The sequence below is a fragment of the Bombina bombina genome, chromosome 2 (assembly GCF_027579735.1).
Source record: "Bombina bombina isolate aBomBom1 chromosome 2, aBomBom1.pri, whole genome shotgun sequence".
Taxonomy (NCBI): domain Eukaryota; kingdom Metazoa; phylum Chordata; class Amphibia; order Anura; family Bombinatoridae; genus Bombina; species Bombina bombina.
This window is the reverse complement of record NC_069500.1, coordinates 1325412453-1325556631: the sequence shown is the minus strand read 5'-3', so window position 1 is coordinate 1325556631 and position 144179 is coordinate 1325412453. Positions and strand designations below refer to the sequence as shown.

The window sequence follows — 144179 nt, the reverse complement described above, 5'->3', positions numbered from 1 at the left end:
GCGGGATCGTGGGCGGGGATGACCGGGGGCGTGCGCGGACGCGTGCACGTGTACGGGGAGGCAGGGGCGGGCACGTGCATGGGGCGGGAGCGGGTGGGAACCGCTACACTACAGAAATTTTTTAGTTAGAAGTGGGGGAAAAAGAGGAGATTTTATTTGAATTAATGATCGGTTTGGCTTCTGGGATGTTGGTCTGTGGGGGGGAAGTTACACTACAGAAAAAAATAAAAACAAAATAATAAAAAAACTGTTTTTTTGCAAACTGGGTACTGGCAGACAGCTCCCAGTACCCAAGATGGGCCCCACTAAGGCAGAGGGGGAGGGTTAGAGAGCTGTTTTGGGGGGGATCAGGGAGGTTGGGGGCTAAGGGGGGATCCTACATCGCAGCATATGTAAATATGCTAAAAAAAATAAGAATATTCAAAGATACCTTTTATTTTAGTACTGGCAGACTTTCTGCCAGTACTTAAGATGGCGGGGACAATTGTGGGGTGGGGGAGGGAATGGAGCTGTTTGGGAGGGATCAAGGCATGTGATGTGTCAGTTGGGAGGCTGATCTCTACACTAAAGCTAAAATTAACCCTGCAAGCTCCCTACAAACTACCTAATTAACCCCTTCACTGCTAGCCATAATACACGTGTGCAGCATTTAGCGGCCTTCTAATTACCAAAAAGCAACGCCAAAGCCATATATGCTAAAATTAACCCTACAAGCTCCCTAATTAACGCCTTTACTGCTGGGCATAATACACGTGTGGTGCGCAGTGGCATTTAGCAGCCTTCTAATTACCAAAAAGCAAAGCCAAAGCCATATATGTCTGCTATTTATGAACAAAGGGGATCCCAGAGAAGCATTTACAACCATTTATGCCATAATTGCACAAGTTGTTTGTAAATAATTTTAGTGAGAAACCTAAAGTTTGTGAAAAAATTTGTGAAAAAGTGAACAATTTTTTTTATTTGATCGCATTTGACAGTGAAATGGTGGCATGAAATATGCCAAAATGGGCCTAGATCAATATTTTGGGATGCCTTCTAAAAAAAAATATATACATGTCAAGGGATATTCAGGGATTCCTGAAAGATATTAGTGTCCCAATGTAACTAGCGCTAATTTTGAAAAAAAGTGGTTTGGAAATAGCAAAGTGCTACTTGTACTTATTGCCCTATAACTTGCAAAAAAAGCAAAGAACATGTAAACATTGGGTATTTCTAAACTCAGGACAAAATTTAGAAACTATTTAGCATAGGTGTTTTTTGGTGGTTGTAGATGTGTAACATATTTGGGGGTCAAAGTTAGAAAAAGTGTGTTTTTTTCCATTTTTTCATCATATTTGTATTTTTTTATAGCAAATTATAATATATGATGAAAATAATGGTAGATTTTGAAAGTCCATTTAATGGCGAGAAAAATGGTATATAATATGTGTGGGTACAGTAAATGAGTAAGAGGAAATTTACAGCTAAACACAAACACCGCAAAAATTTAAAAATAGCCTTGGTCCCAAACGGACAGAAAATGGAAAAGTGCTGTGGTCATTAAGGGGTTAATGCCATAGATGGCTTTAATCTCTTACTACTAATCATGCTATTGATTTTCATTCGGTTTAATTTTACCCCTTGAAGGTGCAGTATACTGTAATATTTTCTCCTCTTTAATGATCTATTTCACCTATTGCAATGTATTAGATTGTTTAAAATAGCTCCTTCCCGTTGTTTTCTCATTTAAAATAGATTATTTGCCTATTGTATTCCCACCTATACTGAACATTTCTGAACTTAATTTTTGATTACTAAAAGCCAGGTAAACAAGAAGGTTCAGATAAAACAATGCTCCCATTGGGGGGCTATGACAGAGAGATACTAAAATGCTAATTTTCTATTGTTCTCTAACTTTTGGCTTTTGAGTAAACATTAATAAAGAAGATAAGGAGGACTTTGTGTAAATAATTAGACAGATAACATAATGATGCATTATCTTCCTACATGATCAGCCCACTGTATTGTGTTTTCAGTTAGCAGAAACAGCTATTTCATACACAAAAATATACCTAAGGGAGCAATTTCCTATATATTTTTAATTCTGCAGCAGGTATAACGAATAACTGGAAACACATTAATGAGAAACCAATTATACAGTACACTGTTCCTTTAAGTGTGCTGGTTAATCAAGCTTCACACTGCGTATTACTGTTTTTGAGTTTAGGTAAGTATTTTTGTATGTATTGTATGTATTGGGCACTTGTAAAGTGCGGCTAATCACCCGTAAGGTATACTGTAATTGCACCCTGTATCAGAAGAGGAACACTGCCCTTCCCATTCTTAATTAACACCTCTCTGATGTCTAGCAATGTCCCCAAAGCTTGAAAACAGCAAGGTTTGCTCCAGTCCACAAAAGTGTAGATAAAACCCTAGTCTCAAACTATAGGGGGGCTCCTTAACTCATCCGCCACCTCTGAGGCGGAAGACAGCAATCAGCCGATAGGATACGATTGGGTTGATTGACACCCCCTGCTAGCAGCTGATTGTCCGCGAATGTGCAGGGGGTGGCATTGCACAAGCAATTCACTAGAAATGCTTGTGCAATGATAAATGCCGACAGCGTATGCTGTCGGCATTTATCGATGTGCGGTGGACATGATCAACTTCAGCGGATCCTGTCCGCCCACACATTAGTAAATCGTTCCCTAGGCCTTTATTCTTACTCCCTGTGTTGTTAAAATATTAGAGAAATGTGCTTATCGCCAACTGCACAGTTTTTACCAGCAGATGGGCTTCCCCGCCATGTTCCAATCTGGCTTTTGCCCAAACCACTGTAACGGCTCTCTTAAAATTTACCATGTTCATAATGAAATGGAACAAGGTGAACTGAATGGAGCTATTTTCCTTGATTGTGTAAAAGCCTTTGACACTGTTAATCACAACGTCTTAATACACAAGTTCATGTCTAAATGTAGCCACCAATCAGCAAGCGCTACCCAGGGTGCTTAACCAAAAATGGTCGGCTCCTAAGCTGACATTCCAGCTTTTTCCAATATACCAAGAGAATATAGAAAAAAATGATAATAGGAGTAAATTAGAAAGTTGCTTAAAATTGCATGCTCTACTTTTTTGACTAGAATATCCCTCTAACTATCCTTGCTACTCCCAGTATTGCTATATAGCCAAGAAAAAATTGAGTAATAAAGATCATAGGGTACCGAGATGCAAACAAGGACTGCCTCCACCAAGATGGAAAGAAAATCACAAACGGGTCAGTGGACTCTCACTACCAAGAAAGAAATTAATTTATCAGGCAAGAATACATTTTGTTTTCTAATGGTAGTGAGAGTCCACGATCTCTACTTTAGGAACCAATACCCAAGCTGTGGAGTCCACGGAAAAATAAAATAATGGGACAAGAAAAACAAAGTGGAAGAGAGGGAGACACCATTGAGGGGTTATGGACATCCTGCTCAGGTCTGCACGATGCCACTAAGATTGCCGGAACACCCTCCTGTTTCAGACGAGCTCTGGACGCGTAACGAGGAAGCTTGCGGTTGAAATGGGATGCCATTAGATCTATTTCTGTTTGCCCTGAGCAAACTACCAACTGATCGAATATCTCCTGATTGAGAGACCGTTCCCCAGGATGTAACGACTGGCGGCTCAAGTAGTCCGCTTCCCAGTTGTCCCTCCTCGGAATATGTATGGCAGAGATTAAACAAAGATTCTCCTCCACCCACGACAAGATGCGAGAGACCTCCTTCATTGCAAGGGAGCTGCAAGTACCTACCTGATAATTTATGTATGCCACAGCCGTGACGTTGTCTGATTGAAAACTAATGTATGGGATCGATTGAAGTAATGGCCATAATTGAAGAGTATTGAAAATCACTCTGAGTTCCAGGACATTGATCAGTAGATTCACTTCCTGAGGAGACCAAACACCCTCGTCTCTAAATAGACCCCAAACCACTCCCTAACCAAACAGGCAGGCGTCTGTAGTGATAATCTTTGAAATTAGCAAACCCGGACTCTGGTGTAAGAGTCTTACCCCCTCCTGATACCGGAGTTCAGACGGAGTGAAACAAACACCTGCCACCTGACTGTGATCACTCTTTAGAGAAACGGAGCTGAAAGTGCGCCACTTCCTGGCAAAAAGAAACGCTCCGCCTCCCACCCAGCACAACAATGTACAGCCGAATACAGGGCCTCAGCGGTCTAAGCTATCCTTAACACGCTGGAGCGCTTAAACCAGTACCGCTGTCATCTAGGGCAAAGTAAATAACAGTGTTCTTATGAGATATATAAGCGGAACAGAGCACACCCCTACAAAATCCCACCCAGGAATAAAATGGGGATTTCAGAAGCCCTCATGAATAAATAAAAAACACACACACAGTCTGAACACAGAGCCGCTGCCGTGTAATAAACTGACCTAAAGATATAGGAGGGAGGCAGAGGAACACTGCACCATGTAAATAAGGCACCATCCCAGCACTGAGTCTAAGATAGACAGAATAGGCACCATCCCAGCACTGAGTGTAAGGGAGACAGAATAGCCATAGGGCATTTACCCAGCACTAAGTGCCTACTTATGAAAAAGAAATATGGCTCAAGATAGGTATTTAGCCTAACCAGAGCCTTCTTACTCGTAAAGTTTCTTCAAACCTGTCCTGGCCTGTAACAAACAGAGAAGGACAGATGTTAGGAGGGGTGACATATCTAGCCACGCAAGGGGAGGCAAAGGCACTACCCTGTGAAACCAGTGGCTAGTTTGTGACTTAAATCCAACAAGGAGAAGAAACAATGTACAAACAGCACCCTCCTAACCAGGAACAATCCATTGAAGGAGTGAAGCTGAAATCTTATTATAATTCAGCAGCATCTCTTTCCATGCCTACTCCTTGACAAGGCAACGAAATACTGGGAGGGAAGGGGGAAGTAGGAGGGATAGTTTAAACTCTGGGGTAGGGTGTTTTTGCCTCCTCCTGGTGGCCAGGTGATGTAATTCCAAAAAATAAACCGTGGACTCTCAAAACCATTAGAAATAAATACTTTTAATCTCACATTACACAGATAGCAGATGAATCACTACTGTATATGCTACTGAAGAAAAGCTGTGCAGTTCATCAGCAGGAAATAAAAAAAGTTTCTAAAATGGGAAATTAATAATCATACACATGAAAGGAAAGTTGGTGCAAAGGCAAATCATGTTCAACCCTTCCAATGCAGAGGTGTACTGCACCACAAAGTGACCCACAACCACAATATCTGCAAGGACCCCATAAAAGCCAAAAGTAATATGCAACATGAGTCGAGAGTGCTTGCTGCCCTTTCAGTGTTGAGTTTTCTGATGTGTAGGGAGTTATGATATGGTAAATAGGATGGAGGGCAGAAAAATAGTTCTGGGGAAATTACATTTGACAAAAAAGCTTCCACAGGAGCAAAATATAGTCTTGATCAGCAAGAGGGACGTGCATTGGACCAATATCACACCTTCGGGGGACTGGGGTCTTAACCCCTCCTACCCATACAGAAGTCTTGTAACTATGCTAGCTAAGCTGTGTTTCACAAACCGTGCTATACATGGGCAGTTATTGATGCAATCGCTCAGAGAGAACAGTCCACTATATATGGTGACTTTTGGACTCACCCATCCAGATGGATGCCTGAAGACCCGGGGTTCTCAACACTTCAGCGGTTGCGGTGGAAAACCGCTTTCCACTAACGCAACCCTCGCTGCTGTTTTCTCACCCCTCGCTAGATCTTCACTCTGGCGGTATCCTCTGTGGGAATTTCGGCGTTGTGACGTCACAGGGTAATGAACGTGGTTTCCAATAGGCTCAAGGCTGTGGGTGTGTGGATTTCAGGTAGATACCGGAGCCCCAGTGCTCCGTAATAGATATGAAGAAAAAGTTAATCAAAAGTCCAGGGAATCCAGACACTTTCAAACGTTTAAAAAGAAAGGCTTTATTTGAAATATTTAAAACAGACAATAGCATTGTCAGCAGCAGACTCTATAATGAGGTGAAGCATAGTTGCCAACATTTTAAAAAAAATTCCAGGGACACTTTGCAGCAGAGCAAGCAAGCGGGTTACTGGAGTATTGACGACCTACTGTTCAACTGCTCCGCCCACTCAGTTCTGCAATCAAAACACACCCAGTAATAGTATAATTTAGACTTATCCATAGTTTATTATACAGATTACAGCACCAAGCTCTTACACCTACCCAGTCTCTGGAACACATCCTGGGCTTATGGTTATTTTTACAACACAGCATCAAAATTAAAAAGACAACTAATATGTGAACCAATTCAATAATAATAACAATATTCCATTAGGAATGAATTATATTTAAATAATACACTATATCTATTTATCATCTATCTATCTATATATGTGTATGTGTGTGTGTGTATATGCAAACAACAAATGTTGTGCAAAGGAGATTTTCAGGGACATTTCCAGGGACAAAAAAAATCCAGCGACATACAAGAAAATCCAGGGACTGTCCCTGGAAATCAGGGACTGTTGGCAACTATGGGTGAAGCCATAAGGTAATAATAAGTCTGACCGGTTTCGGTCCTATAGACCGTAATCATAGACCTAATTGCACATAGATTGGTAAGGTATAAAAATGGTTAAAAACAATCTCATTGACTTACATAAATTCCGTCATTGTTAACCCTTTAGCTACATCATCAGATGATACACAATCTTGATATGATACCACTTCATCATATGTACATATGAATAGGTGAATTAATGAGGAATATTTATTCAAAAGTAAACACATATTTAGCAGTATAAATCAAATATAGAGAGTTCATTAAACAAGATGTATTGGTCCTATTGGTTAAAGGTTAGCTATAAATGGTAATTAGGTTCATACATGAATGATATACTTCAAACCCAAACTATAGAGGGAAATATGTATTTTGTAACTAAAGGGTTAACAATGGAGGAATTTATGTAAGCCAATGAGATTGTATTTAACCATTTTTAAACCTTACCAATCTGTGTGCAGTTAGGTATATGATTACGGTCTATAGGACCGAAACCGGTCAGACTTATTATTACCTTATGGCTTCATCTCGTTATAGCGTCTGCTGCTGACAATGCTATTGTCTGTTTTAAATATTTGAAATAAAGCCTTTCTTTTTAAACATTTAAAAGTGCTGACTTCTCGGGACCTTTGATGAACTTTTTCTAAACATTAACTTCTATTACCTAATTTGCTCCATTCTTTAGGTATCCTTTGTTGAAGAACTAGTATTACCCATGGGTCAGCCAATCACACAAGGCATCTATGAGCAGCCACAAATCAGCAGTTGCTGAGCCTATTTAGATATGCTTTTCAGCAAAATTACAGAAATTGATAAATTGTCAGTTGACTGTTTGGGATTTTAATATAACACCAAAGCTATTAACTGATAGGAAATGTGATACTCAGAGTAAATGTTAGAATGTAAAATCTTCTTCTAGATTTAAATATGAAGAGACAACATCTCTGGTGATTAAGAAATCCTTTAGAGTTAATTTTTACCTGTATATCCAGAAATAACAATGCTCTTTCTAAACTAGATCTATTTTTAGCTTTGTTTTTGGTATTAAAGTTTTTAATAAAAACACACGCCTAGATTACGAGTTGTGCGTTAGGGTAAAAAAGCAGCATTAACAGGTCTTGAAGGTTTAGGGTCACTGCACACTTCTTTGGCCTTACCGCAAAACGACTTACGTAAACTTTGTAAAGTCTTTTTTCTATGGGACTTCCATAACGCTGATATTACGAGTCTGTCCTGGGAGGCCAAAAAGTGAGTGGTACACCTTACCCTGTTAAGAGTCCTAACGCATTTAAAAGTCAATACAACGCTGTAACATAAAACTCATAACTAAAGTGCTAAAAGTACACTAACACCCATAAACTACCTATTAACCCCCAAACCGAGGCCCTCCCGCATCGCAAACACTATAATAAAAATTGTACCCACTAATCTGCCGCTCCGGAAACCGCCGCCACCTAAATTATATGTATTAACCCCTAATCTGCCGCCCCCAACATCGCCGACACCTTCATGCTATTTATTAACCCCTAATCTGCCACCCCCAATGTCGCCGCAACCTACCTACATTTATTAACCCCTAATCTGCCGCCCCCAACGTCGCCGCCACTATATTAAAATTATTAACCCCTAAACCTAAGTCTAACCCTAACAAATATAATTACAATAAATCTAAATAAATATTACTATCATTAACTAAATTATTCATATTTAAAACTAAATACTTACCTATAAAATAAACCCTAAGCTAGCTACAATATAACTAATAGTTACATTGTATCTAGCTTAGGGTTTATTTTTATTTTACAGGCAAGTTTGTATTTATTTTAACTAGGTAGAAAAGTTATTAAATAGTTATTAACTACAGGGAGTGCAGAATTATTAGGCAAATGAGTATTTTGACCACATCATCCTCTTTATGCATGTTGTCTTACTCCAAGCTGTATAGGCTTGAAAGCCTACTACCAATTAAGCATATTAGTTGATGTGTATCTCTGTAATGAGAAGGGGTGTGGTCTAATGACATCAACACCCTATATCAGGTGTGCATAATTATTAGGCAACTTCCTTTCCTTTGGCAAAATGGGTCAAAAGAAGGACTTGACAGGCTCAGAAAAGTCAAAAATAGTGAGATATCTTGCAGAGGGATGCAGCACTCTTAAAATTGCAAAGCTTCTGAAGCGTGATCATCGAACAATCAAGCGTTTCATTCAAAATAGTCAACAGGGTCGCAAGAAGCGTGTGGAAAAACCAAGGCGCAAAATAACTGCGCATGAACTGAGAAAAGTCAAGCGTGCAGCTGCCAAGATGCCACTTGCCACCAGTTTGGCCATATTTCAGAGCTGCAACATCACTGGAGTGCCCAAAAGCACAAGGTGTGCAATACTCAGAGACATGGCCAAGGTAAGAAAGGCTGAAAGACGACCACCACTGAACAAGACACACAAGCTGAAACGTCAAGACTGGGCCAAGAAATATCTCAAGACTGTTTTTTCTAAGGTTTTATGGACTGATGAAATGAGAGTGAGTCTTGATGGGCCAGATGGATGGGCCCGTGGCTGGATTGGTAAAGGGCAGAGAGCTCCAGTCCGACTCAGACGCCAGCAAGGTGGAGGTGGAGTACTGGTTTGGGCTGGTATCATCAAAGATGAGCTTGTGGGGCCTTTTCGGGTTGAGGATGGAGTCAAGCTCAACTCCCAGTCCTACTGCCAGTTTCTGGAAGACACCTTCTTCAAGCAGTGGTACAGGAAGAAGTCTGCATCCTTCAAGAAAAACATGATTTTCATGCAGGACAATGCTCCATCACACGCGTCCAAGTACTCCACAGCGTGGCTGACAAGAAAGGGTATAAAAGAAGAAAATCTAATGACATGGCCTCCTTGTTCACCTAATCTGAACCCCATTGGGAACCTGTGGTCCATCATCACATGTGAGATTTACAAGGAGGGAAAACAGTACACCTCTCTGAACAGTGTCTGGATGGCTGTGGTTGCTGCTGCACGCAATGTTGATGGTGAACAGATCAAAACACTGACAGAATCCATGGATGGCAGGCTTTTGAGTGTCCTTGCAAAGAAAGGTGGCTATATTGGTCACTGATTTGTTTTTGTTTTGTTTTTGAATGTTAGAAATGTATATTTGTGAATGTTGAGATGTTATATTGGTTTCACTGGTAAAAATAAATAATTGAAATGGGTATATATTTGTTTTTTGTTAAGTTGCCTAATAATTATGCACAGTAATAGTCACCTGCACACACAGATATCCCCCTAAAATAGCTATAACTAAAAACAAACTAAAAACTACTTCCAAAACTATTCAGCTTTGATATTAATGAGTTTTTTGGGTTCATTGAGAACATGGTTGTTGTTCAATAATAAAATTAATCCTCAAAAATACAACTTGCCTAATAATTCTGCACTCCCTGTATTTAATAACTACCTAGCTAAAATAAATACAAAAGTACCTGTAAAATAAAACCTAACCTAAGTTACAATAACACCTAACACTACACTATAATTAAATAAATTAACTAAATTAAATAAAATTACCTAAATTAAATTAGCTAAAGTACAAAACCCCCCACTAAATTACAGAAAATAATAAACAAATTACAGATATTTAAACTAATTACACCTAATCTAATAGCCCTAACAAAATAAAAAAGCCCCCCAAAATAAAAAAAAAACCTCTAGCCTTAACTAAACTACCAATAGCCCTTAAAAGGGCCTTTTGCGGGGCTTTGCCCCAAAGTAATCAGCTCTTTTACCTGGAAAAAAATACAAACAACCCCCCCAACAGTAAAACCCATCATCCACACAACCAACCCCCAAATAAAATACTATCTAAAAAAACCTAAGCTCCCTATTGCCCTGAAAAGGGCATTTGGATGGGCATTGCCCTTAAAACAGCAGTTAGCTCTATTGCAGCCCAAAGTCCCTAACCTAAAAATAAAACCCACCCAATACACCCTTAAAAAAACTAACACTAACCCCCTGTAGATCGACCGGAAGAAGTCTTCATCCAAGCCGGGCCGAAGTCCTCAACAAAGCCGGTAGAAGTCTTCATCCAAGTCGGGCGAAGTGGTCCTCCAGACGACAGAAGTCTTCATCCAGATGGCATCTTCTATCTTCATCCATCCGACGCGGAGCGGGTCCATCGTCAAGACATCCGACGCGGAGCATCCTCTTCATCCAACGACTAAAGCTGAATGTAGGTACCTTTAAGTGACGTCATCCAATATGGTGTCCCTTAGATTCCGATTGGCTGATAGAATTCTATCAGCCAATCGTAATTAAGGTAGAAAAAAATCCTATTGGCTGATGCAATCAGTCAATAGGATTGAAGTTCAATCCTATTGGCTGATCCAATCAGCCAATAGGATTGAGCTTGCATTCTATTGGCTGTTCCAATTCAAGTGTTCATTCTTACTTGGGAGGCTGTATACCAACAGAATGAGGGACCATTTTTTCTTGCCAACCTCCCTGGCACAGATACCAAGACTAGTAAAGTATAAAGGTTTCTGTTATTTCTCCTTTTTATTTTAAAACTGCTTGTGTATAATTTTACTTGTTAACATCTTTTTATTAATAATGCACTGTGCATAATTTTTTGGCATAATAAATAATTCCTTTATTAAGATTTTGCCTTTGTCTAATATTTAAAACACGTTACTGAAAGAGACTGGTAGTATTAAGACTGTGATTTTAGGTTATTTTTTTGCTAAAATGTATTCTGAGTTTTCTTAGGATTGCAAACACAGGTAAAGAAGTGGAGTGAACCGAGCGCAGGTGATAAAGCCTTAAGCTTACACTCAAGATAGCCCCCTAGTGGATTAACAGTGGGCAGAGAACAAGTTCGGAGATAGAGAGTATGCGCTATATAGCTAAAAAGGCTAGAGTGCTATAATGATATGACAGTTGATAACAGTATTTATTAAGTTTAAATAGTAAAATAAAACATTGATTAAATACATGGATCCATGATTAAAACAATATAATAAGATAAAAGAAGAGGCTATAATTAGCCAGACATTGAGCCAATTTAAAATGCGTGGAACAATATAGATTTGCTGGTGTTAAAGCTGTGTAGTGCGGCAGATTATGTGGCTAATGTTAAAAGTTACAACAACATGGTGTGAACAATCAATATACAACAAATAAATAAATGTCCAGATTAGGTCCAAAAAAGATAATTATTGAAACAATGTGTCCAAAATAACTCTCCAAATAAAAGTAAAATGTATATAAAAGTAAAATGTGGTGAATCCTCCTTAAGGTGTCGTGGAGATGTGCTGGGTGTGATAAATGCGTGCTCCAAAAATTGGTAAAATGGGAAAAAATATGGTAAAAAACACAGAAAAAAACACAGAAAAAAACAAAAGAAAATCAAAAATGGAGGTGCACAGTGAAAAAAAGGAAAAACAATATGATAATGCAAAAATGTAGATGCTCAAAAAACAAAAAATGCTTATGAAATAAGTGTGAAAAGCTGCTGATGCACAAATATCCAAAAAGAAACCAGAAAATCACATATCCATAATTTCAAAGACATAAAAACAACAACAAACCTGTAAAAGAAAAGAAAGAACAATAGTGCAAAACTGTTTGTACACAGTAAATCAAGATTGAAAATAAGCTCACCAGTATGTCAACGCGTTTCGGCCTTAATTAGGCCTTTCTCATAACTCATAACGGACAGGGCACTCTCATACCTGGTCCTGTAAGAGAGTGCAGTCCTGTCTGGGGTTAACTGCCTGTGACTCTGTGGACAGCACAGCTTCCTGTGAGTGCCCGTGAGCACCCAGGGCTGAGCATGTTACAGGGTCATGGGATGTGTACCCGGTCCGGTATGAGAGTGCAGTCTTCTTCTGTGTTTTGTATATATATATATATATATATATATATATATACACACAATGTATTATTAGATTTTAGTGCTTTGGGAATTTGCTAGTGTGAAAATCCCAGTACTAAAAGAAATTGTGACTCTCACAATTTCCAAAGGCAAAAAGTCAATGCATTATATTAGTCACCCAATGCAAACTTTTACTATGGAGGCATACCAGCTGCAGACCAAGGAAATAAAGGGACTGTTATGCCAGGAGAGATTCCCTCTCATGGAAAGACTAAGGAGTTATTGATACAAGTTCTTTTGGAATATGATTGCAGCCAGGCTGCACAAGCTGAAGCCTCAGGAGAGGTGTCTGCAGCGGTGAGCAGTGATTCATCAGGATCTGGAGATCCATTGGACTGTTATTTGCAAACTGTTTTAAAGCATATGGGCTCAGCGGATCCAAGTTTGCGCATGGAGCTGATCTTCAAATTCCAAGAGAGACAGGCTGCTAGGGAAGCAGCTGAGAGGGAGGCTGCTGAGCAATATGCTGAGAGAGAGAGAGAGGCTCTGGCCGCAGAGAGACAGGCTGAGAGAGAGAGGCTCTGGCTGCAGAGAGACAGGCTGCTGAACGACAGGCTGAATCAGTTACAGCTTGCTCGATTGGAGAGAGAAACTCTCACCTGTTAGTGAACCTAGAGACTCCTCTTTAATCAGATCATGGGCAGAGAGTTTCCCTACCATGGAGAAAGATGGAGACTTGGATGTATTCCTGCGCAGCTTTGAAAAAGTTTACAGACAGTTCCAGCTGCCAAGGGAGCAGTTGGCCAAGTACCTTACCCTTGGGTCTGAAAGGTCCTGCACTGGAAGCTTTTGCTGAGTTTGATCAGGACTGCGATGCAATTAAAGCTGCACTGCAGAGGAGGTATAATCTCACTCCTGAGGTGTACAGAAAGAAATTCTGTACTCTGCAGAGGGGTATATCAGAGCTATACTGCAGTTGTTGGAAACCTGACGACAGCCTTTAAACAGTGGATCAGAGGGCTAAAGATAGCCACTATGGAGGTGCTGAAAAATCTAATGGTGAAGGAACAATTTGTACAGCTGTGCCCAGCAGAAGTACAGGAATGGGCCCTTGATAGGAGACCCAAAACAGCATTGGAGGCGGGTGAGCTGCCAGATTTTTACACAGCCAACAGGTCACCAGTGAATGGGAGAAAATCCTTTGTTAAGGGGGCATCCACCTGGAAAGAAGCTGTTCCACGACCGCCCTTCACAAAGTCTGTTGTGCCTTTGTCTAATGTGTCGATTCCCTCTAGGAAAGGAGGGGTGAGTGCTACACCTGAGCAGGGAGATACCCGCAAGTGTTTTGCTTGTCACAAAATGGGTCACATCAGTACTAACTGCCCAGAAAGGAAGAAAACCTTAAGCATCAGCAGGATGAGGCCACTCCTCAGGATTACCATCTTCTGTTTTGTTTGTGACCCGTATTTAAAAGAGTGGAATAGTGTGCGCTAAAGGATGGTATTGCAAAACACTAACTCTAAAGATACAATCTCTGCTTGTATCAGAAACAAGTAAATAACCTACAGTTATTTACTTGTTTGTGACCCGGCCAGAGGAAAGTAACAATGAGAACTTACAACCTGTAAATGTTAGAGATAAGGTAACATTGGGGCTTCGGGACACGGGTGCAGAAGTGACTATTGTGCGTCCAGAGCTAGTGAGCTCTGAGGACATTATGCCTGGAAAGACTCTAGCTGTAAAAGGTATTGGGGGAGTACACTCTACAGTGCATATGGCACAAGTGTATCTAGACTGGGGAGCAGGGAGAGGGTTAAGAGATGTGGGAGTGTCAGATAACATTGCTACAAATGTACTGCTTCATACTGATTTGGGGAGGTTATCACAGTATATGCCAAACCATGATACCTGTGACATAGGAAAACAAGATATGGGTCCTAATGTACAAGTGACCGTGTGTAACTATGCCAAGAAGGGGAGGAGGGGCAGGGTGTGTGTGTGACACAGCCTTTACCTCAATCAGACTTGTCTGCAGTGCACTGTGAAAATGTGGAAGGATGCACTGACAGGGAGGGAGAGCCGATTGAGAATGATAGTCTGTTGGTGCTTGAACCAATCAGCCCTCAGTACCTGGAGTGTGTGGAAGTAGTGCCAGAAGGGAAGGGTCCCTCAGTATCAGTGGTTACTTGACAGCAGTCTGCCCAGATTATGTGTGTGGCCCCCTTGATCTGATCAGGAAGGAGTGGGAAGGAATATTGGGCACTCAAGAAACGAACATTTATCAGAATGGTTAGATGGAATATTACACCCACTGATATTTAAATTGAGTAGCCATTTGCATGATACGAAACAGCTATTAAAAGAATTGAAAGATATAACATGGGAACAGAACTATAGTTGGCTTACTATCGATGTACAAGCACTATACTCTTCAATTCCACACGACATGGGTTTGAAAGCTATTGAATTTTTTATCAAGAGAATAACTGGTCAGCATCAGATATTTGGTAATTACATCTCAAGAGTAACCCAATACTTGCTAACTCACAAGTACTTTACCTTTGAGGGGGTCTTTTACCTTCAGAGATGTGGGACAGCTATGGGGGCAAAATTTGCCCCCTCCTATGCCAACCTGTTTATGGGTTGGTGGGAGCTGTCCCACATCTATGGATGTCAGGACCCCCTCAGAGATAGGATAATATACTACAAACGTTTTATTGATGATCTGATATGTATATGGGATGGTGAAGCTGATAGTGCGAAAAAATTGGTTTCATTACTAAATACCAATGATGTTGGCATACAATTTACTTTTGAGTGGGCAAAGCACGAAACACATTACTTAGATGTCCAACTAAGAGGCAAAGCAGAGGGCTCCATAGAAACTGAAGTATATGTCAAACCAATTACAGGCAACACCTTATTACATGCAAACAGTCACCCTAGAAGAGTTTTTGGTTCAGTAGCAAAAGGACAATTCACCAGATTGAAGAGGAATTGTAGTACAGACCAACTATTTGAAAAACATGCACACATTCTATCAAATAAATTAAAAGCCAGGGGCTACTCAAAAAATCTGATTAGGAACAGAAAGGACACATTGTCAAAAATAAAGAGAGAAGATCTTTTGGAGGATAAAATGTATACAAGGCAAAAAAATGGCGGGGATGAAAGGGTTACGTTTGTTACACAATACAGTAACCAGTATCACCAGATTTGTAAAATCATCCAGAAACATTTACCTATGCTACAAGCAGAGGACAAATTAATCAATACAGTGAAATAAGGGTGCAGGTTTTCCTTTAAGAAGGGTATGTCCTTGGGAAACAGAATAGCAACAACACGTTTAAAAGAAACTGAGATTAAGCAAAGTTTGTGGCTCACAATAACAGGTACTTACCATTGTAGCAACCACACATGCAAGGCATGCGAGTTTCTACAACCAGGAAACCAATTTAGAAGTTCTGTCACAGGACAAACATTCAGCCACAAGATGTGCTTCAACTGTAGACAGAATAATGTAATTTACTTATTAACGTGTGACCTATGTGACCTACAATATGTAGGACTCACCTCTAGGGAAGTACGTGAAAGAATTAGGGAGCATGTTTCCAGCATTAAGAAGGGTATACTGACAACACCATTGGTACAACACTTCAAAGTAAAACACCAAAGTAACCCAATCTCCCTAAAGTGGACAATAATTGAGAAACCCACAAAAGGAAAGACATTTACAGAAGATTTCTTATCACTAAGAGATACATAAACTTAAAACTAGGATATCAGCAGGCTTAAATAGTGAATACGATCTAATCAACTTTTGGCAAGTTTAAATAGAGCCATTTGTGTCAAAATGTTATATAATAAAAAATTTCACACAAATTTTTTTTTTTTATAATTAAAATGACTATGAACTGAGGGATAATTAACTTACCTTAGTAGAAGAGCTCAAATGTTATAAACTAAAAATTAAAAACTAAAAACTAGAATTGAAATCAAATATAAAAATCCAACCAATATAATAATGACAAAGATAGAGGGCAGAATATATAATATATAATCATGGAAATAGGTAATCCAACTGAACAGTTTTTTAATATGACCATTATGTAAAAGTTCAAGTAGGAACAAGATTTTATCTATAACATATGTTTGATATCATGTTATATGTATATATCTATTTCATTGTTGAATAGGTCAAATGTAATACAGTACTCAGTATGGTTAATTTCACCTGTCAATGCTGACAACTGACATAACAAAATAGTGCTCTATACGCTTGAAATAAGTGGAAAACTTAGGAGTGTCATAATGACACTCTTTACCTATGTATTTATAGGATAGACTCAATAAGCTTAAGTGAGACTTAGGGCTTAGCACTATTAGTGAAACCGTTCAAATTTGTCTTTTTATTTACTTTATTCTATCTATTTATTTTAATCTAACATCATTGTTAACGGAATGGAGAACACGAAACCAAATAATATAAAAATAGTGATGTAGTGATGTTAATTTAATAAATTGGTATTAAATAAATAACATATCGGCTAGACTGTAGAAATGTTCAGCAAGAGCATCAGTGACCATATATATGTGTATAATTAAGTCATTTTGAGATCGGCACTAGTGCATATCTAAATGTTTAACATACATAGGATTTATACTCTCTCTCTCTCTCTCTCTCTCTCTCTCTCTCTCTCTCTCTCTCTCTATATATATATATATATATAATGTCAAAGATGCAAAGCTATATAGATTCTTCTCTTGTAATATCTTATTACATTCAAATACAACTAAGCACCTGTTCAGGTAGACAAGGGAGTGGTTTAGACACAGACAAGCATCCAATCAGGTAGCTAGTAGTTCAATTGTTTTAACCAATAAAAATTTGGTGGGGATTTTAAAATGTCCTGTGTTTGTAATTTCCTTAAGCTATGACTATGGCTGTTGCCGAAACGCGTAAGTCAGAAGGAATACTGAGCTATCTGTAATGTGTTGTCTTATCGTATGATGTTTTATGGAAGCCAACAAGCTAAATAAAAGTTAAGTTTTATATATCGAATATGCCTGGTGCTGATCATTGATCATTGGATCATTCAGACATCCAGTACTCCCAGAACACACAAACGTTTGCCTAATATATCATACAAACTGAGTGCCCATAAGTTCAGCCCTTTATGCAAGCAAGTAATACCCCTTATAACACTAGGATTACTGCTTACCCTTCCCCTAATGGGGATACTGTCAGCCTTTCTGAATTATCACAGTCGTTCCAGAAAAAATGACTGAACATACCTCATTGCTGTATAGCAAGAAACCGTTCCTCACACTGAAGTTTTCCTGTACTCCTCAGCTTCTGTGGGAACAGCAGTGGACCTTAGTTACAAATGCTAAGATCATGATCCTCCAGGCAGAAATCTTCATCTATCTCTTGCCTGAGAGTAAATAGTACACACCGGTACCATTTAAAAATAACAAACTCTTGCTTGAAGAAGAATAAAAACTAATACTTTATCCCCTCTTTCACTTTACCCTTCCTGCTTAGAGCCGGCAAAGAGAATGACTGGGGGGTGGAGTTAAGGGGGGAGCTATATAGACAGCTCTGCTGTGGGTGCTCTCTTTGCCACTTCCTGTTAGGAAGGATAAAATCCCACAAGTAAGGATGAAACCGTGGACTTGGTACATCTTGCAAAAGAAATCTATCATGTAAATATGATAAAAGCCTATTATGACAGAAAACCCACTGTGTTAACTTTGTATAGTTTGCCTGGAGAGGAGCACGAGACAGACCCCCTTGTTGATTTACTGGCCCCAACCAGAAAAACCAACACACTAGAAGCCACACAGGTTAGTGCCAACTTAACTGGGGATCAGAGGCATCAGCTGTCTGAGGTGCTTAGGCCTTAGTACAGAGTGTTCACAGGGAAGCCTGGCAGAACACACTTAGTCACACATCATGTACACACTGGGAATCACCATCCACTGCAGGTCAGACATAAAAAAGGAGATAGAGGAAATGCTAGAGCTGGGAGTGATTTGCCAGTCCCACAGCCCCTGGGCCTCCCCAGTAGTACTAGTCCACAAAAAGGACAAAACCACTAAGTTGTGTGGATTACAGAAAGCTAAATTTAGTGACTGAATTTGATGCTTATCCTATGCCTCACATAGATGAGCTATTGGACAGACTAGCAGGGGACAAATTTCTGAGCATCATGGATCTTAGCAGGGGATACTGGCAGATCCCTATGACCCCAGAAGCACAAGAGAGGTTTGCCTTTATCACTCCTTTTGGGTTTTATGAATTCCAGGTGATGTCCTTTGGGATGAAAAATGCCCCTGCCAAATTTCAATGACTAGTTAACCACTTGTTGGAGAGGCTAGAGGGGCACGCTGTTGCGTACCTGGATGATATTGCAGTGTGATACCTGGGGTGAACACCTCACACATTTAGCCAGTGTATTGTACCGAATAGCCACTGCTGGGCTAAAGATGAACCCAGATAAGTGTCCGCTGGACATGGGGGAGGTTCAGTACTTGGGTCACCTGGTGGGATGAGGGATACTGTGCCCAGAGCAAAGTAAAACTGAAGTCATAATGGCTTGGCCTACCCAAAGACAAAGAAACAGGTTATGTTCTTCCTGGGTACTATAGAAAGTTTGTGCCACACTGTAGGACCATAGCCAAACCACTAACAGACCTTTGGGGGGAAAAACTACCTTGGACAGTTAAATGGACCCCTAAGTGTGACAGGGCGCTTTAACTCCTTAAGGACCAGCGACGTACCCTGTATGTCGCAGGCCTTTTTTTGGGACTTGATTGTTTTATAATGTGGTCTTTCCACTAGCATTGAGACTGCTCTATTCCACAAAGCCTGCTGGAGGGAGGGAATTAATAGTGTGTTCTTGCTAGACTTGAGCTATTATGTCCTGAAAAAACCCTTAACGACCAGTGACATACAGGGTACATTGTGGTCATTAAGGGGTTAAATTCCTTGAAAATTGCCCTTTCTGATTCCCCTGTGCTACAGGCACCTGGTTTTCACAGATTCATAGTTCAAACGGATGCTTCTAACATTGGGCTAGGGGCTGTTTATATATCACATTTATTCACATGATTTTTCTTTTGTTTGTGATTGAAGTTATTTGTTTCTAGGGGCTGTTCTGAGTCAGGTGAAGAAAGAAGAGCACCCAATTGTGTACCTCAGCAGGAAATTACTTCAACGAGAAGTGGCCTATGCCACTGTTGATAAAGAAAGCCTTGCTATAGTTTGGGCCTTGCAAAAGCTACAGCCTTATCTGTATGGACGCCAGTTTACAGTGATTACTTACCACAACCCCTTACACTGGTTACATAGGGTAGCTGGTTCAAATGGTAAACCCCTCAGGTGAAGCCTAGCTCTACAACAATATGAGTTTACCATACAACAGAAAAAGGGCAGTATGCATGGTAACGCTGATGGTCTTTCACGCCAGGGGGAGTGTCCCCTTTGATACGCAGCTGGAGTGGCTGGTGTGCCACCTCCCTTTGCGTCTCTTATTTGGGGGAGGTGTCATGAATTCCTCATGAATGAGATGCTAAGGGGTTAATTTTCTGTAGTTGTGTGCTAAAAACATGTTTTTTTTTCAAGAAGAACTGTGCTGCTGTGTTTATGGGTTTTCCTTTGATCAACCAGACCCCCTCATAAATAGCTTGTAAGATGCCTAAGAAGAGAACTTTATTGTCTAAATAGTAATTTTATTACCACAACCTTTCAGAAAGGGATTGATGAAACACAGGGGTCATTGATAGGACACTCAGCCCTGTAAATTAGTGCTTTTGTATGTAATAATGCTTCAGAAACATAAAGAATGCAATATATATGGTGTTTGGTATCAAAATACTCTTCACAACATCACTAAGAGATTGCCTTTCTTGTATATGGAATAGATTTACCTAACGGAAATTATAAGGTGTTCCATAATTAAGGCAAAGATTTAGGAATTTTATTGACTGTCGTAAAAGAGGGGTTTCCTAGCCTCTGGAAATAGGGTGGGTCAAGCAACTTGATCTCTTGGAAGCATTTATAAAATGTTGCGTTTTTACCAATTCAAATGTTCATTCTTACTTGGGAGGCTGTATAGCAACACAGTGAGGGACCATTTTTTCCTGCCAACCTCCCTGGCACAAATACCAAGACTAGTAAAGTATAAAGGTTTCTGTTATTTCTCCTTTTTATTTTAAAACTGTTTGCTTGTGTATAATTTTACTTGTTAACATCTTTTTATTAATAATGCACTGTGCATAATTTTTTTGGCATAATAAATAATTCCTCTATTAAGATTTTGTCTTTGTCTAATATTTGAACCACGTTACTGAAAGAGATTGGTAGTATTAAGACTGCTTTTAGGTTATTTTTTTGCTAAATTGTATTCTGGGTTTCCTTAGGATATCCCATAAAATCTTAAGTTGTGGCAGCTTAGAGCTAATTGTAGTTTAGTGTGGGTGGCATTAAAGGGGAGTTTTGGGCATTTTTTTATGTCTAGTACAGACTAGAGTGTTGTTAACCCTTGCACCTACTGAACTAAGTCACAGTCTTGCCTGGAGTGGCTAGACTGCGACAGATCAGTGACAGTAGAAAGGGTCTGTTAACCTTTTATGTGCCAGTCACTGGGTTTATCACAGTTTAGAACACTATTAGTTAAAAAAAAAAAAGAAGGAAATTTTAACTTGCTGCAGGATGCATTTTTTAAACACTTCCTTCTCCCTTGGTTATAATTGAAGCATCAGATTCTTATGGAGTAGAGATTAGGCCTCAGTATTAAAATTTAACTTTTATTTCAATGCTTTAAAATGAGACACACAACTAAATTAAAAACACAAACTAAATGGGGACATTCACACTGGGTAGTACTGGGATATTCGATTAATCCTGGGATTCTCCCACTGAGAAGCAACAGTTGGTACTTAAATAATCCACACAAATGTAATCTATTGAATATTTAGATTTCACCTAAGTATCTCATGTGATCTTGTTCTGAATACTTGTGAAAAAATATAGTGATCTCGATTATAGTAATTCTATACTATTCAGTATATTTTGTAGAGATAACTGAATTCTTGCATGTGTTGTCCCTTTTGAATAGGTAAATATGGCGAATGTTAGCTATAGTATCCCTGATAATATTAGTATTTTGTACTGATGATACAATTTATAATATCATCCACTTGGATAAACTGGATTAATTGTTATGATTCCACATAAATATCCAAAATAATCTTATCCAGAATAAAGTGAATATATATATTAGCTTATACATAAAGTAAAGATTTTGTGTTGGGGTCTATAATCGCCTCATATATTGCATATATTGTCTCTTTGATGGGGTAAACTTTGCAAATGTTTTCTGATATCACTGTTGATATTAATATCTCAACAATGTTCAACGGTTTAATTACCAAAATTTCCTTAATTATCCCTTTATTTTGATGTGTGATTATTTTTAGATGGTGATTTGTGATTGTACTCAATTGATTCAATAGTTATTTATAATAGATCCTTTTGCAAGAATAACTGGATTAGTGCATGTACTGTCCCTTTAATACGGTAAATCTAACTAAAGTTTACTTTAGTATCACGAATGGTGTTTGTATTTGGGACTGATGATGCGTATTATCATACCATTAATTTATGTTCTATGTTATCACAGTTGTTTGCACGCATGGGGTTTTCTGCTCGTATTACAAGTTAAAAATAAACGCTATGCCTTGAGCGTAATTGAGATTTGGGCAAGAATAATTACTGCGTCCTCAGAGCTCTGGTTAACTGTTTCGTGAAACAAGAATGTCACAAAACACATGAAAAATACATTACAAAGTAAACAGACTCATAATAACATTAAAAAAAATTCCACACAAACGTTATAATGGCTCAAAGATATGAGGTCTAAGGTGTTAGAAAAAAATTAATTTATACTTACCTGATCAATTAATTTCTTGTACGATATGACGAGTCCACGGATTTCATACTTACTTGTGGGATTTATCCTCCTGCTAACAGGAAGTGGCAAAGAGCACCACAGCTGTATATATAGCTCCTCCCTTCCCTCCACCTCCAGTCATTCGACCGAAGTTAGGAAGAGAAAGGAAAAGCCAAAGGTGCAGAGGTGACTGAAGTTAACAAAAAATATATATAATCCAAATCTGTCTTAAAAAAACAACAGAGTGGGCCGTGGACTCGTCATATCGTAGAAGAAATTAATTTATCAGGTAAGCATAAATTTATTTTTCTTCTACAAGATATGACGAGTCCACGGATTTCATCCTTACTTGTGGGATATAATACCAAAGCTACAGGACACGGATGAAAGGGAGGGAACAAGACAGGAACCTAAACGGAAGGCACAACTGCTTGAAGAACCTTTCTCCCAAAACCAGCCTCAGAAGAAGCAAAAGTATCAAATTTGGAAAAAGTATGAAGAGACGACCAAGTCGCAGCCTTGCAAATCTGTTCAACAGAAGCATCGTTTTTAAATGCCCATGAGGAAGCCACAGCCCTAGTAGAATGAGTCGTAATTCTTTCAGGAGGCTGCTGTCCAGCAGTCTCATATGCCAGGCGGATGATACTCTTCAGCCAAAAAGAAAGAGAGGTAGGCGTAGCTTTCTGACTCCTAGGCTTTCCAGAAAAAAACAATGAATAATGAAGAAGATTGACGGAAATCCTTAGTCGCCTGCAAGTAAAACTTCAAGGCACGGACCATGTCCAAGTTATGCAACAGACACTCCTTATTAGAAGAAGGATTAGGACAAAAAGAAGGAACAACAATTTCCTGATTAACATTCTTATTTGAAACAACCTTAGGAAGGAACCCAGGTTTGGTACGTAGAACCACCTTATCAGAATGAAAAATAAGATAAGGCGAGTCACATTGAAGTGCTGAAAGCTCAGAAACTCTACGAGCAGAAGAAATAGCAACCAAAAACAAAACTTTCCAAGATAACAACTTAATATCTATGGAATGCATGGGTTCAAACGGAACCCCTTGAAGAACATTAAGAACTAAATTCAAACTCCAGGGTGGAGCAATTGGTCTAAACACAGGCCTGATTCTAGTCAGAGCTTGACAAAATGACTGAATGTCTGGAACATCTGCCAAACGTTTGTGTAGTAAAATCGACAAAGCAGAAATTTGTCCCTTTAAGGTACTCGCTGATAATCCTTTCTCCAATCCTTCTTGGAGAAAGGACAGAATCCTGGGAATCCTAACTTTACTCCATGAGTAGCTCTTGGATTCACACCAAAAAAGATATTTACGCCAAATCTTATGATAGATCTTTCTGGTGACAGGCTTACGTGCCTGATCAAAGTATCGATGACCGAATCAGAGAAACCCCGCTTAGATAAAATCAAGCGTTCAATCTCCAAGCAGTCAGCTGCAGAGAAATTAGATTTGGATGTTGGAAAGGACCTTGAATGAGCAGGTCCAGTCTCACTGGAAGTTTCCACGGAGGCCGAGAGGACATGTCCACTAGACCTGCATACCAAGTCCTGCGTGGCTACGCAGGCGCAAATAGAATTACTGAAGCTCTCTCCTGTTTGATCCGAGCAATCACCCGGGGAAGGAGAGGAAACACATAAGCTAGGTTGAACGACCAAGGCACTGCCAAGGCATCTATCAGTTCGGCCTGAGGATCCCTCGAACTGGATCTGTATCTTGGGAGCTTGGCATTCTGTTGAGACGCCATCAGATCCAATTCCGGTCTGCCCCATCGGAGAATCAGTGAGGCAAAAACCTCCGGATGGAGTTCCCAGTCCCCTGGATGAAAAGCCTGTCGGCTTAAAAAGTCTGCTTCCCAGTTGTCCACACCTGGGATGTAAATTGCTGACAGATAACAAGAGTGGGCCTCCGCCCATCAAATGATTTTGGATACCTCTATCATCGCTAAGGAACTCCTCGTTCCTCCCTGATGATTGATGTAAGCCACAGTCGTAATGTTTTCCGACTGGAACCTGATGAATTTGGCCGAGGCCAACTGAGGCCATGCCTGAAACGCATTGAATATTGCTCTTAATTACAGAATATTGATTGGAAGTAGAGACTCCACCTGAGTCCATACACCCTGAACCTTCAGGGAATTCCAGACTGCACCCCAGCCCAGTAGACTGGCGTCCGTTGTCACTATCACCCACGAGGGTCTGCGGAAACACGTCCCTTGGGACAGATGATCCAGCGACAACCACCAGAGAAGAGAGTCTCTGGTCCAAATTTATCTGAGGAGATAGATTTGCATAATCCCCATTCCACTGTCCGAGCATGCACAGTTGCAGTGGTCTGAGATGAAATTGAGCAAACGGAATTATGTCCATTGCCGACGCCATTAATCCAATTACCTCCATGCACTGAGCCACTGATGGCCGAGGATTGGACTGAAGGGCTCGGCATGTATTTAGAATCTTCAACTTTCTGACCTCCGTCAAGAAAATTTTCATAGATATGGAATCTATTAGAAATCCCAAGAAAGGAACCCTTGTCTGTGGAATTAATGAACTCTTTTCTAGGTTCACCTTCCACCCGGTGAGTCCTCAGAATGGACAGAACCATGTCTGTATGAGACTTTGTCAGATAGTAAGATGACGCCTGGATCAGAATATCGTCCAGATAAGGCGCCGCTGCGATGCCCCGCGGCCTGTGAACCGCCAGAAGGGACCCTAGAACCTTTGTGAAGATCCTGGGAGCTGTGGCCAACCCGAAGGGAAGAGCCACGAACTGAAAATGTTTGTCCAGGAAGCGAAACCTTAGGAACTGATGATGTTGCTTGTGGATGGGAATATGAAGGTAAGCATCCTTCAAGTCCATGGTAGTCATATACTGACCCTCCTGGATCAATGGTAGGATTGTTCGAATAGTCTCCATCTTGAAGGATGGGACTCTGAGAAACTTGTTTAGACTCTTGAGGTGGATCTGAACGTTCCCTCTTTTTTGGGAACCACGAAAAGATTTGAGTAAAACCCCTGTCCCTGTTCAAGTCTTGGAAAGGGACAAATTACTCCCATAGTAGAGAGGTCTTTTACACAACGTAAGAACGCCTCTCTTTTTATCTGGTCTAGACAATCGTGAAAGAAGAAATCTCCCTCTTGGGAGAAAACTTTTGAATTCCAGTTGATACCCGTGGGTCACGATTTCCAGTGCCCAGGGGTCCTGAACATATCTTGCCCAAGCCTGGGCAAAGAAAGAATGTCTGCCCCTACTAGATTCGGTCCCAGATCGGGGGCCGCCCCTTCATGCTGTCTTTGTAGTAGCAGAGGGCTTCTTGGGTTGTTTACCCTTGTTCCAAGCCTGGTTGGGTCTCCAGACGGACCTTGCCTGAGCAAAATTCCCTTCCTGCTTTGAGGAGGAAGAAGAGGGTACTCCTTTAAATTTCCGAAAATGAAAAAATGATTTTGTTTACCCCTCATCTTAACTTATCCTGAGGTAGAGCGTGACCTTTACCTCCAGTAATGTCAGAAATGATTTCCTTCAACTCAGGCTCGAATAGGGTCTTATCCTTGAAAGGAATAGCCAAGAGCTTTGACTTAGATGACACATCAGCAGATCACGATTTTAACCATAACGCTCTACACGCTAAAATGGCAAATCCTGCATTTTTAGCCGCCAACTTAGCAATTTGAAAGGAGGCATCTGTGATAAAAGAATTAGCTAGCTTAAGAGCCTTAATTCTATCTAAAATGTCCTCTAAGGGGGGTCTCAATTTTAAGACACTCTTCTAAGGCATCAAACCAGAAAGCCGCTGCAGTAGTAACTGGAACAATGCAGGCTGTCGGTTGTAAAAGGAAACCCTGATGAATAAATAACTTCTTTAGAAGACCCTCTAATTTATTATCCATAGGGTCTTTGAAAGCACAGCTGTCCTCAATAGGAACAGTCTGCCAAGAGTCCCGAATGGTGTCTGATATGGGATACATTTTCTTAAAATTAGGAGGAGAAAACGGTATACCCGGTCTGTCCCACTCCTTTTTGATAATCTCCGAAATTCTCTTAGGAACCGGAAAAACCATCAGTGTAAGCGGGTACTTCTAGATATTTATCCATTTTACACAATTTCTCTGGTGGTACCCCTTCTCTTACAGGGAAAAATGTCAGCCAGTTCCTCAGAAATAAAAGACTGAATATACCTCAATGCTGCTTGTAGCATGACACCGTTCTCCACACTGAAGATTTCTCTTGCACTACCTTCAGAAGCTCTGTGGGAACCAGAATGGATCTTAGTTACATCTGCTAAGATCATCAACCTCAGGGCAGAAAACATTTCTTCATACCTAAATCCATTTCTCCCTGAGGAAAATAGTACTCACCGGTACCATTTTAAAATAAACTTCTTGATTGAAGAATCTAAAACTAACACCTCACTTTACCTCTTCCTATTACTAACACAGGCAAAGAGAATGACTGGAGGTGGAGGAGCTATATATACAGCTCTGCTGTGGTGCTCTTTGCCACTTCCTGTTAGCAGGAGGATAAATCCCACAAGGATGAAATCCGTGGACTTGTCATATCTTGTAGAAGAAAAAAGCAGGCAAAGGGCTTTACAATTGAGATACATACATATACTTGTGTGTACATATGTATTTATATGTGTATACAGTATATGTATTTAGGTGTTTATATGTGTATATATGTCTGTAAATACATATGTATATAGACATATATATAAGAGCATTGACGCCCTTTGCAGTTAAGTAAATGAAAACATGTAAAAGCATATTTATGCCATATTCACTTAATCAAAAAGGGTTATACTGTGTATTTACTGTGAATATTACATATTCCAATGTTTTGTGAGGAAAAGAAAGGAAGAGAAAGGAAAAGAGAAAGGAAAAGGGAAAGAGAAAAGGGAAAATGAAAAGAGAAAAGGAAAAGAAAAAAAAAGGAAAAGAGAAAAGGAAGAGAGAAATATTAATAAATAGAACATATTCCTCTATGTGAAGAACATTGGGATGTTAAATATCCATATTTTCATGTCGAGTTAACGCACTTATTTTTCCACTGTTTTTGCTCCATTGACTTCTATGGGAGAATAAGGTTATCGTACGCAAGATATCCTAAGTTCGGCTTTTTACACACGATGGGTTAGTGCGCAAGTTAAAACAGTTTGCTTTCAACTCATAAAAACAGTTGAAAGCAAACTGTTTTGAAATTAAACTATTAAAACAGGGTCTCTTACACCAATTAATAGTTGAAAAATATGATATGCAAGCTGATATTTAGTGGAGAATGGATAATTTTAAGGGGCAATGGGGAGATTTAAAAAAAATCTTCATTCAAATCAGCATCAGAATATACTTGAGTATGTCTTATATGTGCAACTTTTGCAAGATGGAATAGTAGGAACCTGTGAATAGCTTATTTGTTTACTAATCGTTTATCCTTGAATTTATATAAAGGAAAGAGTATACTTGAAGTTATTCATTGATTATTATCCCTTTGATTTTTATTGTTTTATTACAGCAATTTATATTTTTCCTTTGGCGGCACCAATTGAAATAAGATTTTTCATTGTATATGGATTTTTTTCTTCCATTTTTCTATATGTGTTAAAATGCAATAAAAAAACAAACAAATAAAAAAAACATCATAAGCATTGCAAACAATTATTATGATTCCACTTACGTAGCCATACTACAGAAAATAATGTTTCTATGAATGAATGAATCAAACAAATAATTTAATGGAAAATATTTATTTCAAATTATCAAATTAAAAATCTGATGACAAACTAAGAAAACAAAGGCAGAAACAGTGCATCATGGACTGGTATGATAGGTGTCTATTAAACTACAAAAAGGCTGAACAACAACTAATAAGGCAATCTTCTTGTGCATAATGATTTATAGAGAACCGTTAGAATGCTGATTTCACATGGTTGATTTGTCAGTTTAGTTGATTGAAAAAATACTATAACAAAACAAAAGAAAGAAATGCTGAACTAAATGTAACAGAAAAGGAACTCTGGTCACCGGCAAGAACTGAGGGAAAAATGTACCTAGCGAGTACAGCTGGCACACCATGGTGCAAACTTGCATTCACTGCGCTGCAACCCATGGGTAAAACGTATATTGTTGTGTTGTCACATTGGCTGTTGAACTTATTATAAAATGAGCTTGGTAGGTAATAAAGTTTTATATATATATATTTATTGAATCTTCTATTTAGGGACAAATAGTTTGCAAGTGGGAACTATATGGCACTTTATTTTTTAATAAAGCATAATAAATAATTGCTGAACAGCCAAAGTACATTGCCCCACAAACGTTTAGGCCAGCTAGACATGAGAATATTTTAAAGAATGTCAGTAATATCCTTTAGATCCCGTAAATACTGATGCAATAGGATTTTGTTTTAGAGTTCGTTATGCTCTAGTCCATTTCTGGAAACCCTGTTTGTTAAATCCTGGAGATGCTTCTTCACCTAAATTGGAAAAAAAGAAAAATGTAATTTTACTTCAGTATTAATTTGTGGACTGACTTTAGCGCTACAAAAGCACAAAATATGTATTTGTATATATGTAGCCCTTTCCTAAAAACTACCCATTTTCACACTACACACTCTTTTAACTGAGCCATCACCCACTCCTGAACGATCATCCAGTCTTTCTACATCAGAGTCCCATGCCAGCTACTCCGTAATTAAAAGAACATCAGACACAACATTTCATCCCCTTGTATGATGTTTAATTAAAAAAAAAAAATCTAACACAGCAATATACATTCTTTTGTCTGCTTTTATTTCAAAATACCACTGAAACTGTACTTGTTCAACTGTAACATTATGTACAGTAATTGGTTAGATCAGAGGTCATTTACATCCAAACAAAGGAGACCAGGAACATGGATTGCATAAGGTTTTTTAAAGAATACATTTCGAGATTTAAAAACACACACCTAAATGGTGCTAACAAACTCATGAAGGCTATTTTATCTGAGGTCTATAGAGTGCTTTCTCACTCTCTCCCAGTTACAGTGGCAAGAATTTTCAAGAACTGTCCGCTGTATTCAATGCCCTACTTGTCTGTGCAACACTGAAATGCTACAATGAACAGTGCAGGCAGTCTTGTATAATTGACAGAGCACCTTATATTCTAAAAACATAAATTATGCTTACCTGATAATTTCCTTTTCTTCTGATGGAAAGAGTCCACAGCTGCATTCATTACTTTTGGGAAATAAGAACCTGGCCACCAGGAGGAGGCAAAGACAACCAAATAAAAGGCTTAAATACTCCTCCCACTCCCCTCATCCCCCAGTCATTCTGCAGAGGAACAAGGAACAGTAGAAGAAATATCAGGGTGAAAGGTGCCAGAAGAATAATAAGGACGCCTCACATAAAATTACGGGTGGGGAGGAAATTATCAGGTAAGCATAATATATGTTTTTCTTCTTAAATGGAAAGAGTCCACAGCTGCATTCATTAATTTTGGGAAACCAATACCCAAGCTATAAAGGACACTGAATGCCAAGACGGGAGGGTACAATAGGCAGCCCATACTGAGGGCACCAGGCCTGAACCTCTACCCAATAAAAACCTGCTTTGTCCGAAGCTGAGAAATTTTTTAGAGGAAAAGCCCCAAAGACACTGACTCACAGTCAGTCCAGAAGCCAAACTAGAGACTGCAAAGGGACTCGACTGAGCCAACAGTCCTCCAGGAGACACCGTCGCCCAACAGATGATCCCCCACCCCTCACCCCCCACAAATGAAGGGGACACCAGCCGAAAACCCCCAAGGGGACAAGGCAAAGGAGAACCTGAGGAAACCGAAAGGTCCCCTAATACAAAAAAACACCTCAAAGAGTGAGCCCAGCTCACAGAGACCCAAAGGGGCCCAAACAGGGAAAGGAGGCCACACCTATACCAAGCGAAACCCTGGATAAGACTGGGCACAGAGACAAAACAGACGTCTCTCCAACATCCTGCAAGCACAGAATGCAACTGAAGAGGCAAATTCCTCCCAGTGTCTGACCATAGAATACCAAAGCATTCGACCATGAAAAATTGTGTAATACACCCAGGTGAAAAACCCCACGTTTGAGTGCACCGAGCACAGGAGGACACAGAGGGTACTTGCGAGGAAGAAGCAGTCAAGCAACAAACAGACCGCAAAAGCAACCCCTGGACAGAGGTCACACTCCAGGCAACCTAAGTCACCGGACCTACAAACAGGTCCCTAAAAAGGGGAACACAAAACCTCAATCGAGGCGCCCCCCCCCCCGAGAAGGGGAGTATACCCTCAGAACCCGAAGGAAGAGTAAACCCTCTTCTGAAATCAATGGAGCAAGTTGAAAGGAAAATATATTCCCTAGCAGACTGAGCTAACAGGATAAAGTCAACAAGGCTCACACATGCAGAGGGGACTGCGACCGAATGCAGCGCCTCAGACCGCTCAGCCCTTCTGACCTGCAGACCCACACCCAGCTGGACCAACCCAGCCTCAGGGATCCAAGACAGGGGAACAAACGAATCCTGAAACAGGTACAGGAACGAGCGTAAGGATAGCACAGCCATCTCCACAGAGTACAAGTACAACCCAACTCTAAAAACAGACAGCAAGGCCATAGACCGAAGGATCTATTAAAATAAAGGCCCAATAAGTCTGACTTGGTGCCAGCAAGACCCCAGGGGGAATCCATCCCACCTTTCCGCCTCCCATCCAGGAGAAGCCCCAAGCAAGGACTCTATCTCCATAGGGAGGAGAATATTCCCTAAAGGAAAGGGACGATGCCAGAAAGTGCAACAACTGTACTCAAGGCACGAAACCACCGGCTAATGGGAAAAGAAATTCCCAACACAGACACAGTAGCTTGCCAAGCAGAGGCACAGCCAACCCATTCACCTGCAGAGCAGGGAATCCATGGGAACACTGGCAAGCTGACCAGGGGAATGCAACCCTAAGGTGCACCAGAAATTGGACATCCAGAGCCAGCAGCTGGGTATGAACCAACAACCCTTGAGGCGCAAGACACACAGCTAACCACCAGATGATGGTGGCAAAGAGTAAAAAATACTCTGAAAACCTGGCCAACCATGACGAGGTTAGGTAGATGGACCAAGGACACAGCCCAAGTTCCCACTACCGTGGAACACCCCGACCAGCCCCGAGATCCAAGATTCCAAAACCACCCAAGACTGGGTCAGGAAAAAAGGCCAAGCGAAGCTTCAGCAACTGGAATTCTCAGGGAGAAAAACAGGTCTGGGCACCTAATAGTTCAGGCAAACCTTACCCTAGAACTAAACACCCCAGCTGGCCAAAAAGCCAGGCACAGACACGGATGCATATTCAAAGAATCTGGATAGCGAGAAGAACTCGAAAGCCCAGACCAAAGGAAGGAACCACCCCTAGCTAAAGTCCAACACTCCAAGGAGCAAGGCTAGAAGTCGTATGAAGATACTTCTCAGAGCCTCAGGACAACCAAGGGATACCTCAAGGTAAAAAAAAACAAAACAACAACCTACTAGCAGGACTAGTCTCCGCACAAGCAGATGAAACAAGGAAGAGAAAGGCACTAAGCCTACCCAGCTCTGGAAAACCCTGAGCTAAACAAAGTCCCCGCAGGGAACAATCATCACCCGGAAACACAGATCCCTAAAAGATGATCCAACTCACCCGGAGACAATGGAAGAAGACCCAAAGGTCTCTTATAACTCAGAGAGACAGTACACGTCAAAGAGTAAGAGCTGTATCTAGATACACTATAAACAGCTTACGCGTACACCTGCAACTGGTTTCAAACTGCAAACCTTCCGCATGCTAGACAGCTATCCTGTACAAGCTGTTGGATCAAGCCCAAAAGGACAAATCCAGAGGCCTAAAAATGAAGGCCAAACTACTCAAATGCGGTAAGGGGTGTTAAGCCCTCCAACCCTCCATCACATGGGGGAGGAAAACTCTAAGTTCTGATGAAATAAGATGTCAGATAGAATGGCACATCAGAAAAACTCCCCTGCCCGGCCATCTATGACTGAAGGTTATAAGGACTGAAACAATCCTTCCCGCCTCACGGACCCACAGGTTCTCTCGAATACTTAGTTGAACATGAAAAACAATGATAACCTGAGCACTTGGAGCTTCTACCGAACCAGCCGAGCAGAACAGTGCCACATGTCTGAACAGCCGCAAGACCGAATGAACCCAACAGGACCAGCCTGCACCTAGGGTCCTAACCGGCAACCTAAATCCTCCCTCATAGGGGAAAAAACAGAAAATAGACATTTTTACCATAGGACTAACATGTCCAAAACAAATTCCGAAGAAGTAATAAAGAGTATCAATGCCAGAAGGTTCACAAAGGAAACAAAAACAAATAAAAGACATCCCATCGGATATAAAAAAAATATAAGGCAACCCGGAGGTTAACGCCCAAAAAGACACAGGCCTACTCGCAGGACCAGCCAAACGGAGCCCTATCTTTAAAAAACTGGGAAAGATCTCAAACAAATGACAATCAGGGAGTGGGAGGAGTATTTAAGCCTTTGGTTGGGTCGTCTTTGCCTCCTCCTGGTGGCCAGATTCTTATTTCCCAAAAGTAATGAATGCAGCTGTGGACTCTTTCCATTTAAGAAGAAAATAGAAGTCATTCAAAACAAATGCCACCAGAGGGTTTTTTTCAGGAGGAAACAACGAGAAGGTCTGTCCATTTTGTTCATACAGGGTATCTGCTGTCGAAAATCTGCTTCCATGTTACTTTTAAAGATTAAATAAAGGTTAAAACTATATTAACAAGGTAGAAATCCCCAAATCTGGAATTCCAAAATAAAGAATTATTCCGAAATCCAGACTTTCATTAATATTTATTTTTAAAATAAAATGATAAAAAAATTCAAATTTTCCCCAATGTTCTCTGCCTGTGTTTTTTGGTCTTGTTTTTGTGTTCTAAAATGCTAATTCTAGTCTATATTTAAAACAACAAATATTACCTTTCTGATTACTGTACTGTGCCATATAAATATTGCCTAAATGGCATAAGACATTGTTGATTACACTTGACCCCATTTCATCTCCAAACTGTCCCATTTTACAGATGGAAATATTCTAAAATCCAAACCTTTTACGGTCCCAAGCAGTTTGGATAAAAGGTTTTCTACCTTTACTTATTTTCTATGCTGGTTTATTTATGCTATATAATTTTGACTGTGCAACAATTGGTTTGCTTGAGTGTTACAAGAATGTTTTAGGCAGAATAACCAATCTACACAACACTTGTTTAGATAATTTTTTCTAACCTAACAATTTGTTTTTGTATACAGAAAGATGCCCACTCCAATACAGTATCTACAATGAAATAGCTTAGAATAAAAAATGACAATTTGTAACTAGTGATGTCGCGAACCTAAAATTCAATAGGCAGGCGAACTTTAAAACCTACAAGGACTCTTTCTGGCCACAATAGTGATGGAAAAGTTGTTTCAAGGGTACTAACACCTGGACTGTCGCATGCTGGAGGGGGATCCCTGGCAAAACTCCCATGGAAAATTACATAGTTTATGCAGAGTCTGCTTTTAAGCCATAATGGGCCTAAATCAACTATCATTCCCAAAGTTACACTAGAAAAATGATTGAAATTATTTTTTGGGGGGGGAAATTAAAAAAAGGTTAAACACATATGAGTCGTGGCTCATAGACTAGGGAGGGCAGCAAGTAAACACAGTAGGCTCTGTATGTCAGCAAAACACACAGGCCGGATAGAAAATTATATTAGATTACACTAGCAAACAAATTTAAACTTTTTTTTTTTTATATTAAAATTAGGGTGAAGAAGAATAGATATGAGTGCTTGGTGGCTGCCTGGCACAGACCAATTAACCAAAAGACTGAAAAAAAATGAGGTATATTAATGCTGAGTGAGCCTGACAGACACAGGCCTGATAGTAAATGTAATTAGATTACACTAGCAAAATATTTTTTTTTTTTTTTTTAAATTAAAAATAATGTTATAAACGGATATTAACACTGGTGGCTGCTGGCTGGCACAGAGCAATGAACCAGAGTATATGCTGTGTGACACTGGCCTGATAGAAAATGAAAAAAAAATTACGCTAGAAAAATAATTAAATTTTTTGGTTAGTTACATTTAAACTAATGTTGTTAGGGAGATATCAGTGGTGGCAGTAATCACAGCAGCATATGCTGTGAGCCTTAAACACACAGCCTGAAAGCCAGGCAAATGCTAATAAAAAAAAAAAACGAAAAAAAAACGGCACGAAATATAGCCCTAAAAAGGGCTTTTTGGGGTGCTGTGCTTGCAGCAGAGATGAGTGGAGTCCTTCTGGACTGTAAATACACTAGCCTAGCTATGTTTTTCCTATTAATGTCAGGAGCAAAAACACAACACGTCCTCTCATTAAGAAAGCAAGGTCGTTATGAGTCTAAAATGGCGGATTCCGAGTAGCTGGGAGGGTCTGTGAGGGAGTGTCTGATGTTGATTGGCTCTAATGTGTCAGGCGGCTGTGACATAAAGGGTCAAAGTTTCCACAATGATGACACATAGGGGCGGATCGAACATCGCCATGTGTTCGCCCACAAAGGCGAACAAGCTATGTTCGCTGTGAACCGTTCGCGGGCGAACAGTTCGGGACATCACTATTTGTAACCTCACAACAAAAGTAAGGCCTACATAGAGCAATGTGACCCTCCCCTGGATTTTATGTGCATCTTCACTGAATATGCTCCTTTTAAAGAGCAAATATTGCTATTTGTACTGACTGGCCCTCTAAGTGAAATCTAAATAGAAAAATCTATTGTTGCTCCACATTTGAAAAGGCTGCACCAATAGGCATGTGCACAATTTCTTGAAAGGCAGTGGCATTCGGCTATTTTTAGCGCCAGATTTGTGTGAAAGTGCAACAAGCAAAGATCTGTGCAAATCCAGAACATTGTGTTGCACCTTCACACAAATAAATACAGTACTGAAAACAGCCGAAAGCCTGTGACCATATTAAGCATTTGTTTGCAAAAATGAATGGCGAATAAGAAATTATGCAAATGCATACTGCACCGCCCAGTAAAGGTCAAGGGTTCCAAATACCAATTCTTAACAGGCACAAACATCAGGCTATCTGCACAGAAGCACGGACAACAAACTCATTGAGCTAACTAACTGACAGAAGCCGACTGTACACACTAGGGATGTGCATTAGGATCCTTTATGAGGATCCGAATGCAGAAGTAAGCAGCGGCTTGTGCCCTTCGGATGTTTTCGTAGCTGGATTAATCCTTGTGAAAGATCCCCACACTGAGATCTGGATTCGCTAAGATCTTAAAGTGGGGATCTTTTACAGGAATCAATCTGGCTATGAAAACATCCGAAGGGCATGAGCCGCTGCTTATTTCTGCATTCGGATCCTCCGAAAAGGATCCAAATTCACATCCCTAGTACACACTCACAAAAAGGATGACTACTACTGTGCCTTTCCTAGTAACTAGTACAGTACATTGGGATTTTTTTAAATCCTCATGTAGAAAAATCCATTTAAAAAAACAAAATACAATATGGGTGAGAATACGAATTTAATTAAATTGATAGCTGTAACCTTATATAGTAATTTAGTACAGGCGGTAAATGATAAGTGATCAATGTGCGTTACATTTTTCCATAAAAAATGAACCAAATGAATCTGTGTTACCCACATTCTAAAGAGTTACTGTACAAACCTTGTATCCCAGTTCCTTTATCTTTTCCGTTAGCTTTTGATTCTTCTCTTTGCTCTTCTGTAAGTGTTCCTTGTCTCCGGTTTCTGCGATATGTTTCAGTTTCTCATGCGAAACTTCAAGCTGCTTCTGATAATGTTGATGCTTCTCGATTTTTGTTTCAAAATGCTTTAGTTCGTCCTTCAGATTGATTAACAATAAATAAATAAATCTGATTTAATGAAAACAGATGACAAACAATATAAAACATTCTAATATAATGTTCTGCAATAATAAACAAACTAACACAATTTCAGGAGCAATGATGGGTAAGATTAGGTTATAGTTAAAAGTAAAGCAACTAATTATGTTCTCTAGGCAATATGCTGAAACGTGGCACTAACTTCACAGTGCTCCACTAGAAAACCAATATCATTAAAAAGCAAGTGATAATTTATCTTTTCGGGTCAGTGCTGACTCATATGTAAATCAACAGGAGTTAGCGCAATATTATATATATATATATCACACATGAACTAGCGCTGCCTAGCAGTGAAAAACTGTCCAAATGCAATGAGATAAGAGGCGGCCTTTAAGGGCTTAGAAATTAGCATATAAGTCAACTTAGGTTTAGCTTTCAATAAAGAATACCAAGTGAAAAAAAAAAACAAATTTGACGATAAAAGTAAATTGGAAAGTTGTTTATGAAACCCAAACATTTTCTCTTGCGATTCAGACAGAGCATACCATTTTAAAAAAACATTTTCAATGTACTTCTATTACCAAATTTGCTTCATTCCCATGATATTCTGTGTTAAAGAGATAACTAGGTAGCCATCGGTAGCACTAGTGCTCTGGCAAATAGATAACATTCTTGTAAAACTGCTGCCATATAGTGCTCCAGATTTGGGCAGGCTCCTAAGCTTATGTCCCTGCTTTTCGACAAAAACAACATTTATGCTTACCTGATAAATTCTTTTCTTTCCTGGCATTGAGAGTCCACAAATTCATTAATTACTGTTAGGAATTCCCTCCCACTTCCCCAGTCATTTAGCTGAGGAAATAAAGAAAAGTAGGAGAGGTGCCAAAAGATCAGGAAAACACATCTCCTGAAAACACAGGGCGAGTTCATGGACTCTCCATGCCAGAAAAGAATTTATCAGGTTTGCATAAATGTCGTTTTCTTTCCAATGGCATGGAGAGCCCACACATTCATTCATTACTGTTAGGAATCCAATACCCAAGCTAGAGAGAAGACAGAATGAACCGGGAGGGAAAACAAAGCAGGCAGACCCTAATCTGAAGGCACCACCACTTGAAACACCCTTGTCCTAAAAGAAACCTCAGCTGAGGCAGAAACATCAAAACTTAAAAATGTTTGAAAAGGTAAGAAAAGAGGATCAAGACCCACCTAACAAATCAGCTCCATGGAAGCTCCGTTCATAAAAACCCAAGAAAAGGACACTGTATGTGAATGAGCCATAATCCTCACTGGAGGCTGCTGGCCAGCTCCCTCTGAAGCCAAACAAATGACACTGCTCAGCCAAAAGAAAAGAGAAGATGCAGTAGCCCTCTGGTCTATGCGCTTGCTAGCATACAAAACAAACAAGTAAGAATATATATATTTTTTTAAATCCTTGAAAACATGAAAAAGAACTTCAAAACACGCACAACATCCAAATTGTGTACTAAATGTTCCATCTGAGAGGAAGGATTAGGTCAAAGGAAAAAAAACAAAAAAACTACAAACTCTAGATTGACGATAAGATCTGAGACTGAAACCCTAACTAGGAACGTTAAACAGCCTTATCCGCAAGGAAACAAGATAAGGGGATCACATTGCAAGGCAGTTATTCAGAAACCCTGCAAGCAGAAAAAAGTCAACAAAAAACAAAACCTTTCTGAGACAAAAAAGGTAAAGTCAACAGAATACATAGGCTCCAAAGTAGCCAGCTGCAGAACCTAAGACAGAGATAAGGTCTCCAAGGAGGAGCCACAGGTTTAATCACAGCTCTTGTACTAACCAGAGCCTGGAAAAAGAACTGCACCTCAGGAAAAAAAAGCTAACTCTTGAGATATCTGGCTGACAAACCATTCCTCCAGACCAAGGGGGAAAAAAAAAAATCAGATCTGAGGAACCCTCTCCTTGTGTCAAGGGAAACCTTGTTCCTCACACCAAGCCATAAAGGTACGCTACATTTCAAGTGCGGTACAACAAGAAAATCTGCTAACAAGCCTGGATCAGGCTATCAATGACCCATTGGGAAAAAAAAACAAAAACTTGTTTGGATAGCACTAGGCGTTCAAAATTCCAGGCAGACCGCCTCAGAGAATCCAGACCTTAGAAAAGAACCTTGAGTAGAAGGTTCACCTGATGAGGGGAGGAAGACATCTTCACCAGATCCTGCGGGTACACTCCAGAGCTAAAAGAATCACAGAAACCCACTCCAGTAAAATGTGGGCGATCACCCGAGGAACAAGCGCTAACGGAGAAAACAGATAAGTTAGAACTTCATGAAACTGCCAGCGCCTCCACTAGCGTTGCCTTCTAAAGGATGCAAGACTCTTCTCTCATCACCAATGGAACTCCTCGTTCCACCCTGATGATTTATATAGACAACGGAAGAAGTTGCCTGACTGGAATCTGATAAACCATAGAGAATGAAGATGATGCCACACCACTAAAGAAGTGAAAAAGGCTCTCATGTCAGAATATTGATCAGCTGAGAGGATTCCACCCGTGATCAGATCCCCTGAGTTTTTAAGGGAGCCCAAAACACTCCCCAGCAAAGAAAACTGGCATCCAAAATCACAATCTCCCACAACGGTCTCAAAAAGCACATGCCTTGAGACAGTTGATCCTGACAGAGCCACCAGGAGAGAGAGTCTCTCGAATGGCAGTCCAGGACGATCTGTTGGGACAGGTTGGAGAGGTCGACGTTCCATTACTGGAACATACATAAATTATAGAGGTCACAGATGAAAGTGAACAAAAGGATAATAATCCATGGAAGCCACCATGCAATGAGCCACCAAGAAGACTGTAGTGTACAGAAGTTGAATCGAAGGACGTTCCCAGAAAACAAACCCTGGTGGGAACTCTTGTCCAGATATATCTTCCATACATAAGTCCGAAGGAGACACAAAAGAGAATCCGTGTGAGATCTTGCCAAAGGGAAAGATGAAGACTGAACCAAGATATCATCCAGGAAAGGAGCAGACACGAATCCTCAAGTACTTGTCATCGCTATAAGAGCTCCTAGGACCTTCATAAAGATGCTAGGAATAATAGCCAGACCAAAGGTTAGAGCTACAAAGAGGAAGAGTTTTGGGAACCCAAAAAAGATTTGAATAAAATCTTAGACCTTGTTCTGAGAGGGGCACGGAGACAATCACTCTCCAAGATAATAGGGCCTAAACTAAGGTAAAAAAGTAGCCTTCTTTGTTGATTACAAGAAAACCGTGACAAAAAGAAACTGCCCCTTAGATGACAAGATCAGCAGCCTATCCTGTACCCCTGGAGGCTACTTCAAAACCCAGAGGTCCAAAAGTCAAGATGGTGGAATCGCACCACAGAAGCTCCCACCGCAGGATAGAAAGCTATCCTTTAGGACATGGTCTGTGGTCCAGATAGAGTAAAATAATCATAAATACATAGTACAAATATATCTCTCCTAACAGAAGAGAAAAGCAAAAACATTGGGCATGTTATTCACAGAGAGGCAAATTTCCAAAGGAAATATGTAAAATAATTTGGCAATGCTGTTAAAAAATTTCTTCCCAGTCCATATTCTATCCATTTAGGAAAAGTTGGAAAACGATTCAGCATAAAAAATAATGACTCCCCTGGTAACTTCTTCAGTGAATAAGAAGTACAAAACTCCCAGGGAGCTTAAATAAAACTAATTTCTACATAAGATAAGGAAATAAGGAAAACCCCAGGGAAATCTATATATGCCCTATGTAAGTGAAAATAAATAGGGAACTTCAAAAGGGTAAAAGAAATTGTGGCTGACAGAACTAAATCTCCTGAAATAAAACTCAGACCCCATATGAGACTTTAGAAACAAATATTAGACAAACAGCCCACGTGGTAGGAGAAAAGTGGCCATATAGTATAACCAACACTAACATAGAGACCCTACTAAATGAAGAAAGAGATTCAGTCTCCATCCAAATATATTGATGAGCCAGACATACCAGTTTTAAGAAAAGGTGACAGTTTAGGCACAAGTTTGTCTTAATAATTTACAAAGCATTACCCCTTAAAGGGACACTAAACCCAAATTTTTTCTTTCACGATTCAGATACAGCATGCAATTTTAAGCAACTTTCTAATTTACTCCTATTATCAATTTTTCTTCGTTCTCTTGCTATCTTTATTTAAAAAGCAGGAATGTGATGCATAGGAGCCGGACCATTTTTGGTTGAGAACCTGGGTTATGCTTGCTTATTGGTGGGTAAATGTAAGCCTCCAATAAGCAAGCACTATCCATGGTGCTGAACCTAAAATGGGCTGGCTGCTAAGATTTACATTCCTGCTTTTAAAATAAAGATAGCAAGAGAACAAAGAAATTTTGATAATAGAAGTAAATTAGAAAGTTGCTTAAAATGTCATGCTGCTCTTTCTGAATCATGAAATATTTTTTTTAGGTTCAGTGTCCCTTTAAGGATTATTATCTCAGCACTATTTGGTAGGAGGGCGCTGTTATACACCCATTTCCTCTACTGCAAGCGGAGATTCTGTATCCCTAAAAAATTAAATAAATGAAAGGTTAAGGGCGCTATCAATCTCGGCGGGAAAGGGATTAACCTTATCACCGCAAGACGGTTTAAGGCGCAAGGCGACCAAGGGATCCTGCTCCATCCTGTACCTCTATCGCTATTACATATATTACAGACCCCGTAAACGGCCTATGTAGAGCGCTGCATGCAGCTTCCAGAAAAAGCTGCTGATCACTATCTGACAATATCAAGAAGCAGAATATGCCCATGTCACGTGGCATGCCGCAATGCTGATAGTCATGGGGCGTTATGTTAGGCCCTTTAGAGCAGAAGTGATAATCCCCTATTAGTGATATATTTTAATAAAACAACACATAGAATAATAAGGACCCTCCAAGGAACCATAATTAACCCCATAGACACTGCAGTTTGGTCCAGTACAAGTATAAAAACACCGGATAGACCTTGTGTAGAAGATCCTACCATGGAGTAAAGTTCTCACTATAAAACTCCATGCTGCCCCATCACTGATATTTCGCATAAAGGACATAACATACAATATCCAGAATCTCCATCAGAACAAGTAAGTGCCAACTGGAAACTCTTGAGTCCTCTTATCCCTGTAGATATGATCCAGAGGGAAAGGAATAAAATAAAGGACTTCCCTTACAGAGCCACTGCGGTGGAGCAGACACAGCACTCCAGGTCTGACAGGGACCTGAGGTAGAAAGGAAAGCAGCGTAAGCCAACACTGGTTGCCAGGTAGGAGTGTTAGCACAAATTGCTGGAAGGAGGACAGAGAAGTTCCCTGCGATATCCAGCAGCTAACAGCTACCAATACTCTTACTAAGAGGTTTACATGGACACAGCATTAACCTCAGTCCTATCTTAAAGGGAAACAACCCATTAAAGGACTTAAATCCAATTTTCTTCAGAGCACTATCTTCGCCAATCTTCCTAGTTACAGAGGCAAATAATGATTGGGGGAGTAGGGGAAGAAGTGGGAGGGATACTTATAGCTTTGGCTGGGGTGTCTTTGCCTTCTCGTGGTGGCCAGGTGTTGAATTCCCAACAGTAATGGATGAATTTGTGGACTGTCCATGCAACTGGAAAGAAAGATACAAAGAGAACAAAGACAAATTAATAATAGAAGTAAATTAGATAGATGTTTAAAATCGAATGCTCTATCTAAATTATTCTTTGTAGTATGGCGGCACAATTATTCCCTGTGATTTTTAGCATCTCAGCCTTCAATTATCTTGAGATCCAACTCTTCTTTGCAGCAACCTCAGAAGGAATGACAATTGTGCAAAAACCATCAGACAAATATATGCACTAAATGGAAAATACTCACAGAGGGTATGTGAAGACAAATTGTTTTATTCAGGAAACACCAGAACACAAAAATTCCAGCTTCACTAAAAAAACAAAGTTAAAAGCTCATACAGATAAAAAAATACCTCAACCGGCTTCAGAGCATTAATCCGCCCTTCATCAAGAGCAGTGAAAATGACAACAAAGAGCTGTAACAGCTGTGTGATGGTGTTGCACTAGTGTCGGTCCTTTTATTCTGAACTTGCTGCAAAGAAGAGTCAGATCTCAAAATAATTGAAGGTGAACGCCAATAATCCCAGGGAAGGATTGCGCTGTCATAATACAAACAATTTTGTATAACGGCGAAGAAGGAACCATGCATCCATGCAGCAAGGCAAGTGATTATTAACTTCTATGTTCTCTCGCTCTTGTTGTTTAATTTTTAAATAACTATCTGAATCATGAAAGAATTTTTTTGAGTTTCATATCCCTTTAATCAAGTATAGTGAAAAAGAAGCATGGAGACCTTAAGAGTGCATGCGCTTAAAAGAATAACATTTTTACTGTTGATCTGAAACTTATTTCAAACACAGGTATTCAATATATCCATGCTTCATAATTTATTTATTTTTTGAAACCCAACATTTTTCATTCAGGATTTAGATAGAGCATAGTAACTTTTCAATTTACTTCTATTATTTTGCTTAATTCTCTATGTATCCTTAATTGAAGGAGCGGCAATGCACTATTGGCAAGCTAGCTGAACAAAATAATAAGCCAATGACAACAGGCATTTATGTGCAGCCACCAATCAGCAGCTAGCAACCAGCTCCTGAGTCAACAAAGGATACCAAAAAAGTGAGGCTAATTAGATAATAGAAGTAAATTTGAAAGTTGCCTAACATTGTATGTTTATCTAAATCATAAAAGAACTATTTTGTGTTTCATGGCCCTTTAAATAAGCGAATATGCATATTGCCAATGTATTCTAAGTAGTCAACTCAACAGAGAAGGTCCTCTTTGAAATGAGTGGTCATTTGTTTCCCAAAGATGCAGGTGATCACTATGAGCAACCGTTTGCCCAGTACAAAGTGCTTTGGGAAGTTAGGGAGCAAATTCAATCCATCAGTATCTATCTATCTATGTAACTCTATATCCATACATCTTTTCTATCTTTGTCTACGTGCGTATATATCTCTATCTATACACATGTAACACATAAAAAGTATGTCTCTTGCAAGCACACATCTAGATTAAAGGCAAAATGGAAGAGTTAGTTATAGCATTTGGTCATATGTTGCTAAGTCCAGGACCAAGTCAAGGCCTCTTCCTCCCAGGGCCCTTAAGTTTGTGTAAAGAAAAAACTCAAAACTGGTATAAACTAACATGCAATATTTTTAAAATAATGAGAAAACAAGCTGACATCTTGACGCTTTAAATGTTTGCATTTCTCTTGGTATCTGTTACTATGGATAATTTTTCTAGACAAAAATAGTGTTATTTTTAAATGAACATCATCAGAAAAAAACATTTAAATGCTTTCTCAATAAAAAGTTTATTTTTTACTATTATATCCATTTGATTGAGTATTTATGACATTGGTCTGGTAATCCCTCTGTCAGTGTCTGATATGGTAGGTTTTCAAAGAAGCTTTGTAGGTTAAAATATTGATGCATAAGAAAATAAAACTTTCATACACTAGAAAGAGGATTAGTGTGTTTGCAGCAGAGAAAGGGCATATTAGAAAGTATAGAAGAAAGGCAACTGTTTATCCCCATGAGACCACTTGAGGTGTCATTACCTTAAATGAGTCCAGTTCATTATCAGAAAAGTTAGCTTTCTTTGCCATGTCCCACAAGTCGTTCACTCTGGGTTCATTAAAGTCTGAAATAAGATTTAATTGACCAAGAAAAACAGAATAACAACACTCAGATAACATAGATGTGAGTCATATTAGTTAAAAAATTATATTCTGTGTATAATACTGGCTGTTACACAACAGTTACATCATTTTATTTATTTATTTTACAAAATGATTTAAAACTTCAAATAGACCTACCTCTTTCACTGTCATAACCTTCATGACTGACTTTACGCAGTCGTTCAAATCCATGATTGATACTCCTGAGCTTATCTTTGAGATCCGAGTGTTTGTCATGCAAAAATTCCGGTTTAACCTCCTCTTCATCTGGACTAATAACATTTTTATGGATTTCTGCAAGATAAATAGCAAACAAGTATATAGCATTACAGTATGTACAGCACGTCATCAATGCTTCTAATTACGGCATTTCCTGGCACTTAACATGTTTCACCGGAGAAAAGTATCAGATGTAGACCCATGCTCCTGTTTGTGTTATGGTTCTTTTCATATGCAGGAGAGGGGGAAGAGTCTGCTCTGCTTTCTCAGCTCCTTACAGTGGGCGTCTCAACCTAACCTCATTAACAGAGCTAAACTGGGAGCTTCTAAGTAAGGTTTTATACTGGATTTTTAGATTAGTATTCTTTTTTATAGAAGTGCCTATTGGTGTACAGGGAGTGCAGAATTATTAGGCAAATGAGTATTTTGACCACATCATCCTCTTTATGCATGTTGTCTTACTCCAAGCTGTATAGGCTCGAAAGCCTACTACCAATTAAGCATATTAGGTGATGTGCATCTCTGTAATGAGAAGGGGTGTGGTCTAATGACATCAACAGCCTATATCAGGTGTGCATAATTATTAGGCAACTTCCTTTCCTTTGGCAAAATGGGTCAAAAGAAGGACTTGACAGGCTCAGAAAAGTCAAAAATAGTGAGATATCTTGCAGAGGGATGCAGCACTCTTAAAATTGCAAAGCTTCTGAAGCGTGATCATCGAACAATCAAGCGTTGCATTCAAAATAGTCAACAGGGTCGCAAGAAGCGTGTGGAAAAACCAAGGCGCAAAATAACTGCCCATGAACTGAGAAAAGTCAAGCGTGCAGCTGCCAAGATGCCACTTGCCACCAGTTTGGCCATATTTCAGAGCTGCAACATTACTGGAGTGCCCCAAAAGCACAAGGTGTGCAATACTCAGAGACATGGCCAAGGTAAGAAAGGCTGAAAGACGACCACCACTGAACAAGACACACAAGCTGAAACGTCAAGACTGGGCCAAGAAATATCTCAAGACTGATTTTTCTAAGGTTTTATGGACTGATGAAATGAGAGTGAGTCTTGATGGGCCAGATGGATGGGCCCGTGGCTGGATTGGTAAAGGGCAGAGAGCTCCAGTCCGACTCAGACGCCAGCAAGGTGGAGGTGGAGTACTGGTTTGGGCTGGTATCATCAAAGATGAGCTTGTGGGGCCTTTTTGGGTTGAGGATGGAGTCAAGCTCAACTCCCAGTCCTACTGCCAGTTTCTGGAAGACACCTTCTTCAAGCAGTGGTACAGGAAGAAGTCTGCATCCTTCAAGAAAAACATGATTTTCATGCAGGACAATGCTCCATCACATGCGTCCAAGTACTCCACAGCGTGGCTGGCAAGAAAGGGTATAAAAGAAGAAAATCTAATGACATGGCCTCCTTTTTCACCTGATCTGAACCCCATTGAGAACCTGTGGTCCATCATCAAATGTGAGATTTACAAGGAGGGAAAACAGTACACCTCTCTGAACAGTGTCTGGGAGGCTGTGGTTGCTGCTGCACGCAATGTTGATGGTGAACAGATCAAAACACTGACAGAATCCATGGATGGCAGGCTTTTGAGTGTCCTTGCAAAGAAAGGTGGCTATATTGGTCACGGATTTGTTTTTGTTTTGTTTTTGAATGTCAGAAATGTATATTTGTGAATGTTGAGATGTTATATTGGTTTCACTGGTAAAAATAAATAATTGAAATGGGTATATATTTGTTTTTTGTTAAGTTGCCTATTAATTATGCACAGTAATAGTCACCTGCACACACAGATATCCCCCTAAAATAGCTATAACTAAAAACAAACTAAAAACTACTTCCAAAACTATTCAGCTTTGATATTAATGAGTTTTTTGGGTTCATTGAGAACATGGTTGTTCAATAATAAAATTAATCCTCGTTGTATTTTTGAGGATTAATTTTATTATTGAACAACAACCATGTTCTCAATGAACCCAAAAAAACTCATTAATATCAAAGCTGAATAGTTTTGGAAGTAGTTTTTAGTTTGTTTTTAGTTATAGCTATTTTAGGGGGATATCTGTGTGTGCAGGTGACTATTACTGTGCATAATTATTAGGCAACTTAACAAAAAACAAATATATACCCATTTCAATTATTTATTTTTACCAGTGAAACCAATATAACATCTCAACGTTCACAAATATACATTTCTGACATTCAAAAACAAAACAAAAACAAATCAGTGACCAATATAGCCACCTTTCTTTGCAAGGACACTCAAAAGCCTGCCATCCATGGATTCTGTCAGTGTTTTGATCTGTTCACCATCAACATTGCGTGCAGCAGCAACCACAGCCTCCCAGACACTGTTCAGAGAGGTGTACTGTTTTCCCTCCTTGTAAATCTCACATTTGATGATGGACCACAGGTTCTCAATGGGATTCAGATCAGGTGAACAAGGAGGCCATGTCATTAGATTTTCTTCTTTTATACCCTTTATTGCCAGCCACGCTGTGGAGTACTTGGACGCATGTGATGGAGCATTGTCCTGCATGAAAATCATGTTTTCTTGAAGGATGCAGACTTCTTCCTGTACCACTGCTTGAAGAAGGTGTCTTCCAGAAACTGGCAGTAGGACTGGGAGTTGAGCTTGACTCCATCCTCAACCCGAAAAGGCCCCACAAGCTCATCTTTGATGATACCAGCCCAAACCAGTACTCCACCTCAACCTTGCTGGCGTCTGAGTCGGCTGGAGCTCTCTGCCCTTTACCAATCCAGCCACGGCCCATCCATCTGGCCCATCAAGACTCACTCTCATTTCATCAGTCCATAAAACCTTAGAAAAATCAGTCTTGAGATATTTCTTGGCCCAGTCTTGACGTTTCAGCTTGTGTGTCTTGTTCAGTTGTGGTCGTCTTTCAGCCTTTCTTACCTTGGCCATGTCTCTGAGTATTGCACACCTTGTGCTTTTGGGCACTCCAGTGATGTTGCAGCTCTGAAATATAGCCTAACTGGTGGCAAGTGGCATCTTGGCAGCTGCACGCTTGACTTTTCTCAGTTCATGGGCAGTTATTTTGCGCCTTGGTTTTTCCACATGCTTCTTGCGACCCTGTTGACTATTTTGAATGAAACGCTTGATTGTTCGATGATCACGCTTCAGAAGCTTTGCAATTTTAAGAGTGCTGCATCCCTCTGCAAGATATCTCACTATTTTTGACTTTTCTGAGCCTGTCAAGTCCTTCTTTTGACCCATTTTGCCAAAGGAAAGGAAGTTGCCTAATAATTATGCACACCTGATATAGGGTGTTGATGTCATTAGACCACACCCCTTCTCATTACAGAGATGCACATCACCTAATATGCTTAATTGGTAGTAGGCTTTCGAGCCTATACAGCTTGGAGTAAGACAACATGCATAAAGAGGATGATGTGGTCAAAATACTCATTTGCCTAATAATTCTGCACACAGTGTACAGTCCCTTTAATACAATCCAGAAAGGCTGTAGCCTTCAAAGGATCTTGAGGAAATCAGTGACGACAGTAGGAATTTTCCTTAAAGAGGCATTAATCTAAAGCCTATTTCGTACCCCTGAGATAGGATTTCCCACACCGAGTGTCCTCAACTGACCTTTCCATAGCCTCTTGAAAAAAAGATTAATTCTGTCCCCTACCAAAGCTTGCTCTGGAATAGCGGCCGCACCTTCATGCTAACTTTGAGGTTTCAAAGAGGCTTTAGGGGAGACTGCTTTCTGGGTAGTATAGAAGGGGGTCTTATGAATCTTAGCTTGTCGAAAGCAGCAAAATGTCCTACAGACCCAATTATGCTTTTAGAATTTTTTATGTTGAGGAAGGTCCAGTAATTGTAGCAAAAATTGCATCCAGGCCTGGTCCAAACAAAATCTTTCCCTGTAAAGGGAGAAATAGCAGCCTGTTCTTAGAGACCATATCAGCAGACCAAGACTTGTGCCATAATGCTTGTTTAGCTAGAACAGATACAGCAAAGCTTTTAGGAATGGTATCCCATACTTTCAAGTTTGTAGAGGTAACAGGGAACATATTTTTAAATTAGGTGGACGTTATAAAAGCAATACCTGATTTATTCCATTCCTTAGTTATGATTTCAGTCAGAAAATGGTAAGGCAGATGGCAGTTTGGGAGCTGGTTTGAATAACTAATCGATTCTTTTGAGCGTTTGCTTATTAGTAGTGACAGTATCATCTACATCTAAGACAACCAAAACTTCCCCTAAAAGGGTATGGACACTCACTATTCTAAAATTAAAGGACTCATATTCAGCTACTGCTTCAGAGTCCTGAGTTTCTGAAAATCTGTCAGAGGAAAAAATGTAATGCAGAGGGAATATATTCTTCAAAATTGGGGGAAGTTGCCTAGAAAACCCCCTGGGTATAGCCTTAGTAAGCTGTAGACACCTGAACACTAATTTAAAGGCAGGGATGCTATACCTTGTCTAGTATTAGACAGATTCAACTCGAGGTATACAGCTGAGCAGGGGGACACCAGAACTTCCTTCCTTAGTAAACATAGCTGTTAAGGGGTTACAGTATCAGTGGATCACCCTTCCTTGGGGTCAGCATATTGTCCAGAGACCTGAGCGGCACCAATTTGTTTCATAAGTATTTATAGAGAAAACATTAAGATGCTAAATATCTAAGACAGATAGGAGCACCGAAACCGTATAAAAGCACTCAAACAGTTAATTCCAGATAGATTAGATAAATATAGTATTGGCACAATGTACAACAGATATCCCAGTAGGTGTTATAGTAATGGAGTACTGTAACTTAAGGTGCTAAGGAATGTTATGCAATGCATTCTTTAACAAACACAGATGTTACAAACAGAAAGAACATTTCATATTAACCCTGGCAATGATGACACCATACCACCTCTGCTAGGTAGCTATTCCAGGTATTAACTACTCCTCATGAGTGTATCATGACAAGCCAAGCCAAATAAGTGGTTAAAAATAATTAAATTACACAAGCAATGTTAAGCCTGGGTGTTTAACTGACCTTTTCCCCTGAGAGCTCCTTCCCTGCCTGTGAAGATGGCTACCACAGTGCAGAGCAGTGACATTTAAATCAGTAAATATAAAAGTGACAGTAAACCATTTTATGTACTTTTTTCTTTTTAAAAGTGCCCAAAGTGCCTAAAACTGTTATAGAAGTTGTGTGGTATTTGTGTATATGTCCCCAGGCTATGTAAATTGTGTGTACGTGCTCATGCCAATAGCTGGTGGGCTATGAAGGTGCATAGCACTTACCTGTCAGACCTTTATCTACTATGCTTATCTCAGCTACATAGGACTGCTTCTAGTGGGGCCCACCCAAAGCAATGAAAGAGCAGTGCGAAGGATCTCACAAGGAACAGCATCTACAACCCAGGGGATGGGCAGATAAATACGCATTTCACCTGGGGAAGCTGTGGATCACACAAGGAGCAACACACTGTAGAAAAAGACTGGTAGATACATCTGCATTTTACTTGAGAGGCCTGTGAAATTTCCACACTGGGAAAATAGGTTTCACTGCCTGGCTGAAAACTACTGTCTAACTCTCTGCCCTGTTTGTAGGCAATGGGTCTCAGATTAGTTAGAACTACTCTCAACAATGTTTAGATCAGCAATTTTGATTTTACCTCACTCCATCTTGGAGGCAAAGATTTGACTCAGGGATAATAGGAAAGTGGGAGGGATTCAAGCTCTGTAATGAAGTGTAATCCTACATGTGATGTGGACTATCACCATCTTATGAAAAAAAATATTGTAGCATATTTTTATAAATTTTAAATATTGGTCACTTTGGGAAGAGGAACAGATGATCAAGGTTTAACCGCAATGTATATGTGTGAAATATTTAGGACATGAGTCTCATGGAGATGTTAACATAAACGCTACAAAAAAACACTTTTTTTTGCATTTTATATTGTGCCTTTTAGACACAGCTAGGTATTTCAGCAAGCTAGTCATTTTTACAGTACATTCTCTGCTGATAAGATACCGTATGATTTTTTTTCTGTGCTTTTACAAAAAAAAAGTACTGAAATGGATATGCAAATGCAGTGCACATGGCTAAAAAACCTTTTAGCATACGAGTATCATATGTTGATCAGTTACAGCTTTTAAGTTGCATATCTGGCTATATATGGTTTTGTTACAAACAGAGAATGCAGCAGCATAGGTATTTTACCAATTTTATTTTGGCACAGACAAAGTCCACAACGTTTCGGGTGTTACCCCTTAATCATGTGATTAAGATTCACATGATTAAGGGGTAACACCCGAAACGTTGTGGACTTTGTTTGTGCCAAAATAAAATTGGTAAAATACCTATGCTGCTGCATTCTCTGTTTGTATCTATTTTGGGGTTTGCAGGAACCCTGCAGCGTGCATTGAGCATTTAAGGGTGCTGGACTTTGGATTGTTTTATATATGGTTTTGTTGCATTTAAAAAGGTAATATCTGCTGATTCTTTACAAAGAGGTGACCATGGGGCTCGGTAGGCTTATATTGGTAAGATCCTGTGAGAGATGCTGAGAATATTCACTGGCCTTTAAAGGGACATGAAACCCCACATCTTCTTTCATGATAGAGCATGCAATTTTAATCAACATTCTAATTTATGGGGTGTAAGCTCAGGAGCGTGCATGTCTTGAGCACTATCTGGCAGCAGTTTTGCAAGAGCACTAGATGACAACACCATTTCCTGCCATGTAGTGATCCGGACACCTACCTAGGTGTCTCTAACAAAAAATACCATTGGAATTAAACAAATTTCATATTAGAAGTAAACTGAATTTTTTTTATTTATTCTGAATCTCAAAATAAAAAAATGTCTTGGCTTTCATATCCCTTTAATCAAAACAAAGAATGCCACCTGTGTGTAAATTGCTAAAGTGTGATAATGCTTTTGGTTTTCCAGACGATTAGGTATTTTTCAATCAAAGGACCACTTTATAAAGGAAGTAAAAGTATGTTCAAATATAGTCTGTTTGCACATGGCCTTACACTGTAAGAAGTGTTTACGTGAGTGCAGACATGATTTGCTTGGTTTGATTCCTTCATGCTGCTATCACTTTTCTTCGTTTATTGAACAAAGGTCATTTTAGTTTGGGGATTTATTTTCTAAGATACATTTGCCAGGGGCTTTTCAATGGTAAGAGCAGAAGCACGGAATTTGTTCAAGACCTCTGTTATCCTCATCACCTGTGACTTGTTTACTCAGATCACCTTATATATAAAAAAAAAAAACTTGTCTCTTCAGAAATCCTTTTACAAATAACGTATGTGCATTTAAAAATCAAGCTTGCATCCTGCTGCCTATTTGCCTGCTACTCCCACATCTTTCATTAACTGCACACGTGCAAACAGAGCTCATGCTATATATGAATATTAGTTTGTGATTGGTTAAAAATGGTTCTTTTGTTCTAGGGGACAGGGAAATCAGTAAAAAATGAAAAAACATAAAACAATACAGCTTCAGTTTTCATTGCAAAATTCTTCTCAGATATGAAGGCTCATAAGCATGTAGTTTACAAAGTGTGTTTAATGTCAGCAGGAGGCATTAGAAGACCCTTGCGGTTCACATGGATGGAACACAGAGGTGTCAGAAATCTAGATGGGCTCATAGGAATCAAGTAGTACGTGAAAATGAAAAGGAGCAAATCTCTAAGGAAAGTAGCCTTCTCCAAACAGAAATTTAAAAGGAAGTGAGAAGTAAGAAGGTTTCCTGACAAACAGTTTCTGACTATTTGTAAGGGATAGGGTTTGTTGAGTGGCACTTACACCAGAGAGATAAGAATAAAAATAAAATGAAGAGTCAAACCACCAATAAGTGAACAGGACAAAAGTAGAGTTGTAGAGCTTAGTGGCAAGGAACTAAACGTTAAAAACTGGCACAAGTGGATACAAGACAGATACTGTAGATATGGCAGGATACTAGGAAATATGCTGATATAAGGCAGGCAAACCAGCAAGATGCAGGGTAGGAAATCTTGCAGGATACAGCTGGTCACTAGTAAGGATACCTGGCAGGTTCCCAGACAGAATACCCAGCAGGATATAAATCAGGATATCTGTTTCCTAGACAGGATGCGAGGGAGGATACTGAATACTGCAGTATACTAGGCAATAAGACAGTTATCACTGCAATGATTCAGCTCAGACTGATGGGCTAAGCAAGTTTATAAAGAAACTCCCTTATATAGGTGGGAGTTCATGAAATTAGATATGTCCTCTTTAGATCCAGAAAGTAGCGCACGCCTAGGTGGAAATATGTTGAGGCTGGAGCGAAGTTTTACTAACTCCTGACACTATTTCAAAGCGTAAGTTTAGAGAAAATTGGGTTAGCATCTTTTATTTTGCTTTGTAAAATGTAATTTTAATAATCTAGTAAATAGATCCATGTGTGTGTGGACATTATAGTACAGCAGCACACATTTGTTTTTACCAAGTCTCAGGTTTGTGACATGAAAATAAAAAAAAATCTCAATGGATAATAAGCAGTATAATGAATTGTTGCCCATGTATCTACTCTTCATAATATATCAAAAGAAAAAAATAGTTAACATACAAACTCCAGGCAGAAGGGCTAGATACAGCTTCCAGTTGTGGATTTATTATACCCATAGCAAATAATACAAATCACTGCCACACAATAAAAATCATATAAACAGAACCCATTAATAAACATGGTGACATTAATGAATCAACAGATTAAAGTCTCCATGGCATTTTCAGCTACAATTAAGCAGTATTAAATCAAAAGTTTTGCTGAAATAGGCCAGAAGGTATTTCAAATCTCTTTCCATGTCTTTTCTTGCACAAAGACTGTACGATTCCATTAATGTATAACTAATGAGGCTGAAAGCGATACAAGTACTCTGCGGCTTACATTTATACTATAATATTACTTATAAAACATCAAATATCAAGCAGCGCAGTGAAGTTGTTTTTAGTGCTGTGTTAAGCAAATATACAAGGAAGCGTTAAAATAATATGTATGAATTTCAAGCTATACAGTAGTAGATGTATATTAAATATATATATATATATATATATATATATATAAAATTATATAAAGACTGTAATAATGGTTTCATTGCCAGACCAAACCCCCCCCCCCCAAAAAAAAAAAAAAACACAAACATAATATTGTAGAAATCTGTGCTGTGTTTTGTTCATTCTGAAGAATACTGCCTTATCAAAACATTTTCTCACTTGCTTGTGAAAATCCTGAGAGTGCAGTGTTTTTGACTTTACTAGGTTCTCTGCATACCCCTTCACCAAGGAGGATCTGATATCATCTAAATATATATTTAAATTTAATAGAGCTGTTAAGACCTGATTTTAATTATATCAGTATGGTCCTGATATTGGTTCTTCTAATGTTCCTGTAAGGGTCTTTGAAGAACGTTAGTTGAAATACCTTTTGTAGTTATATCAAAGGAGCTTAGTGAAGAAACTCGAGGACAAGTTGTCTTGCATGCTGAAAACTTTCCAGTGTGAAAGATAAGTTAAATATTTTTAATGAGGAAGTACAACACACAGAGATTTTTTTTTTTTTAAACAAAATATTTTTCATGCAAAGCAAGACCAGGCAGACCTAAAGTGACCACACTATCATTATAATCGCAGAATAGAACAGCATTCACAATTAAAGCCAAGCTGAACGAGGAACATCATACCACAGTAAGCAAAGGCCCAGTTAAAAGATGAATAGCAAACTGTGGTTTGCATGGGAGAATAGTGGTATCTATACAAGTGCTTTGTTTTAAAAAAAAGTCTAAACATTTAGCATTGGCCAAACTATACAGAATTTTTACAGTGGAAGACTGGAAAAACGGTTCATGAAAAACCTGTTTTAAATATGGTGCAGGAAATATTCAGGTGTAGGAATGCTTTTCCTATCTAGAGTTGTTGACCTCCAAAATTATCAACCACACTTCAACAAAAGAGAAGCAGCATGCTATTCAACAGAGGCATGCCATCCCATCTGGCTTAAAGACGTGTGGAATTGGATTTATTTTTCAGCAGGACAATGATCCTAAACATACATCAAAGCTATGCCCGGCATTTGTAAAAAGTTTAAGGAAGAACAAGAAGTGTTAGTATACATGGCCTACTCTCCAAAATCACCACATTATAACCTCATCAAAGATCTTTGGTAACATTAGAAAAGGAAAATGGCAAAAACACACTGTAAAACAGTGCATTAGGATGCACTAAAGGAGTGTTGGGAAAATGTGGAGTCGGAGCAGTCAATGAGGCAAATGGTGGTCTGTATATTTTGTTAAATTAGTGTCTCAGAAATATTCTCCCCGTGTGTGTGTGTTGAAAATAATAGGATAGGTTACTACCTGGAGGGAGAGTAGCTACCGTGTTTCCCCGAAAGACATCCCCAAAAATAAGACCTACTTACAGTTTTGCCTCTCGATGAAATATAAGGCATCCCCCCGAAAATAAGACCTCCCCGAAAATAAGACCTCCCCCGAACATAAGGCCCAGCCGGAGCAGACAGGAAGTGCGAGGTCTCTTTTAATCAGAGAGCCTGCGCCGCCACCAGGACAAGCTGCCGTCTGCTGCTCGCTCTGCCCTGACGGAGTCTGACTGACTCACAATTAGACAGTGAGTCACGCGGGGCAGGAGTCGGGCACATTGTGTGGACACACAGGGGTGACAGAGGTAGGGGGGAAATGTCTGATAAAGGGGTGGGGGAAGGGGGATCACTTAAAATGACACAGGAGGACTACATTTCCTACCATACCATACCGTATACAGGCAATAAATTTCCTTTTTTTTTGTTCAACAATAATTGTGTACCGTATTCTTCTTCATGGAAAAATAAGACATCCCCTGAAAATAAGACCTAGCGCATCTTTGGGAGCAAAAATTAATATAAGACACTGTCTTATTTTCGGGGAAACACGGTATTTGTCATGCCAGCATAATATTCCCCCTCCCAGGAATTATCTTTTAAATAGAGGTTTACATTCTCCAAAACTGCAGTACAAAAACCACCTCATTTTCTATAGCAATTTCACATCTTGTTGGGCACCTCTTATTCCCCAAAGGCTTTGCTGTCCTACAGCTGCATTAGAATAGAGCAAAAAGTCAAATTTAAAGACACATTTGAAAATGGAAGTCTTATAAGCAATAATCACAGTACATTCACAGTAAGAATAAGAATATTGATATATAAATACCTTCTGTTCTGCTCAACGTGTCTAAAAGTATATTGTATTCGTGCGTTTTCTCCTTATGGTGTATGAACTCTCGCCATAATTTTTCTAGTTCTTCCTCTGAAAATTTCCCAGAGCTTTTTGCCTGTAGAAAGTCAACAAAATGCCAAACACATTTAATCAAAGGATTTAGAAAACATGTACATGTATTCATGTAATCAGCAAGGGTTTTAAAAAGAAACAACCTTTAAATATAATATATTTCAACATAAACACACACAAACCAAAATAACACTTAAAGGGGACAGTGTAGACCAGAATTTTTATTATTTAAAAAGATAGATAATCCTTTTTTACCTATTCCCCAATTTTGCATAACCAACACAGTTATATTAATACACTTTTTACCTCTGTGATTACCTTGTAGCTAAGTCTCTATAGACTGCCCCCTTATCTCAGTTCTTTTGACAGCCTTGCATTTTAGCCAATTTGTGCTGACTCCTGAGTAACTCCACGGGTGTGAGCACAGTTTAATATTTTGCACACTTGAACTAACGCCCTCTAGTTTGGAAAAAATGTCAAAATGCATTCAGATAAGAGGTGACATTCAAGGGCTAAGAAATTAGCCTATGAGCCTACATAGGTTTAGCTTTCAACTAAGAATACCAAAAGTACAAAGCAAAATAGATAAAAGTAAATTGGAAAGTTGTTTAAAAACAGAATTTATGCTTACCTGATAAATTACTTTCTCCAACGGTGTGTCCGGTCCACGGCGTCATCCATTACTTGTGGGAAATATTCTCCCCCACAGGGAAAGGCAAGGAGAGCACACAGCAAGAGCTGTCCATATAGCTCCCCCTCTGGCTCCGCCCCCCAGTCATTCGACCGACGGTTAGGAGAAAAAGGAGAAACTATAGGGTGCCGTGGTGACTGTAGTGTATAAAGAAACAATTTTTCAACCTGATTAGGAAACCAGGGCGGGCCGTGGACCGGACACACCGTTGGAGAAAGTAATTTATCAAGTAAGCATAAATTCTGTTTTTTCCAACATTGGTGTGTCCGGTCCACGGCGTCATCCAATACCAATACCAAAGCTTTAGGACACGGATGAGGGGAGGGAGCAAATCAGGTTACCTAAATGGAAGGCACCACGGCTTGCAAAACCTTTCTCCAAAAATAGCCTCCGAAGAAGCATAAGTATCAAATTTGTAGAATTTGGCAAAAGTGTGCAGAGAAGACCAAGTCGCTGCCTTACATATCTGATCAACAGAAGCCTCGTTCTTGTAGACCCATGTGGAAGCCACAGCCCTAGTAGAGTGAGCTGTGATTCGGTCAGAAGGCTGCCGTCCGGCAGTCTCATAAGTCAATCGGATAATGCTTTTCAGCCAGAAAGAGAGAGAGGTAGCAGTAGCCTTTTGACCTCTCCTCTTACCAGAGTAAACGACAAACAAAGATGAGGTTTGTCTAAAATCTTTTGTTGCTTCTAAATAGAACTTTAAAGCACGAACAACATCTAAATTGTGTAATAAACGTTCCTTCTTTGAAACTGGATTCGGACACAGAGAAGGAACAACTATTTCCTGGTTAATATTCTTGTTGGAAACAACTTTTGGAAGAAAACCAGGCTTAGTACGCAAAACAACCTTATCTGAATGGAAAACCAGATAGGGAGGATCACACTGCAAAGCAGATAATTCAGAAACTCTTCTAGCAGAAGAAATAGCAACCAAAAACAGAACTTTCCAAGATAGTAACTTAATATCTATGGAATGTAAAGGTTCAAACGGAACCCCTTGAAGAACTGAAAGAACTAAATTTAGACTCCAAGGAGGAGTCATGGGTCTGTAAACAGGCTTGATTCTAACCAAAGCCTGAACAAAAGCTTGTACATCTGGCACAGCTGCCAGTCGTTTGTGTAACAAGACAGATAAAGCAGAGATCTGTCCTTTTAGAGAACTAGCTGACAACCCTTTATCCAAACCTTCTTGGAGAAAGGAGAGAATCTTTGGAATTTTAATCTTACTCCAGGAGAATCCCTTGGATTCAAACCAGCAGATATATTTTTTCCATATTTTATGGTAAATCTTTCTAGTCACAGGTTTTCTGGCTTGGACCAGAGTATCTATCACGGAATTTGAAAACCCACGCTTGGATAAGATCAAGCGTTCAATTTCCAAGCAGTCAGCTGCAGAGAAACTAGATTTGGATGTTCGAATGGACCTTGTACTAGAAGATCCTGTCTCAAAGGTAGCTTCCATGGTGGAGCCGATGACATATTCACCAGGTCTGCATACCAAGTCCTGCGTGGCCACGCAGGAGCTATCAGAATCACCGAGGCCTTCTCCTGTTTGATCCTGGCTATGAGCCTGGGAAGGAGAGGAAACGGTGGAAACACATACGCTAGGTTGAACAACCAAGGCACCACTAATGCATCCACTAGAGTCGCCTTGGGATCCCTGGATCTGGACCCGTAGCAAGGAATCTTGAAGTTCTGACGGGATGCCATTAGATCCATGTCTGGAATGCCCCATAATTGGGTTTACTGAGCAAAGACCTCCGGGTGGAGTTCCCACTCCCCCGGATGGAAAGTCTGACGACTCAAATAGTCCGCCTCCCAGTTGTCTACTCCTGGGATGTGAATAGCAGATAGATGGCAGGAGTGATTCTCTGCCCATTGGATGATCTTGGTTACTTCCTTCATCGCTAGGGAACTCTTTGTTCCCCCCTGATGATTGATGTACGCAACAGTCGTTATGTTGTCCGACTGAAATCTTATGAACCCGGCTTACGCTAGCTGAGGCCAAGCCAGGAGCACATTGAATATTGCTCTTAGTTCCAAAATGTTTATCGGGAGAAGCGACTCTTCCCGAGACCATAGGCCCTGAGCTTTCAGGGAGTCCCAGACCGCGCCCCACCCCAAGAGGCTGGCGTCGGTTGTGACGATGACCCACTCCGGTCTGCGGAAACTCATTCCCTGAGACAGGTGATCCTGGGTCAACCACCAGAGAAGTGAATCCCTGGTTACCTGGTCTACTTGAATTTGGGGAGACAAGTCTGTATCTTGTTCAGAGCGGCAAGGAGAATGACTGGGGGGCGGAGCCAGAGGGGGAGCTATATGGACAGCTCTTGCTGTGTGCTCTCCTTGCCTTTCCCTGTGGGGGAGAATATTTCCCACAAGTAATGGATGACGCCGTGGACCGGACACACCAATGTTGGAGAAATTACATGGCCTATCTGAATCATGAAAGTTTATTTTTGACTAACTGTCCCTTTAATTTATTTTTTTTCCACTGTGTGCCACAAATCCAAAGTAAACACATTGCATTCCTATACACACACACACACACACACTTTATTACCTTGTCACAATAGATTTAGCCTCACAAGCACAGCTGGCATACACAGAGGATCTACTGAACACATCCTTTCTATATTGGAGAGACTATAACTGGATACATCATGCCACAATGCACCGCAGCTGGATACATCCTAACTACATCAGTGAGACTACACAAATGACATAAGGTACTTTATTGATACCCACGCACCACAACTGCACTTACCTGCAGACTAAAGCAAATACAACAAGTATGATTAATCTCTGGTAAAGTAATTTATATCCAGTATTGCAAATCTAGTAGCTATCCGACTTTATTTGGTAAAGCAATCTGGTTTCACTAAACCGCTTTCCTAATCAACATAATCATGTGACCTTATCAGACTATTACACCATCACACATATCCATTTTAAAGGATCTCAGCATTTTGAAAAAAACACAGAGGCCCATTTATCAAGCTCCGTATGGAGCTTGTGGGCCCGTGTTTCTGGCGAGTCTTCAGAGAGCAGGCGGACAGGAATCGCCACAATTCAGCCCGATCGAGTACGATCGGTTTGATTGACACCCCCCTGCTGGCCGAGTCTGCAGGGGGCGGCGTTGCACCAGCAGCTCCCGTGAGCTGCTGGTGCAACGCTGAATATGGAGAGCGTATCGCTCTCCGCATTCAGACCTTAGATAATTTGGCCTCATAGAGAAAGCAGGAGGTGGACAAATGAAAAGAAAATTAAGCAAATGTCCTACACCGCAGACTATAACTCTTCAACTGGAAAAAAAGACATTTTGATTGTTAAATATATTTCTGGGGAAAACTATACTTATCTATACAGGTAGTCCCCAGGTTACGAACAAGATAGGTTCTGTAGGTTTGTTCTTAAGTTGAATGTGTATGCAAGTTGGAACAGGCACTTTATTTAGGTGAAACTCTAGCCAAACATTTTTTTAGTTTTGGATCGCATAGGGAAAAGTTTGTTTTGCTATCTGTGCCACTGTTCAGAAAATTTCACATCACTTTCTGTCCTTGTGACAATTGGATTTTGAGTATTTTGGTTTATCCTGTAAAGAAGGATTGGCAATAAAGCTCTATTTTCTCTGTATATAAGTATGAGTTGTACTTAAGTCGGATGTCTGTAACCCGGGGACTGCCTGTATATGAAATAACTTATTTACAAGAGAATTTACCTCTGGATATAACATTTACTAATGTAAGGTCACAAATCCACACACATAGGCCTGGAAGCCTAAGACAACAAAAGGGAATTTAATTTGCTCAAATTGTAAAAATCAAAAGGATCACTTTGAACTTTGTTTAAATGGACATTATACACTAGATTTTTCTTTGCATAAATGTTTTGTAGATGATTTTTTTTTTTTTAAATATATTGTTTTGCTTATTTTTAAATAACATTGCCCTGATTTTCACACTCCTAACCAAGTCCCAAAGTTTTAAAGTATACTGATGTATATCTACACCAGCGTGCTCCTGTTTGTGCAAAGAGTCTTTCATATGCAGAGGAAGGGGGAGTGTCTGTTTTTTTCTATACACCCACTTTTAGTGGGTTTTACAGTGAACCTTCTGAACAGAGCTTAACTTGGAGCTAAGTAAGTTTTTAAACGGTTTAATAACTACAATAAGAGGGGGCGTACACTATAACACAATATACTATGAACCCTGTGAAATAGTATGTACACAGAATGCATATGTGATTGAAAGATGGTAAATAAATACTGAGTCTTAATGAAGAGTCCAATATTGTGCAATGTTCATATCAAATAGTAAACGACCACAGCTGCTCTCCTCCTCACAGATATGTTTGGATGCAACGACAAAAAACAGAAGACAGAGGGGCGAATTATGTGTACATCAGTATATCCACAAATGAACATACAGGTATTCAAGCCAAATGGATACTCACATTTGATATTAGTACACTTATGTACTGGTAGGAGAAGGCTGGTAACTTGGAGAATCCGTGCAATCCAACCCACTACAGAAGTAGATTACTCCGGGTATTCAGGTGCAATCCAGTGACGCCCAATAGTAAACAGGTGCTACCACTCAGCTTGTTATAATAATAGTAGATTTATTACAAATATATAAAAACAAACAAGCAGTGGATATAGAAGGCAAATCTGTGGTGCCCCCTATCAATGCAACGCGTTTCTCAGCCACAAACCGGCTGTTTCATCAGGCATCATTGAATACCTGTATGCTCATTTGTGGATATACTGATGTACACATGAAGCGCCCCTCTGTCTTCTGTTTTTTAACGGTTTAATACTGGATTTTTATATCAGTATCTGTGCATATTATTCTTTACAGTAGTGTCTATTACATGCAGTTAAATTTGTGTATAGTGTCCCTTTACGTAGAACTACAACATGTAGGCGGTGAAGATGGATATCTATTTACTTCCATACACCAAAAGATTGTCACAGTGCAATTTAACAAAACTGGACACCTAATTACAGATCAATAAAACAGGGACATATCCCAGAAAACCCCTATGGTGAGGGAGAAAGTGAGTCCACCAATTAAATGCAGTAAAAACTGATGACAGGAATAAGCTAACACACACTAGTGTAATATAAACAAGGAGGAGGCTATCTGATTCTGTCTATTCTTTAATACACAACCCTGTCTGGGTAGGAATGACACAAAAGGCATAACAATACAACTTAAAATAAGAGTATTAGCAATTTTGTGAAATTGCATAGACTGGTTTGAAATGTATAGTTTAATATGGTAGTACATAAATTGTGATCATGTCATAATCAATACTGTATAATGTACAAATATATAAGTATGATATTATATATGGGGTAAGAAGGTTCTGCAATGACCAGTATGTATACTAGAGAATGAATTACGAATTACAGACACCATTACCAGATATGAGACATATTGCACACATCATAAAAGCAGCAATTAAAAATATATATGCAATATCTGGTCATTTCAAGATTAACCAGATGGGCTTTGGTGAGGTAAGTGACTGTCTTTTAATATATATATATATATATATATATATATATAATACACACACACATATATATATATATATATATATATATATATATATATATATATATATATATATATATATATACACATACACATATATATATACACATACAGTATATATATATATATATATATATATATATATATATATTTTGTAACAGAACCCAAGGCATAGTATTGGAAGGTGTCTATATTCCCCCAAAAGTGCTGCAGTGCAGGGTATGGTCTGACAACCCCAGGGAGAATAGTTGTGTTTGTTTACCACATAAAGAAAAACGAAATTTATGCTTACCTGATAAATTTATTTCTTGAAACGGTGAGTCCACGGATCATCATCAATTACTGTTGGGAATATCACTCCTGCCAGCAGGAGGAGGCAAAGAGCACCACAGCAAAGCTGTTAAGTATCACTCCCCTTCCCACAAACCCCAGTCATTCGACCGAAGGAAAAGGAGAGAAAGGAAGCAACACAAGGGGCAGAGGTGCCTGAGGTTTACACAACAAAAAACGGTCTGAAAAAACATAATTTATGTAAGAACTTTCCTGATAAATTAATTTCTTTCATATTGGCAAGAGTCCATGAGCTAGTGACGTATGGGATATATAATCCTACCAGGAGGGGCAAAGTTTCCCAAACCTCAAAATGCCTATAAATACACTCCTCACCACACCCACAATTCAGTTTAACGAATAGCCAAATAGTGGGGTGATAGAAAAAGCATACAAAAAAGAGGAACTGGAAATATAATTGTGCTTTTATACAAAAAATCATAAACCACCAGAAAAAGGGTGGGTCTCGTGGACTCTTGCCAATATGAAAGAAATGAATATATCAGGTAAGTTCTTACATAAATTATGTTTTCTTTCATGTAATTGGCAAGAGTCCATATGTTTTCTTTCATGTAATTGGAAAGAGTCCATGAGCTAGTGACATATGGGATAGAAATACCCAAGATGTGGAAGTCCACAGAAGAGTCACTAGAAAGGGAGGGATACAAAAAAAACAGCCATTTTCCGCTGAAAAAAATTAATCCACAAAAAAAGTTTCTCATAAATTGAAAGAAAAAAGATTTAAAACATTAGCAGAAGAATCAAACTGAAACAGCTGCCAAAGACTGCTTCAGAAGAAGCAAATACATCAAAATTGTAAAATTTTGTAAATGTAAGCAAAGAAGACCAAGTTGCTGCTCTGCAAATCTGATCAACTGAATTTTCATTCTTAAAAGCCCAAGAAGTGGAGACTGATCTAGTAGAATGAGCTGTGATCCTCTGAGGTGGGGACTGTCCCTCCTCCAAATAAGCTTTATGAATCAAAAGCTTCAACCAAGATGCCAAAGAAATGGCAGAAGCTTTCTGACCTTTCCTAGAACCAGAGAAGACAACAAATAGACTAGAAGTCTTCCTGAAATCTTTAGTAGCTTCAACATAATATTTCAAAGCTCTTACAACATCCAAAAAATGCAAAGATCTTTAAAGAGCATTCTTGGGATTAGGACACAAGGCAGGAACAACAATTTCCCTACTAATGTTGTTAGAATTCACAACCTTTAGAAGAAATTTAAACGAAGTCCGCAAAACAGCCTTATCCTGATGGAAAATCAGAAAAGGAGACTCACAAGAGAGAGCAGACAATTCGGAAACTCTTCTAGCTGAAGAGATAGCCAAAAGAAACAACACTTTCCAAGAAAGTAGTTTCATATCCAAAGAATGCATAGGCTCAAAAGGAGAAGCCTGCAAAGTCTTCAAAACCCAATTAAGACTCCAAGGAGGAGAGATTGATTTAATAACAGGATTGATACGAACCAAAGCTTGAACAAAACAGTGAATTTCAGGAAGCTTAGCAATCTTTCTATGAAATAAAACAGAAAGAGCAGAGATTTGTCCCTTCAAAGTACTTGCAGACAAACTTTTATCCAAACCCTCCTGAAGAAACTGTAAAATTCTAGGAATGCTAAAAGAATGCCAGGAGAATTTATGAGAACACCATGAAATATAGGTCTTCCAAACTTGATAATAAATCTTCCTTGAAACAGACTTACCTTCAAATTTAACGATTTGAGATCCTGATGGAAAAACGGCCCTTGAGACAGAAGGTCTAGTCTTAGAGGAAGTGGCCAAGGCTGGCAACTGGACATCCGAACAAGATCCACATACCAAAACCTGTGAGGCCACGCTGGTGCTATCAGAAACACATACGATGGTTCCATAATGATCTTGGTGATCACTCTTGGAAGAAGAACTAGAGGCGGAAAGATACAAGCAGGTTGGTAAAAGGAACTGCTAAAGCATCCACCATCTCCGTCTGAGGATCCCTGGACCTGGACAGGTACCTGGGAAGTTTTTTGCTTAGATGAGAAGCCATCAGATCTTTTTCTGGAAGACCTCACATCTGTACAATCTGACAAAATACATCTGGATGGAGAGACCACTTCCCCGGATGTAAGATCTGACGGCTGAGATAATCCGCTTCCCAATTGTCTACACCTGGGATATGCACTGCAGAAATTAGACAAGAGCTGGATTCTGCCCAAGAAAGTATCCAAGATACTCCTTTCATAGCTAGGGGACTGCGAGTCCCACCCTGATGATCGACATATGCCACAGTTGTGATATTGTCTGTCTGAAAACAAATGAATGGTTCTCTCTTTAATAAAGGCCAAACCTGAAGAGCCTTGAAAATAGCACGGAGTTCTAAAATATTGATTGGTAGCCTCGCCTCTTGAGGTTTCCAAACCCCTTATAATTAGATACTTGTATAGCGCACAACTTCGAACTTAATCGACTTGCAGCACTGATAACAGGTATTATTATTATTACTTAACTTAATGGTAATGATTTTATCAACCTCAGAAGGATGAAAGGCTGAGTGGACCTTCCCGGGATCGAACCTGCAACCCTTGGCTTGCCAGAGATCTCTGTAAAAGTGCATTAGCACAATGAGCTATCTGTCCGGCCTTGTGCTGTCAGAGATCCCCAGACAGCTCCCCAATCTGAAAGACTTGCATCTGTTGTGATCACAGTCCAGGTAGGACGAACAAAAGAGGCCCCTGAATTAAAGGATGATGGTCTAACCACCAAGTCAGAGAGAGTTGAATGTTGGGATTTAAGTATATCAATTGTGATAGAGTATAATCCCTGCACCATTGATTCAGCATACAAAGCTGTAGAGGTCTCATGTGAAAATGAGCAAAGGGGTTTGCATCCGATGCTGCAGTCATGAGACCTAAAACATCCCTGCACATAGCCACTGAAGGGAATGATTGAGACTGAAGGTTTCGACAGGCTGAAACCAATTTCATTTGACTCGTCTGTTAAGGACAGAGTCATGGACACTGAATCTATCTGGAAACCTAAAAAGGTGACCCTTGTCTGAGGAATCAAGAAACTCTTTGGTAAATTGATCCTCCAACCATGTCTTTGAAGAAACAACACTAGTTGATTTGTGTGAGATTCGGCTAAATGTAAAAACAGAGCTAGTACCAAGATATCACCAAAATAAGGGAATACCTCAATACCCTGTTCTCGGATTACAGATAGAAGGGCACCGAGAACCTTCGAAAAGATCCTTGGAGCTGTTGCTAGGCCAAATGGAAGAGCGACAAATTGGTAATGCTTGTCTAGAAAAGAAAATCTCAGAAACCGATAATGGTCTGGATGAATCAGAATGTGAAGATATGCATCCTGTAAGTCTATTGTTGACATATAATGACCTTGCTGAACAAAAGGCAAAATAGTCCTCATAGTCACCATCTTGAAAGTTGGGACTCTTACAAAACGATTCAAAAACTTCAGATCCATAACTGCCTGAATGAATTTTCTTTCTTTGGGACAATGCATAGATTTGAATAAAACCCCAGACCCGGTTTCTGAAACGAAACTGGTATGATTACCCTCAGAAAGCTCTAGATCTGAAACACACTTCAGAAATGCCTGAGCCTTCACCGGATTTGCTGGAACGTGAAAGAGAATCTTCTCACAGGAGGTCTTACTCTGAATCCTATTCGATACCCTTGAGAGACAATACTCTGAATCCACTGATTTTGAACAGAATCTGCCCAAATGTCTTGGAATAATTTCAATCTGCCCCCCACCAGCTGAAATGGATTGAGGGCCGCACCTTCATGCAGACTTGGGGGCTGGCTTTGGTTTCTTAAAAGGCTTGGATTTATTCCAACTTGAAGAAGGTTTCCAATTGGAGGGAAGTCTTCAGGGGAAGGATTGGTTTTCTGTTCCTTGTTCTGTCGAAAAGAACGAAAACGATTAGAAGCTTTAGATTTACCATGTCAGCATTCAAAGATTTGAGCCATAAAGCTCTTCTAGCTAAAATAGCTAAAGAAACAGATTTAACATCAATTTTGACGATATCAAAAATAGCATCACAGATAAAATGATTAGCATGTTGAAGCAAACGAACAATGCTAGAGAAATCAGGATCTGTCTCCTGTTGCGCTAAGCTATCCAACCAAAAGGTTGATGCAGCCGCAACATCAGCCATAGCAATGGCAGGCCTGAGAAGATATCCATAATATAAATAAGCTTACCTTAGATAAGATTCAAGTTTCCTATCTAAAGGATCTTTAAAATAAGTACTGTCTTCCATAAGAATAGTAGTACATTTGGTAAGAGTAGAAATAGCCCCATCAACTTTGGGGATTATTTCCCAAAACTCTAATCTAGCCGCTGGCAAATGGTACAACCTTTTAAACCTAGAAGAAGGAATGAAAGAAGTACCAGGCTTAACCCATTCCATAGCAATCACATCAGAAATAGCATCAGGAACTGGAAAAACCTCAGGAGTAACCACAAGAGGTTTATAAACAGAATTTAAACATTTACTAGTTTTGATATCAAGAGGACTAGACTCCTCAATATCCAAAGTAACCAACACTTCTTTTAACAAGGAACAAATATACTCAATCTTGAAAAGATAAGTAGATTTGTCAGTGTCAATGTCTGAGGTAGGATCTTCTGAATCAGAAAAATCCTCATCAGAGGAGGATATTTCAGTATGTTGTCTGTCATTAGAAATTTCATCAATTTTATGAGAAGTTTTAAAAGACCTTTTACGTTTATTAGAAGGCGGAATAGCAGACAAAGCCTTCTGTATCCCATCAGCAATACAAATTTTTCATATCAAAAGGGATATCATGTACATTAGATGTTGAAGGAACAACAGAAACTGTACTAGTACTGATGGAAACGTTTTCTGCGTGCAAAAGCTTATCATGACAACTGTTACATACTACAGCTGGAGATATAATCTCAGCTAATTTACAACAGGTACACTTAGCTTTGGTAGAACTGTGATCAGGCAGCAGGGTTCCAACAGTTGCTTCTGAGACAGGATCAGATTGAGGCATCTTGCAAAATGTAAAAGAAAAAATATTAAAGCAAAATTTACAATTTCCTTATATGGCAGTTTCAGGAATGGAAAAAATGCAAACAGCATAGCCCTCTGAGCATATGGAAGGCAAGAGGCATATAGGAAGTGGGGTGAAAAAATCAACAATTTTTTGGCGCCAAGTATGACACACAACGAAAAAGGAAGTGACTTTTTTGGCGCCAACATCATCCGGAAATGACGCAACTTGCGTCATCACAGGCGCAACCTCGTGCAAGGAACCCTGGCGTCAACTAAGACGCCGGAAATGATGAACTTGCGTCATCAAAGACGTACCTTCACGCCAAAAAAATTATTGCGCCAAGAATGACGCAATAAATAACCGTATTTTGCGCCCTCGCGGAGCCTAATTTTGCCCATGAAATTTAAAGAAAAAACAGGCAATTTAAAAAAAAAAAGGACTATACCCCCAGGTAAGACAAATAACTTGATAAACATGCTTCCCAAACTGAAACTGACAGTCTGCAAAAGGAAATTTACTTATATTTCCCATGAGTCAGGTCTATGTATAATACATATATTTAAAACTTTATATTAATATATAAAGTGCCAAACCAATGCTGAGAGTATCTTAAATAAGAAAAACATACTTACCGAAAGACACCCATCCACATATAGCAGATAGCCAAACCAGTACTGAAAAAACATAATTTATGTAAGAACTTACCTGATAAATTCATTTCTTTCATATTAGCAAGAGTCCATGAGCTAGTGACGTATGGGATATACATTCCTACCAGGAGGGGCAAAGTTTCCCAAACCTTAAAATGCCTATAAATACACCTCTCACCACACCCACAATTCAGTTTAACGAATAGCCAAGAAGTGGGGTGATAAGAAAAAAGTGCAAAGCAAAAATATAAGGAATTGGAATAATTGTGCTTTATACAAAAAAAAATCATAACCACCACAAAAAAAGGGTGGGCCTCATGGACTCTTGCTAATATGAAAGAAATGAAGTTCTTACATAAATTATGTTTTCTTTCATGTAATTAGCAAGAGTCCATGAGCTAGTGACGTATGGGATAATGACTACCCAAGATGTGGATCTTTCCACGCAAGAGTCACTAGAGAGGGAGGGATAAAATAAAGACAGCCAATTCCTGCTGAAAATAATCCACACCCAAAATAAAGTTTAATGAAAAACATAAACAGAAGATTCAAACTGAAACCACTGCCTGAAGTACTTTTCTACCAAAAACTGCTTCAGAAGAAGAAAACACATCAAAATGGTAGAATTTAGTAAAAGTATGCAAAGAGGACCAAGTTGCTGCTTTGCAAATCTGATCAACCGAAGCTTCATTCCTAAACGCCCAGGAAGTAGAAGCTGACCTAGTAGAATGAGCTGTAATCCTTCGAGGCGGAATTTTACCCGACTCGACATAGGCATGATGAAATAAAGATTTCAACCAAGATGCCAAAGAAATGGCAGAAGCTTTCTGGCCTTTTCTAGAACCGGAAAAGATGACAAATAGACTAGAAGTCTTTCAGAAAGACTTAGTAGCTTCAACATAATAATACAAAGCTCTAACAGCATCCAAGAATGCAATGATTTCTCCTTAGAATTCATAGGATTAGGACACAATGAAGGAACCACAATTTCTCTACTAATGTTGTTAGAATTCACAACCTTAGGTAAAAAATTCAAAAGAAGTTTGCAGCACCGCCTTATCCTGATGAAAAATCAGAAAAGGAGACTCACAAGAAAGAGCAGATAATTCAGAGACTCTTCTGGTAGAAGAGATGGCCAAAAGAAACAAAACTTTCCAAGAAAGTAATTTAATGACCAAAGAATACATGGGTTCAAAAGGAGGAGCTTGAAGAGCCCCCAGAACCAAATTCAAACTCCAAGGAGGAGAAATTGACTTAAAGACAGGTTTTATACGAACCAAAGCTTGTACAAAACAATGAATATCAGGAAGATTAGCAAACTTTCTGTGAAAAAGAACAGAAAGAGCAGAGATTTGTCCATTCAAGGAACTTGCGGACAAACCGTTATCTAAACCATCCTGAAGAAACTGTAAAATTCTCGGTATTCAAAAAGAATGCCAAGAAAAATGATGAGAAAGACACTAAGAAATATAAGTCTTCCAGACTCTATAATATATCTCTCTAGATACACATTTACGAGCCTGTCACATAGTATTAATCACAGAGTCAGAGAAACCTCTTTGACCAAGAATCAAGCGTTCAAACTCCATACCTTCAAATTTAAGGATTTGAGATCCTGATGGAAGAAAGGACCTTGTGACAGAAAGTCTGGTCTTAACGGAAGAGTCCATAGCTGGCAAGAGGCCATCCGGACAAGATCCACATACCAAAACCTGTGAGGCCATGCTGGAGCTACCAGCAGGACAAACGAGCATTCCTGTAGAATCTTGGAGAATACTTTTGGAAGAAGAACTAGAGGTGGAAAGATATAGGCAGGATGATACTTCCAAGGAAGTGATAATGCATACACTGCCTCCGCCCGAGGATCCCGGGATCTGAACAGATACCAGGGAAGTTTCTTGTTTAGATGAGAAGCCATCAGATCTATTTCTGGGAGTTCCCACATGAAATACCTCTGGGTGAAGAGACCATTCGCCCGGATGCAACGTTTGGCGACTGAGATAATCCGCTTCCCAATTGTCTATACCTGGGATATGAACCGCAGAGATTAGACAGGAGCTGGATTCCGCCCAAACCAAAATTCAAGATACTTCTTTCATAGCCAGAGGACTGTGAGTCCCTCCTTGATGATTGATGTATGCCACAGTTGTGACATTGTCTATCTGAAAACAAATGAACAACTCTCTCTTCAGAAGAGGCCAAGACTGAAGAGCTCTGAAAATTGCACAGAGTTCCAAATATTGATCGGTAATCTCACCTCCTGAGATTCCCAAACCCCTTGTGCCGTCAGAGACCCCCACACAGCTCCCCAACCTGTAAGTCTTGCAGCTGTTGAGATTATAGTCCAGGTTGGAAGAACAAAGAAGCCCCCTGAACTAAACGATGGTGATCTGTCCACCACGTCAGAGAGTGTCGTATAATCGGTTTAAAGATATTGAGATATCTTTGTGTAATCCCTGCACCATTGGTTCAGCATACAGAGCTGAAGAGGTGGCATGTGAAAACGAGCAAAGGAGATCGCATCCGATGCGGCAGTCCTAAGACCTAAAATTTCCATGCATAAGGCTACCAAAGGGAATGATTGTGACTGAAGGTTTTGACAAGCTGATATCAATGTTAAACTTCTCTTGTCTGACAAGGACAGAGTCATAGACACTGAATCTATCTGGAAACCTAAAAAGGTTACCCTTGTCTGAGGAATCAATTAACTTTTTGGTAAATTGATCCTCCAACCATGATCTTGAAGAAACAACACAAGTCGATTCGTATGAGATTCTGCGAAAATGTGAAGACTGAGCAAGTACCAAGATATCGTCCAAATAAGGAAATACCAAAACCCTGTTTTCTGATTACAGACAGAAGGGCACTGAGAACCTTTGAAAAAATTCTTGGAGCTGATGCTAGGCCAAACGGTAGAGCCACAAAACTGGTAATGCTTGTCTAAAAAGAGAATCTCAGAAACTAAAAGTGATCTGGATGAATCGGAATATGCAGATATGCATCCTGTAAATCTATTGTAGACATATAATGCCCTTGCTAAACAAAAGGCAGGAAAGTCCTACAGTTACCATCTTGAATGTTGGTATCCTTACATAACGATTCAATATTGATAGATCCGGAACTGGTCTGAAGGAATTGACCTTCTTTGGTACAATGAAGAGATAGAATAAAACCCCAGCCCCTGTTCCAGAACTGGAACTGGCATAATTACTCCAGCCAACTCTAGATCTGAAACACATTTCAGAAATGCTGAGCCTTTGCTGTGTTTACTGGGACACAGGAAAGAAAAAAATCTCTTTGTAGGAGGCCTTAACTTGAAGCCAATTCTGTACCTTTCTGAAACAATGTTCTGAAACCAGAGATTGTGAACGGAATTGATCCAGATTTCTTTGAAGAAAACGTAATCTGCCCCATACCAGCTGAGCTGGAATGAGGGCCGCACCTTCATGGGTACTTAGGAGCTGGCTTTAGGTTTCTATAAGGCTTGGATATATTCCAAACTGGAAATGGTTTCCAAACTGATACCGCTCCTGAGGATGAAGGATCAGGCTTTTGTTCCTTGTTGTGAGGAAAGGAACGAAAACGATTATTAGACCTAAATTTACCTTAGATTTTTTATCCTTTGGTAAAAAAGTTCCCTTCCCTCCAGTAACAGTTGAGATAATAGAATCCAACTGAGAACCGAATAATTTATTACCCTGGAAAGAAAGGGAAAAAGGGAAAGCAAAGTTGACTTAGAAGACATATCAGCATTCCAAGTTTTAAGCCATAAAGCTTTTCTAGCTAAAATAGCTAGAGACATATACCTGACATCAACTCTAATGATATCAAAAGATGGTATCACAAATAAAATTATTAGCATGTTATAGAATAATAATAATGCTATAAAAACATAATTTATGCTTACCTGATAAATTCCTTTCTTCTGTAGTGTGATCAGTCCACGGGTCATCATTACTTCTGGGATATTACTCCTCCCCAACAGGAAGTGCAAGAGGATTCACCCAGCAGAGCTGCATATAGCTCCTCCCCTCTACGTCACTCCCAGTCATTCGACCAAGGACCAACGAGAAAGGAAAAGCCAAGGGTGAAGTGGTGACTGGAGTATAAATTAAAAAATATTTACCTGCCTTAAAAACAGGGCGGGCCGTGGACTGATCACACTACAGAAGAAAGGAATTTATCAGGTAAGCATAAATTATGTTTTCTTCTGTTAAGTGTGATCAGTCCACGGGTCATCATTACATATGGGATACCAATACCAAAGCAAAAGTACACGGATGACGGGAGGGATAGGCAGGCTCTTTATACAGAAGGAACCACTGCCTGAAGAACCTTTCTCCCAAAAATAGCCTCCGATGAAGCAAAAGTGTCCAATTTGTAAAATTTGGAAAAAGTATGAAGCGAAGACCAAGTTGCAGCCTTGCAAATCTGTTCAACAGAGGCCTCATTCTTGAAGGCCCAAGTGGAAGCCACAGCTCTAGTAGAATGAGCTGTAATTCTTTCAGGAGGCTGCTGTCCAGCAGTCTCATAAGCTAAACGAATTATGCTACGAAGCCAAAAAGAAAGAGAGGTAGCGGAAGCTTTTTGACCTCTCCTCTGCCCAGAGTAAATGACAAACAGAGAAGACGTTTGTCGAAATTCCTTAGTTGCCTGTAAGTAAAATTTTAGAGCACGGACTACATCCAGGTTGTGCAGTAGACGTTCCTTCTTTGAAGAAGGATTTGGGCATAAAGAAGGAACAACAATCTCTTGATTGATATTCCTGTTAGTAACTACCTTAGGTAAGAACCCAGGTTTAGTACGCAGGACTACCTTATCCGAATGAAAAATCAAATAAGGAGAATCACAATGTAAGGCTGATAATTCAGAGACTCTTCGAGCCGAGGAAATAGCCATTAAAAATAGGACTTTCCAAGATAACAACTTTATATCAATGGAATGAAGGGGTTCAAACGGAACGCCCTGTAAAACATTAAGAACAAGGTTTAAACTCCATGGTGGAGCAACAGTTTTAAACACAGGCTTAATCCTGGCCAAAGCCTGACAAAAAGCCTGGACGTCAGGAACTTCTGACAGACGTTTGTGTAACAGAATGGACAGAGCTGAGATCTGTCCCTTTAATGAACTAGCAGATAAACCCTTTTCTAAACCTTCTTGTAGAAAAGACAATATCCTAGGAATCCTAACCTTACTCCAAGAGTAACCTTTGGATTCACACCAATATAGGTATTTACGCCATATCTTATGGTAAATCTTTCTGGTAACAGGTTTCCTAGCCTGTATTAAGGTATCAATAACTGACTCAGAAAACCCACGTCTTGATAAAATCAAGCGTTCAATTTCCAAGCAGTCAGCTTCAGAGAAGTTAGATTTTGATGTTTGAAGGGACCCTGAATCAGAAGGTCCTGTTTCAGAGGTAGAGACCAAGGTGGACAGGATGACATGTCCACCAGGTCTGCATACCAAGTCCTGCGTGGCCACGCAGGTGCTATTAGAATCACTGATGCTCTCTCTTGTTTGATTCTGGCAATCAATCGAGGAAGCAACGGGAAGGGTGGAAACACGTAAGCCATCCTGAAGACCCAAGGTGCTGTCAGAGCATCTATCAGGACTGCTCCTGGATCTGGACCCGTAACGAGGAAGCTTGGCGTTCTGTCGAGACGCCATGAGATCTATCTCTGGTTTGCCCCAACGTCGAAGTATTTGGGCAAAGACCTCCGGATGAAGTTCCCACTCCCCCGGATGAAAAGTCTGACGACTTAAGAAATCCGCCTCCCAGTTCTCCACTCCCGGGATGTGGATTGCTGACAGGTGGCAAGAGTGAGACTCTGCCCAGCGAATTATCTTTGATACTTCCATCATAGCTAGGGAGCTTCTTGTCCCTCCCTGATGGTTGATGTAAGCTACAGTCGTGATGTTGTCCGACTGAAACCTGATGAACCCCCGAGTTGTCAACTGGGGCCAAGCCAGGAGGGCATTGAGAACTGCTCTCAATTCCAGAATGTTTATTGGCAGGAGACTCTCCTCCTGACTCCATTGTCCCTGAGCCTTCAGAGAATTCCAGACGGCACCCCAACCTAGAAGGCTGGCGTCTGTTGTTACAATTGTCCAGTCTGGTCTGCTGAATGGCATCCCCCTGGACAGATGTGGCCGAGAAAGCCACCATAGAAGAGAATTTCTGGTCTCTTGATCCAGATTCAGAGAAGGGGATAAGTCTGAGTAATCCCCATTCCACTGACTTAGCATGCACAGTTGCAGTGGTCTGAGGTGTAAGCATGCAAAGGGTACTATGTCCATTGCCGCTACCATTAAGCCGATTACCTCCATGCATTGAGCCACTGACGGGTGTTGAATGGAATGAAGGGTGCGGCAAGCACTTTGAAGTCTTGTTAGCCTGTCCTCTGTCAGGTAAATCTTCATTTCTACAGAATCTATAAGAGTCCCCAGGAAGGGAACTCTTGTGAGTGGAACGAGTGAACTTTTCTTTTCGTTCACCTTCCATCCATGTGACCTTAGAAATGCCAGCACTAACTCTGTATGAGACTTGGCAGTTTGAAAGCTTGAAGCTTGAATCAGAATGTCGTCTAGGTATGGAGCTACCGAGATTCCCCGCGGTCTTAGTACCGCCAGAAGAGCACCCAGAACCTTTGTGAAGATTCTTGGAGCTGTAGCCAATCCGAATGGAAGAGCCACAAACTGGTAATGCCTGTCTAGGAAGGCAAACCTTAGGTACCGATAATGATCTTTGTGAATCGGTATGTGAAGGTAAGCATCTTTTAAATCTACAGTGGTCATGTACTGACCCTCTTGGATCATAGGTAAAATTGTCCGAATAGTCTCCATCTTGAACGATGGAACTCTTAGGAATTTGTTTAGGATCTTTAAGTCCAGGATTGGTCTGAAAGTTCCCTCTTTTTTGGGAACCACAAACAGATTTGAGTAAAACCCCTGTCCCTGTTCCGATCGTGGAACTGGATGGATTACTCCCATTAACAAGAGCTCTTGTACGCAGCGTAGAAACGCCTCTTTCTTTGTCTGGATTGTTGACAATCTTGACAGATGAAATCTCTCTCTTGGAAGAGAGTATTTGAAGTCCAGAAGGTATCCCTGAGATATTATCTCTAGCGCCCAGGGATCCTGAACATCTCTTGCCCAAGCCTGGGCGAAGAGAGAAAGTCTGCCCCCCACTAGATCCGATCCCGGATCGGGGGCCCTCAATTCATGCTGTTTTAGGGGCAGCAGCAGGTTTCCTAGTCTGCTTGCCCTTGTTCCAGGACTGGTTAGGTTTCCAGCCTTGTCTGTAGCGAGCAACAGCTCCTTCCTGTCTTGGTGCAGAGGAAGTTGATGCTGCTCCTGCTTTGAAATTACGAAAGGAACGAAAATTAGACTGTCTAGTCTTGGCTTTGGCTTTGTCCTGAGGCAGGGCATGGCCTTTACCTCCTGTAATGTCAGCGATAATCTCTTTCAAACCGGGCCCGAATAAGGTCTGCCCTTTGAAAGGTATATTAAGCAATTTAGACTTAGAAGTAACATCAGCTGACCAGGATTTTAGCCACAGCGCCCTGCGTGCCTGAATGGCGAATCCTGAATTCTTCGCCGTAAGTTTAGTAAGATGTACTACGGCCTCCGAAATGAATGAATTAGCTAGTTTAAGGACTCTAAGCCTGTCCGTAATGTCGTCCAGAGTAGCTGAACCAATGTTCTCTTCCAGAGACTCAATCCAGAATGCCGCTGCAGCCGTGATCGGCGCAATGCATGCAAGGGGTTGCAATATAAAACCTTGTTGAACAAACATTTTCTTAAGGTAACCCTCTAATTTTTTATCCATTGGATCTGAAAAAGCACAGCTATCCTCCACCGGGATAGTGGTACGCTTAGCTAAGGTAGAAACTGCTCCCTCCACCTTAGGGACCGTTTGCCATAAGTCCCTTGTGGTGGCGTCTATTGGAAACATTTTTCTAAATATCGGAGGGGGTGAGAACGGCACACCGGGTCTATCCCACTCCTTAGTAACAATTTCAGTAAGTCTCTTAGGTATAGGAAAAACCTCAGTACTCGTCGGTACCGCAAAATATTTATCCAACCTACACATTTTCTCTGGTATTGCAACTGTGTTACAATCATTCAGAGCCGCTAACACCTCCCCTAGTAATACACGGAGGTTTTCCAGTTTAAATTTAAAATTTGAAATATCTGAATCCAGTCTGTTTGGATCAGAACCGTCACCCACAGAATGAAGTTCTCCGTCCTCATGTTCTGCCACCTGTGACGCAGTGTCTGACATGGCCCTAATATTATCAGCGCACTCTGTTCTCACCCCAGAGTGATCACGCTTACCTCTTAGTTCTGGTAATTTAGCCAAAACCTCAGTCATAACAGTAGCCATATCCTGTAATGTGATTTGTAATGGCCGCCCAGATGTACTCGGCGCTACAATATCACGCACCTCCCTCTGAGCGGGAGATGTAGGTACTGACACGTGAGGCGAGTTAGTCGGCATAACTCTCCCCTCGTTGTTTGGTGAAATTTGTTCAATTTGTACAGATTGACTTTTATTTAAAGTAGCATCAATACAGTTAGTACATAAATTTCTATTGGGCTCCACTTTGGCATTGCAACAAATGACACAGGTATCATCCTCTGAATCAGACATGTTTAACACACTAGCAAATAAACTTGTAACTTGGAAATACAATTCAATTAGAATAATATTAAAACGTACTGTGCCTTTAAGAAGCACAGAAGATCTATGACAGTTGAAAATTAATAAATTGAAACAGTTATAGCCTCAATCCTTGAAAATAACACAACTTTAGCAAAGGTTTAATCCCATTAGCAAAGATAACAAATTCTGAAAGCAGGAAACAAATTACAGAATAAACGTTTTTTATCTCAGTCAAACTATAATTCTCACAGCTCTGCTGAGAGAAATTACCTCCCTCAAAATGAGTTTTGAAGACCCTTGAGCTCTGTAGAGATGAACCGGATCATGCAGGGAATATAATGAGTTGCTGACTGAAATATTTGATGCGTAGTAAAAGCGCCAAAAAACGGCCCCTCCCCCTCACACACAGCAGTGAGGGAGAACAGAAACTGTCAGAAAACAGATTAAGCAACTGCCAAGTGGAAAAATAGTGCCCAAACATTTATTCACTCAGTACCTCAGTAAATGAAAACGATTTTACATTCCAGCAAAAACGTTAAACATAATCTCTAGTTATTAAACAGCTTTATGTATTTCTTACAGTGTAATTCTAGTGAAGTACCATTCCCCAGAATACTGAAGTGTAAAGTATACATACATGACATTATATCGGTATGGCAGGATTTTCTCATCAATTCCATTGTCAGAAAATAAAAACTGCTACATACCTCTATGCAGATTCATCTGCCCGCTGTCCCCTGATCTGAAGTTTACCTCTCCTCAGATGGCCGAGAAACAGCAATATGATCTTAACTACTCCGGCTAAAATCATAACAAAAACTCTGGTAGATTCTTCTTCAAACTCTGCCAGAGAGATAATAACACACTCCGGTGCTATTTTAAAATAACAAACTTTTGATTGAAGATATAAAACTAAGTATAATCACCATAGTCCTCTCACACATCCTATCTAGTCGTTGGGTGCAAGAGAATGACTGGGAGTGACGTAGAGGGGAGGAGCTATATGCAGCTCTGCTGGGTGAATCCTCTTGCACTTCCTGTTGGGGAGGAGTAATATCCCAGAAGTAATGATGACCCGTGGACTGATCACACTTAACAGAAGAAATTATGATCTGTTGCGCTAAAGCTTCTAACCAAAAAGTTGAAGCTGCAGCAACATCCGCTAAATATATAGCAGGTCTAAGAAGATTACCTGAACATAAGTAAGCTTTTCTTAGAAAGGATTCAATTTTCCTATCTAAAGGATCCTTAAATGAAGTACTATCTGCCGTAGGAATAGTAGTACGTTTAGCAGGAGAAGAGACAGCCCCATTAACCTTAGGGATTTTGTCCCAAAAAACTCTAATCTGTCAGATGGCACAGGATATAATTGCTTAAACGTTTTAGAAGGAGTAAATGAATTACCCAAATTATTCCATTCCCTGGAAATTACTTCAGAAATAGCATCAGGGAGAGAAAACACTTCTGGAATAACTACAGGAGATTTAAAAACCTTATTTAAACGTTTAGATTTAGTATCAAGAGGACCAGAATCCTCTATTTCTAATGCAATTAATACTTCTTTAAGTAAAGAACGAATAAATTCCATCTTGAACAAATACAAAGATTTATCAGCATCAACCTCTGAGACAGAAACCTCTGAACCAGAAGAACCATTATCAGTATCAGAATGATGATGTTCATTTAAAAATTCATCTGAAAAAAGAGAAGTTTTAAAAGACTTTTATGTATACTAGAAGGAGAAATAACAGACATAGCCTTCTTAATGGATTTAAAAAATAAAATCTCTTATGTTATCAGGAACACTCTGAAAATTAGATGTTGACGGAACAGCAACAGGTAATGTAACAGTACTAAAGGAAATTTTATCTGCATTAATAAGTTTGTCATGACATGCAATACAAACAACAGCTGGAGAAACAGATACCAAAAGTTTATAGCAGATACACTTAGCTTGGTAGCTCCAGCACCGGGCAGCGATTTTCCTGAAGTATCTTCTGACTCAGTTGCAACGTGGAACATCTTGCAATATGTAATAGAAAAAACAACAGATAAAGCAAAATTGATCAAATTCCTTAAATGACAGTTTCAGGAATGGGAAAAAAATGCCAGTGAACAAGCTTCTAGCAACCAGAAGCAATAAATAATGAGACTTAAATAATGTGGAGACAAAAATGACGCCCATATTTTTTAGCGCCAAATAAGACGCCCACATTATTTGGCGCCTAAATGCTTTTGGCGCCAAAAATGACGCCACATCCGGAACGCCGACACTTTTGACGCAAAAGAACGTCAAAAAATGATGCAACTTCCGGCGACACGTATGACGCCGGAAAAAGAAAAAAAAATTTGCGCCAAAAAAGTCCGCGCCAAGAATGACGCAATAAAATGAAGCTTTTCAGCCCCCGCGAGCCTAACAGCCCACAGGGAAAAAGTCAAATTTTTTAAGGTAAGAAAAAATGATTGAATCAAATGCATTATCCCAAGTATGAAACTGACTGTCTGAAAATAAGGAATGTTGAACATCCTGAGTCAAGGCAAATAAATGTTTGAATACATATATTTAGAACTTTATAAAAAAGTTCCTAACCATAGCTTAGAGTGTCACAGAAAATAAGCTTACTTACTTACCCCAGGACACTCATCTACATGTTGTAGAAAGCCAAACCAGTACTGAAACGAAAATCAGCAGAGGTAATGGTATATATATATATATAAGAGTATATCGTCGATCTGAAAAGGGAGGTAAGAGATGAATCTCTACGACCGATAACAGAGAACCTATGAAATAGACCCCGTAGAAGGAGATCATTGCATTCAAATAGGCAATACTCTCCTCACATCCCTCTGACATTCACTGCACGCTGAGAGGAAAACCGGGCTCCAACCTGCTGCGGAGCGCATATCAACGTAGAATCTAGCACAAACTTACTTCACCACCTCCATAGGAGGCAAAGTTTGTAAAACTGAATTGTGGGTGTGGTGAGGGGTGTATTTATAGGCATTTTAAGGTTTGGGAAACTTTGCCCCTCCTGGTAGGAATGTATATCCCATACGTCACTAGCTCATGGACTCTTGCTAATTACATGAAAGAAAGTATCAGCAGAAGTAATGGTATATAAGAGTATATTGTTAATCTGAAAAGGGAGGTAGGAGATGAATCCCTACGACCGATAGAGAACCTTTGAAAAGATTTCCCGCGAGGAAAACCATAAAATCAATAGGCGATACTCCCTTCACATCCCTCTGACAAACACTGTACTCTGAGAGGAACTGGGCTTCAAAATGCTTAGAAGCGATATAGAAGAAATCATAGAAATCAAGCACAAACTTACTTCACCACCTCTATAGGAGGCAAAGTTTGTAAAACTGGATTGTGGGCGTGGTGAGGGATGTATTTATAGGCATTTTGAGGTTTGGGAAACTTTGCCCCTCCTGGTAGGATTGTATATCCCATACATCACTAGCTCATGGACTCTTGCAAATTACATGAAAGAAATACAGGGCAGGCCGTAGACTCACCGTGTCAAGAAATAAATAAATTTATCAGGCAAGAATAAATTTTGTTTTCTTTCTGACACGATGAGTCTACGGATCATCATCAACTACTGTTGGGAATCAATACCCAAGCTAGAGGACACAGATGATAAGGGAGGGACAAGACAGGAAACCTAAACAGAAGGCACCACTGCCTGAAGAACCTCTCCCCCAAAAGAAACCTCTGTTGAGGCAAAAGCATTAAATTTATAAAAATTTGAAAAAGTATGCAAAAAGAACCGAGATGCAGCCTTGCAAATCTGTTACCCAGAAGCTTCATTCTTAAAAACCCAAGAAACAGAGACAGACCTAATGGCATGATCTGTAATTCTCTCACGGAGTTTCTGTTCAGCAGTCTCATAACCCAAACGAATAATACTTCTCACTAAGAAAAAGAAAGTAGCAGAAGCTTTCTGATCTTTACAATTCCCAGAGAAACAAACAGAAGGCTGGCAAAAATCCTTAGTCTCCTAAGGATAGAAAATAAGAGCACGCACATCATCCATTTTGTGCCACCAACATTACTTATGAGAAGCAGGACTAGGGCATAGAGAAGGAATCAATTTCTTAATTTTTTCCCATTCGAAACAATTGAGAAAAAACCTTAGTACAAAAAAATTGCCTCATCGGAAAGACGATAAGGCGAAACACACTGCCAGTCTGAGAAATCCAAAACTCTCTGAGTAGAAGAGACAGTCTTCCAAGATAACCATTCAACATCTATGGAAGTAAAAGGCTCAAACTGAGCTAGCCACAAAACTTGAAGAACCAGGTTAGGCTCCAAGGAGGAGCAACCAACTTAAACACAAGGCGGATGCCAAGCAGAATTCAGACCCTTTAGGGTACTGACTGACAAACCCTTTTCCAGATATCCTGGAGACAGGACCAAGATCTGTGAATCCTGACTCCACTCCAAGAGTAGCCCCTGGATTCCTACCAAAAAGGATAAGTACGCCATAAGTGATGATAAAACTTTAAGAAACTGGCCTGCAAGCCTGAGTCATGGTCTCAATGAACGACTCAGAACACCCACGCTTAGACAAAACCAAGCGTTCAATCTCCAGGCAGGCAGCATCAGAGAAACGAAATTTAGATGAAGGAAGGGACCCTGCACAGAAGGTCCCTCCTCAAGGCCAGTCTACAAAGTGAAGAGATGCCATCATCTATCAGGGCGGACAATGGAACACTTGACAAAGAACTATACCTTGAAAACTCGGCGGTCTGTTGAAAAGCCCTCTGAAACTTCGGACCCTCCATCTGAGGGTCTACCTCTAAAACACCTCCGGAAGAGGATCCACTTCCTGGGATAAAAAAACTGTTTGTTCAGAAGCCAATTGTCCCTCCTGAAAAGTGGTGTACAGACAGCAATCGTGAGCTTCCGCCCACTGAATATTCCAAATCACCTCCTACATGGCCAAGGAAACCCTAGTTCCTCCCTGGTGGTTGAATGAAACCAAAGAGGAGATAATATCCGACTGGGACCAAGCGAAAGATGACTGAAGCCAAAAGCCTTGGCCATCAGAGCATTGCAAATCGATCTCTACTTCAAGATGTTAAAGAGGAAAGCAGACACTTAAGAGTCCATATCCTTACTTAAAACCCAGACGACATACAAGCCTAGCAGATTGGCATTGTGGTCACATCACCCAGAAAAACTATAGAAACACGCGCCCTGAGATAGATACTATGGGAGAGAAACTCCAAACTGATCTAGATCTATTTTTGAGACAGATATGAAAGATCTCCCACTAAGTCTGCATACCGCTCTCTCATGTTGAATATGAGCAATGACTCGTGTAAAATCAACCAACAGAGAAAAACAGGTATGCCAGACTGAAAACTTTCTATGTAAAAGGCAAGGAAATTATGTCCATGGGAATGATTAGACCAATTCCCTCCTATATCGAAACACAGAAAGACGAGGAAAATCAGCTGCAGCAGATCCGATACAGATAGGCTAAGCTAGCTACTGGACTACTAGGGTTCGCTGATGGCTGGACAGTAGACCTGAAAGAATAAAAAAGTCTTCACCTATATAGAAAATCTATTAAGGACTAAGCATACCGCACCTAGAGATCCCAGGCGGTCTCTCATTCAGGTACTGACCAGGCCTGACCCTGTATAACTGCTGAGATCAGAAGGAATCGAACGCATCCAGGGTATAGTGGGGATAACCTAAAACAAATGACACTTGTGTATAGAACAAGGGACCCCTGCTCCAGATTAATTCACCTCACCCTAGGTAAGAAGATTGGACCAGTGAATTATATATTATTGCAATATCCTAAGACCAAAAAGTCTGACTAGGATGACGAAAACTCAAAAACTTGAGATTATTAAAGGTCAGAAACTGAGTTACATGAGGTAAATACCTAGATACTGTTCCCAAACTAGGCCTGAGAATGTCACTCCCAGGGAGGATGATCCCGAACATCCAGTTCAAGGAAATCCTCTCAAACCTGGGAAGCAGATACCCTAGAAAGAGAATGACTGAGCAAAAAATGGGAAAGGAAACTATCCTCCAGTCTTACTCTCTTTACACGTGGTAGAAAAACATATTTTTAACCCTTACAGTCAGATGAACAATCTGCTAAACCTAGTCCCAACAAGGTCTCAGCCTTACAAGGGGACGCCAGAAGCGATACATTTTGAGGAAAAATAAGAATTGAAACTGCAACTACAGAATTATAAAACCTAAACTGTACCACTATACCACAGGTAGGTTACCCAGCTGCCAGACTGCATTCACAATGTCCAGCGGCTAGTACAGCAAGTCTAATAAGACAAGGCATTGCTCTGAAAGAACAATTAACCTCCAGCCCTTAGAGGATGGTAACGATGCATCAACCTCTGGGTTATGACCCCAGCAGGCTTTCACCATAGTAGAAAAGTTCCCTTCTACATAGGACACAGTGCATTCAAGAAGTCAGCAATAGGAGAATCCCTAAAGGACTGGAGACAGGAGGAAATGCATCCCTAACTACTCCTATCAAAAATATTTTTATAGCACTCCTGCCCTGAAGAAAGAAACATCACAGAAGGATTAAGTTTACCAAACTTTCAAGGGTTGACAACGAAGAGAGCATCGGTGTCGTCCAAGTAGCCAAAAACCTCCTTTAACAATACACAAGGTATTCAAGCATACATCTGAAGGAGATCACATCAGCATCAGATAAAGGGATTAAACTGCCCAGGCCTGAGATTTCACCCTCAGAAACTACCGGCAAATCCTCCTCACCAGACTTAGGCGAGAGAGCGATCTGTGTAGCAGAATGTGGAACATAACCCTACTATCTGAAAAACTTTAATGTCCTCTTGCATTTTCCCTGTAATTAAGGAAAAACAGACAAAGCCGCAGATACCACAGAGGATACCTGAGCTGCAAATTCTGTAGGCAAATACATTCCTCCAGGAGATTGAGATGAACCACAGGGCACTGCATGTGACGCCATTAATCTGACCAAATACCCAACTCCATTTGCAAAAATGCAGCCCCAAACTTGCAAGAATCCTCCACCATGCTTTACTGTTGCCTGCAGACACTCATTCTTGTACCGCTCTACAGCCCTTCTGCTACAGTTAAATATTTTGACTCATCAGTCCAGAGCACCTCATGCCATTTTTCTGCACCCCAGTTCGTGTTTTTGTGAAGTTGAGTTTCTTTGTCTTGTTTCCATGTTGGAGGTATGGCTTTTTGGTTGCAAGTCTTCCATGAAGACCACTTCTGACCAGACGTCTCCAGATAGTAGATGGGTGTACCAGGGTCCCACTAAACTTCTGCCATTTCTGAGCTGCTGGACATATTTCGATTGTGAAGGGAAGTAAGCATGATGTGGCTTTCATCTGCTGCACAAAGTTTCCTTGTCAAACCACTGTGTCTACAGCCCTAAAATATTAACGGTTTCTTTTTGCTTCTTCAGAAAAGCTTGGACACCACATCTATCTTCAAATTTTTTACGGGGAGAGGACTTACTGATGCAGTTTAACCACCTTGCTGTGCTCAGTCTCGCCGTGGTGTATAACTTTTGACATTAAACTGTCTTCAGAAACCTCACCATGTTAGACTTTGGCTGTTCCTCATCCAGTTTTATTCTTACTAAGCAGCCATTTCTGTTTTGGTTAATAATTATGTTTCTACCTACATATTAAATTGATGATCATTAGCACTTGTTTGGTACAATTGTTTAATCATTCACATGACTTTATGCCTACAAAACCCCTTCTTTTGTGCAAGTGCACCTAAAAAAGTTGATGTTTTGAAGGCAAAGGGTGGTAAAACCAAATATTGATTTGATTTAGATTTTGTTTCTGTTCACTCACCTTGCATTTTGTTAGCTGATTAAATAAACTAACAACATTTATATTTTTAAAGCAATACAGCATTTATTCACACCTGCCTACAACTTTTGCACAGTACTGTATGTGTATAAATATATATTTATTTATGTTAAGTGACCACTAGGAGAAGGCAAAAGACAACACACCAGAGCTTTAAATCCTTCCCACTTCCCTTGATCCTCAGATATACATATAAGGAGGAAATATAATGCATGACAAAGCTGAAAGCTCAGAAACCATTCTAGCCAAAGAAACAGGAAGAAGAAATGGAACCTTCCAATAAAAAGCTGAAGGTCTAAACCACGAGGAAGAGTTTGAAACCAAGCTCTGCTGATCAGAGTGTTTTACTGCCTCCAACGGTCCTGAGAGTTTTCCTTAAGAGCTGAATAGGTTACAGCAACACAGGGACAGGAAAGGATTATATCTCATAAAATGCTCGCTAAAAAAGCAAGCTAAAATTGTTAACCCTTAGCTCACCTGCGCTACTGGTGAGCGCTAAAGCTAACAATTTAAAAGGAAGAAGAAATTTAGCGCAGGCAAAGCAGAATACTCTGTGCACAGCTCAGAAGTAACTTCTGAGTGTGATAATCTCACTGCTAAATTTAAAGCAATAGTAACCTTAAAAAAAAATGTAAGTGTCCAAAAGTGTTATAAATTGCTAATATAAGTTGTAGGTTGTACAAATATATGTCTTAGACAATGTGAATCATGTGTACATAGTCAAGGATCTAAATCAGCAACATCATCTACAACCCAGGGGATTGGTGGACAAGCATACATTTCACCTAGGGAGGGCTGTGGATTAACAAGGAGCAGCTCAATGTAGACCAGGGGATTGGTGGACAAGTCCATATTTCACCTGGGAGGCCTGTGACATGTCTCACTGAGAAAATACCATTCACTGCCTGGCTGATAAAAAAAACTCCTTGTCTACCCCTCTGAATGACATGTTACTGCAAACTGGGCCACTTAATGAAGAGTATATCTGCCCTTTACTCCTCATCAAGGAGACAAAAGAAAATGACAGAGTATCATGGAAAATGGGAGGGATGTAAAGCTTGGTATGTTGGGGTGTCTGTTGCCTCTCCCTAGTGGTCAGGTGGGGAATTCCCACACGTGATAACTGGTGGACTCTCACAATCTGATGAAAGAAATGACAGATTAAACTGTTATTTTTCCTACTCTAAAGCGTACTAGGAATAATAGGGTATGCGTATACTGTACCATAAAAATATATTTGTACTCTTCAACTCACTAATGTGATATACATATATAGTAACATAGTAGATGAGGTTGAAAAAAAGACTGAATTTCATCCTATATGGATCCTACCCTATTTACAATAAAGAAAGGATATTTATGCTTACCTGATAAATGTATTTCTTTTTCGATACGATGAGTCCACGGATTTCATCCTTACTTGTGGGATATCGCCTCCTGGTCAGCAGGAGGCGGCAAAGAGCACCACAGCAGAGCTGTATAAATAGCTCCTCCCTTCCCTCCCAACCCAGTCATTCTCTTTGCCTGTGTTAGTAAGATAGGAAACTGGGAGGCGAACTTTCTGAGCAGTCAGATGTTTCTTCCAGGAAAAAGGGAACTCCATACGGAGGTATTTTCCATCCTGATTGTCAGATGGAGGCAGCCCGGAGTTGGATCTCAGGGTTTCTTGTCAGATTACCAAGCTTTCGAGATCCGTGTCCAGGTTCTGAGATCCCCAGACCGAGCTGATAGAGAGGCCTTGACAGTGTCTTGGTCTTTCAGCCCATCTTTTGTATTCCCTCTGTTTACTCTCCTCCCCGGGTGATTGCTCGGTTCAAACAGGAGAGGGCATCAGTGTTCCTCATCGCCCCTGCGTGACCTCGCAGGATTTGGTATACCGTTCTGGCGGGTATGTCGTCTCAGCCACAGTGGAAGCTCCCATTGAGGAGAGACCTTCTCATCAGGGTTCCTTTCATCATCTGTCTCTAGTATCTCTGCGGCTGACTAAAGCTTGGAGTATGACCGCTTGACTTTATCTCAGCAAGGTTTTTCTGATCGTATCTTGAAAAAGAAATCTACCAATTCAACTTACATTAAACAATTATAAATCCTATCCATTAAAACACAAATCAATCATATTCCTGAATTCTGTTTTTAGCTAGAAATGTATCTAAGCTATTTTTAAATGTATCTAAGGTATTATCAGTCACTACCTCCTTAGGCAAGATGTTCCACAATTTGATTGCTCTTAAAGTGAAAAAATGTTTACTTAGCTATCGATTAAATCTCCTTTCCTAGAGCCTTAAAAGGGACATGAAACCCAAAACTTTTCTTTCATGATTCAGATAGAGAATACAATTTTAAACAACTTTATAATTTACTTTATAACTTTATCTAATCTGTTTCATTCTCTTTGTATCATGTGTTGAAGGAGCAGCAATGCACTACTGGTTTCTAACTGTACACATAGGTGAGCCAATCACAATCAATATATTTATGCAGCCACCAATCAACAGCTAGATCCTAGGTTCTCTGCTGCCCCAAGCTTGCTTAGATAAACCTTTCAGCGAAGGATAGCAAAAGAAGGAAGTAAATTAAATAATAGAAGTAAATTGGACAGTTGTTTAAAATTGTATTCTCTATCTGAACCATGAAAGAAAATTTTTGGGTTTCATGTCCCTTTAAATTGTGACCTCTTGTCACAAACCACTGGTTTGGACTAAACAGCACTTGTACCAACTCTGCATATGGGCCTTGAATATATTTATATAAAAGTATCATATTACCTCCAAAGCACCTCTTGTTTCTAGTGTAAACAGACTCAATTTAGCTACCTTCTCTTCGTAGATTAAATCCTTTATTCCCTAGTTTTGTGGCTACATTTAGCTACCAATCAGTAAGTGCTGCCCAGGTCTGAACCAAAAATGGGCCAGCTGCTTAGCTTACATTCCTGCTTTTCAAATAAAGATACCAAGAGAACGAAGAGTCATGAAAGCAAAAATGTGGGTTTCATATTCCTTTAAGACTTGTTCCGTTTCATAACAACTCATCATCCTTTTAAATCTAACACTTATACCAACAAACTAAAAATATTGGCATGATTCACTAAAATGCCATTTTCCAAGGGTATACTTTTAGCAATAATCAAATTTAAAAGGGACAGTCTAGTCAAAATTGAACTCATGATTCAGATAGGACTTGTAATTTTAATCAACGTTCCAATTTACATTTATCATCAAATTTGCTTTGTTCTCTTGGTATTCTTAGTTGAAACTAAACCTAGGTAGACTCAAATGCTAATTTCTAAGCCCTTGAAGGCCGCCTCTTATCACATGCTTTTAGAATTGCTTTTCACAAGAGACTGATAGTTCATGTGGGCCATATAGATAACACTGTGTCCACGCCCGGAGAGTTATTTAAGATTAAGCACAACACAGTACTAAATGCAAGTCAATAGACAATAAATAGTTACAGTCATGTGATCAGGGAGCTGAAAGAAGATGCTTAGATACAAGGTAATCAGAGGTAAAAAGTATATTAATATAACTGAGTTGGTTGTGCAAAACTGGAGAATGGGTAATAAAGGGATTATCTATCTTTTAAACCAATAAAAAACAAATTATGCTTACCTGATAATTTCATTTCCATCTGTACGAGGAGAGTCCACGACTTCATTCATTACTTGTGGGAATTAAGAACCTGGCCACCAGGAGGAGGCAAAGACACCCCAGCCAAAGGCTTAAATACCTCCCCCACTCCCCTCATCCCCCAGTCATTCTGCCGAGGGAACAAGGAACAGTAGGAGAAATATCAGGGTATAAATGGTGCCAGAAGAACAAAAATAAATTTAGGTCCGCCCACCGGAGAAAGGGGCGAGAGCTGTGGACTCTCCTCCCACAGATGGAAATGAAATTATCAGTTAAGCATACATTTATGTTTTCCATCTTAATGGGAGGAGAGTCCACGGCTTCATTAATTACCAGGGATAGGCAAGGTGTCCGTACATGGACACTGGTGTCCGTGTCTAGCCCTTGCAGTGTCCGCCACAACCTTAGTATATCTTTTCTTTCTGATTAAATAATAGGAATAAAAAAAAAATGTAGCGTGAATAAAGTTAGTGGCCTGTCAAGAGACTGCTAGTAGTGACACTGGCACATGCGTATAGCCAGACAAGGGCTGGTTATAGGATCAGTGGTATCTGCATCAGTATAATAACAACAAGCACTATACAAAGACACAGTAGTAATACTGGCTCATGGGTATAGCCAGAGGAGGGCTGGTTATAGGATCAGTGGTATCTGCATCAGTATAATAACACCCAGCACTATATAATGACACAGTAGTGACACTGGCACATGCGTATAGCCAGACAAGGGCTGGTTATAGGATCAGTGGTATCTGCATCAGTATAATAACACCCAGCACTATATAATGACACAGTAGTGACACTGGCACATGCGTATAGCCAGACAAGGGCTGGTTATAGGATCAGTGGTATCTGCATCAGTATAATAACACCAAGCACTATACAAAGACACAGTAGTGATACTGGCTCATGGGTATAGCCAGAGGAGGGCTGGTTATAGGATCAGTGGTATCTGCATCAGTATAATAACACCCAGCACTATATAATGACACAGTAGTGACACTGGCACATGCGTATAGCCAGACAAGGGCTGGTTATAGGATCAGTGGTATCTGCATCAGTATAATAACACCAAGCACTATACAAAGACACAGTAGTGATACTGGCTCATGGGTATAGCCAGAGGAGGGCTGGTTATAGGATCAGTGGTATCTGCATCAGTATAATAACACCCAGCACTATAAAATTATGTTTGTTTGTTTTTTGTTTGGTTTTTAATATTTTTTTTATTGAGGTTATATAAAATATCAGCACAAACAATTTTACAGTATAGTCATAACTCAGTATTTTGAACTTAGACAATACAATGAAAACAGATCTGCAATATACAATTAGTACTTTATAGCATAGAAATAAAGTATGATTCTGATATATAAGAACAGCTACAGTATATGTAAAGTATTAACTTATACATTTAATTTGTAACCTCTTTCATTTTATTTCTATATATTTGGCTATTCCCCGTTTTAATCAACTGCCACTCTTGAGCCATAAATAACGACAGTGCAAGTAGTTGGGGATATTAGTATCAAAATTGAGAAGATAATGAGGGAATTTTGAAATAGATATATAGTATGTCACATTACCATCATACTCTCAAGATAGATCATGAGTAACTATTTGTATTGTGAATAATGGTGTGGTTAGTCGTGGCCCAACCAATCAAGACTTGTTAAACACTGAAGTGTATTATTGTTATATAAAATAATTTAGTCATTAAGAGTGTCTCCGCTGCTTTTTTGTACATGGAGATCTACCGCATCACCATTAATACAGGGTTATAATGGGCATTGAGAATTATAGACATACATGGAAACAAAAGTAAGGATTCTATAGAATTTATTTTCCATTACTTACGTGGTAAGCTCACTGGTGTAGAGAAAACGAAAAAGGGGAAGGGAGGGGATGAGGGTAAAGTCTGGCGATATATATGAACTTACAGGTAATCCCTGATTGGTCCCTCAGATTTCGGGGGGGGGGGGGGGAGAAGAGAGATGGAAAAGGGTAGAGGAAGGGAGGGAGTGGGAGAATAGAACCGGCAGAAGTTTACAGGATTGGGTTATGGGGGGGGGGAGAAATTGGCCAAAAAATGCACCCTATCATGTCTACAGAGTAAGCCATTTAAGGGGGGAGGGTGGAGCTAGTATTTAGAGGTTAGGACTCTTATGCGGAAATGGATAGGGACTAATATTGGAACATTGACTATCAGACAATTATCTTTAGTCAAGGGTTGTTTGCTCAGTGGAAAATAACATATGTATTGTTGGTACTAGTAGGGAGTAAGAGGATATATGGCATTTAAAATCAAAGCAAAATATCCTGGAGCATATCTGTAATGTGAGGCTGCTGCAATAGGTACACAGAATTAAGTAGATCCTTAGCTATAAAAGTATGAACAAATTGTGTCCGGATAATGATAAACAACACATATACGGCTAGATTACGAGTTTTGCGTTAGGTGAAAAAGCAGCGTTAACAGATCCTAACGCTGCTTTTTCACTACCGCTGGTATTACGAGTCTTGCAGGTTTAGGAGCACCGCACACTTTTTTGGCCTTACAGCAAAACGACTTACATAAACTTTGTAAAGTCTTTTTTCTATGGGACTTCCATAGCGCTGGTATTACGAGTCTGTCCTGGGAGGCCAAAAAGTGAGCGGTACACCCTAACCTGTCAAGATTTCTAAAGCATTTGAAAATCAGTAGTTATGGGTTTTATGGTACAACGTGGTAGCATAAAACTCATAACTAAAGTGCTAAAAAGTACACTAACACCCATAAACTATCTATTGACCCCTAAACCGAGGCCCTCCCGCATTGCAAACACTATAATAAAAATTTTAACCACTAATCTGCCGCTCCGGACATCGCCGCCACTATAATAAACATATTAACCCCTAAACCGCCGCACTCCCACCTTGCAAACACTAGTTAAAATATTATTAACCCCTAATCTGCTGCCCCTAACATCGCTGCCACCTACATTATACTTATTAACCCCTAATCTTCCGCTCCGGACATCGCCGCAACCTACATTATATTTATTACCCCCTAATATGCCGCCCCCAATGTCGCCGCAACCTACCTACACTTATTAACCCCTAATCTGCCGCCCCAATGTCGCCGCAACCTACACTTATTAACCCCTAATCTGTCGCCCCCAACGTTGCCGCCCCTATAATAAACATATTAACCCCTAAACCGCCGCCGTCCCGCATCGCAAACACTAGTTTATTATTAACCCCTATTCTGCCACCCCCAACGTCGCTGCCACTATACTAAATGTATTAACCCCTAAATCTAAGTCTAACCCTAACACCCCCTAACTTAAATATAATTAAAATAAATCTAAATAAAATTTCTATCATTACCTAAATAATTCCTATTTAAAACTAAATACTTACCTGTAAAATAAACCCTAAGCTAGCTACAATATAACTAATAGTTACATTGTATCTAGCTTAGGGTTTATATTATTTTACAGGCAAGTTTTTATTTATTTTAACTAGGTAGAATAGTTCTTAAATAGTTATTAACTATTTAATAACTACCTAGCTAAAATAAATACAAAAGTATCTGTAAAATAAAACCTAACCTAAGTTACAATAACACTACACTATAATTAAATAAATTAACTAAATTAAATACAATTAAACAAATTAAATTAGCTAAAGTACAACAAAAGAAAAACACTAAATTACAGAAAATAATAAACAAATTACAAGCTATTTAAACTAATTACACCTAATCTAATAGCCCTATCAAAATAAAAAAAAGCCCCTCGCCTAAACTAAACTATCAATAGCCCTTAAAAGGGCCTTTTGCGGGGCATTGCCCCCCCAAAAAATACAAACAAACCCCCCAACAGTAAAACCCACCACCCACACAACCAACCCCCCCAAATAAAAAAGGGCAGTTAGCTCTTTTGCGGCCCAAACCCTAATCTAAAAAATAAAACCCACCCAATACACCCTTCAAAAAAACCTAACACTAACCCCCTGAAGATTGACTTACTGTTCTGAAGATCCGACATCCATCCTCAAGGAAGCGGCAGAAGTCTTCATCCAACCGGGCCGAAGTCCTCAACGAAGCCAGGAGAAGTCTTCATCCAAGCCGGGCGAAGTGGTCCTCCAGACGGGCAGAAGTCTTCATCCAGACGGTATCTTCTATCTTCATCCATCCGATGTGGAGCGGCTCCATCTTCAAGACATCCGACGCGGAGCATCCTCTTCATCCGACGGACGAACGACGGTTCCTTTAAGTGACGTCATCCAAGATGGCGTCCCTTAGAATTCTATCAGCCAATCAGAATCTATCAGCCAATCGGAATTAAGGTAGAAAAAATCCTATTGGCTGATGCAATCAGCCAATAGGATTGAGCTTGCATTCTACTGGCTGATTGGAACAGCCAATAGAATGCGAGCTCAATCCTATTGGCTGATTGGACTACCCTTTGTCATGAAACTACCCTTTGTCACAAACTACCCTTTGTCACGAAAGTAGAGTCCCCCCACAGGGGTAACAGCCCAGCCGACCTGTCAGCTCTCGACCCATGCAACACCTCGTTAACACTGTCTGCTGAACTGTGGTTGTTATCATCCATAGTCCCATGCTCCTCTAGCTTACTTTGGGGCAGAGTAAAAGCCTCTTTCAGCTCCCCAATGAGACTACATTGTAGTGTGTCAAGCATATGAAGTAAACGACAGCAGTCCGAAGCTGTATTTTTCTGCCAGCTGAGAGAGTGAGAAATACCAATTTCAAGCATTTAGCTTCAGCAAACCAGGGTGTTATGATAGATAAATATAGACGCCATAATGCTCTCAGTGAACATCAGCTGAACATGTATATTATCTTTCACTTATAGTAGTCGTGGTATGTATTCACATGCCAAAATGGCGGATCGCACAATTCCACTATCGAGCAAACACACCAGTCATCTGCATAATAGTCAACTATTTCTTCTATTTTTCGTCCCCAAAACTCTCACCCCTCTGCTTAGGGATCAGACTAGCAGGAACAAACAGAATCTGTGTACGCTGTACATATTCTTGGCTAATTTGATTACGTTTTTGGGAGCTCAAGATGAACACATCCTGCTCCTTCAGCTGCCGGCTCCGCCCCCATAAAATGATGTTTTTAATTTCAAATGTACCTTGGTGTCCGTCAAAGCCTTTGTCTGTGCCTATCCCTGTTAATTACTCGTGGGAAACAAATACCTAAGCTCTAGAGGACACTGAATAAAAAAAAAATGGGAGGGCAACACAGCCTGCAAAACCTTTCTCCCAAAAGCTGCTTCCGCCGAAGCAAAAACATAAAATTTGTAAAACTTTGTAAAAGTATGTAAGGAGGACCAAGTAGCCGCCTTACAAATCTGCTCCATAGAGGCCTCATTCTTAAAGGTCCATGAAGAGGCCATAGCCCTAGTTGAGTGAGCCATAATCCTCTGAGGAGGCTTATGTACCGCTGTCTCAAAGGCCAAGAGAATCAAGCTCCTCAACCAAAAGGATAGGGAAGTGGAAGACGTCTTCTGCCCCCTGTGCTTCCCCGAATACACAACAAATAAAGATGAAGTCTGTCTGAATTCTTTCGTGGCCTGAAGATAGAACTTCAAGGCTCGCACCACATCCAAATTATGAAGCAACCTTTCCTTTGAAGAAGGGTTAGGACACAAGGAAGGAACCACTATCTCCTGATTGATGTTACGATTCGACACAACCTTGGGAAGAAATCCAAACCCAGTGCGAAGATCAGTGTAAAAAAACAGATAAGAAGGCTTACATTGCAAGGCCGCCAACTCAGAGACTCTGCGTGCAGTTGCAATAGCCAGTAGGATTAGAACCTTCCAAGAAAGAGATTTAATGTCAAGCGAATGCATAGGCTCCAACGGAGCCTTCTGCAAAATCTTAAGTACCAAGTTTAAGCTCCAAGGGGGAGCAGAATTTCTAGAGACAGGACTGATCCTAGACAGAGCCTGAACGAAGGACTGAATATCAGGAAGCTCCATAAGCTTCTTGTGTAACAGTACAGATAAAGCCGAAATCTGTCCTTTTTTTTTTTTAATTTTCAAAAAGCTTTATTGAATAGCTTAAAGTACACAATAGAAACATGACATAACGCAAATCAATTCACTAAAGTGTACAGGGTAGAATCAAGTTTTGTACATATCCAACATATGAATTATTTTTCTTTTCACATAAGAGTCAATTGTATAAAATGAAACATCTTACTTTCTTTTGTACTTAGGGTAAAAGATCTCATAGGAGGCATTTTCATCTCATATGCAAAGATCCTTAGAGCAATATAAATCAATACCGTAGCTGAGTATTGCAAGGATGTGTATTCCCTATGTTGCAGTTTAGATGTGTGATGTATGGTAATGATACATTACTCCCAGAAGAATCTGTGTAGCCTGCACATCACATGAGTACAGTACAGAAGTGAAAGAACAGAAGGCAGGAAAAGAGAGAAAGAAGAAAGGGAGGGAAAAAAAAGGGGGGGGGGAGGGAGGGGAAATAGGGTAAGGGGTATGGGTACATCCAAGGGGGAAGGGGAAGGAACCAGTCCATAGACCTTAGTGGTTATTAAGTACCTGCAGGTACCTAAGGAGGTTTAAGGAGCCACATGCTCCAGATCATCCAGTATTTGTTCATACGCTCAGTCGCATTATAGTAGCCCCGCTCCATAGAAGCTAAGTAGTCTATAAACTGTGTTAACTGAGCCAAAGTAGGAGCCTCCGTCTTTTTCCATGCCTTAGCAATACAGACTTTTGCAGCAATCAGAATTACAGCTATTAACTTTTGTTGAGAGTTTGGCAAATCTTGTAGACCTATATGTAGAAGAGCCAGAGCAGGAGACCTGGGAAATGAAAAACCTAGGTCTGTGAGTAAGGAAAATTTCTCGCTCCACAGAGGGGCAATTTTTTCACAGGACCACCATATATGAATATCAGAGCCCTGTTGACCGCATTCCATACAGCACTGCTGAGAAGCAGAGGGATAGATCTTAGATAGTTTAAGGGGAGTTAGATACCATTTTAGGAGGACTTTAAAGTAGGTCTCTAAGTGTGATACACAATGTATGGCCGATTTAGTAATTGTTGTCGCATGGTCTACGTTTTCAAGGGTAATCTGGACATTCATCTCACAACCCCAGGCCTTTATCTGCCTTGGTATTGTCTCACTAAAATCATTTAGAAGGATTATGTGGTGATTCGTAAGAGGTCTTATAAGCTTAGTCCCTTGTGTCCATCTTTTTTCCCAGTTAGTGTTTTCCCTAAGATTTGTCTTGGGGAATCCCCAAGCCTGGCAATATCCCAATATTCTGTGGCTTTCAAACATAAGCCACCTGGGAGCCTCATCCACTTGGTCCACTATTTGCCTAGATGTCAGCATCCTCCTTTGGTGATAGAGGTCTCCTGTACAAGTAATGTTCCATGAGGACCAGTCCAGTACATGAATATTCAAAAGACCCTGAAGACTGTGGATAGGTGAGGGGTGTGGAGCTATTCCCTTATAGTGTCTAAGTCTATGCCAGGTCTGGCAATTGTCAAGGATTATGCTATTTGTGATTAACAGATCAGGGAGCCTATGTTTGGGAACCCAAATTAGGTCTTTTAGGTGAAGATACTTAGGAATGACCGCAGCTTCAATCAGAAACCACGCAGGTTTCTCTTCTTCATTGCTCCAGCCAGCGATATGGGTCAATCTAGTTGAGTCATGATATAAGTATATATTGGGAAAAGCAATGCCGCCTCTGCATGTAGGCCGTTGGAGAATATGATACGCCACTCTCGGTTGTTGCCTTTCCACACATAGTTAATGAACAAGGAGTGGAACTGAGAGAGGTAGACTTTCGGGATAGTGAAAGGTATGCACCGAAAGAGGTAGAGGATTTTGGGCAAGATTTTCAAGGTAGAGATTCGTCCCATCCATGAGATTTCCCTGAAATCCCACTTCTGTAGGAGTTTCTTGATTTCAGCGATCAGTGGCTCAAAGTTGTGCTTAATGACCTTATTGATATCAGGGCCAAGCAGTATCCCTAGATGTTTTATAAGTTCCGTATGCCAGGTGAAAGAGAATCGGGTTTTGAGGTTTGTCAGGGTCACGGGGTCTACATTGATAGCCAAGGCTTCAGTCTTGAGTACATTTACTTTATAGAGACTTAGAATCCCAAAAAATTCTAGAGTCTTAAAGACTTCTGGTATTGAAGAGCTTGGGTTAGTTAACCAGACCGTTAGATCATCTGCGAAGAGAGCAATCTTCTCAAGCCTCTCAACTATCATTACTCCTTCAATTCTTTGGGAGCGTCTAATTTCTTGAGCTAGAGGTTCCATGGCTATCGCAAAAATCAAGGGTGAAAGAGGGCAACCTTGGCAGGTGCCATTCACTATGGGAAAAGGTTTAGATCTAAAGCCTACTCCTCTAATAGTTGCAAAAGGCGCAGATAACAGTGCTTGAACCATTTTAATGAATGGTGGGGGAAAGCCAAATGTCCTCTAAACCTGCCAAATGTACTCCCATCGGACCCTGTCGAACGCTTTTTCAGCGTCCAGTGACAGGGCCACAACGGAAATTCCCAGTTTAGCTGATTCCGAAAAGACCTGTAGCAATTTACGGGTATTGTCAGGCCCTTGCCTACCAAAGATGAAGCCAACTTGGTCTATCTGGATTATATTGGGCAGCATATGGACAATCCTATTAGCCAATAGTTTAGAGTAAAGCTTGACATCTAAATTTATGGAGCGAGATAGGTCTGTAACTGGTACAGTACAAGGGGTCTTTCCCAGGTTTAGGGATTGCAATAATAGATGCTTCCAGGAACTCTTTAGAGAAACTACCCGAATTGGCCACTTCAGTAAATAAGGAACATAAAATGGGAGCCAAGTGTTGTCTGAATTCCTTATAGAAGGAGCCGGTAAAGCCATCTGGTCCAGGAGACTTGTTTGGCTTGAGCTGGGAGATGACCTTATATATTTCTTTGCTGGTGAATGGAAGCAGAAGTGCTCTTCTTGCATCCTCCGAACGTTCAGGGAGATCAAGGGTATCCAGAAACCCCTGAATCCTATTCGTAGGGGGTGTAGCTAAATTTTCTACCTCCTCTATATTATATAGCTTATAATAGTAATCGGCGAAGGCATCACCTATCGCTTCAGGTGCTAAGATTTTGGATCCATTGACATCTTTGGCCTGAATCCTGGAATGAGCAGTCCTAGCATTAAGCTTCCGCGCAAGAAGCTCAAAATCTGTCCTTTTAAGGAACTGGCGGCAAGTCCCTTCTCCAACCCATCCTGGAGGAAGGACAGGATCCTAGATAACCTAACCTTATGCCAGGGATATCCACGTTCCTCACACCAGGACAAGTAGGTCCTCCACACCTTATGACAGATGTGACAACTGACCGGCTTCCTGGCTTGAATGAGAGTATCAATCACTCTCTCAGAAAATCCTCTCTTGGCTAGGACTAAGCATTCAATCTCCACGCAGTCAGCCTCAGAGAATTGAGATTTTGATGTAGATAGGAACCCTGAACCAGCAGATCTCTGTGACAAGATAACCTCCATGGAGGAGACGATGACATCCCCACCAGATCCGTAAACCACATCCTCCGTGGCCACGATGGAGCAATCAGAATAGCCAAAGCTTGCTCCTTCTTGATGCGGGCCACTACTCGAGGTAGAAGTGGCAACAGTGGAAATAGGTAGACCAGATTGAACTCCCAAGGCACCGCTTAGGCATCTATCAGCTCTGCCAGGGGATCCCTGGACCGCGACCCGTATCTGGGTAGCTTGAAGTTGAGACTGGATGCCATGAGATCAATCTCCGGTTTCCCCCATCTGTTGCAAATCTCCGCAAACACCTCGGGATGGAGAGACCATTCCCCCGGATTAAACTATTGTCTGCTGAGAAAATCCACTTCCCAGTTGTCCACACCCGGAATGTGGATCGCTGATAGCAAACAGTAGTGGGTCTCCGCCCATTCCAGAATCTGAGAAACTTCCCTCATGGCTAGGGAGCTTCTCGTTCCCCCCTGATGGTTGATGTAAGCCACCGAGGTAATGTTGTCCGATTGGTATCTGATGAATCGGGACGACCCCAGGAGGGGCCAAGTTGAAGATCGATCGAAGTTCCAGAATATTGATCGGGAGAAGCGACTCCTCTTGAGTCCACCTGCCCTGTGCCTTCCTAGCACTCCAAACAGCTCCCCATCCTAACAGCCTTGCGTCCATGATCACAATCTCCTAGGATGGTCTCAAAAAGGATGTCCCCTGGGACAGTTGGCCCGGGCAGATCTACCAAGAGAGGGATTCACTCGTTCGGTTGTCCATTCCATTGTCTCAACATGCACAACTGAAGAGGTCTGAGATGGAACCTGGCAAATGGAATGACATCTATGCTGGATACCATGAGCCCAATCACCTCCATACACCGGGCCACAGATGGCCTTAAGGAGGTCTGAAGGGCAAGACAGCTGGACGCAATCTTGCAATGTCTCTGACCTGTAAGGAATAGCTTCATGGATATGGAATCTATGATCGTGCCCAGAAATTCCACTTTGTTGCTGGGAACCAGGGAACTCTTTCCCTCGTTTATCTTCTATCCATGGGATCGAAAAAGGAGAGAAAAAAAAAAAAAAAAAAGAGTCCTCAAATGGTCCTCTGCTAGACTGCATGATGAAGCCTGGACCAGAATGTCGTCCAGATAAGGTGCCACTGCAATACCTCTGGCTCTCGCTACCGCGAGCAGCGCTCCCAGAACCTTTGTAAAGACTCTTGGGGCAATCTCCAGACCAAACGGTTGGTCTAGTAACGCTAATCTTAGGAATCTGAAGTGATCCTTGTGGATGGTAAGCATCCTTTAAATCTATTGTAGTCATGAACTGTCCCTCTTGAACTAGGGGCAGAATGGACCTGATGGTCTCCATCTTGAACGATGGGACCGACAGAAATTTGTTTAGGCACTTTAGGTTTAAAATCGGGCGAAATGTGCCCTCCTTTGGGACCACGAAAAGGTTTGAATAATACCCCAAGACCTCTTTCCGCTAGAGGTACTGGTACGATTACTCCAAGAGAGGAGAGATCCCTCACGCACTCTAGAAAGGTGTCTCTCTTCTCTGGACTTGAAGATAGGTTTGACAGAAGGAATCTGCCCCTGGGCAGATGAGTCTTGAACCCTATCCTGTATCCCTGGGTGATGACCTCCAGAACCCAAGGATCCTGAACGTCTCTCATCCAAGGCTCAGCGAAAAGCGATAGTCTGCCCCCTACGCGATCCAGAGACAGATCGGGGGCTGCCCCTTTATGCCGATTTTGTCTCGGTGGGCTTCTTGCTCTGCTTGACTTTGATCCAAGATTGAGCAGGTTTCAGAGATCCCTTGGACTGTTCGGATTTCGCAGCAGGTTGCTGGTGTTGGGACTTGTCCAAACGAAAGGGTCGAAAAGTAGACACCTTAGGCTTATTCTTCTTATCCTGCGGTAGGAAAGCACCCTTGCCTCCCGTGACCGTGGATATAATAGAGTCCAGGTCTGGACAAAAAAATTACTTTCCCCTGAAATGGGAGGGATAGTAATCTAGACTTGGAAGTCATGTCAGCAGACCACGACTTTAACCACAAAGCCCTACAGGCTAGAACAGAGAACCCTGATGTCTTGGTATTCAGGCAAATAATCTGCATATTTGCATCACAGATAAACGAATTAGCCACCCTTAAGGCCTTAATTCTTTCCTGTATCTCCTTGAGGGGAGTCTCCACCTCGATCATCAGCAGATAATCTGTCAGAGACATCCAACGGAGTAGATGACCCCTGGGACAGATAGCTATGTTTCACCTTTCGCTTAGCAGGGCGTGGTAAGGCATTGAAGGCCGCAGAGACCGCCGTTTGCAATTGATCAGCGAAATCTGGTGGCCAAAGGGCCCCTCCCGCGGGAGGATTAGTAGTGCCCTTGGGGGACGGCTCAGTTGTACTAAATATCTTATTCTTTTTAGATATTGCAATTTTATCAAAGCATGTGGAACATAGTTACGCAGGCGGATCTACCGGAACCTCCTCACAATAAACACAGGTATTAGATTTGGTTAAAGAGGGAGTACCCTCTAACATATCAGAGTCCTCCATAGCTTGCGCCTTTATTACGGACTAAATAGAATTAAATGGCACCTTTATATCCCAGTGGCCCGGGCTTTCACCACCTCCTATGACCCGGACCACAGAGAAACAGTTTTGTCTCCTGCAACCGCCGATCAAGAAAGAGGAAGTTAAAAAGGCCACAGCCGGTCACATGGAAGGCCATGAAGGACCGCCCCTGCACTATATATAAAAAAAAACGTGCCAAAAAGAGTCCGCACCAATATCTCTCAAGAAAACTAGAGTAGAGTCTCATCTAACACACGTCGTAGCATCAAACACAATAAAGAATATTATGCATAAATCCCCCCCCTGTTCATATAACCTCCTTTCCAGGGATATTAACCCTTAATTCTATGCAGATAAAAGGAGACACACTGTGACCCTGTCTTCTTGCGTTTTCATATGTGTATAAATGAAACGATCTTACCAGAATTTATTGCAGTGGAACAGGAACACAGCTTTTCAAGTGTGACAGGGTAGTAGCATCGCTCCTGACATGAACTTGAGTTCAGAAAGCAGGCAGCAAAACTCCTCAACGCTGATTGCTTAAGGAGCTGTTAATCTGAGTCGGGATGGTTTCGCAGAAAGACTCTCCCTGCATCCCCGGACTCAAACTTTCACCAATGCTCTCCCTGAGAGGCTGACAGAACTACTTATAACTTCAGTCCCACTCCGAAGAGTACTACCCACCATAAGAGACTACTCCGAATCTTCCGACACTTCTCTGCCAACCTCCTGTGACGAAAGGTAAAGAATGATTGGGGGATGAGAGGTATTTAAGCCTTTGGCTGGGGTGTCTTTGTCTCCTCCTGGTGGCAAGGTTCTTAATTCCCACAAGTAATGAATGAAGCCGTGGACTCTTCTCCCATTACGATGGAAATTCTATTGTAGACTGTCCCTTTAACACATTTATACTGTGATATTATATATTGTTAGTAGAATTTTTGTTTGCTACAAGTGTGCATGCTACCTTGTCTGCATTTAATACAAAAAAAAAATATGTTGATAGAATTCCTGAATTATCTCACCTTATTCCATAATTTCTCCAGCCGTGGATCATTCAGAACATCGTTCTCTGTGCCTTCCTTAATGTAATTGCTTTCCTCCGGTTCAGATTTCTTTTTGCCATCCAGACCATATGTAGCCATTATTACTATTAAAAAAAAAAAAAAAAAAAAAAAAAAAAGGATATCATTAAACAGCTTTATAACAATAGCTATGAAAGCTATGAGCTTGTTAACACAATGACAGTATAACGATTCTAAAAGAGAACAAGAAACTATATCTGGAACCTTGTAGATGGAGTGTTTACATGCTTTGTGTATCAACCAGCAAACCACAGAAGATTATTTATTGCAGGTGATCTATAAACAGAGTAATTTATGCAAGAGTAAAACTAAACCAAGAAACTTTCCCTCTGCATTTCCCAGTCATGCTCTTATAGCCAATTATAAATATACATATACAGTCTGCCTTAATTTTTTTTCCAATCTATTAAAAACTCACAGACCATAACAGAATTCTCTGGTTTGTACTGAATACAAAATGTAGCAAAACCGATGTATAATCACAATAAAAATAAATCACAATCATAATTAATACAGCATTTGACTCCTTTTCTGCTAATTAGATGCTTAGAGCAAGTAACCAGCAAATGAGGCATTTAATAGGTCACAAAATTTTTTTACTAAAGAGATGTGTAGTTCCAATGTAGTACTGTATCACTCACACCAAAGCTACGTTTCAGGGGACATTCTAGTGCAATAATAGAATGTTCTAATTAGCGCATGTAATTGTTTTTAACTATTGATGCTCAAACTCTTAAAGGGACACTAAAAACACATTACATGCACCTCCCTCTAATTATGGGCACTGACATTTTGGAACCTAGGTTACACTGCAGGTATCTTAAGGAGAGTTGCAGCACATGTGCAAACAGGTTAGCACTGAAATGTAGTGAATGAGAGATGTCAACATGGAGGCACCTATGATTAAAAGGGAGGTGGGGAATAACCTCAATGATATGCTTATAAAATCTATTTGCCTATTGGCTCACTGACTGTGTCCCTAGGCCCTATTTAACGGGCACACCACCAGGCTAATTTTACTGACGGGTTGGAGGAAGGTATTCTGGATAAGGACACTATTGAATTCCTGTTTGTTTCCAGACCAGTAGTGCCCATTTTTCCCCACCTCCCAAAGGTACATACATCTTTGGAGGTGGTGAAGGGGAGACCCATTGTTTCAGGGATTGGCTCACTCTTTGAGCATCTCTCAAGTTGGGTAGAGTCACTCCTCCAGCCACTCGTCCTCCAGATCCCATCCTACTTGAGAGACACTAAGCACCTCCTAAACGGTCTCACTCTGTCAGGATTAAATTTTATCCCTGACCAGGGATGTTATTTCCTATAACGTTTTATACAGAACACAAATGTAGATTTAATTAAGTTTGTACCACTTTAAGAATGATCTATTATATTGATTAATAATAGCTGTTTCTTTAAGTGGATTTATTCAGGAGTAAGAGGGAATAAAATATTATAGATATTTAACCCTCATATACTTCAATAATGCGGTGTTGTATCGGAGCAAAGGAATCTCACACTGAGAGACTGAGTGACAAGCTATACTTCATGAAATACAACAGAACAGGCAGGATGATTTACTTATCAGATCTCTCTATTAGCTCAGCGAGAAATAAAGTTCCATTCTGAGAAAGTACAGCGGTAAAGGAACTGTGCGTCTGTTCAATACTTAAGTACAGGAAGAATTCAGAGAATGTTGTCAGGTTAGCGAGCCGGAACGCTGTTGTTCATGAGAACTGCTCCTGCAGTTCCTTGCTAACACGGAGACTTGTGGGCGTGAGCCGAGAGAGTGCGGCTAGAGTGACAGGTGACGTCACACGCCGATCCTCGCTACAAACAGTAAGTTAATGTAGCGATTTGAGAAATCATATGAGTTTGTTTGTAATCCGAAAAAGTCTATTGTCCGGTTTATTTGTAAGGCAGTTGCTGAGTGCACAAATCAAATGACAAATGTAATATTCCCAGATGATCAGAGGTAGGTGAAATTGTAATGAAGGAGTCCTGTGGAAAACGGATACACTTGGATTTTGATATGTGAGACTCAGGATTCTTAAGAGATTTGCAGGTGCTTATCCAGAAATTTAGCAATGATCAGGAATCAAAAGTTATTGCTGTAGAGAGCTCAGGTTCAAGAGACTACTGTGAACATGGAGTCTAAATTACTAAGCACTAGGAACAGGGTGTTGTTAGGATTTATAGATTCAGAGTGAGGCTGATGTCATAGGTGGGAGGAATAGAGTATATTCCTGACATATCCCCCCCCCAGGGAAGGCAATAAACGTCAAGGACCAGGACGATCCGGATTGCGCCTATGGAACAGAGAGACCTTCCTAGGCGCATGCACTTGATCAGAGGGTTCCCAAGAGTCCTCGTCAGAGGAATATCCAAGCCATCTGACGAGATATTGCAACTTCCCTTTGTGGAACCTAGAATCCAGAATTGAAGCGACATCAAATTCTTCGGAAGATTGAGTTGTCGATGGTGGGGGAAGTACGATGTCCTGATTCCTCATAGGTATGTGAGGTTTGAGTAGAGATACATGAAAAGTCGGGTGGACCTTCATAGTATCCGGGAGACGAAGGGTAACAGCATTAGGATTAACAATTTTAATGATTGGGAATGGACCAACAAACAACCCACCCAGCTTTTTGCTGGGTATGCTTAATTTTAGGTTTTTTGTTGATAACCAAACTAGGTCTCCTGTCGAATAAGTGGGAGAAGGTCTTCTGCGTAAGTTATAATAGTGTTGGTGCTTTTCTTGGGACTTAGAGATGTTCTCCTTCAATGTATTGAAGATATTACGATGGTTGGCTGTGTAGTCTATAGCACTCGGACCACATGATGAGTTTATATCAGAGAGGTCCGAGGTAGGGTAAGAATTCGGATGGAATCCATACGTGGCAAAGAATGGTGACATTTTGGTTGTAGAATTTTCCGAATTGTTAAAGGCAAATTCTGCCGTGGATAGATAGGTAAACCAATCTTCTTGCTGATAAGAACAATAACATCGAATGTATTGTTCAAGCCATTGGTTCACCCTCTCTACCTGTCCATTTGTTTGCGGATGGAATGCTGTTGTGAATCGGTGGTCTATCTGCAAAAGTGTAGTAAGGGATCTCCAGAAACGAGAGGTGAATTGAGTTCCTCGATCAGAAGTCATAACCTTGGGTAGACCATGGAGGCGAACAACATTCATGAGAAATAACGTAGCTGTTTCTGAGGCAGTTGGTAACTTATGGAAAGCCACGAAATGGGCCATTTTAGTGAAGAGATCGATTACTACCATAATGGTATTCATTCCGGAAGAGAGTGGAAGCTCAACTATAAAGTCGAGAGAAATATGTTGCCATGGAAGGAAAGGGACAGGTAGAGACATGAGAGTGCCATAAGGTGCTGTTTTGCTTGCCTTGGAAGTGGCACAAATAGTGCAAGTCTTAACGTATTCCTTTATGGATTTCGACATTGACGGCCACCAATACCTTCTACTGATATTCTCCTTAGTTCTTCTTTCACCTGGATGTCCAGCAAGGGGGGTCTCATGATGTAATTGTAAGAGAAGTGGTCTTACACTTGGTGGTACATACAGTTTCTCGTTATAGTAAAACAAGCCATTAGAACCGGACTTAAGGTTGTGATAATGAATATTCTCATCGGAGGTATAGGAGTCCTTGAAAGCCTTAAATAGATAAGGAGTTAATCCAATAAAATTTTGAGTGGGAATTATAGATGTGCATTCAGGAATGTAGTCTGGAGGGTCGTCTTTTCTTGACAAAGCATCCGCCTTACCATTTTTGGAAGCCGGCCTGTATACGATGTGGAAATTAAATCTAGTGAAGAAGAGATTCCATCGCATTTGTCTAGCAGAAAGTGTTTTATTGGTTTGTAGATAAGCGAGATTTTTATGATCTGTAAAGATGATGATGGGCAATTTGGTACCCTCAAGTAGATGTCTCCAGTTTTCCAATGCCTTTTTAATCGCCAACAGTTCCTTTTCCCCAATAGGATAGTTTCTTTCAGGGGAAGTCATGACTTTTGAGTAGAAAGCAACTGGATACATTGGTTCAGTGGGTGAGGACTTCTGTGACAGTATTGCTCCTACGGCAAAGTCAGACGCATCAACTTCAAGAATGTATTGATAGTCAGCATTGGGGAAATGGAGGATCGGTGCTGAAGTGACTTTTTGTTTGAGTTGTTCAAATGCTGTGGAGGCTTCCTTAGACCAATGAAATCTGGTGAGGGTACTTGTAAGCTGGGTTAGAGGTTTGGCAATAGATGAAAAGTTTCTAACAAACTTTCGATAATAATTAGCGAAACCTAAAAAACGTTGAAGCTGTTTTCTGTTTTTGGGGGTAACCCAATTTCTTATGGCCTCAACTTTGTCTTCCTGCATACTGATCCCATTTGGTGATATGTTGTATCCAAGAAATGAGATGGTATCAGTGTGAAACTGGCATTTTTCAAGTTTTGCATACAATCTATGGGTACGGAGTCGTGAAAGAACTCGACGAACATCTTTTATGTGATTGTCAAGAGAACTTGAATAGATGAGAATGTCGTCAAGGTATATGACCAGGCAAACATCAAGTAGGTCTCTGAATACATCATTGATGAAATGCTGGAATGTTCCTGGGGCATTGCAGAGACCAAAAGGCATAACCAGATACTCGAAGAGACCATACCTTGTTCTGAAGGCGGTTAACCATTCATCTCCTTCACGGATTCTAACAAGATTGTATGCTCCTCTCAAGTCAAGCTTGGTATAGATGGTGGCATGTTGGAGTCGTTCAATCAATTCAGGGATCAATGGAAGGGGGTATCTGTTCTTTATAGTGCGTTGGTTTAAGTCCCTGTAATCTATGATGGGTCGCAGTGAACCGTCTTTGTTCTTCACAAAGAACATCCCAGCGCCAGCAGAGGAAGTTGATGGTCGAATGAAGCCTTTTCGGAGATTCTCATCTAGGTACTGCTTGAGATGTTCCAGTTCTGGAGAGGATAATGGATACAGACGTCCATAAGGAATGGAAGAACCGGGTTTTATGTCTATTGGACAATCGTATATCCGATGGGGAGGAAGTGATTCTGCCTCTACTTTACTAAACACGTCTTTATAGTCGGCGTACACCTCTGGCAAATGGGGTACATCTGGTGTGACCGACAAAAGAGTGGTTTTCGGAACACAATGTTGTTGGCAATAAGTTGAGTTCAAATCAACCTTCAATGTACTCCATTCTATAGAAGGTTGATGTTTCATGCACCAAGCTAAACCTAAAACAATAGGGAAAAGTGGAGATGGTATAACATCAAATTCTATTAATTCAGTATGTCCGGTTGAAGTAGTAACTGAGAGAGGAATGGTTTGATGTGTAATAGGACCACTTGCAATAGAAGAGCCATCAATAACACGCACAGCAACAGGTAAATGCTTAATCACACATGGAATTTTATTACTTTTTACAATAGCTACATTGAGGAAATTCCCATATGCGCCTGTGTCAATGATTGCTTCAGTCTGAAGGCTTCGCTGACCCCACTGTAAAAAAATAGAGAGTTTGCAGTAAGAGTGTGTCATGGTAGGAGTCTGTGTGGCTGATAAAGAAATACACTTACTTTTCTTTGCCTTTGAAAGTAAGGGACACTGATCAACAGCATGGGTGGAATTGGCACAGTACATGCAGAGTGAGTTTAATCTCCTCCTGGTTCTTTCCAGCAATGTCAGTGGAGCTCTTGCTATGCCTACTTCCATAGGTTCAGGTGCTGGTCTGGATTGAAAAGATGGATATGAAGATTGTGTTGGTTTTGGTACCAGGTCTGTATGACCCCTCTCTGACTTCCTCTCTCTTAGACGTCTGTCTATTTGGATTACGAGAGTCATGAGTGCTTCCAATGTTTTTGGTAATTCGGTTCTTGCCAACTCATCTTTGATGTTTTCTGCTAAGCCGAGACGAAACTGATTACGGAGAGCTATAGGGTTCCATTGAGAATCCCTGGCATACTGCTTGAACTCAGTTATGTAATCCTCAACGAGACGTTTGCCTTGTCTCAAGTTTCTCATTGAGGTCTCTGCTGAAAGCTGAGCATCAGAGTCCATGTACAACTCATCCATCTGAGAAAAGAAATCATCCAAAGATGCCAGAATGGGTTGATTAGTCTCAAAAGACGCATCTGCCCACACACGGGGTTCTCCCCGAAGGAAAGAGATCACTGTTAAGACTTTAACCCTTTCAGTGCAATAAGTCTTAGGTTTCAACCCAAATAATAAATGACATGCAGTCTTAAACTGTCGATATAATTTCCTATTGCCTGCAAAGGGTTCTGGTAGAGAGACTGTTGGTTCAGGGATTGGATCCGGTTTTGGAGCAATGGACTCATGTATGAATCTCCTTAGGGATTGATTCTCCAACTCTAATTCCCTTAATGCTGTTCCCATTTGATCAACTCTCTGAGAGAGGGAGTAAACAAACTGGGGTAAATCTACTGGTTCTGTAGTCATCTTGGCTTAGTAATATGTCAGGATTAAATTTTATCCCTGACCAGGGATGTTATTTCCTATAACGTTTTATACAGAACACAAATGTAGATTTAATTAAGTTTGTACCACTTTAAGAATGATCTATTATATTGATTAATAATAGCTGTTTCTTTAAGTGGATTTATTCAGGAGTAAGAGGGAATAAAATATTATAGATATTTAACCCTCATATACTTCAATAATGCGGTGTTGTATCGGAGCAAAGGAATCTCACACTGAGAGACTGAGTGACAAGCTATACTTCATGAAATACAACAGAACAGGCAGGATGATTTACTTATCAGATCTCTCTATTAGCTCAGCGAGAAATAAAGTTCCATTGTGAGAAAGTACAGCGGTAAAGGAACTGTGCGTCTGTTCAATACTTAAGTACAGGAAGAATTCAGAGAATGTTGTCAGGTTAGCGAGCCGGAACGCTGTTGTTCATGAGAACTGCTCCTGCAGTTCCTTGCTAACACGGAGACTTGTGGGCGTGAGCCGAGAGAGTGCGGCTAGAGTGACAGGTGACGTCACACGCCGATCCTCGCTACAAACAGTAAGTTAATGTAGCGATTTGAGAAATCATATGAGTTTGTTTGTAATCCGAAAAAGTCTATTGTCCGGTTTATTTGTAAGGCAGTTGCTGAGTGCACAAATCAAATGACAAATGTAATATTCCCAGATGATCAGAGGTAGGTGAAATTGTAATGAAGGAGTCCTGTGGAAAACGGATACACTTGGATTTTGATATGTGAGACTCAGGATTCTTAAGAGATTTGCAGGTGCTTATCCAGAAATTTAGCAATGATCAGGAATCAAAAGTTATTGCTGTAGAGAGCTCAGGTTCAAGAGACTACTGTGAACATGGAGTCTAAATTACTAAGCACTAGGAACAGGGTGTTGTTAGGATTTATAGATTCAGAGTGAGGCTGATGTCATAGGTGGGAGGAATAGAGTATATTCCTGACACACTCAGGTTGAATGGAACAGTGATTGCTCCTGGCTAACAATCGATGTGGTAGGTCTCTATTCTGCGATACCACACAATTTGGGACTTGAAGCAGTGAAATGTCTTCTAGATCAACAAAGTAACTATGATGAACCCTTAAAAGATTTTGTGGTGAGGGTGCTTGACTTCCTTTTGAATCACAATTATTTTAGATTTGAGGGTGAATACTTTCTCCAAAAACATGGGACCGTAATGGGTGCAAAATTTGCCCCCTCATATGCGAATATCTTTATGGCCTGGTGGGAATGGTCCCACGTTTATGGAGAACGCAACCCATATAGACAGTGCATCAAAGCCTATAAAAAGGAGAGAGAGAGAGAGAGAGAGAGAGAGAGAGAGAGAGAGAGAGAGAGAGAGAGAAAAAGAGAGAGAGAAAAAGAGAGAGAGAAAGAGAGAGAGAGAAAGAGAGAGAGAGAAAGAGAGAGAGAGAGAGAGAGAGAGAGAGAGAGAGAGAGAGAGAGAGAGAGAGAGAGAGAGAGAGAGAGAGAGAGAGAGAGAGAGAGAGAGAGAGAGAGAGAGAGAGAGAGAGAGAGAGAGAGAGAGAGAGAGAGAGAGAGAGAGAGAGAGAGAGAGAGAGAGAGAGAGAGAGAGAGAGAGAGAGAGAGAGAGAGAAAGAGAAGAGAAAAAGAGAGAAAGAGAAGAGAAAAAGAGAGAAAGAGAAGAGAAAAAGAGAGAAAGAGAAGAGAAAAAGAGAGAAAGAGAAGAGAAAAAGAGAGAAAGAAGAGAAAAAGAGAAAAAAAGAGAGAGAGAGAGAGAGAGAGAGAGAGAGAGAGAGAGAAAGAGAAAGAGAAAGAGAGAAAAAGAGAGAGAAAGAGAAAGAGACTAGATTTTGTTTCACTTATAAATCAAAACAATGTGAACTTACAGTTTACCTCCCAATCCGACCAATCACAAGTTCCATATCTAGATCTGATTCTAATGGGCGATGCTGACACAGGCCAGGTCACTACTAGCTTATACCGAAAACCAATTACATCTAATGTGATTCTACATGCACATAGCAATCACCCTAAGCATACAGGATTTGGGGTTGCAAAGGGCCAGTTCATACGGGTTAAACGTAACTGCTCTAGTGAGATTGATTTTGAGAAGGAAAGTGACTCTACTTGAAAGAGGTTTTTCTAAGAAAGTCATTAATAGGGCTTTACTAGAGGTTAGACGCATGGATAGAACACAGATGCTATCAAATAGTGTAAAATCACAGAGATACAATTCATTTGAAAAATATAAACCTATGTTTATAACTACATATAGTTCCCAGTTTAGGGAAATTTGCAAAATTATAGACAAGCATCTTCCAATATTGACTGCTGAGGACAGTTAAAAAGATTTTGTCCAATATGGATGCAATCATGTAGCAAAGAGAGGTTGCACACTGGGTAACATACTGTCACCTAGTATACTTAAAAAGCAACCTAGTGTTAGTAGTTGGTTACACACAAAAGGACATTATAAAATGTCACTTTAACAAATGCATAGCATGTGAGTGTACCAAGGTCACAAAAATCTTTCAATCAAAGGTTACACAGAAAGTCTACCTTCTAAATAATTGCACCAATTGTCGCACACATAATGTTATCTACTTAGTAGAGTGCACATTGTGTAATAAGCAATATGTAGGATGCTCCTCTAGAGAATCACATGTTCGCATTCGTGAACATCTCAATAATATAAAGATATTGCGTACTCAGATCTAGTGAGACATTTCATTCATTATCATGGCAAGAATGTCAGTAGTTTTCAGTGGCAGATCATTGAGCAAGTCAGAACCCCAGATAGAGGGGGAGATACCAACAGTAAACTTTTCTAAGAAGCTTACTGGATCCTTCAATTGAAAACCATCAGACCAGAGGGTTTTAATATTGAAGGTGATGTCATAAAATTTTGGCAGCGAGAGAAATCATAAGTTTGAGACATATTTTGAATACTTACCTCTCTGTTCAAATTTAAGTCATAAAAAACATCTTACTTAAGAATGAGTTTAAATAACAAATTGCTAAATATTAAATGTGGTTATAGGGTGTTTTATATTATTCCTAATATATTACTCATTACTATATCATTATCCTCTTTATGCTCACTGTCTCTAATCCATCTTAAATAGTAATATACATTACTTATGCATATATCTCTTTTTGCTCTTCAAACTTTCCTTTATGTAGATGTATATATTGCCTAAGAGTAGGTTTAATACAATTGACGTATATTCACAGGCATCTATATGAGATTTAGCCAAACTTTACTATATACTTGTGTTATAAGTTAACATCTACTGATTTGGAATTAGAAATGCACAATTGATGTACACTCCGAGATATCTGCATTAATTATAGATAGGATATTTATATTTATAGAGACAATGCATTATGTTGTAGTTTTGAGGGACATTTGGAATGTAACACACCTTATCCTCTTACCCCATACTGTGGTATCACTATCTTAAATTACTTTGTACATATGTAAATACTTTAAATCAAGTACTCATCGAGGAACTTCCGTTAGCAGGAGGGGCTTGACGAGGCGTCTGTGTTTGGCGCGCTCTGTGAAACCAGCTACACTCAGGCTACCCCCAGCTTATCCCAGGCCGTTGAGGCTTCACCAACCCTGGCCAGGGAGCCTGTTCGGCTCGGAGGGGTGCCTTTTCCCCTCTGAGGTGCAAGCTCAGGATAAGGAAGTCCCCCAGCCATTAAGACTCAGTGGCTAGAGTCACGATCGGTGCAATCAGCACAGAAACAACCGCTTTTGCTGTGGCAGTGCTCCCAGAACCCCGGTGACTGGAGGAAGGTGAGGCAGCTGACCCTGTCTATAACAGACTCAAGTCCCAGGATAGGAGCGCTATGTTGGCAATGCCGCAGTGAGGACATCTCCTAACGTTGACTTCCACGTTTTGAAAAGGACATCGGTCCCCCTCCCAGAACCCCAGGAACAAGGCTGTTAAGTATACTTTTATATATTCTCTTGCTTGCTTATGTGCCGGCCTGTTATGGGATAGGAGGGGGGACAAGATTGAGGTTAACCTGCTGCTTGAGTCCCAGGCGGACGTGTGTTGCTACTCGTGGAATCTGCTATTAGAAAGCAGTGAAGGAAGCTATCTTCAAGGGAAAGAAGGAGTTAAGAGAGAGGGTCCCCACATATATCAGTGGGTGATAATATTCCTCAACTCTGTCACACTAACCTATTATGCAGTTATATAGTGGAACTTTTACCTGCACATTCTGAAATTAAGGAAACGGTGCTGTCAGCCCCCGTCTGGCAGGACAGGGGGTTTCCGGCTGTGAACTGTTACCTGTGCAATTGGAAAGTAAGGGAACCGCAATGTGCTCCCCTGCCTGGTAGGACTGTGGGCTCCTTTCTTCAAGTCTCATATCAATTCGTTTATGAGTTGCCGGCTCAGGACTTAGCTAAAAGTATTAAAGAGAAGCTTTCCTTTGCCTACAGCAGGGCTACCTGCAGGACTTTAGCTACAATCTACATCTGTTGGGACTTGTGCTTAACGACTATAAGAGTCTTGGTCCCCCTTCTCCTTTACACATTATCTCTCTGACTCCATATCTTTGCTGTTGACATTATGTGTGATTAATGTTTTATGAAATGTTTTCTGAAAGCTAATGTAAGGCAGTTGTATACCTAGAAACTAAAAACAGATTAAGTTACTATCTGTGTCTAGGCAAAGACTCCTTAATGTATTGATATCTCAGTAGCGATTAGAGCTATATAGTGTCTGTGTTGAATCTCTCGCTGGGATACGATTCCCTATAATAGCAAGTGACAAGATTTATATATAGGAATATGTTGTGTTATGCCATAATTTCTCTGTATAATATATGATCCAGATGGGCTGCGCTATAGAACAAATCTACTTTTATATTATATGTGGATAAACTGCCTGCTTCAATTTTTTCTCTCAGTAATAGGCCATATATATTTTTCTATCTAAAGCAATAACATAGCTAAGTTTATCTGTTGTATATAAAGATTCCAGGTCTAAACTGTTGGATAGGATAATCTAACGAATCAAATTTTTTTTTGTATGAGGGGTACTATTTTTTCAGCTGGCTTCAGTCTCTCTTTTCAGTATCAGCTTCTTTGCATTAGCTAGATATACAGCCGGTGACCACTCTGACATAGCGAATACTAGGTTAAAGTCTCCCAAATCCATCTGATCCAGAGTGACAGCAGTATATATTGATCCCCTTTAGTCACGTTGAAGAATATTCTTACTTCTTCCTTCTTTTTTTCCCTCACATATATAGGCACTAACATCTTAATTTTTTTTTTTTTTCCGTTTTGTACTTATTGCCTTTTTTTTTCTTTAAAATTCACTAAGAGCACATTCTATTTAGATCACACACTACACTCTTTTTTTGTTCTTTTTTTTTTTTCTCTTTCCTTCTCTCTCTTTTTCTATTTTCCTCTCTTATCTCCCCTGCCTCTCTTGGCAGCCTAACACTTGTTTTTTTTTTTTTTCTTGCACCATTCATTACTCACCCTACATCACTAGTTGGTCGTACAACTCACTTTTGTTTTTCTTTTTTCTTTTTTTTTTTTTTGCCACTTTACTTTTATGGATAAATTTTTAGGGATCAGCAGGAGCGATTCTGGTATAATGCCACCTAAAAGCAAGGATAGAAAGCCCAGGTCAAGTATTGGCAGCATAGAGACTGCCGCATCTGATCTTTCACCTGGCTCTAACACCTTAATCGACACTAATAATCTAGTCAAACAAATATCGGATTTATTTATGCCGCAGTTTGAAGGAGTCAAAGTAGAACTAACTACCTTAACAAATGAGCTTAAACTAGTATCTAGCAGACTTGCAGAGATTGAAAATAGGATCTCCGATCTAGACGATTTGCAACAGGCACAACAATCCCGATTAAACTCTCAGGCTAAAAGTATAGAAACTATGCAATCTCGTTTAGAGGACTTAGAAGACAGGTCACGGAGGAATAATTTAAAGATTGTAGGTCTCCCTGAGAGCCCTGAGTTTCTAGATCTTATGAAATTTGTACAGAGCACGTTACCAGAACTGCTCGATATGCCCCCCTCTAGTACAGAGATTATGGTGGAAAGGGTCCACAGGTTGGGTACATATCAAAATAAGGAGAACCCCAGAAAAGCTAAAAGACCAGTTCTGGTAAAATTACTGAATTTTCAAGACAAGCAGAGAATCCTAGCATATTATAGAAAGAAAACCATCGTAGAGGTAAATAAAGAACGTATTTTACTATTCTCGGATTTCTCTGCTGAAACAGCCAATAGGAGGAGAAATATGGCCCCATGGTGCTCAAAGCTAATAAATGCAGGTCACCAAGCGATCATGATCTACCCTGCCAAAATTAAAATCTTTTCAGAGGATAAGGTGAATTTTCTGAATTCAGTAGAGGAGGTCAGACAATTCTTGGAGAACAATAAAAACACAGTTGAATAATGTTTAGACAGTTTTATATAAGTTTATCAGCTATTGGGTGTAATTTCTTTTTTCTCTGTCACTGTATTGTACCGACTTGTCAGGATGTTTATGTTTTTGTCTTTTTTCCTTTTTCTTTTTTTTTTTTTCTCTCTTCCTCTCTTTCTTTCCTCTTTCTTCCTCTTTCTCTCCTCTTTTGTTATGGATGCTCTCTCCTCCTCCTGGGGCTACTGCTATGTCCCGGTTAAGATGTTGTACCTATTAAGAGAATTAAGTGATACATTTTTATAGATGAAAAAATCAATTAGCTTATTATCCTGGAATGTGGGTGGGTTCTCCTCCCCTGCTAAAAGGAAAAAGATCATTCATCATTTAAAAAGTTACAAATCGGATATTGTCTTCCTGCAGGAAACTCATCTGAGCCTGCAGGAGGCAGAAAAGTTAAAAATCAGTTGGATTGGGGAGGTGATTGCGACATCAGCAGTCAGAAAAAAGAGAGGAGTTGCATGTATTTTCAATAAAAATCTTGATTTTAACTTAATCTCGCAAGAGAGAGATGTGGAGGGAAGATACCTTATTCTGAAAGTAGAGATTAACGAGTGTCAGTATACGCTGTGCAATCTATATGCCCCGAACGAATGTCAGCCACATTTCTGGGATGGATTATACGCAAAATTAGTTAATTACATAGATTCTCAATTGATTATAGGGGGCGATTTTAATAGTGTTTTTCTTCCTCAGCTGGATAGACTGAGAACTGGGGGCTCTTCTAGATCAAGAAAAGAGGCCAAAATATTGACCTCCTTTTCAAAAGGACTCAAATTAAAGGATATTTGGAGAATCCAACACCCGGACGAGAAATTATTTACATGTGAATCGAAAGTACATCGTACCTTCTCAAGAATAGACATGTTTCTGGTATCTGAAAGATTACTGCAATTAGAGATGAACACAGATATTAAGAACATAATTCTATCTGACCATGCTATTATATCTCTCTCTATCCAGTTGAGGAACAGGGGGGCCGGTCTTGAGGCTAAATTTTTCTTTCCTAGCTTTTTGTATTCTAATATTCCCTTCAGAAATTGGCTGACTCAGAAATGGAAGGATTATGTATATCAGAACAAGGAATACATTCCTAAAACAGAAATATTTTGGGAGGCCGCAAAGGCCTGTCTAAGGGGGGAAATTAAGGCATATATGGTTAAAAGGAAAATGAAGATTAGAGCGAGGGAAAGTCAAGTGAACAATTATCTCAGAAATAAATTTGTTAAATACACTGATAATCCTAATAAGGACAACTGGGACTGTTATCAAAGGGCTAAGAGTGAGAGAGAGACTTTTCTATCTAAAAATCAGATACAGGAAGATATGAAAAACAAAGCTACATTTGGTACTTTCTCCCCGAAGACTGCTAAAATGCTCTCAAATATTTCTAAAAGTAAGAGGAAAAACAATTATATAGGAACAATCATATCAGAGGGTAAAAAGTATAATACTCCGAAAGATATCGTTGAGCAATTTCAACTATTCTTTCAGAAAATATACTCCCCTGCAGAAGTTGACCAAGAGGCGAAAAAGTCTTTTTGGGAAAGCATTAAACTACCAAAAATCACCTCAGATCAGTTAAATGTTTTGAATAATGAGATCACCACAGAGGAGACACTTACCGCAATTAAAGAGGCAGTTTTGGGGAAAGCACCTGGGCCCGATCAATTACCGATTGAATTTTATAAAATATTATCGGAGGAGATTGTTTTGACTCTCACAGATCTGTTCAATAAATATTTTCTGCTGCATTCTAGACCCTCTCGGTTTTTCACCGCCTCAAATATTACCCTTATCTTAAAGAAGGAAAAAGATCCTAATCTAATGGACTCATATAGACCAATCTCTCTTCTTAATAGCGATTACAAGCTATTAGCAAATATATTAGCTAACCGTCTTAAAAAAGTTATAGGGGATGTGATTCATCCGGATCAAACCGGATTCATTCCCGGCAGGTCAGCACAGAAAAACATTAGAAGGGCTATGACCATAATCGAATATATTTTAGCATCCCATAGGACGGGGTCAGGGCAGAAGCAAGATTTTGCGTTGTTAACGGTGGATGCAGAAAAAGCCTTCGACTCTGTCCTATGGGATCATTTGTTAACAGCTCTCAACAAGTTTGGTTTTTCAGGTCATTTCTATGAATATATCTCACTCCTTTATCAGAACCCAATATCTTTTCTTAATATTAATAATTTGTTATCGGACCCAATTATACTGCATAAGGGAACAAGACAGGGGTGCCCTCTTTCACCATTATTATTTGATATTGCCATCGAACCACTGGCGGTGAAGAGCCGAGAGATTTTGGAAGGTATAAGAATAAAACAACATAAAGTTACGCTTTCTCTTTACGCAGATGATATCCTCTTTTATATAAGAAACTCTGCTAAAAATATCCCAATCTTAATTAATATTCTATCAGAATTCAGTAAATTTGCTGGGTACAGAATAAATCTATCCAAGTCCGAGATTCTCTGGATTATAAAGAATAGAAAGAGTTATATTCAAAACCCCTTTAAAGTAACTGATAAATCTATCAAATATCTGGGAATAAATCTTTCAGCAAACCCAGAGCAATGGTACCATATGAATCTTGCTCCCATTTGGAGAAGTTGTTTAGCTGAATTCCAGAAATGGAGCAAACTCCCCCTGTCACTCTCTGCAAAAATAGCATTGATCAAAATGCGAACGCTTCCAAAATTATTATTTTTTATTCAGAATATCCCTTCATTTCTGAAGAGGGCTGATATTAAAAAGTTTAATTCGGCCTGTTCCATCTTTCTCTGGGCCCCAAAGAAACCCCGTATCTCATTATCGAGGTTAATGCATCCCAAAGATCTGGGCGGATTTGCTCTGCCAAATTTAGCAAACTACAATTTGGCATGTCTCGCCCGAATTGCTCTAGACTGGCTCACAGGAGCAAATTTCATTGCTAGCTCTGATGTGGAAGGGGCTATCATAGCGCCATATGCCCTTAAGGCATTGTTACACACTGCCCACCCAGCAAAGGTACGGGATCTCCTATTAAAACATACTTTCTATAATGTTGTTCTAGCGTGGCATAAAATCTGCAAATTATTAAAAATAGAAAACACACTTTCTCGCTATTTACCGATCAGGGGTAATCCTGATTTTAAGGGTGGCTGCGAATCCTCAGCTTTTAGGAATTGGGCTGCCAATGAGTTGAGGTTTTTGAATCAGGTAGTAGATCCAGTTTCAAATCATATAAAAACATTCGAATTACTAACTAGAGAATTTCAGTTGGATAAAAGATCCTTCTATGCTTATTTACAAATAAGACACTTCTATTACAGTAAGAAACCTATGGTCGAGGACCCCTGGACCTTGGGTCCACTTGATTCTGTTATTAACAGATTTTTACAGGGAAACCATTCTATATCATATATTTATAGACTGCTGTTATTGAAGGAGGCAGAGATGAAGGTGGATAACCTTTTTTCCATCTGGAAATTTGACTTTCCTGAATTGGACAGGGCAAGGAAATTTTCAAGCAGTATGGCAATCAGAGAATCTCATTGTAAGCTTCTTAATAGGGCCTATTTAACGCCTAGTAAGATGGCTAAATGGAAGGGGGATATGTCCTGTTATAGATGCAACTTTCCGTCAGCAGACATTTTTCATTTATTCTATGCCTGCCCAAAAATGATCAAACTTTGGAAACAAGTGGAATATTGGTTGAATAGATTTCTGCCAGATAGAATTGTATTGAAGCCCTTGGCTATCTTCTTCTTGGTGTCGAATAAAACATGTAATAAGCCTCTGATTAATACTCTAATTCTCCTAGTCAGACAGATGATACTCAAAGCATGGAAGGAGAAAAATGCTCCTAGTATAGCGTCAGTTATAAACAATGTTCACTATCAAATGTTACTAGAACTATATGATCCGCTAATATTTGAGGAAAATAAATTAAGAAAATATTTTGCTAAATGGGATAAGGTAATTTTGAGCAGACCTAGTGAGGTCCAGTTACAGATATTAAAAAATTTTCGTAACTCACCGGTTTTTTTACAATTAATTCTATCAGAGAGCTACCCTGATCTCTGGAGACAATGGTTTCTTTGAGGTGAAGGGGTGGGGGCCCCGGGTGGAGGAAAGAGAGTTAGTACAGGCCCTTCTTCTTTTCTCCTCTCTCCTTTTTTTTTTTTTTTTTTTTTTTTACTTCTTTTCTTCTCTTTCCTTTTATGTATGTATGGAACTCCAATAATGAGAGAAATTAGAGGAGCAGACTTGGTTTGAGATTCCAAGGTGATATTATATGTACTGTTGTCAGCTATTATTATTGTGTTTTTTAGAAGTAAGATTGTCAAAGTGATGACTCATGTAATGCTGATATTCTCATTATCTTTGGAATGCTTAATGTTGAAGCTGTATTTGATTTTGAATCCCTCAATAAAGAAAAAATATGTTTAAAAAAAAAAAAAATCAAGTACTCATCTGCCAAATACATGACGTATCCATTTCAAATAGTGGAATAACTTATTGATTCATATTCTTTTATTGCTAACAGCTGGAGCTAAATATTGCACTGAGCGCCGGGCTATTTAAGCCCGGAGCTCAGGTGCATTAGTGTGTCTATGAGTAAGGCTACAGCAACGCCGAAACGCGTAAGACAGTACAGCTCCAACTGTTCTTATGGATTATATCTTGTTTTAAGCATTTTTAGTTTTTTCATGTTTTTTTTTACAACATAGTGCCTAGAGACTCACCTGGTTTTTTTGTACATATCTATTGGAGAAGTTTACCAGGTTAGAATCTCAGCACTCAGGCAGTCACTTCAATGCATGGGGCTACGTAATCGTAGGAGGGGGATCTCATTGGCCAACAGGACGGATTGCGTCACAGACCGGAAGCAAACTGGAAAGGAGACCAGCGAAGCAGTTGTATCGGAGCGGTTCATCTCTTCATTGACGCCAAGTCACGAGCGATCATCACAGCAGATCAGGATGGCAAATTTGGAGAATACAGGTGTATATTTTCATTTTACATGCACATATATGTATGTGTAGTTATGGGGCTTGTGGGTCCGTGTTTCTGGCGAGTTTTCAGAGTCGCCAGAAACAGCGAGTTTCTGGCGAGTCTGCTCCATAACCCTGTCCGCCTGCTCTGAACAGGCGGACAGGAATCGCCATAATTCAACCCGATCGAGTACGATCGGGTTGATTGACACCCCCCTGCTGGCGGCCCATTGGCCGCGAGTTGCAGGGGGTGGGTTGCACCAGCAGCTCTTGTGAGCTGCTGGTGCAATGCTGAATACGGAGAGTGTATTGCTCTCCGCATTCAGCGAGGCCTTGCGGACCTGATAAGCACTGTCGGATCAGGTCCGCAAGACCTTTGATAAATAGGCCCCATGGTGTCAATATCACTTTTTGTGTGGCGTTTTAAGAAAATATGCTCTGCTATCAAATTTGCGTCATTCATTTGGTATCCTTTGTTAATAAATAAACCAAAGTAGGTTGATAGTAGCTCAGGAGCATGCATGTGTCTTTAGGAGTCTATAGCAGCAGTTTTTGTAACAAGATTTGTAGTAATGTTATACTGCTGCCACAGAATGCTAAAGACACGTGCACACTAGGAGCCTACTAAGGTTCATTCTTTAACAAAGGATGCCAAATATGATAATAGAAGTAAATTAGATGTTGGGGGGGGGGGGGTTTGGGGGGGGTTTCCCGCATGCTCTGTCTGAATCATGAAAGTTTAATTTTGAAAATGTTGTCCCTTTATTATAATTTTCTCACTCTCTCTTATTATCCTTTTACTAGTTTGAACACTTTGGAATTTTTTCTTTATGCTATTCTGGAGTACTGTAGTGTTCAGCACTATAGCCAACAGGGCAGTACCACGTGATACACAGCCGAGCCTCACCTTGACAGCAGTGTTTTGATAACCAGTATTGGAGATACTCAGCGTGCAAACAAGTTTCATGGTTTCATAGCTCCAGTCACAAGCGTGGATATCTAGTGTGGATTCAGGATCTTATCTGATTTTGCTCCCTGCCAATACACCTACATTTGATGGTAAGAGTATTTCTGAATGTTTCCCTGTAAATCTGTATTCAATAGCAGTTGACCGGAGTTTAGCTTTAAGGAGGATGTCTATAGACTCATCCAGCTTACGCTGATGTGTGTTGTTGTTTAGGGCAGTGTGTACAGGAGATTTGCTGCTTTGTCAATACTGTGTATAAGGTAGGAGCGATAATAATCGCGGTCCGTCACAATTTTAAAATCTGTACCTACTCGCCGTGCTACATCAATGACTTATGTGCTTTAACTGCCCAAAGTGCTTTTATAAAGGATAGGAGTGACCTCCGTCACGGTTCCTTATGCTCACATCTATTGGACCATGCTTTCTCACACAAGTTGTTTAAATAACCGGTTATCACCACATATACTGATATATTCATATTTTTTTTATTTTTAGGCAGTTTTCTTAACATGGACTTTATCTTTCCCTTTATTAATATGTAAGACGGCAGGACACTTACCGTTTAAAGATCTTCTGAGTTTGGCTTCTCTTTCTCCATCATTATCCAAACCTTCTGCCTTCAGCTTTTTCCAGTTCAGTTCATCTTTCTCCTGTATTTTTAAGTCACTGTGAAGTTCTGCAAGTTTCACAGCAGAAAGCTGAAGCTAAATAAATGAAAATATCACATTAGAAAAGTAAAATCAAAATACATGTAAATTTCAATCATATATAGTTATTTTTTCATGTTTATAGAATATAGTATTCTCCCCAGAACCTATTTAATGGTCACACCACCTGGCTGAAATATAATTCAATATTAAGATAAAATTAGATATTGTTGTTTCGATGTCTGTTGCACAAATTATCAATAGATCAATTGATGTAAAATTAGGCATTTCATTTGTGTTTTTGATAGCTTAAAGGGACATCATAGAGCAGTGGTTTCCAAAGTGGGTGGTACTGCACCCTGTGTAATGATGGGATTACTGAGAGGGGCACTGATAGGCATGAGAGATGGAAGGGGGCACTGGGATTACCATAGGGGGCACAGTAGGTAAAAAGTGGAAGAGGATACTAGTGGGTCCCTTCAAGCTCAATGATCATAATTTGTTGTGCTTTAGTCTAGATGTCTCAAGCGAAACAACTTTCTTGCTTTGTATTTAACCTTTTACCACTCTCTGCTTTTTATTTTATGATAATTTAGAGGTTTAAATCTCAACTTGTTTCTTTCTGACTGTGATATATTGCAGACACTTACACGGAAGGCTTGCATTCTTTGTTTTATCAGTGCTGTACATTAACACATTTTGTTAACATGAACTGTACAGTTTGGAATTACTGTGCAGTAGCAGGAAACAATAGCAAAAAGTCTGGTGTGCCTGTCTTGAGTAGCTCTGCACAATCATCTGACAATGGTTTTCTACTCTTCTGTCACCAGGAAAAAAAAAAAACTGTGCAGTGTGCACTAATGAATACATTTTTCAGAAACTTTATTGGTGCATTTGTAGAACTATGCTCTGTGGAAAGAAATCAACTCTAGATTTCTAAATGTGGCGATTTAAAGGGATACTAAACCCAAATGTTTTCTTTAATGATTCAGATAGAACACCAATCAGCAAGTGCTACCCACGTGCTGATGCAAAAATGGGCCGGCTCCTAAGCTTAGATACCTGCTTTTTCAAATAAAGATAGCAAGAGAACAAAGAAAAATTGATAATAGGAGTAAATTAGAAAGTTGCTTAAAATTGCATGCTCTATCTGAATCACGAAATAATATTTTTTTGGGTTTAGTATCCCTTTAAAGACTCTTACTAAGGGACATAAAACCAGACAATGAGAAACTAGTATCACTTTATCAAGTACTTATGAATTCAGTGACAGTCCAACAGCACAGTCTCCAGTATGACTCTCTATTGAAACATAGGGTCAACAGAAATAGGCGACATTTCAAGCACTCAGCTCTTAATCATGTCATAATTAACATATTCACAATCTCCAATATATAGCTATGCAATATTCCATAGAGTAGAAAACCAGACCATATATCGCCTTACAAAAATGAAAATTAAAGATGCCACCTAGTAGTCACTTTCAGCAAATATGCTCCATTTAATTTAAAGGGACATTAAACACTTTGAGATGGTAATATAAAATGATAAATTATATATATATATATATATATACATATATATATATATATATATATATATATATATATATATATATATATATATATATATATATATATATTCACGTTTTGATTGGAGTAGCCGTGTTAGTCCAGAGATTTAGATATCAAAATAACAAGAGTATTGCATTGAGCAATGATACTTTTTTTGATTGGACTAACTATACATTTATAAGTTGACAAGCTTTCGGAAGAGTTCCTTCCTTTATCAAGTCTAAAGCAATACTGAGTAATGGAAGGAACTCTTCTGAAAGCTTGTCAACTTATAAATGTATAGTTAGTCCAATAAAAAAGTATCATTGCTCAATGCAATACTCTTGTTATTTTGAGATATATATATATATATATATATATATATATATATATATATATATATATATATATATATATATATATATATATAGATATATATATATATATATATATATTCCATTCTGAAATTGTGAGCTTTTCAGTTCCTGTTACTAAATGGAAGGGCAGAACACTTATGTTCGACACAGCCATTGGCTGCACACTCTAGTGACCTATTTATAACTGTCCCTAATTGGCCAAAGCTGAGAAGGTAACCTAAGTTACAACATGGCAGCTCCCATTGTTTTGTAGAGACTAAAACTTTACACTTATCTTGTCAATAAACAGCTAATGAAACTTTTAAAAATACATCTACATGTTATTCTCAGATTTATCTTTTCTTTGAATGCTTCATTCTGTCTCAATTTATTCAGTGTTTAATGTCCCTTTAAGGAATGTGATTGTTATAAACAGTATATACACATAAGTTTTAGCAAAATGTAATTTACAAAATGACAGTCAAATCCTTCTCTCTGTTCAAACCTTTAGGATACATACAGTCATGGCCACAAATATTGACACCCCTGCATTTCTGTCAGATAATGCACCACTTCGCCCAGAAAATTGTTGCAATTAGAAATGTTTAGGCATTCTCATGTTTATTTATGGTTTGTATTGGTATGACACAAAAACAAAAGGCCAAATCTGACATATTCCACTCAAAACTTGGAAAAAATGGAATGGACAAAATTATTGTCACCTTCTCAAAATTATAAGAAATAATTGCATTCCAAGTTTGTGATGCTCCTGTAATTTGTAATTAAACTCAACTGTATCAATTAACAGGTGCTGACAATATAGAAATCACACCGGCAACCAGCTAGAATGGTGAAAAATGTATTCAACCTTTCTGTTGTGTCTCTGTGTGCCACACCGAGCATGGAGAAGAGAAAGAGCAGCAAAGAATTGTCTGAGGATTTGAGAACAAAAATTGTGGAAAAGCATAGACAATCTCAAGGTTACAAGACCATCTCCAGAGATCATAATGTTCCTGTGTCCACTGTGAGCAACATTGTCAAGAAGTTTACAGCCCATGGCAAGGACGAAAGAGAAAAATTGATCAAAGATTGCAACTAAGAATTGTTCGAATGGTGGATAAAGAACATTGATCAACTTCCAGACAAATTCAAGCTGGCATTCAGTCACAAGGTACAAATGTTTCAGCACGCACTATACGTGGCCATGTAAATGAAAAGGGACTCTATGGTAGGAGACCCAGGAGGACCCCACTTCTGACACAGAAACATAAAAAAGCCAGATTGGAGTTTGCCAAAACTTACCTGAAGAAGCCAAAATCGTTTTGGAAGAATGTGCTGTGGACAGACGAAACAAAAGGTTTTTGGTGAAGCCCATCATTCTACTGTTTTCAGAAAAAGAAATGGGTATTTTAAAGAAAATAATACAGTCCCTACAGTCAAACATGGTGGAGGTTCACTGATGTTTTGGGGTTGCTTTGCTGCTTCAGGTGCTGGATGTCTTGACTGTGTGCATGGCATTTTGAAATTTGAAGACTACCAAAGAATTCTGTGATGCAATATAGGGCCTAGTGTCAGAAAGTCGGGTCTCTGTCAGAGGTCATGGGTCTTACAGCAGGACAATGACCAAAAGCTTGAATCAAAAAGCACCCAGAAACGGTTTAAGACAAAGTGCTGGAGAGTACTGAGCTGACCAACAATGAGTCCAGATCTTAATCCCATAGAGCACCTGTGGGGAGATCTCAAAATAGCAATTGGGAAAAGGAACCCTTCCAATCTGAGAGACCTGGAGCAGTTGACAAAAGAAGAGTGGTCCAAAATTCCAGTAGAGGTGTAAGAAACTCATTGATGGTTACAGGAAGTGATTGATTTCAGCTATTTTTTCCAAGGGGTGTGCTACCAAATATTAAATTGAGGGTGCCAATAATTGTGTCCAGTCCATTTTTGGAGTTTTGCGTGGAATGTGTCAGATTTGGCTTTTTTTTCTCCACTTTTTTGTTTCAATTTTCTGGGTGAAGTGGTGCATAATCCGACAGCCATTTGGCCATGACTGTAGTTTCCGAAAGGGAAAACCAGAACGTTTTTTTGTTTTTAAAGTAGTTCCCGGTCTCTAATCTAAGATAAGTTGTAAAAATAAGGAAGCCCCTGTCTCATCCCATTTTGTAGGTGCAGGTCATTTAGTAAGCCAATTGCGTTGAGAAATTATTGATAGTATTAAGAGAGACGTAAGAGGGGAGGAGACAGGGGACTACTTTTAAAACATTTGCTTGATTCCCCAATTGGAAACGATGATATCCTAAAGTTTTGAACAGAGAGCATGTGATTGACTTTTTGTGATTAAATGTGGCTAAAACCTCTGTGTAAATACTGTGTATAGAAATCACATTCTTTAAAAAGAATTGAGGGTATTTTCTGGAAGTGACTGCTAGGTGATATATGGTCTGGTACTTTTCTATTCTATGCAAATTGTTTAGATATATATTGGAGACTGTGAACGTGTTAATTATGGCATGATTAAGAGCCGAGTGCTTGAAATGTTGCCTATTTCTACTGATCATGTGTTTCCATAAAGATTCATACAGGAGACTGTGTTGGAGTGAATTGATAAGTACATGGTTTGGTCTGTTGCTGGATCTAACTTGATGGCTTGATAACTTTATCAAGCCCAACCATCACATGAAAAATTGTTTGAATAGTAATTACTAAACATGGTATATAAAACTCTTGCACAGTGACTACCATCTTTAAAAAACTAGTATTACAATATCAAGATGATACAATTTTAATTAATACAACAAAAAATAAAAATTTAATAAATGTATAAATATTTTTTACAGTTAAGCTAGGGGGGCTGATGATGAGTATTTTAAGACTAGGTAACCTGCACTATTATGTTTTTAACCTTTTTGTGGGGGACCAGCAGAGCACTGATGCTGATCCAATCAGCCGAGTCGTGCGACTAGCATTGCTGACTGGATCCGCAGCAGATTCTGCTTGGGACCAACCGACTTTGCGGGGGTGAAAGCAAATACAGGTGCAGGGTCGCTAGTCTCAAAATTACAAAACAAATTAGAGCTTGTAATTGTTTTACTATAATGTCCCTTTGAATCCAAAGCACATATTAATTGCATAATTTAACATCATTTTATTGCCTCATAAATTTGAAGGTTTTATGCACATGTCCAATATATATATATATATATATATATATATATATATATATATATATATATATATATATATATATATTTAAACAAAATGTAACAGACATTATCAGTTAATAATAACAAGCACGAGTGGAGTGATAACAGTTACATATGAGCGATAAGGGGTTTATCGTGGGTGTTTGCGCTCGTCGGATTTACTGCTTGCAACTGAGCCAAAATGCAAAAATGGACACAGTTGTATCATCTAGTTTTTTTGTAGGTTATGGCAAATGTACAAAATTAAAAAAACAAAACAATATTATATGGATTTAAAAAAAAAATAATAATCACGATATGCAGAACAAATAGATAAATATATTACAATAAGTTACAAAGACATTTTTTTGGGTTACATGAGAACACACAAAACAATGATAAAAATCTTCGCTGAGTGCAAACATTAACTTACAAAAGGATTAACCTTTACATATCTAACATTAAAGGAACAGTCTAGTCAAAATTAAACTTTCATGATTCAGATAGGGCATAAAATGTTAAACAACTTTCCAATTGACTATTATCATTCAATTTTCTTTGTTCCCTTGGTGGTATTTTTGAAAAGCTAAACCTAGGTAGGCTCAAACTGATTTCGAAACCTTGAAAACCGCCTCTTAGCTCAGAGCATTTTGAATTTTTTTCACAGTTAGCCAGTACTAGTTCATGTGTGTCATATAGATGACATTGTGCTCACTCCCGTGGAGTTATTTAGAAGTCTTCACTGATTGGCTAATCTGCATGTCTGTCAAAAGCACTGAGATAAGGGGGCAGGCTGCAAAGGCTTAGATACAAGGTAAACACAGAGGTAAAACATATATTAATATAATTGTGGAATGGGTCATAAAGGGATTATCTATCTTTTTAAACAATAAAAATTCTGGTGTAGACTGTCCCTTTTACTTTTAAGTTAATATGTTTTATTCACCAACTAATAATTCCCAAGGCCTGTTCTTCTTTTGTAACAGTCAGACAAATGGCTAATTCATGACAAAGGAATCAAGTGAAACACAGCGGAGGTAACAACAAAGACTTGATTATACAGTAGGAAATCAAGGTAAAGTTGAGACAGGAGCTTACCAGACACATTTCTACAGATTCCTGTTTTATCCTGTTTGTGTAATGGGTCTTTTCATATGCAGGAGAGGGGGGAAGGGTTTGCTTCTCAGCCCTTTTCAGTGGATCTAACAGCTTAAAGGGACACTGAACCCAAATTTTTTATTTTGTGATTCGGATAGAACATGCAATTTTAAGCAACTTTCTAATTTACTCCTATTATCAATTTCTCTTCGTTCTCTTGCTATCTTTATTTGAAAAAGAAGGCATCTAATCTTTTTTTTTGGTTCAGACTCTGGACAGCACTGTTTTATTGGTGGGTGAATTTATCCACCAATCAGCAAAAACAACCCAGGATGTTAACCAAAAATGGGTCGGCATCTAAACTTACATTCTTCCATTTCAAATAAAGATAGCAAGAGAATGAAGAAAATTTGAAAATAGGAGTAAATTAGAAAGTTGCTTAAAATGTCATGCTCTATCTGAATCACGAAAGAAAAAAATTTGGGTTGTGTCCCTTTAACCTCATCAACATTGCTAAACTGGGAGCTTGTAAATTTATAAAAGTTTTTACACTGGATTTTTAGATCAGTATCTGTGCATATGCTTCTTTATAGTAGTGTCTATTACTTGCAGTTATATTTAAATTGGTGTATAGTGTACCTTTAATTTTGAATAGACTAACACTAATAAAATTGATCACAATTAAAATATTGACTGATTATTATAGTAGGGACTAACTTTTACACATTAAAACTTATATTGTAGACCCAGAAGACTAAATCATGGGTTGGCAACCTTGTAGTGCTGGGCGAAAGTACTGAATCTGGAACGTGTGTGTGTGTACTGAATACTCAGAAATGCAATTATCTGGAACGTGTGTGTGTGTGTGTACTGAATACTCAGAAATGCAATTATCTGGAACGTGTGTGTGTGTGTGTGTGTGTGTGTACTGAATACTCAGAAATGCAATTATCTGGAACGTGTGTGTGTGCGTGCGTGCGTGCGTGTACTGAATACTCAGAAATGCAATTATCTGGAACGTGTGTGTGTGCGTGCGTGCGTGCATGCGTGCGTGCGTGTACTGAATACTCAGAAATGCAATTATCTGGAACGTGTGTGTGTGCGTGCGTGCGTGTACTGAATACTCAGAAATGCAATTATCTGGAACGTGTGTGTGTGCGTGCATGCATGCGTGCGTGTACTGAATACTCAGAAATGCAATTATCTGGAACGTGTGTGTGCGTGTGTGTGTACTGAATACTCAGAAATGCAATTATCTGGAACGTGTGTGTGTACTGAATACTCAGAAATGCAATTATCTGGAACGTGTGTGTGTGTGTACTGAATACTCAGAAATGCAATTATCTGGAACGTGTGTGTGTGCGCGTGTGTGCATGCGTGCGTGTACTGAATACTCAGAAATGCAATTATCTGGAACGTGTGTGTGTGCGTGCGTGCGTGTACTGAATACTCAGAAATGCAATTATCTGGAACGTGTGTGTGCGTGTGTGTGTACTGAATACTCAGAAATGCAATTATCTGGAACGTGTGTGTGCGTGTGTGTGTGTGTACTGAATACTCAGAAATGCAATTATCTGGAACGTGTGTGTGTGTACTGAATACTCAGAAATGCAATTATCTGGAACGTGTGTGTGTGCATGCGTGCGTGTACTGAATACTCAGAAATGCAATTATCTGGAATGTGTGTGTGTGCGTGCGTGCATGCGTGCGTGTACTGAATACTCAGAAATGCAATTATCTGGAACGTGTGTGTGTATATATAAAAAAATATAAATGTTTGTGTAATGCAACCATAATTTAGAGCCCCATTTCTCTAGAGCTGTGAAATGTATGGTGTTTTCTAACTATCTATAAATTGGAGGGAGAGATTAAAACAGTAAATATTGCCACAATGCATTTCAAGCTGAAAAAAAAATTATCCTTAAAGTGATAGAAACATCAAACGTAAATGGATTGGACAGAGCGTGACATTTTAAACAACGTTCTAATTTACTTTAGTTATCAATTTTCTTTAGCTCTTTTGGTATCTTTTATTAAGCTGTAATCATAGGTTTGCTCTGGCAGTGACGTTTGCAACAGTGTTTATAGTAATGTTATACATAGTTTCAAACACTCCTGCCATAGACTTCTTAACCCCTTAAAGACCAAGGACGTGTCAGGCACGTCCTCCATTGGGTATCAGTTAATGACCAAGGACGTGCCTGACACGTCCTCTGGGGTTTCAAGCGGTGGAAGCGATCGTGATCGCTTCCAGCCTCTTTCAAGGTATTGCAGTGATGCCTCAATATTTTTTTAGCCACCGGTGCAGAGAGAGCCACTCTGTGGCCCTCTCTGTATCGGCCAGCGATGGTGCCGATCGTTGGTGAATGGGAGGCGTAGCAGGGAGGCGAGTGAGCGGCCCATTGTTGGAGGGACTTCATGATCCTGTCCCTGCAGTACGCGCAAGTCATCGGGAGCACACGAGGGGTGCGCACGCACGCTATATTAAGCTGAGGAAGAGGGAAATTAATGTTTGTTCAGGGATCGGGGAGGGGGAGAGGGTATGGGGGGGGGCAGCTGCACTACGGAAAACTGGAATTATTTTTTTTTTTTTATAAAAGAACGTAAATTTGTAATTATTTTAACTAGGTAGACTAGTTAGTAAATAGTTATTAACTATTTACTAACTACCTAGTTAAAATAAATACAAATTTACCTGTAAAATAAAACCTAACCTGTCTTACACTAACACCTAACATTACACTACAATTAAATCAATTACATTAATTAAATACAATTAAAGGGACACGGAACCCAAATGTTTTCTTTCGTGATTCAGATAGAGCATGCAATTTTAAGCAACTTTCTAATTTACTCCTTTTATCAATTTCTTTGTTCTCTTGCTATCTTTATTTGAAAAAGCAGGCATCTAAGCTTTTTTTCTTGGTTCAGTACTCTGGACAGCACTTTTTTTATTGGTGGATGAATTTATCCACCAATCAGGAAAACCCAGGTTGTTCACCAAAAATGGGCCGGCATCTAAATTTACATTCTTGCATTTCAAATAAAGATACCAAGAAAATAAAGAAAATTTGATAATAGGAGTAAATTAGAAGGTTGCTTAAAATTTCATGCTCTATCTGAATCACGAAAGAAAAAATTTAGGTTCAGTGTCCCTTTAATTGTATTTAATTAATGTAATTGATTTAATTGTAGTGTAATGGGCCTTTTGCGGGGCCTTACCCCAAAGAAATCAGCTCTTTTACCAGTAAAAAAAAAAAAAAAAAAAAACAACCCCCCCAACAGTAAAACCCACCACCCACACAACCAAACCCCCAAAATAAAATCCTATTTGGATGGGCATTGCCCTTAAAAGGGCATTTAGCTCTTTTTCAGCCCAAACCGTAAGCTAAAAATAAAACCCACCCAATAAACCCTTAAAAAAAAAAAAACTAACACTAAACTAAGAAGATCCACTTACAGTTTTTGAAGACCTGACATCCATCCTCAACGAAGCCGGGAGAAGTCTTCATCCAAGCGAGCAGAAGTCCTCAACAAAGCCGGCAGAAGTCTTCATCCAAGCGGCAAGAAGTGGTCCTCCAGACGGGCAGAAGTCTTCATCTTTCTGACGCGGAGCGGCTCCATCTTCAAGAATTCTATCAGCCAATCGGAATTCCCTTTAATTGTATTTAATTAATGTAATTGATTTAATGTTAGTGTAAGACAGGTTAGGTTTTATTTTACAGGTAAATTTGTATTTATTTTAACTAGGTAGTTAGTTAACTATTTACTAACTATTCTACCTAGTTAAAATAAATACAAACTTAGCTGTGAAATAAAAATAAAACCTAAGATAGATACAATGTAACTATTAGTTATATTGTAGCTAGCTTAGGGTTTATTTTACAGGTAAGTATTTAGGTATTAATTTGAAATTTTTTTAGATTTATTTTAATTATGTTAAAGTTAGTGGGTGTTAGGGTTAGATTTAGGGTTAGGTTTAGGGGTTAATAACTTTAGTATAGTGGCAGCGATTTTGGGGGCAGCAGATTAGGGGTTAATAACACTTATGTAGGTCGCATCGATTTTAGGGACAGCAGATTAGGGGTTAATAATATTTAACTAGTGTTTGCGATGCGGGAGTACGTCGGTTTAGGGGTTAATAGGTTTATTATAGTGGCAGCGATGTCGGGAGCGTCAGATTAGTGGTTAATAATTTTATTTTAGTGCTTGCGATGCGGGAGGGCTTCGGTTTAGGGGTTAATAGGTAGTTTATGGGTGTTAGTGTACTTTTTAGCACTTTAGTTATGAGTTTTATGTTACGGCTTTGTAACACAAAAGCCATAACTACTGACTTTCAATTTACGGTATGGATCTTGACGGTATAGGCTGTACCGCTCACTTTTTGGCCGGACAAAATAATACCGGCGCTATGGAAGTCCCATTGAAAAAGGACTTTTTGAAAGCTGCGGTAGTTACATTGCGTTACGGCCAAAAAGGTGAGCGAGACAGATATACCTGCAAAACTTGTAATACCAGCGGTAGTGAAAAAGCATTGTTACAAAGCTTTTTCACTCATAACGCAAAACTCGTAATCTAGCCGAATGACTTTATTAGAAGCAATGCATTTCTCAGCGTGCAGTCAGCTGGGAGGCTGTGACAACCTTTGTTGTCATATATCATCTGTTTGGGTGGTACTAGGCCATTGTTGGCGCCTCTGTTTATTTTTCTGCAGATCATCAAGTACAAGGATTCGAACATCATTTGACAGAGAGCTGCCTGATCTAGAATATATGGACTTTTTGCAAAAGTTTGTGTATATTGTTTGATTGCTTATTTTGGATTCAATAGGAAGTGCCCCCTATGGGATTATGTGTGCATCTGGGAACACTATTTTCTCTTTTTCGCCAAAGCCAGGTAGTTGAACTGTATAAAACAGGAAAGGGATGTTAAAAGATATCCAAGGAATTGAGAATGCAAATCAGCAGTGTTCAAACTCTAATCAAGAAGTGGAAAATGAGGGGTTCTGTTTGATAACATACTGTATTCATCTTGCCATCAATTCTGACCAAATTCCCTGTGCCTTTGTAGCTCACACATCCCCAAAACATCAGCGATCCACCTCCGTGTTTCACAGTAGGAATGGTGTACCTTTCATCATAGGCCTTGTGGACTCCTCTTCAAATGTAGCCTTTATAGTTTTGGCCAAAAAGCTCAGTTCAACTACCTTTTTCCCACAGATCCTTTGACAATTCTTTTGCTTTCCCCATAACTCAGAATCCAGAATCGTTAGTGCAGCACTGGATTAAAGATGCAAGGGTCTGTCAGGAGTCCAGAAACTCATTGACCTTTTATGCACACACACTAACTACCAGAAAACAGATCACAGGTGAGGATGTTTACCTTTAATAGCCATTCAAACCCCTTTGTGTCAACTTGTGTGCATGTTATCAGGCCAAAATCACCAGGGTATGTAAACTTTTGATCAGGGTCAGTTGGGTAGTTTCTGTTATTATAATTTAAAAAGAGTAAACACAGTTGATTGATAATAAATGGCTGCAGCCAAACACTAACCATGAGTGAAAGAAAAGTTTTTGTGTTATCATTCATATTCTCTGAAAAATGGCCAAGAAATCATAAATTCTGCCAGGGTATGTAAACTTATAAGCACAACTGTATGTCTGCTATTTCTGAACAAAGGGGATCCCAGAGAAGCATTTACAACCATTTGTGCAAAAATTATTAAATAAATTATTATTAATTATTTTAACTAGGTCGCTATTAAATAGTTATTAACTATTTAATAGCTATTGTACCTAGTTAAAATAAATACCAAGTTACCTGTAAAATAAATATAAACCCTAAAATAGCTACAATGTAATTATTAATTATATTGTAGCTATCTTAGGGTTTATTTTATAGGTAAGTATTTAGATTTAAATAGGAATAATTTAGTTAATATTATTAATATTATTTAGATTTATTTTAATAATAATTAAGTTAGGGGTGTTAGAGTTAGATAGGGTTAATATAGTTAATATATAATATAATAACTATATTAATTATTAACTATATTAATAATATATTTAATATAATAACTATATTAACCCTAATATAATTAGGGTTAATATAGTTAATATAGGTGGCGGCAGTGTAGGGGGATTAGATTACAGGTAAAAGAGCTGATTACTTTGTGACAATGCCCCGCAAAAGGCCCTTTTAAGGGCTTGTAATAGACCTGGTTACTTTAGGGCAATGCCACGCAAAAAGCCCTTTTCAGGGCTATTTGTAATTTAGTTTAGGGTAGGGACATTTTAGTATTTTTGGGGTTAATACATTTAATATAGGTGGCGGCGGTGTAGGGGGATTAGATTAGGGGGTAATATAGTTAAAATAGGCGGCGGCGGTGTAGGGGGCAATAATTTTAATATAGATGGCGGCGGGGTAGGGGGGTCAGATTAGGGGTTAATATATTTAATATAGGTGGCGACGGCGTAGGGGGATTACATTAGGGGTTAATATATTTAATATAGGTGGCGGCGGTGTAGGGGGATCACATTAGGGGGTTAGACATTTAATGTAGGTGGTAGCGGGGTCCGGGAGCGGCGGTTTAGGGGTTAAACACTTTATTAGGGTTGCGGCGGGGGATCGCAGTTGACAGGTAGATAGACATTGCACATGCGTTAGGTGTTAGGTTTTATTTTGCAGGTAGTTTAGGGAGTTACGGGGCTCCAATACACAGCGTAAGGCTTACTACGCCTGCATTTTGTGGCGAGATGAAAATGGAGTAAGATTTCTCCATTTTCGCCACGTAAGTGCTTACACTGCGTGTAAGTGTAAGTGCGTACACTGCGCTGGTTTGGTATACCTGTCTAGGGCCAAAAAACTACGGCCGAAGGCAGAAATATACGAGCGTAACTTCTAGGTTACGCCGTATATAGGATACCAAACCAGCGCAAAATTTGCCGTCACCGGCTTTTGCGGGCGACGCTGCATATCGGATCAGGCCCTAGGTGCGTCTTATGGAGCGAAAAATACGGTACACATGTGAAGGGTTATTCAGGGATTCCTGACAGATATCAGTGTTACAATGTAACTATCGCTAATTTTGAAAAAAAAAATGGTTTGGAAATAGCAAAGTGCTACTTGTTCTTATTGCCCTATAACTTGTAAAAAAAGCAAAGAACATGTAAAACATTGGGTATTTCTAAACTCAGGACAAAATTTAGAAACTATTTAGCATGATTTTTTTTGGTAGTTCTAGATGTGTAACAGATTTTGGGGGTCAAAGTTAGAAAAAGGGTGTTTTTATAATAATATTTTATATTTTTTTATAGTAAATTATAAGATATGATGAAAATAATGGTATCTTTAGAAAGTTCATTTAAAGGCTAGAAAAACGGTATACAATATGTGTGGGTACAGTAAATGAGAAAGAGGAAAATTACAGCTAAACACAAACACTGCAGAAATGTAAAAATAGCTCTGGTCCCAAACGGTCAACAAATGGAAAAGTGCTCTGGTCACTAAGGGGTTAAAGGAATAGTCTAGTCAAAATTAAAAACTTTTATGATTCAGATAGAGCATGCAATTTTAAGCAACTTTCTAAATTTACTCTTATTTTCAATTTTTCTTCGTTCTCTTGGCATCTTTATTTTAAAAAAGCAGGAATGTAAGCTTAGGAGCCGGCCCATTTTTAGTTCAGCACCTGGGTAGCACTTTTTGATTGGTGTCTAAATGTATCCACTAATCAGTAAGCGCTACCCAGGTGCTGAACCAAAAAAATGGGTTGGCGTCTAAGCTTACATTCAAAAAAGATAACAAGAGAACAAAGAAAAAAATAAATGATAATAGGAGTAAATTAGAAAGATGCTTTAAATCCTCTGCTCTATCTGAATCATGAAAGTTTAATTTTGACTAGACTATCCCTTTAAATAAGACTGCTGAACTTACAGTCCAATAACCAGATCACACTCAGAAAAGGCCCTGCTTGTCAGTGCCATAAACCTTATCAAGCCCTATGTCCACAAATCAGCCCCATGTCAACGTAAAACCTCAGATCCCTCTGACTCTGAAGTCTTCATCTTTCTGACGCGGATCGGCTCCATCTTCAAGAATTCTATCAGCCAATCGGAATTCCCTTTAATTGTATTTAATTAATGTAATTGATTTAATGTTAGTGTAAGACAGGTTAGGTTTTATTTTACAGGTAAATTTGTATTTATTTTAACTAGGTAGTTAGTTAACTATTTACTAACTATTCTACCTAGTTAAAATAAATACAAACTTAGCTGTGAAATAAAAATAAAACCTAAGATAGATACAATGTAACTATTAGTTATATTGTAGCTAGCTTAGGGTTTATTTTACAGGTAAGTATTTAGGTATTAATTTGAATTTTTTTTTAGATTTATTTTAATTATGTTAAAGTTAGTGGGTGTTAGGGTTAGATTTAGGGTTAGGTTTAGGGGTTAATAACTTTAGTATAGTGGCGGCGATTTTGGGGGCAGCAGATTAGGGGTTAATAACACTTATGTAGGTCGCATCGATTTTAGGGACAGCAGATTAGGGGTTAATAATATTTAACTAGTGTTTGCGATGCGGGAGTACGTCGGTTTAGGGGTTAATAGGTTTATTATAGTGGCAGCGATGTCGGGAGCGTCAGATTAGTGGTTAATAATTTTATTTTAGTGCTTGCGATGCGGGAGGGCTTCGGTTTAGGGGTTAATAGGTAGTTTATGGGTGTTAGTGTACTTTTTAGCACTTTAGTTATGAGTTTTATGTTACGGCTTTGTAACACAAAAGCCATAACTACTGACTTTCAATTTACGGTATGGATCTTGACGGTATAGGCTGTACCGCTCACTTTTTGGCCGGACAAAATAATACCGGCGCTATGGAAGTCCCATTGAAAAAGGACTTTTTGAAAGCTGCGGTAGTTACATTGCGTTACGGCCAAAAAGGTGTGCGAGACAGATATACCTGCAAAACTTGTAATACCAGCGGTAGTGAAAAAGCATCGTTACAAAGCTTTTTCACTCATAACGCAAAACTCGTAATCTAGCCGAATGACTTTATTAGAAGCAATGCATTTCTCAGCGTGCAGTCAGCTGGGAGGCTGTGACAACCTTTGTTGTCATATATCATCTGTTTGGGTGGTACTAGGCCATTGTTGGCGCCTGTTTATTTTTCTGCAGATCATCAAGTACCAGGATTCGAACATCATTTGACAGAGAGTTGCCTGATCTAGAATATATGGACTTTTTGCAAAAGTTTGTGTATATTGTTTGATTGCTTATTTTGGATTCAATAGGAAGTGCCCCCTATGGGATTATGTGTGCATCTGGGAACACTATTTTCTCTTTTTCGCCAAAGCCAGGTAGTTGAACTGTATAAAACAGGAAAGGGATGTTAAAAGATATCCAAGGAATGGTGTACCTTTCATCATAGGCCTTGTGGACTCCTCTTCAAATGTAGCGTTTATAGTTTTGGCCAAAAAGCTCAGTTCAACTACTTTTTCCCACAGATCCTTTGACAATTCTTTTTCTTTCCCCATGACTCAGAATCCAGAATCGTTAGTGCAGCACTGGATTAAAGATGCAAGGGTCTGTCAGGAGTCCAGAAACTCATTGACCTTTTATACACACACACTAACTACCAGAAAACAGATTACAGGTGAGGATGTTTACCTTTAATAGCCATTCAAACCCCTTTGTGTCAACTTGTGTGCATGTTATCAGGCCAAAATCACCAGGGTATGTAAACTTTTGATCAGGGTCACTTGGGTAGTTTGTTGTTATTATGATTTAAAAAGAGTAAACACAGTTGATTGATAATAAATGGCTGCAGCCAAACACTAACCATGAGTGAAAGAAAAGTTTTTGTGTTATCATTCATATTCTCTGAAAAATGGCCAAGAAATCATAAATTCTGCCAGGGTATGTAAACTTATAAGCACAACTGTATGTCTGCTATTTCTGAACAAAGGGGATCCCAGAGAAGCATTTACAACCATTTGTGCAAAAATTATTAAATAAATTATTATTAATTATTTTAACTAGGTCGCTATTAAATAGTTATTAACTATTTAATAGCTATTGTACCTAGTTAAAATAAATACCAAGTTACCTGTAAAATAAATATAAACCCTAAAATAGCTACAATGTAATTATTAATTATATTGTAGCTATCTTAGGGTTTATTTTATAGGTAAGTATTTAGATTTAAATAGGAATAATTTAGTTAATATTATTAATATTATTTAGATTTATTTTAATAATAATTAAGTTAGGGGTGTTAGAGTTAGATAGGGTTAATATAGTTAATATATAATATAATAACTATATTAATTATTAACTATATTAATAATATATTTAATATAATAACTATATTAACCCTAATATAATTAGGGTTAATATAGTTAATATAGGTGGCGGCGGTGTAGGGGGGTCAGATTAGGGGTTAATATATTTAATATAGGTGGCGGCGGTGTAGGGGGATTAGATTAGGGGGTAATACATTTATTATAGGTGGCGGCGGTGTAGGGGGATTAGATTACAGGTAAAAGAGCTGATTACTTCGTGACAATGCCCCGCAAAAGGCCCTTTTAAGGGCTTGTAATAGACCTGGTTACTTTAGGGCAATGCCACGCAAAAAGCCCTTTTCAGGGCTATTTGTAATTTAGTTTAGGGTAGGGACATTTTAGTATTTTTGGGGTTAATACATTTAATATAGGTGGTCGGCGGTGTAGGGGGATTAGATTAGGGGGTAATATAGTTAAAATAGGCGGCGGCGGTGTAGGGGGCTCACATTAGGGGGTAATAATTTTAATATAGATGGCGGCGGGGTAGGGGGGTCAGATTAGGGGTTAATATATTTAATATAGGTGGTGACGGCGTAGGGGGATTACATTAGGGGTTAATAATTTTAATATAGGTGGCGGCGGTGTAGGGGGATCACATTAGGGGGTTAGACATTTAATGTAGGTGGTAGCGGGGTCCGGGAGCGGCGGTTTAGGGGTTAAACACTTTATTAGGGTTGCGGCGGGGGATCGCAGTTGACAGGTAGATAGACATTGCACATGCGTTAGGTGTTAGGTTTTATTTTGCAGGTAGTTTAGGGAGTTACGGGGCTCCAATACACAGCGTAAGGCTTACTACGCCTGCATTTTGTGGCGAGATGAAAATGGAGTAAGATTTCTCCATTTTCGCCACGTAAGTGCTTACACTGTATATTGGATACCAAACTGCGCTGGTTTGGTATACCTGTCTAGGGCCAAAAAACTACGGCCGAAGGCAGAAATATACGAGCGTAACTTCTAGGTTACGCCGTATATAGGATACCAAACCAGCGCAAAATTTGCCGTCACCGGCTTTTGCGGGCGACGCTGCATATCGGATCAGGCCCTAGGTGCGTCTTATGGAGCGAAAAATACGGTACACATGTGAAGGGTTATTCAGGGATTCCTGACAGATATCAGTGTTACAATGTAACTATCGCTAATTTTGAAAAAAAAAAATGGTTTGGAAATAGCAAAGTGCTACTTGTTCTTATTGCCCTATAACTTGTAAAAAAAGCAAAGAACATGTAAAACATTGGGTATTTCTAAACTCAGGACAAAATTTAGAAACTATTTAGCATGGTTTTTTTTGGTAGTTCTAGATGTGTAACAGATTTTGGGGGTCAAAGTTAGAAAAAGTGTGTTTTTATAATAATATTTTATATTTTTTTATAGTAAATTATAAGATATGATGAAAATAATGGTATCTTTAGAAAGTTCATTTAAAGGCTAGAAAAACGGTATACAATGTGTGTGGGTACAGTAAATGAGAAAGAGGAAAATTACAGCTAAACACAAACACTGCAGAAATGTAAAAATAGCTCTGGTCCCAAACGGTCAACAAATGGAAAAGCGCTCTGGTCACTAAGGGGTTAAAGGAATAGTCTAGTCAAAATTAAAAACTTTTATGATTCAGATAGAGCATGCAATTTTAAGCAACTTTCTAAATTTACTCTTATTTTCAATTTTTCTTCGTTCTCTTGGCATCTTTATTTTAAAAAAGCAGGAATGTAAGCTTAGGAGCCGGCCCATTTTTAGTTCAGCACCTGGGTAGCACTTTTTGATTGGTGTCTAAATGTATCCACTAATCAGTAAGCGCTACCCAGGTGCTGAACCAAAAAAAATGGGTTGGCGTCTAAGCTTACATTCAAAAAAGATAACAAGAGAACAAAGAAAAAAATAAATGATAATAGGAGTAAATTAGAAAGATGCTTTAAATCCTCTGCTCTATCTGAATCATGAAAGTTTAATTTTGACTAGACTATCCCTTTAAATAAGACTGCTGAACTTACAGTCCAATAACCAGATCACACTCAGAAAAGGCCCTGCTTGTCAGTGCCATAAACCTTATCAAGCCCTATGTCCACAAATCAGCCCCATGTCAACGTAAAACCTCAGATCCCTCTGACAGCCCAAGCCCACTTATAACCTCAGATAAGACCCATCTAGCAGTCACATGTCCACTTGTAACCTCATATCAGAACCCTCTTGCAGCAGCCCCACTTCCACGTATAATCTCATACACCTCTGGCAGCCCCATGTCCACTTATAACCTCAGATCAAACCCCTCTGGCAACCCCAATCTCACATCAGACCCCTCTGGCAATACCGTGTCTACTTAAAACCTCAGATCAGACCCCTCTGGCAGCCCAAGACCACTTATAACCTCAGATCAGACCCCTCTGGCAATACCGTGTCTACTTAAAACCTCAGATCAGACCCCTCTGGCAGCCCAAGACCACTTATAACCTCAGATCAGACCCCTCTGGCAATACGGTGTCTACTTAAAACCTCAGATCAGACCCCTCTGGCAGCCCAAGACCACTTATAACCTCAGATCAGAACCCTCTGGCAATACCGTGTCTACTTAAAACCTCAGATCAGACCCCTCTGGCAGCCCTGTCTCACACATACTACTCACTCTTCTCTAACACATACTTTTTATGGAATCACTCCTAACAAGAGTCTGCAAATCCTATAGTCACAATTGTTTATAGACTAATTTAGACTGTGGTGTTCTTAGCTAACCTTATTCTGATGTCTTAACTACTCTAGCACTTCATGTTATCAAGCTTTAGAAGAAGGAAGGAGAGTGGCATCTTCACTTCTTTACTCCAGATCAGAAGCTTATATTGCCTGCAGTATTTATTACACCACGAGCAATAAAAACTTCCATTTCAGAGCCTTGCCAGGATAAAAGGTGGGCAGGGGGCCTTCTGTGATCTCCTACAAGCAGTGTGTTATATTCATACCAAAACTAAACAAGCGGTAAAAACAGAAGTATATCAGGAAGTTGAGTCCTGAAAGTTTAATTTTGACTTTATTAATGATATCAAACACTGTGATAAAAGCCAAGTGTATGAGTACATCACAGCCAGCACTACCACATTATTTATAGGAACAATGCATCAGGTCACATAGTTTTAAGAACTATGACTGCCTCCATTGTTAGGAGTAATCATACATTTCTCTGAGCTTAGATTGTTCAAGGGAAATATAATAACAAATAAAGATTGCTCTATATGCATACAGTGGTTTGTTTATGGACAGCTCCTGTGTTTTAAAGCAGAAGCCTAAAATGACAAAAGGCACTCATCCTTCTGCAGGGAACACAGAGTTGGATAGCATTGGGTGCAAAGCCTCCTAATTAAACACATTTCAATGTCAGGGAATCTTATTCCCTTGTTGCCTGGTATGTTCTATGTTATTTACTTTGTGACACATACAGAGCCTGGAGCTAAAGTACACCCTAGGCTATCAAGTACTTTCATATGTGAATTGCAGGCGTTATAACATTGAGCAACAAATGTCCTTTACGGGTGACCCACAGCTTACATGATACGTTCATCACTGTATTATACTAAATACATCCACTCACCCGCTGTGCTTTTTCCCATATCTGATTCAGTTTCATTATCCTGAACTCGGTACCCTCGCGATCTGACCGATTCTCGTTCATCTCCCGGGTATATTTTCCCCCTCCATTCCCAGCTTGAGCTCCGAACAGAAGCCAGGAACACAGCAACAGCAAAAAGAGATGAGGAGACATATCTCAAAGAACACAGAGCAAGAGCAGCACAACTGCACAGCATTCGACACAGGCTGCTCAAACACGCGGCCTCTGATTGGTTATATTATATGCCTATCCCAGCTGGAACCACGAACTTGTCTCTCATTGGTTGAAAACAGACATTGCATCCGCTTTCTGTCGGAATGTATCCATAACTGCGCAGAATCGAATGGATCGTTGAGTTTGTCTTCACTTTGCTAAGTAATGGCTTAGCTGGAAAATTACTTTCTGGATATATATATATATATATATTTTTGGAGTACCACACTGAGAACTGCTAATAATAAAAGAATACAATCAAGAAAAAGCCCTTTATTACCCATTCCCCAGTTTTTCATAACCAACACTGTTATATTGATATACTTTTAACCTCTGTGATTACCTGGTATCTAAAAAATCTAAGCCTCTTCAGCATAAAAGAAGATATTTCCTGTTATAGCCTCACCACATTTTCTTCTTTATTTTATGTACAGTGTATTTGAGAAAAGTAATAATGATGCTTTTTATTCAAATGCAAGTTAAAATTAAAAGGGTACTACATTCCTGTGTTTAAACATAGTTTGTTTAAAGTGACATTTTCGCCTTTGTATAAACAGATCTGGAATGTTAGCAATATTTTAGATGGAGTTTAATTTATCAGTTGTAATAAAGATACACTTTAAATTACTTTATTAATTTTTAATGTAGAGCCGCCCACTTCACAAGTATTTTTTTTTTGTTAGCTAATGGTTTAAACAAAAAAAAAGAAATTGTATGAGTGCCATATGGCTAGAGCGTCGATTGGAGAACAGTTCAAACCGCAAGCTCACAAAAAAATTACTTTCAAAGTGGGTGGCCCGAGCACGCGGTATATAATTTCAGCGCTACAGTAAAAAGTCATTTATACAGTATATTCATTAGAACTGATGAATTAAACTCCATCTAAAATATTGCTAACTTTCTGGATCTTTTTATACAAAGGGGAAAGTGTACCATCACTTTAAAAATGTAGTACAACGATTCTGTCATCTGGACTAGGTTTACCAGCTGTCCTTCACAAAAATATGGGGGGACTGGAGGTAAGTGGTGTCACACAACAGCCCCTCTCCAAAACTCTACCCTATGCCCCCACCCTTGATACTGCCATGGATATGTTTCACAACTAAGTAGTGATTTGACCCCTGTTTGTCTGCCAGTAGCTCAGACAGAGCTGTTTTCTTCCATGGTGTTGGTTCACAGTAAAACATACAGAACAGTGATTTCACTCCAGTGGCTAAATGTAACACACAAAACAGTATTTTTTTTTTTACATTTCAATATTTTTATTGAGATATTCAAATAATATAATCATGTACATACAATGTGAGAAGTAACATAGTACTAACTGTTACATTTGCAATAATATCTTATTGAAAATAATTTTAGTTACAATTTCACAAACCAAGTAATACATTGCTGTAATATATCTAGTATTAAGTGACATAAATGCAACGTTTTCTTCTTGCATCCATAAATAATATATGAGTATTTAACATCGGTACAATATATACAATGTAAACTTAATGTAATCTTTTCTCTCTCTTTTTTTTTTTTTCTTCTTTTTTTCCCTTCCTCTTTCTCAGAACAGTATTTTAATAACCCTCTTTAACTGCCAGAAACACAAGGGATTCTTTTTTTCCTTTTTTTAACACATTTGGCTGCCAGTAATACATAGAGTATCACTTCTTTCTGGGCCATATTTGTAAGGCATAGAGACCTTTACAATTTATATGCCACTCAGGGGACATTTTTTTATTATTATTATTATTTTTTGAATGGACTTTTAAGTTTCCAGTATTTTTTGTGCAGAAACCCTATCTGAGAGTTGAACATGATTATAATCTACCCCCCCCCCCCCACACACACACACACAAACACACACACTGTTGCTTATCCTCAATACGCTGTCCTCATGCCAGTGGCATAGATTATCAGAAGTTATGGGTATGCCAGGTGAAAGTTTTTTACACCACATGGCTTTCATTTCTAGAACTAATCCAAAGCAGAACGACATGAACACCTTTTGCTATTATGCAATAGCCTTTCTGACAGTGTTTTATGGCCATATTATCAAAGGTTGTGCAGCCACCAATCAGCAGTTAGCTCCCAGTAGTGCACTGCTGCTCCTGAGCCTAACTAGGTATGCTTTTCAACAAAGGATAACAACAGAACAAAGCAAATTAGATAGAAGTAAATTGGAAAGTTGTTTAAAATTGCATGCTCTGTATGAATTGTAAAATATTTATTTTGACTTTACTTTCTTTTTAATGATTGTATTATTTTTTAACTAATACAATAAAAAGTTGATATACAAAATACAATTTCATAATATAGATATGCTTCCTTTATATTAAGGTAGCCAAATTAATTTACTTTTATTGAAAAATAAAATCATACATACATTACATTGATTTATATCTGCATATGATTTGCAACTGCAACCATGCAAGCATGCCCATTTGAGTAAAAAGTACTTTATTAGATCTTGAGAAAGCTATAGATAATTCAAACAGCATTTAACATTCAATGAAACTAAATAACCTAACAGAATAACTAACAATAAGTCACCTTTAAAGAATGGGGGTATTTGTGACTGACTTAAAGGGACAGTGAGTCTACACCAAAATTGTTATTTAAAAATAAAAAGATAACGCATTTACTACACATTCTCCACCTTTGCACAATCAACATTGTTATATTAACATAATTTATAACATTTAAACCTCTAAATGTCTCCCTGTTTCTAAGCCACTACAGACAGCCTCTTATAACATGCTTTTTTATTAGCTTTTCACAACAAGACACTGTTAATGCATGTGTGTCATACAGATAACATTGTGCTCACTATCATGGAGTTGTGAGAGACACAGCACTAATTGTCTAAAATGCAAGTTAATAAATAAATAGCCATGTGATAAGGGGGCTGTCAGAAGAGGCTTAGCTACAAGGTAATCACAGAGGTAAAAAGTGTAATAATATAACCATGTTAGCTGTGCAAAACTGGAGAATGACTAATAAAAGGATTTATCTATCTTTTAAAGCAATACACATTTTGGAGTAGACTATCCTTTTAATGTGTCTCTTCCTGATTCTTTGCTTGCTCATCTGTAAAATCTGAGCCATAGT

At 39.5% G+C, this 144179-nt stretch overlaps 1 protein-coding gene across 1 annotated transcript; it reads right to left on the bottom strand.

The window, feature by feature from the left end:
• Positions 1–28105: 28105 nt before the first annotated feature.
• LRPAP1 (LDL receptor related protein associated protein 1) lies at positions 28106–141075 on the bottom strand. The gene is made up of 8 exons (XM_053704181.1): positions 140844–141075; positions 120654–120798; positions 101111–101235; positions 55444–55564; positions 44158–44313; positions 43900–43982; positions 36084–36260; positions 28106–28849 (listed from the first exon to the last, which is right to left on the bottom strand). The coding sequence occupies exons 1-8, from the start codon at positions 141012–141014 to the stop codon at positions 28781–28783; spliced, it is 1047 nt and encodes a 348-aa protein (XP_053560156.1). The 5' UTR covers positions 141015–141075; the 3' UTR covers positions 28106–28780.
• Positions 141076–144179: the final 3104 nt, after the last annotated feature.

What these genes read in the sequence shown, in the direction of transcription:
- LRPAP1 (XM_053704181.1), bottom strand. Translation starts at nt 141,014, where the DNA reads ATGTCTCCTCATCTCTTTTTGCTGTTGCTGTGTTCCTGGCTTCTGTTC. An exon ending in TGGAGAAATTATGGAATAAG is followed by an intron (nt 55,565 to 101,110) that starts GTGAGATAATTC and finishes GACTTTCTACAG; the next exon opens with GCAAAAAGCTCTGGGAAATT. An exon ending in CACGTTGAGCAGAACAGAAG is followed by an intron (nt 44,314 to 55,443) that starts GTATTTATATAT and finishes TTTATCTTGCAG; the next exon opens with AAATCCATAAAAATGTTATT.